The sequence below is a fragment of the Nicrophorus vespilloides genome, unplaced genomic scaffold, assembly GCF_001412225.1.
Source record: "Nicrophorus vespilloides isolate i.1.1-1 unplaced genomic scaffold, Nicve_v1.0, whole genome shotgun sequence".
In the NCBI taxonomy this organism is placed as follows: domain Eukaryota; kingdom Metazoa; phylum Arthropoda; class Insecta; order Coleoptera; family Silphidae; genus Nicrophorus; species Nicrophorus vespilloides.
Window position 1 is genome coordinate 15167 of NW_017099081.1, and position 137428 is coordinate 152594.

Genomic DNA, 137428 nt, shown 5'->3' on the forward strand with positions numbered 1-137428 from the left:
TATTCGAAATTTCTTACAGTTTTTTTTTTTGTTCTTTTAAATTTTAATTGGAAAGTGGTTTTATCGCAGATTTGAAATGAGTTGACGTTTTTTTGATGATGGAAAAGCGATGGTTGCGATTCGAAAAACTGTTTGTTGAAGATTTCAAGAAAATAAATTTAAAAAAATAACCTGAACAACCAAACCCCCAGCAACAGAAGAATCAGAATTTCAAAACAAAAAATCATTGCCTCATGTACATTATTGTGTAAACGTTATATACATATATAAAAATATATATATATAAAGAAAGAAGCAAAAAAATAAATTATATATAAATTTTGTATTTGTACGCTGAAATAACATTGATATATATATATAATGGTAATACATATGTAATATTTATATAATTTATTATGGAAGCAACTACATGTGCTTGATCGATGTGTGATTTGCCAATATTTTATTACGTATAGCACTTATATAAAAAATAATATATATATGAAAGAAAAAGGAACATACAAACAAACAAAAAAAAAATATTGTGAAAACTATATAAGACGTGTTATATAATGTGTAAACGATCCTTTGAGGGATTTGTTATTTTTCAATATATAATAATAATGATGATGACTAAAACTAAATGAAGGAAATCTGTCTCTCTTTGGCGTTTCTTTTTTATAACAAACAAATTTCAATAACAAAAACAAAAAAATATTGTAAAGAAAACGAGACGAGATGATTTTCCGTGTATTTTTATAGATGTTTCTGAGGTAAGAAAATATGTTCAGAAAATCGCACGCATGCAAAAACAAAACAAGAAATTGGTACGTAAAAATATATATATTGTAAAAAAAATGATACGTTGTCCGCATTATCTTCATTTGTTTTAAAACTCTTTTTATTTTGATTGATTTCGTTTATGATTTTGATTTATTTTTTTTTGTTGTTGTAAAATATGAATATGGACGTTTCTCTGGTGAAATTAATTTTCTTCTTGGATTTGCAATTACAAATAAAATTCCTAGTCCTGTGTTGTTACGCTTAATCGTTTCGTTTCTTTCCTTTCTGTTTATCCTGTCCTGCCATGCAATTTGCAGTCACTTGTTTATTTCTAAATGTTTCATTGATTTTTTAACCAAATTCCAATAAAATCTATTGGAACTAGAAATTGATGTCTTGTAGATGGAAATCCATGAATTATTCTTTTATAGAAATATATCGAATTTAGACAAAACAAATCTAAAAAGATATGTTTACAAGTCTGATTTAATTTTGGTACTTTTCTTCTATAATCTACACTTCATTTTAAAAACTATAATAATTATAAATCGGTGGCAATCGCAAGCCCGTCTATCGAAATCCCGACTATGTCAAAATCCCGACAATCATAATCCCGACTATGTCAAAATCCCAACTATATCGAAATCCCGGCAGTGTCTTTTATTATTATAAATTTCTACAATAACATTTTTATGGTAGTCGGGATTTCGATAAAGTCGGGATTTTGATTGTCAGGATTATGATAGTCGGTATTTCAAGTGTCGTGACTTTAATACAGTCGGAATTTCGAACGACGGGATAATCCCGACAACCATAATCCCGACTATATCAAAATCCCGATTATATTAAAATCCCGACAACAATAATCCTGACTGTATCATAATCCCGATTAAATCAAAAATGTCTACAATAAAGTTTTTAAATTAATAATCTAATTGTATTTGAGATTATTTCATAATGTTAAGGTTTATTATGAATAATTCAACAAAATCAAATAAATTAATAATATTTTTTTGTTATTAATAATAAAAGTGTAGCACAAGGTGACTACGCTCCGAAATAATTTAGAAATGTTATGGTTGTCGAGATTTTGATATAGTCGGGATTTCAATAGACGATCTTTCGGTTGTCGGGCTTGTGATATGGATGTATGGACCCATTATAAATACGGTACATTTCAAACATTGGGACAATTAGTTCTAAAGGACAGTAAAAACTGAACTAATCTTTCGTTAGATTAAAATGTCCATGTATATTTTTGATAATAACATCATCATGAATATTGGATTTCTTTGCTATTCGATGATATTATATTTTCTTTAGTTTCCAAAATTTAAAATTCTAAATTTTAAAATGTAAATTGGATGCAAACGAACTACATAAATAAAATACATAACCTCTTACATTCAATTCTTGTTCCAAAACAGAAAAGTATGTTACTTGAATAGAAGTTATATTTAATAAATAAAGCGCAGAAGTATGCCTCTGCACAAATAAATAAAATGTATAATTTTCTTGATCCTAAACTGCTTCCTACTGTATCAACAACAGCAGCAGCTGTAGAGGGTTACGAAGCTGATAATCTGATCAGCCCCAATCATGTAACCAAAGCGAGAGGCTTCGTCGCGTTCACTTCAATCACACCCCCTGTAAACATCAATTTCGCCCTGATATGTCCAATCAGTTTACGATACATTTCCATCAATGCAAAGGTTGGTACCCAGAAGTGCACCTCCATAGAACTATTAGCTAAATGCCCAAACCACAATGAATTCACATCGATTGCCCAGATGAATTACATTGAGGAGGGTGTAATATTCTGCAACTCACGGTTCTACTCCAAGCACAATCCACCATCAAACCCAAGAAACTTTCAACTGGGGTATCTGAAGAGCCATGCCTTCAGATCTTTCATCAATGCTAAAGAGATTCAAGTGAGGATATTGAGAACAGAGTGGTCTGTGCCGTGTTTGGGAAGTGTTGAGATCTGGGGACAAATATCAAAATCATGTGCTCTTACTACAGTGAAAACAGTGAAGCATTTAATAAATAAAAACGGGATTATAAATGAGTGTGATGAGGCTGAGCCACAAGATGATGGTAATGGTGATAAAGTGGTGAAATTCGATTTTCCTGACGATTTCAAGGATGCCCTGACTTTCGAGATTATGGCTATCCCTATGACTCTGCCAAGTGGACATACAGTAGATAAAAGTAGTTTGGAGAAGTGCGTTGGAAATGAGGCAAATTATGGGAGACAGGGCAGCGATCCATTCACGGGTTTGCCGTTCACCGATGCGAGGAAACCTGTGTTAAATGTTGGTCTGAAGACAAGAATTGATATGTATTTATTGCAGAATTCTCACAGAAAGGAGACGTTCTCTGTGGGCAGGACTGTTGGAGTGAAGCGTAAGATTGAGATGAAGAGTGTGGTGCCAATTAAGAGGACTATCATTGATGCTATCCAATGCAGCAGCAGCAACTACATCAGCAATGATGATGGACCTTCGTTGAGTTTAGAAGAAGCAATTGCCAAAGCGACGAACAGCGAGAACTTTATTCGCTTCACGGAAATCGAGAAGATCGTGCCAGAAATTAAAAACGAATGTGCCTTATGCAAAGTAGCCACGAACTTGTATAGTTTACCATGTAAACATTTGTTTTGTAGGCGATGTCTCTTAAGCTCTACGAAGGATCAGATTTGTAAGGAATGTAAAACTGCGTTTTCCAAAAAAGATGTTAATAAATTTCATACGTAAAACAAGTTTATTTTTCTGTCTAAATTAAAAAAAAAAGAACATAAAAAAATTCATTTATATAAATTATTATTTGTATTCATATATAATATATATATATGAATTATATATTTTATATCATATATATATAAACCCTAAAAAAAACTTAAAAATATACAAACAAAATAAATAACAATAAAAGAAATATGTATATAAACTAAAAATCCTATTTCCGTGTTCTCGCAGATTTTCGTACCGTTTCCGTTTCCTCAGTTTTCTTGCCTTTTGTTTCCGCTGCTTCGGATAATACGTTCAGATCTTCCGATGAGAAAATACGTTTTCTTGTTGCCTTCTTTGTCGCAACGGGCACCTCCTCCACTTCTTCGATTTTCTTTCCGCGTTTCGCTTTAACAGGCTCGACTTCCTCTTCCTCATCATCAACTTCTAGCTTCTTACGTCCCCTGCCCTTCGGCTTCTTAGCTGGTTGAGGATCCGCAACAACTTTAGCCGTTCTCTTTCTTCCTTTTGTACTGGTAACCTGTTCTTCATCGTCGCTACTTGCTTTCACAGACTCTACTTCCACTTCTTCCTCCTCAACTTCTTCAGCTTTCTTACGTCCTTTGCCTCTAGCGGGTTTCTTAGCGGGTTGAGACTCGATAACTTCTTTAGCTGTTCTCTTCTTTCCCTTTGTTGTACTGATTAACAGTTCTTCTTCTTCATCATCGCTTTCTTCATAATTTTTATTATCTTTAAAATGAACCGCCTTCTTACCAACAGCGCGTTTCGGTTTTTCAGCTTCATCCTCCTGGTCGTCGGTTTTAGCCTTCCTACTGCCGCGAAGTGCCCTCTTAGGCTTTTCATCTTCCTTTTCAAAATCTTCAGTTTCCTCGAGATCAGTATTCTCGGTTGCTTGCTTTCGGCGACCTCTTGCGACCTTTTCTACAGGTTTCGCTTCAGCCGCTTTTCTACCTCTCCGGGTAGGTGGTTTCAGATCTACTGAATTCGTGTCATCATCTTCGGCCACATCTTCAACTGCTTTCTTACCACGACGAGTGGTTTTCACTGATTTAACATCATTACCTTTCGTTTCAGCTTCTTCCGTCGATTGCTCTTCGACTGTCTTTTTACCTCTGCGAGTAGTCTTCACTTCCTTACTGGTATCCAATGAATCAGTTTCATCATCTTCGATCAATTCCACCACTTCATCAACTTTCTTACCTCTGCGAGTTATTTTTTCTGGTTTAGCATTAACATCTTCAACCGCTTTCCTGCCTCTACGGGTTGCTTTTACTGGCTTGGGATCAATGGTTTTAGTTTCATCGTCTTCCACCGATTGCTCATCCACAGTCTTCTTACCTCTGCGAGTAGTTCTCACTTGCTTATTAGTATCAGCAGAAGTTTCCAATGATTCGCTTTCATCATCATCTAGCAATTCAATCACTTCAACTGCTTTCCTACCTCTACGATTTGTCACTACTTGTTTGGCTTCTACAGGTTTCGCTTCATCTTCAGCAGTTTGCTCCTCAACAACTTTCTTACCTCTGCGAGTTGTTTTTACTGGATTGGCTTCGATGGCAGATTCTAATGATGTAGTAGTTTTATCTTCCGTTGCTTTTTTACCTCTGCGAGTTGTCTTTACCGGACTGGCGGCTTCTTGGGAAGATTCCAATGTTTTGGCATCAATTTCTTCCAAATCTTGTTTCTTTGGCCTTCCCCTGCGTGTATTCTTCACAGGTTCATCAATCGACGATACAACTGAAGCATCCTTATCAACCTCAGGTTCTTTAGCCTTTCTACCTCTGCTAACTGATTTCGCAGGTGTATCTGATACAGTCACATCCTTATCATTGACGTCGCCCTCAGCTTCAACGGCTTTTTTACCTCTACGCGTTGATTTCACAGGTATAATAACCTCAGCAGCTTTTCTCCCTCTTCGCGTTGCTCTCACCAGTTTAGGTGAATCGACTATTTCAATAACATCGCAAACCTCAATAACATCTTCACTTTGTGTCAATTTTGAATCAACCTCGCTCGCATTTATTTCTTTCGACTGATCTTCTATAATTGAACTACTTTTTGTGGCAGTACACACATTTGGTTCTTCGACCGTAGAAAACTCTTTGACCTTCTTTTTGGGTCTGCCTCTTCTTGGAGTTTTTTCTTGGTGAATCGGCGTCATCGGAATTTCAAACTCCGGACTAGACTGTGTGGTTGGTGTAGAAGTTTTGTCTTTTGGTTTTCCTTTTTTCGAGGAAGATTTTATCGACATCTTAGCTGATACATCATTATCAACATTACTATCTTCCGACTTCATCGATGACGTTAGTTCAGTCTCTTCGTTTTTATAACTCAGTCGAGATGGTCCTGATTTGACTGAATCCACAGATTTATTATGAGAAGATAATTCGATTTTCAATGACTCGTCGCCTTCGCTATTCGATGACGTTGGTTCATTTTCTTCGTTTTTGTAACTTGAAGATTTTGCACGTTTAACAGACTTATTTACTTCAGTAACATCTACATCTTCCGTTTCAGATTCATCGGTAATTGTTTTACGTTTTCTTATAGATGCATCTGGGGTTGTAGTTGCAGAAATCGCATCTTTTTCTGTAGAACTGCTTATATTCAGTGAATCTTCTTTAATATTCTTTCGAGGTGATAAACTCTTACTGTAAGTACGCAATGGTTTCGGAAATATATCGTCTTCAGCAAGCAACTCCACACCGGAAACATTGAGATCAGTCGTACTGGAGACGTGGAACAGTTCTTGTACTCTTACATCCGCCGAAGTACTTTCTGGCTCTTCTTGTAAATCAAACAAGTCTTTCACGCCATGAGGACTGGTAAGATCATTAGTATGTTCATTCTGTGGGACTCGAGGACTTGCCATCAACTGCTTAACACCGAAAGGATTGGTAAGATCGTCCTTAGGATCATTCTGTGATTTAGGTGTCCTCAATAATTGCTTCACTCCTCGCGGGCTGCTCAAATCATTCAAAGGTTCATTTTGTGGCTTCGGCGTCTTCATCAATTGCTTAACTCCAAGAGGATTACTCAAATCATTCTTAGGATCTTTCTGTGCTTTAGGAGTCTTTAATAATTGTTTCACTCCGCGGGGACTACTTAAATCGTTCAACGGTTCATTTTGCAGCTTCGGCGTCTTCATCAATTGTTTAACTCCAAAAGGATTTCTCAAATCATCTTTAGGCTCATTCTGTACCTTTGGTGTTGCCAATAATTGTTTCACTCCTCGAGGACTACTCAAATCGTTCAACGGTTCATTTTGCAGTTTCGGAGTTTTCATTAATTGCTTTACTCCAAGGGGATTGCTCAAATCATCGTTAGGCTCGTTCTGTACCTTTGGTGTTGCTAATAATTGCTTCACTCCACGGGGACTACTCAAATCGTTCAAAGGATCATTTTGCACTTTCGGCGTTTTCATCAATTGCTTTACTCCAAGTGGATTGCTCAAATCATCGTTAGGGCCTTTCTGCACTTTCGGTGTTTTCATCAAGTTCTTGATACCACGTGGACTTGTCAAGTCGTTTTCTGGTTCTTTCTGGATTTTCGGCGTAGTCATTAAGTGTTTAACACCAACAGGGTTACTTAAATCGTTCAAGGGTTCTCTTTGAAGTTTCTTCACTCCAAGAGGACTGTTTAGTTCTTTACGCGCTTTTGAACTTCTCGGATCGTTTTCACGATCTTTCTGCTCCTTCGGTGAATCCATCAACTGCTCTACACCCAATGATGGATTGCTCAGATCGTCTAAAGTTTGATGTTTTGGCGTTTTTATTAATTGTTTTACTACCTTTGGACTCATAATCATTAGATCATTTTCCGGACTTATTTCATTCTCGTTTTCATTCGAGGAAACATTCGAATCAATTAACATTCCGCTATTACTTTTCTTCGCACTCAATGTTAGCGACACCAACGACTTTCTCTTCGCGCTTTTAATGGTACGCCTTCTTTCCTTCGTAGTCATCAGAAAAGCGGGCGTTAAAAATTCGTCTTCATTACCGGTCACATTATAATTCTCTGGAGTATGTACTTCCAATTCTTGGTCCTCGGCAGAACTCTTTGGTGTACTAATTTTATTTCCCTTACTAGGAGAACCGTTTTTGTTTGGAGTTAGCGCACTTTCTTTCACATCCTCCACATTCTTGTTAATCAATTCAGCTTCAGGTATATCCTTCAGCAACGTACGTCTTTTTTGAGGCGTTAACTTTGTGCTCGGGGAATCAATCAATTTTCTACCACTTCTAACGGATAACCGACGCACCTGGATATCTTGCACTGGCGTATTCTTCTTAAGTACAGGTGATGCAATCAGATCTTGAACGACTTCTGAAACTGTATTCACTTTAGGAGAATCAACCATTGGCTCATCCATCAACCTGCTACTTCTCTGCGGCGTCGATTTGGTAATCGAAGAAACAATTACTTTAATAGCACTTCTGGCAGATTTTCTGCGTGTTTCTTGAATGGGGGTGTTTAAAATTGCTGTATCTTTCATGATTTTACTTTTTTGTGGTGTCGATTTTGTAGCTGGAGAACCAAAGTCTTTCTTCGCTGTTCTAACAGATTGCCGACGAACTTGTATTTCTTGCACAGGTGTTGAATTTCCATTTCCTTCAACAATTCCTTCCGTTTCATGTAGTTCTGGTTCAGTGGTATCTTCCAGTGCTTTACGTTTTCGTTGTGGTGTCAATTTTATAGCTGGAGAACCAACGTCTTTCTTCACTGTTCTAACAGATTGCCGACGAACTTGTATTTCCTGCACAGATGTTGAATCTCCATCTCCTTCTTCAACATGTCCTTCAGTTTCATGTAGTTCTGATGTTTTAAAAACAGTGGTATCTTCCAATGCTTTAGGTTTTCGTTGTGGTGTCAACTTTGTAGCTGGTGAACCAACGACTTTCTTCGCTGTTCTAACAGATTGCCGACGAACTTGTATTTCTTGCGCAGATGTTGAATCTACATCAACAATTCCTTCGGTTTCATGTAGTTCTGATGTTTTAAAAACAGTAGTATCTTCCAATGCTTTACGTTTTCGTTGTGGTGTCAATTTTATAGCTGGAGTAGATTGTTCATCGACATCTTCCTCAACCAATTCGTCGGTTTCATTTGAATCTTCCACTACGTTAGCTATTGAAGTTTCAAGCACCTCCGCTGCTCTACTCTTTCTGCGAGGCGTTAAGTTTGTGGTCGGAATATCAATTGATTTCTTAGAACTGCGAGACTGTCGACAAACTGGTATTTCTTGGACAGGACTTAAATGTACGATATCTTCAGCGTCAACTGGATCTTCGTTCTGCGTTCTATTTTGAGGTGACGTTGCAGTTGGAGAATCAATAACTTCATTCGTGTCTATATCATCATCTTCCTCATCGATATCTTTCACAATTACGCTTTTTCTTTGAGGTGTTTTCGTTGCAGCAATTGATTTCCTCAAACTTCTAACAGATTTCCGACGAACCTCCAACTCTGGCGTGACACATATATCATCAATATTTGATTCTTCTGGTACAGGTGTAGAAACTTCAAGGAGTTTTGGAGAATCCTTACTTTTTTTCAATGGCGAATCTACAGACTTCTTCATACTTCTAACAGATCTTCGGCATTCTTGATGTTCTGGCACTGGTGTTGTGCAAATATCATGTTTATTCTCTTCAACCACCAAATCTGATTTAGACACATCTTCAAAAATATCCAACTGGGACTCATCTTTCATCGATTTAGGAATTACAATTTCTACTTTCTTCGAGTTTCTAATAGAAGAACGTCGATGATCTTGTATTGGAGTTTCACAAATCACGCTTTCACTTTTCTCTACCAGCAACATATCTGGATTAATATTTTCTTCTGCATCAGATGTTTCAACAAATTTGACTATATTTTTGGATTCGTCTTCAAGCATTGTTTCGGGTTTCGGTGTTTCAAATATTCCTTGAACACCGCTCACGTTACTCACATTTTGTACTTTTGGTGATTTCTCGTCTTTGGGATCACTAGAATCATCCGATTTCTTTGGTGTCCTAAGCTTCGCATTCTCATCTTTATCACTTGTTGCTTCTTCAAGAGAATTTTCCGAAACATTCAAGGCGCCAATTTCCATAGAGGAATTTGTATCCAAATCAAAAGAATCTTCTTTTTCCTTGCTTGATCTTCTAGATGATACTTTTGTTGAACTAAGTTTAGAACTATCTCCAGGTATGTAGATGAAAGATGATGTGTTTACACTGCTCGCAGAATCGTCGCAGACTTCATCCTGATTCAATTCGGAAGACAAATTTAAACTACGGCGTTTCTGTCCGCGCCTTTTGGTAACATTCTGTTCGGTAACGGCCCTCCTCTTGGGAATATTAGGAACAGGACTAACATTCATACTAAAGGAATCATCTTTCATAGAAAGTTCACTAACGGATTCCTTCAAATACTCAATAGACTTAGCTGAATTCAAGTATTTCAAAGATTCATTGCTGGTAGAATCTGGTAAATCTGTATTACTGATCGCTTCAGTAGAAACTTGCATATCTAAAGATTCGTTAGAATGAGCGGAAGAGTTACTACTCTTATCCGATATCATTGAATCGAAGTTTCTGAAGGATCTGCGTGATTTCGGTACGGAGGTCGGGGAAACAGCTAAAATTCAACGAATTTCAAATTAATATTTAAACATGTAAACATTCAAGTAAAAATTACCTTTAGGTGTAGTATCTCCATCGGTCATCTTAACTGTAGATCTGCGCTGTTTCATTGTCGACTTCGAAACGACAGGGGTATTATTGTTTGGTGTTTTGAAGTTGTCTTCTTCAGATTCCGATGAACATACTTCGTCGACTCCTTTCGACTCTGAATGGTTTTCATTACGCCTCGGCGTTTTGGGGTACATCTTCTTAGGTGATCCATCCGGTGTGGATGTTGATGAACCGCGCATGGATTTTCGAAGGCTCTCGAATTGCACTTGCTTAGAGATAGCTGAAGACTCGGCAATCGGTGTACTCGAGAATGACTCCTTTTCCAGCTCCGATATCAAATTCGTCTTCCTGAGATTCGTACTTGGCGTTTTCGGTTTTGCCCTCAGCATGGACTTGGGGGTTTTCGAATTTGGAGATTCCAATACCACGATGGAATCGTCGTTCTGCGTTAGCCTTTGGATGGAAATGTCTTTCGTCAGCGATTTCTTGCTACGAACCGGTACATTCTCTTCGTCTGGACTGTCAATGACCACTATGGATGTGTTATTTACAGGCGTGTTAAAATTGATCAAATCCTCGGAATTCTCGAGAATTTCAGCTACGGGAGTCCTCAGTTCGCGTTTCTCTATATCGTCTGTGTCGCTCTCCTCGGAAGGCTTGACGAGCTCTGGTAACTTCGGTTTGCCCAAACTTTTGAGCAATTCGCTCCTCAGCGTAGGTTTAATAGTACTTTGTGGAGTAACAACCTGAAACCTACAAGGAAAAACAAATTAATCAAGATTATTTTTTTTATGATCAGAATTAGATCATTACTTTTGTTCGGCCATTGGAGTCGATGTTTCCTTGGATGGTACCAATTGCGATGACGATACATCCGCTTTTGTAAAGCCCGAATTTGACATTCTCACTCTACAATAAATACAAATGAAACCAATTAATAATAATTCAACTAACATAAAAACACAGATGATGTTAATGTCAACAATGAATCAACTGAATTACATTATTTAATAAAATTGCTATGATCATAATTAAGTTATTGCTCACCTAATGGACTTTCTACGACCAGGCGTTTTGAATGGAGAATGTTGGGTATCATCTTCAGGTATTATGTCAAACTCTTGTATGTTGGAAAAGCTGTTAGAGCGTTTCCTTTTGATTGGTGGTCTCCTTGGTCTTTTAGGTCTGAAGCAATACAATTTTATAGTACTTTGATAAAAAAAAATATTATGTAAACATTACTCTGGTGTCCTTGCAGATCTTCTATTTCTGAAGTCAACCATTGTTATTCTGGATCTCTTGGGGGTCTTAATATTTCTAACTTGGTCAATACTACTTAAAATCTGAAATTAAACAAACACACTATAATGGATCCAATAAAATATATTTGCAATATTTACCTCTGGTGCTATATTCTCATTCTCATATCTTAGTCGCTTGTCCATAATTGTTAATACATCACCAGGTTTGAGACACCTCTTCTTAAGGATATTTTGACCATTCAGTTTTACAGGATTACTGGGGGCTTTGTTGCTTAAGGTTGCCTACAAATGCAAGGAAATTAGAAAAGATTGAAATACATCAATTGAGCATACATACCACACCATTTTTATCCACATCAATGATGCAGTGAACAGCCAGTAGGCCATGGCCCTTGTCCATCAACCGAATGGATGCATTAATTGAGGATCCTATAGAACAGGATTCCGCTTTAAGGACGAACGGTTTTCCGCCGGATCCATCAGATTTCAAGAACCTCAGCTGTCCGAAATCGTTGTTCATCTTGTCTTCAAAGAATACGCTGTAAAAAGAATCGCGCGAATGATAATAACCTTAAAACGAAAATTGAAATAACCGCACAGATACAAAACAGAACTTGTTTATAACCGTCAAACGCAATCAGCGGTTTTCATTGGTTACCAACGAGCGTCCATTTCCCCCACTGTCGACCAACGTGTTGCCATTTGAATAACAATAGAAACAAGTTTGACTAATAATTGTAAAAAATGAAAACTAAATATGTTTAATTAATTTCACTGATTGATTTATATATAAAAGAAGTAAAACAATTAATTAAATCAATCAAATTAAGCATGGCTTTGTTTGTAAATAGAGCAACATGTGGCAACATGGGAGAAGCAACAGCTTATCAACAGAGTAATACGAATGAATAAATATCATATTCCATTGCTTATATAATACAATAATTAAAAGAAAAGTTAATACAAAATGAACAATATTTAAAACGTGAAGTATAAAGCTTTTACCACTGCGTAGTTGTGAAAATAAAATTTGTCCCGCCAAAAAATATATTCATTATTTTACAAAAGAACACAGTTAAAGTTATTAATCCAAGTGTATTTAATCGATGTGTTCTAAAGAAATCGTTAATTTACCTGCTTTCTCATTTATTTTATCATATTATTAGCGATAAAATTGAACTTAACCAAATCTTCGTTACACACTTTCAACGGACTTGCACTCTTGTAACTGACATTTTTTGAAATTGTGCGAAGCAGTTTTACCACCCCACTACACTTCTTTGGTATAGACAACCAAACTTACTCAAAAAATATAAAATTTATACCTAGTTTATATGCTTAACAAATTATTAGTAATTATATATTGATTATGAATAATGTTTTTTTGACAACATCAATGTTTAATGTTGTTATTAATACTTAGTGTTGATAGTTATAAATTTGATATTATTGGATATTATACCTTTTTTTTGGAATAACAAAGAAAATATTAACATTTAATATTATCTTAAAGGTAAATTACAATTCTTATTGAAAGTAAATAAAATTTGTTATTTCTAAATGTATTTGTTGTATAACTGTCCTTAATGATATATTTAATCCGTGTTATAAAACTATATTGTTATAGTCCATGTATTCTCTTAAATCTTTGTTTTGCCTCATAGTTTATTAGACATACAGATTTAAAATTGTCTTAGGCTTAACACTTTCATCAAAATCTTAATATTTTACAAATAGTTCAAATCTTGACTATGTAATATGTTTTCGATTCTGCACTTATCGTATTGACTTTGCCTATAAGTTCTACATTTCATTACTCTGTTATCTAAAACTCTTTTATAGTATTCTTTCCAAGAAAATGCTAGAAAAGAAGAGCAAATTCTCAAAAAAAGACTCTTCTCACATGTAAAAGTTCGAATCATTGGTTCGGATATTATTAAAGGTGTGGCTTCATAAGGCCTAAGTAAATTTGGGGTACTTTAACAAATTTAATGACACCTAGCAATTTTTTATTTGAGGCTTCACTTGATTTGTAATAGAGCCATTTTTAACCATTATCCCAAAATATTATTGCGTAAGTCGATATTACCCCCCCATTCTGAATAGAAAACAATCAATGTAAATTATAAATAAACATTATTTATTGAATTAATTTGCATTTACATATTTATAAAAAAAAGTTACATGAAAATAGTAACAAATAGTAATAGACAAACAAAATAATTCTTAAATTGGAACAAACAAAAATTAATTGAAAACTTTCCCCCTTCAGGTTTTGGAAAAATGATGTTGCTTCATGTTTGATTAATTACTTTAAAATTGGGACTTTTTGATGTAAGAGCAATTTGAATAGTCTTCGGCGTTTACTCGATTTCTGTTTTTCGTTTTTATGTTCATTAGAGTGGAAAAGCCTTGTACAACAACCTACCTCTGTTGCAAATGGCAGCAATTTTTTTACCGACTCCTCATGTGCAATTTTGAAAGCCTTTGCACCTTTTGACAACCAAAAAGACGACAGATTTGCTTTGGTCTCAAATTGAATACAGTATTGGATGGAAGTTCAAGAATTGCCTCTGCCAAACCTGCAGGTTCTTCTGGTATGTTAGTAATTTCACATTTAAAAGGATGTACAACCCAATTCACAGTTTGTACATCAAGATCTGAAAAGTAGTCAGAGAACCGCTCTCTGAGTTTGGAAAGATGAAATTAGAAAAATTTCCCTATTACCCAAAAAAAATAATTTTTACCCCATTTTGGGTAATTTACCCCGGTTCCCCGATCGCTGAAATAGAGAAAATCTATACAAAGAAAGGGGCCTATACATCAGTTAGATTACTATTTGAGGGTCCTAAACAATTTTTAATTTGACCGCATTTAGATCCGCTCCCCAATCGCATTGTAGTTCCGCCACTGTTTGTTACGTAAGTCCGTTCGTATCATGGTGCGCACTCGTTGACGCTGATATTTTGATAACGATAGTTGTAGGCTATATATTTCAGTGTATAGTTTATTTAGTTTTGCTATCTAGTTTTTGAAATGGAAAAACAAAACGAGCATTTTCGGCATATCATGCTGTATTATTATCGAAAAGGAAAAAAGGCAACTCAAGCAGCCAAAGAGATATGCGATTGCTACGGGGCATCAGCAGTTACCGATCGGGTCGTACAAAAGTGGTATGCCCGGTTCAGGAGCGGCGAATTCGAGCTTACAGATGTGGAGCGCTCCGGACGTCCTGTAACAATTGACACGGCCAAAATAATGACCGTAGTGCACGAGAATCCGCATTTCACACTGCGAGAGATAGCGGACATTGTCAAAGTGTCACATGTTACAGTTCAAAGACATCTCCACGCTGAAGGCTACGTCAATAGAGCTGATGTGTGGGTTCCAAAAGATCTAAATAAACGCAAGCTGACGCCAGTAAGTATGTGTGTACATTCGTTCAAAAAGTTTAAAAAACGAACGGACTTATGTAACAACCCAAATGATAATGATAATAATGATAATGGATCTGTTTGTTCTAAACTAAAGACAAATATTTAAATTTGGATATGGCTTGTATTTCTTTAACACTGAAGAAATGAATAAAATGCTATGATTTAATCTATATGGAGAAGAAATATCATTGATAAATTTGTTAATTCACCATTTGAATACAATCAATGCAAACAAAATACTTTTACTAATTTGATGACACCTAGCAATTTTTTATTTGAGACTTCACTTGATTTGAAATAGAGAAAATCCATACAAAGAAAGGGGCCTGTACATCAGTTAGTTTACTATTACTATAATCTATATGGAGAAGAAATATCATTGATAAATTTGTTAATTCACCATTTGAATACAATCAATGCAAACAAAATAAACATTTTCAGTAACATTCTAAATAATTGACTATATTTTTTGATAGTTTCTTGATCAAATAAAATTTGAATGCTAAATTTGTAATTAAAATGCGAATGACATGAAGTGAAAGTTTTGATTATTTTCAAAACTGTTTATCGCATTTCCTGTTTGATAATATGCAGTGTACATTACTTAAGAATTATACATTTCGTTGCTTTTGTTTTAAATTGAGCGCTTCAAAGTCGCAGTTACGAATGTTTCACTCGGAGATACGAACGCAACGTTCGGAGATACGAACGTAGCGGATGATCAGCTGTTTTGGAGTAACGTGTTGTAGTAGTTCACCATAGTACATAAACACATATGTACACCTCAACAATGGATATCAGCACGAAGAAACGCAGATCGCTGTCGTTCCAGACGAAAGTCGAGATTCTTAAGCTTGCCGATCAGGGACAAACCACATCCGAGATAGCCACCCTTTACGGCCTCAACAGATCGACAATATCGACCATCCTCAAGGACAAAATCAAAATATTGGATCACGTTATCAGTTCGGGCTCCGTCGATTCGTACATCGTCTCCAAGAAGAGGGGTTCCGTTATCGAGGAGATGGAGAGACTGCTCAAGCTCTGGATCTCCGAATGCTCGAAGACCAACGAGAAATTGTCCATGGAGAAGGTTCAGAGTAAAGCGTTGAGTTTGTACGAGGAGCTTAAGATTAAACGGGGCGAACATGCCGGAGATGTTCTACCGTTTCTCGCGAGCAGCGGATGGTATTACAGGTTCAGGGCGAGGACGAAAATCACCGGTTTCTCACATGTCCAAACCGTAACGAAAACATCCTCGATATTAAACAATATTTTCATTTACTCCACGTTTCTGCTTACAGGACAGAACCACGCAGGAAAACACCGTCGACGATTTGATAAAGTTAAAGAACTCTTCGACAATCGTGACGAAGAATAAGCGAAGGAGGAAGACGAATGAAGTTAAAGCTCCAGCCAACCTTCCCGTCGTCAAAGACGAATTCTATTATTTTGCGTTGGATATAGCTGCGAAATTGAGGCAACATTCGTACGACACAGCCTCAAAGCTTAAACAGAATATTGAAGAATTGATAGACAAACATAAAGGGTATTTCTTGTAACGAATTGAATTCGGCTTTGTAACGAATCATTATTTTCCAGAAAGATACGAAGGAGTAGGGTTATTAATACAAATATTGAGCCTGAAAACGGGGAGTTTGGAACTTGGCAATTCGTTAAGTGTGAAATGAGTAAGTATAACGAATAATTTGTATCAGTTTACATATCTCAAACGTTATCAAATTGTGACAAAACATACAATTTTGTATTTCAGATGAAGCAGATGACTGTGATTATGACGAATCAGAATTCGTTACGATGAAGTGCGAATCTCCGGATGAAATTGGAGCAATCGAAGAAGATGATAAAACCATGGAAGAATGTGATGTTAACTTGGAACCTTCAATTAAAGTGGAAATAATAAGCGATTGATTTATTTCCCAATAATATTTTCTTGTATTATAATTAAAATATAATATTTCTTAAGTTATTTATTATTTTAAACATATTTTTAAGTATTATAATATATACAGGGTGTCATAAAAGAAGCTTTATCATTTCATTTTGCTGTCATTTCATATGTCAGATACATAATTATTTTGAAAATACTTAAAAATAAATTTGGAGAAGAAAACTTTTACATTTGAATATTGACAATTCCAACTTTTACCTGTAATAATATTGTCTTTAATTTATTACTGTGATGTTGATATACCTGTAAATTTTGATAAGAAAATGTAAGAAATCAATAGGAATATGTGCAGTTGAAATTGCCTACTTCAAAATGATTGTAGTATAGAAATACCTCGCATAGTCCGATTGGTAATTAAACATAACCAAACTATATTATTGAAGTCTAATGTCATGTGGAATTATTTTGCGCATGAGTGTATGTTTTGTTTACTTCCCGCTCTGCTCTCCAATATCAATAACAGAGATTCCAACTACAAATAAAATATTAGTAACAAAAAGTATTAGTTCTTGATACACGTGGCTGAGTATTCAACCGCTCAATCTGTAGTCTCCAACAATTTCGACATTTAAAAAGTTGCTTGAACAAACCATGAATCCGAAAGCAGAATGCGTTTCCGTGCGAAAGAAACGCAAGTGGTTAACAAACGAGCAGAAACTGGAGATAATAAAGCTTCACGAAGGTGGAGCATCGTACGCTGAAATTGGTCGGAATAAACATATGGAGGAATCGTCACTTAGAAAACTTATCAAACGAAAAGATCAACTAAAAGCGCAGGATAAGGAGTATCACTTGATGAACGCAATAACGAAAATCAGAAGTGGTCGAATGGTGCAAATGGAAAGGCTTCTGTACAAATGGATAGAAGATTTGAATCAGAAGGGAATTCCTATAAGTCAAATGGATATTAGAGCCAAAGCGTTAAGTCTTTACAAAGATTTGCAACGTAATTATACTGAAGACGTGGCCGATATTTTTACAGCAAGTCAAGGTTGGTTTTACCGTTTCAAAAACCGCACAGGCATTCAAAATTTCCGTTTTGATGGGGAAAACGAGACCGACGTTAAATATCCGCAGGAATTGAAGGATCTGATTGGAAAGGGTGTTTATAAAGATGAAGAAATGGTGAATGTCGATGAAACAGGTTTCTTTTGGAAGAAAATTCCGACACGCACGTATTTAGCACCAAATTATTGCGCTGGAAAAGAACTTAGCTTTCAGGATATAGATTCCAATATTCTTCTTGGAAGAAATGTATCAACTACAAGAGAAATTGACAATGATCCTCTTAATGATGTAAATGATCAACGAGATTTTGATGAAATGGAAACTTACGTTGATAATGCAGAGTTAGTTGAAATATCTGCAGAAAAAGTAAACAATAATAGAACAAATCACCGAATTATAAATGAAGCAGTTCTATGCCACAGAGATATGAACGAAAATAATAAATATGTGCAATCATCGACAGGTATGAACAAAATTTATGTAATGTTGTTTCGTATACATTTATGATTGATTATATACTTTAAATGATAATTACATAAAAAGTTCTTGGGAATAATTAACTTTACATATTATATACACCATAACTCGAAGAGTCCTATTTGTTGGTGGTATTTTAATATAACTTTTTGTTGTTACATTTACAGATACAAACTATTTTGTATCGAATGATACAACAGTAACTCTTTCAAATCCGAGGGAAAGAACTAACGAAAGTGAGCATGATGAGTTTATAAACAGCATTTCTGCAAGATTAAAACGATTCTCGGGTGAAGATCTTAACAACGCCAAAGCTGAGATTTATGCCATTTTACATAAAATAGAATCTAAGTATATAGTGAATGATCAAAGGAAATCCACTCCAATTTCCCTCATTAGTGGAAGTACCAATGTAGAAGACGTATTGCTTTGGTAATTCTGTTATGTTAGCTTTCAACTGTAAACTAAATATAGTTGATTTTAGTATCAAGAAAGAAAACACTATATTAGATGATGTGCGTAACGACAATGAGTTTGAGTAAGTAATTATGTTGTCAGTTGAAAATATTGGATCATTATAATTGTTTTTAGTAACATTGAAATGCAGCAAATGAGGGCAGTAGATGATATCAATATTGAATACGAAGGTGTTAAAGAAGGGGATTTCCAGGAACCTGTTGAAGATTGCGCAGTAGAAGAGTCGCGTGAGAATCTTAATAAGGATGAATCATAAGTTCGTGCGTATCAAACTTGAAGTAAATTTATTGAATTGAATTTTGAAAAGTCTGATTTTTTTTTTCCGATTCACTTTTCTAAAGTTACAATAATTTCAGATATACATGTAGAAAATGTTGAGATTCGAAATTTTTTACATAATATTTGGATACTGGAAGAACTGAACCATTCTTCTGAATGTTTAAGACCAATGATGAAGATCAATCACGTTCAAGTTGTCCCATAACCGTAGATCCTGAAGCTCTACGTGAAGATAATCCAGTATCATGCACAACTGTTGAATCAGGGATTTTGCAAAATTTAATGCAACATCTTCAGAAACTCTGATAAATGAAATAAAGATGTTTACGAAGATTCAAACGTGTTGACACGTGCAAGACAGCTCATCTTCGCACATCAAAAGACAAAAGGTTACTGTAGTTAGAGCATTCATATATTGCTAAAGTTCATATTTTCTAGTCGAAAGGGAGATTATATAAGTGAAATTACGCATTAATGAGTATTTACTTCAAAAGAATAACAGATTTCAATAATTATATAACATTTCTTAAAAGTATATTTTTTAGAATTTATCTCAATTAGTTATTCACTTTATTCTAAAAGGTTTATTTTTCTAAGTAATTGTATAAATTGATGTTGTAAATATATATATTTGGGAGATCAATAAAAGTTAGTACAGTAAAGTATTTTTTAGAATTTATCTGAATTAGTTAGTTTCAAGTATTATTCAATTTATTCTAAAAGGTTTATTTTTCTAAGAAATTGTATAAATTCATGTATATTTGGGAGATCAATAAAAGTTAGTACACTAAGGACTATTTTGTTATGAAAATGTAGATAATAAATTTTATTGTATTCAAACAACGATTGGCTAATTGTTATATAACTGTTGTATACATAACGTATTGAGGTTATGAGTATTTGTTTTGGTTCAAGCTTCTGTGATGAAACTTCCGAGGCGCCACTTTACTCACTGTGCAGACTTCTGTCCCTTTCGGTAAACGAACATTCACAGTTCAACCCTTCGCATGACAAGATCAAATTTTGATCTTCCTTACAATAGTGCTGATAATTCTAACTTTAAAATGAGCAAAGTAATAGAGAATGCCTCCAGCTTCGAGATACGTTCGGTCATCAAGTTCTTGAACGCGCAAAATGTGCGTCCGGTGGAGATCAGTCGTCAGGTGTGTTCAGTTTACGGGGAGAATGCGATGAGCGATGGGATGGTGAGGAAGTGGTGCAGGACTTTTAACAGTAAGAAGACTAACGTCGAGGACGATGTAGCGTCTACAATCAACGAAGATCTTCTCGACGTGAAGAGGAAGATCATCGAGAACAGGATCACGATGACCGAATTGAGCAATAATTTCCCGCAGACCTCCAGATCTCTTCTCGACGACGTCGTCAGAGAACACCTGTTGTTTCACAAGGTGTGCACCAGGTGGGTTGCCTCGGAGGAGTACAGTTCGGTCTCGAATCCTTCGAGCTCGAAATGCGCCAAGAAGGACAACAGGTAATCAATTTTGTTGAATTGAATTTGTTTATTTTCCGATGATGCACGTGTATTGCCGATTGTATCTGTCAAAATTATTCTACTCACTATATTTTTCTTAAAGAAGGCTACTGGATTAACTAAATTAAATTCATTGTTATTTCATTTTCAGTGAGGAATTAGTCGTTGCCAAAAGCAAAAAGGATACAGTTTATCAATATAAGTAAGTATCAATATAACTTTCTTTTTGCAAAATTATCTAGTTCTAGGAATGATCATGAAATTTTCATAACTATACATTTGCCAATTCGGCTGAAAAACTCTAGATGTCGCATCAATCGAATCAAATAATTTGAAAGATTGAATCAAAACGACTGAAGATTGATTTTTCCATATATTATATTTTCTTTAGTTTTTCTACTATCTTCAATTTGCAGCAATAACAGAAAACTTAAGAATGTTACTCAAGTAGTGGTAAAACTTGAAGGCAATGATGACGATCGAATAGATGAAATTCCCTTTCAACTTACTGATGGAAGTCCCACGAACACGAAATTGAAAATTCGCAGGTAATGCATAATTAAAATAGAAAAAAAAAAAGAATATTTTAAATTGAATCTAGTTAAAAGTGTTTTTACGTGAAAATTTTAAGTGCAATTTTGGTTAATTTAATTTTCTTTCTATTTATTACAGTAACCCCAACGGAACTGAAGAATTTACTAATGTTTGTCTGAAGGTTGAATGCGAAGAACAAAAGATAAAAATTTCAAATTTAGTAATGACACCGCATGATGCAGGAAACGGTATACCTAAAGCTCTCAGGTAATTTGTTTTAAATATTTAAATGTTTATTTTCAGATAAAATTTACAATTTTAGTTTACTTATTTTATATTATGTTTTGATTTACAGAACAAGTGCTAAAATCAAGGTAGAATGCGAGGATGATGGAACAAATGCGATGAAGAACGTAACAAGAGATTCGTGTATTGTTGCCCCGCAACGGCTGTGTCTACGAAGAATAGCAAAATCAAGACTTCCTAGGTAATTTTTATAATTTATTATATTTTTTTTTGTATTTTTGTTAAAATTCGGAGCGGATTGAATAAGATATTGTTGTTCGTTATATATTTTAAAATCATCTCTAAATATTTTTATAACAACTGCCGTGTTTATTGCAGAATAAAAATGAATCATTTATTTCAAAGGGCAGTGGAAAACATTAATAAAGAAAATCTTAGTATAATAGAGCGGTGTAACAATGACAAAACTGAAACGCGAATTAGGTTTGATACGGGAATGTATGGCAGATGAGGGAAAACTACGATCTTTCTTGGATAAAGTAGACAGAAATTGCAGATTGGAAAGGAAGAAATCGAGATTCGGAAAAAATATGTCAGTTGATGATTGTTTGTACGTCTGGTTTGTTGAAAAACGAAGTTTACAAGATAGTCCAGAAATGTTTTGAAATTGCACGTAGAGAAATTTTTTAAAGACTTAAAACTTGAGGGTGAATGTATAGCGTCTGATGAATGGCTTGCGCGATGAAAGAAACGTCTTGTAGCGAGAAAAGAATAATGGCAAATTAAAATAAAACAATTTATTAGTGAATTCTGATGACTTTGCTTCTCCAAGTGATAATTAACAGTTTTAAACTGCATTACAGAAAGGTACTAATTTTGTCTTTGGTCTCATTTCATTCCTGATTTTTTTGAAACATTAAATAAAAGACGTTGCACTGTATTTTACTTTATGTAGTATAGATTTGTTTGTTGTTACATCAAATTTTTCGTTGTAGCAGAATGTATAAAACACGAAACAAACAATTGAATGATGTTACTAAGGTCGAATAATTCAAACAATCATAAACAGCAATTTGGATATTTATGAAATGTAAGACAATTTATTTATTAATTTTAATAAATTGTTATTTTTTTTGTAAATATTATTAAAATTTTGTTTTTAGATTTTGATTGCTATGTAGAGAATTTAATATTTAGTATTATTAATTAGTCATCTTATTATTTGAAATATTTATTTTACGATTTTGTTTTTATTTGCAGTGTGATAGTCCGACCGAGGAATTAAATGGAAGAAACCACTAATATTTGTGAATTATATTAAAGGGGTCTATATCGCAAGCCCGACAACCAAAAGACCGTTTATTGAAATCCCGACTGTATCGAAATCTCGACTACCATAAAAATGTTATTGTAGAAATTTATAATAATAAAAAACACTGTCGGGATTTCGATATAGTCGGGATCATGGTAGTCGGGATTTCGATACACTCGGAATTTCGATAGACGGGATTTTAGTTGTCGGGCTTGTGATTGCCACCGATATTAATGACGTGATGAAGTTTGTATAATTGTATTATGTTTATGAAAATATATTATATTTATATGTACAGTAGAACCTGTTTTTGTGCGGTCCTTTTTTATGCGATTTTTTTTATGCGGTATATGAAATCCAACCAATTCCCACGGCGTAATGCTGCCATTGTAATATTTTCTATCAGTCTGCATATGTACAGCTTGCTCAAACGATTTTGCATTAATTCATCACAAGAAGATGATTTAAAGAAAGCCATGATTAAAAACAGGTAATTAAATTTCAATAATGATTGCATTACACGTTTTAGAAGTCTCATATTAATATGAAATAACATTAAAAATATAATTGCAGAAATATCTCGTATAGTCCGGGTAATCGGATTTGTTTTAAAATTTTCAAACCGGACTATGCGGGATATTGACAGTATTTTGATAGTATTTTGGTCATTGTAATATATTTCTGTAATGCAAACTAATCTCAATTTTTATATAGTAAATATTATTGGTATAAATTAAGTTTTTGTGCAATAGTACGCACGAACTTATCAATTTTAAAATGAATTAAATAATAATAAGAAACGAATTTCAATGTCTGTAATGCTATAGTATATTATGAAGAGTGTTGACAGTTGTCATAATCCGCCATCTTGATGAAACATATGTTTATTTTCGTCGGTTTGTTGCCAAGACACTCTTATTATTATAACATACTTTGTTTTATATTGCTATTGACTATACTAAAGCTATGTTAATCGTTTTTAATGATATATAACGTGTAAATTGCCTTAAGTGAGTCACACTGTATACAATTTGCATGCGGACGAGTCAGATAAATGGATGCACGAGGCATGTCCAGAAAGAAAGTTCCGATTGCGCATTGAGTCCGCGCAGATTACCCGCGCCCTCTTCGATGATCGTGTAGGTTATATCACCTCCAGCTGTTATTCATTCCAATTAATGATAATCTCATTTTCGACCTGAAATGAGCAAGAGAATCGAAAATCCCACAAGCTTCGAGATACGTTCGGTAATCAAATTTTTGAACGCGAAGAATGTACGACCTGCGGAGATCTGTCGACAGGTGTGCGAAGTGTACGGGGAGAACGTTATGAGCGATGGGATGGTGAGGAGGTGGTGCAGGATGTTCAGCAAGGGCAGATCGAACGTAGAGAACGACGAGAGAAGCGGTCGTCCTTCGTTGGTCACCGACGATTTGCTGGAGCAGGTGAAGAGCAGGATCGTGGAGAACAGAAGAATCACGATGACCGAACTGAGCAAACATTTCCCGCAGATTTCACGTTCTCTGCTTCACGAAGTCGTCAGGGAACACTTGCAGTTTAACAAAGTCTGCTCCAGATGGGTCACCTCGGATGAGAATAATTCACTTGGAAGTCCGAAATCTGCGAAGAAAGAACACAGGTATCTTTATTATTAGATTCTTTGCTGAAACCCCGAAGATGTACGAGAATCACCGATGGTTTCTCTCTTCTTCTTGGTTTGAAGGCCCATCCAAATGTGTCATATTCAAATTCATAGAAACATTTTCACTATAATTGTTTTTTTTTTATTTTTTTTTGCAGCGAACCGGAGGAATTTGTAGTCATCAAAAGCGACAAGGATCACGTTTATAAATACGAGTATGTGATAAACTTTTTTTTTGCCACATATAGCCTCAAAGATCAATCAACATTTAACTAAAATTAATTTGCGACTTGATAAAGTTGCCTATAATAATTGGAAAGACTTCATTTTTAAACCCAAAAAAAATCTATTTGTTGTAATAAAATATAGATTTTGAAAAACTTGACTTTTTGGAATAAATCGAGAAAAAAATGTCGTTTACTATATATATTTATTTATAGCAAAAAGAACAAAACCAGAAAAATTGCTGCGACTGAAATCAAGGTTGAACGCAAAGAGGTTGATGAAAATCAATCAACGGATGCAATTAACCAAAGGCTTTTCGATGGAAACACACCGACTTCGAGAACAGAAGATCTTAGGTAAGGATACTTTATATCTAATTCGAATTTGGATTCTAGATTTACTTAGAGAATAAACGCACTTCATTTGGTAACTAATAAAACAATATCAAAATTGTTACCATAACAACGTTGTTATTATTAATTGTATTATAATGTCAATTAATCGACTATAATTTCACTTGTAGTAATACCAGTAAAAAGCAGGATTTGAGCGAAGTTTGCGTCAAAGTCGAATGTGAAGATCAAGAAGTAAAAGAAACGTCCGTCCAGTCATCAGGTTTAAGTTCGGTAACGATTCAACATCACGATGTTAATTGTATGCCCGAAGATCTTAGGTAAACAATTGAACAATTATATAAACAAAATGAGTTTACTAATTATTTTCATTATTTGCAGTATACAAAGTAACATTTCTGAAGTGAATATTAAAATTGAATGCGAGGACGCATGTGTTGAATCCGCACAGGACCTGTCTGCTCCAAGTATACCAAAATCAGTTGTCAGGTAATTTACATTCAAGTCTAATGTAATTCGTGTATAAGTTTCATTTAGTAAATTTAATATTAATTAAAAGATTAATGTTTTTAGCAAAGCGAATGAAACGCAAAACATGATACTGGCAGATGACATAAAGATTGAATACGAAGAAGTGGATGTGAGACCTACCGCTCAAACATCCTTACTAACTTCAGTGGCTAAAGTGCCTAGGTAATCGTTAGTATGATTGTTATATGTGATTTATAACTAAATACAATTATCTGAATCGTAGAGACCAAATGGAATTTAATATAGCGATGAGCAGTGAAAAATCTGATGAATATAAGTACGTATTTGTGTATTATCAACTATATAGTACAGTCAACGTTCACTTAACGTACATGATAACCACCGATTGACCGAACGTTAAGTAGTTTCATGTATGCATTATGCAATTATGTACGTTAACTGAGCGTTGTCTGTGTAGTACATGTCATGTATTCTGTGAATGGGAAATTGCAGTAACCTAATGTACGATTATCAAGTGGTGGAAACGCCGGGACAGAGGAAGCAGAGGTTGAACAGGGAGAGGGTGAATCGTTGGAGAGCGAGACAGAGTCAGGAGACGCTGGATCGTTTGCGGCAGAAGGACCTCGAGAGGCACGCCGTGAGTCGAGCCTACGAAAGCCAGGAAGCTCGCTTGGCGAGGAGAAAAAGAAACGCGGCATCTGCAGCTCGCAGAAGACGGGCCCGGATGTTGAACTCTTCTCAAAGTACAGAAGACAACAATCCTTCTAACGAATACGAAGTCCTTAATCTTAATCTTACTCCTGCTAAATTAACGACAACGAGTTGGCCCTTCGTCGACCCAGACAAAAGTAAATTAAATATTTTTTAAATACTTGGCAAAATATTATTAGAAGAATGTAGTATAAAATAATTCTTTAATTCATAATTTAATGTTTTTTTTTATTTGTTTCAGTGATTGATAGCAGCCCACTAATTCAAGCACCCTTAAATTTCGGTTTAAAGATCGACGATTTAGATAATCCGACGAACGACGATGATTTGCGGATTAAAATTGAAGACATAAAGGAGTTCCTGTGATGAAATTTTGCATGCAAGCAAATAACCTGTGCAAATACAAATACAAAAACAAATATTTTATTATATTTCTAAAAATATATTATGTTTTGCAAATCTTCTGTTTATTCTGTTTTTTTTTGCGTCTAACCACAAATATTAGCAAAGTCTGAACAGTTGATATGTTTACCATTATTTGTCAAAATAACCTATAAAAATATACAACATATGGTAAAACCTGTTTTTATGCGATTTGTTTTGTGCGATTTTTATTTGTTAGTCGATCAAGGTGGCTTTATACACCCGGTATGCCGCCATCTTTGTTTTGAAACATCAGGTTGTACACTCCAAGGCGCTCTGTTCATTTGTTATGAACAGAGCTTTCGTTTGACGCTTCGTATTCCAAGTTGTAACCACGACTCGCTTGATTTAGGATTCATTTTATAGTGAGATTAAAGGTAAATAAATTACTTTTTTTCTATTTGTATATAATTTTTATTTGTAGACGGATGAAGTACACGCTAAAATGAATAATTGTAGCCAAAAAGTGAAAAGAAAGACAATTCCATTAGAAACAAAGATTCTAATATTAAAGAGACTAGAAAATGGTGAAGGATCCACAGCTGTTGCTAACGAATTTAAATTAGGTGAATCCACTATAAGAGCTATACAGAAACGTGCGAGTAAAATAAATGAATCTATTAATAGTGCAACAAACGAAAGCAGTAGAAGGGCATCATATTCAAGAAATATTGTAATAGAGAGAACGGAACAGGCTCTCGTGTTTTGGATGAAAGATTTAACTAACAAAGGGATTCCCATTCACGGAGATTTAATTAGAGAAAAAGCCAGAGAGTATTTCAACCAGCTAAAGGATTTAGAACCATCTAGTTCCTCATCCTGTTTTGATAACCTGAAATTTTCTGCGAGCAAGAGCTGGTTAACTGGATTTTTACGACGTTACGCACTGCACAATGTGAAGATACAAGGCGAGGCTGCTGCGTCCGCCGATGAAACAGGAGCTAAGAATTATTGTAAAGTACTAGCAAAAGTCATTGATGATGGTGGACATTGCCCGGATCAAGTATGTGTAATTTAATTATTTATTTTCTTTGCACTTTCTCATGTATCTCGTAAATCTTTGACGTAGTTTCTGTAATATCTTGTACAAAATTATTTGTTATATGTAAGTATTTATGAAATTTACGATTTTTTTGTGCGGTTTATTTTATGCGGTCCCTATCTACCGTACAAAAAAGGTTTTACTGTACTAATTAAAAGAAGACAACAGTAGACGATTGGTGTGCCATCTCTTGGCAAAATAAAGATTTTGTATGAACCTTGGGCCCCCCTTGGGTCAGTGAAAATCCGATTACCAGTGAAGTGGTGCAGTGATGTGTGCGCAATAAATAAAACAGATGACGTTCATAATCCGGACTCTTGTAATTGCACCTAATACACAGTAATACAGATGGCCGTGAAATGGCAGGAGAAAATTCGTGGAACTATACAAGGATCAGAGTATCTGTGGGACACCAACAACGATCTTTACAGGAACAGAGAGGAGCGTGTATGCGGATGGCGAAACATCATCGAATGATGAACATGAACATCGAGAATCTGCAAATTCCCAATGTTAAACTTAAAATCATAAATTTGAGATCCACTTATTAGCAGTTCCTTATGAAAATCAAAAAAAAACGAACGACAGTTCGGCGTGAACTCTGATCTCGTCTATTGTCGAAACTCTGCTGGTTTCCTATTATGAACTCTTTTGAAATGAGACGAAACGAAATATATGTAATTAATTTCGTTGTTGATGATCATTCTTACAAAGTATCGTAATCGTAATTTAGAAGGATAGAAGTAAATTCAAGAACATCAAAGTGGACTCTGAACGTTTCTAGATGATTCTTTAACGGATGAAGATGTTAAACGGCGGCTTTGAAAAAAAATTGATCCGAATAATATAAGGAGATGTAAGATGTACGAAATTCTTCTGCAAGGAAAGTGGGAAACTGAGCATTTCTAGGAAGGCACCATTAACATTTTCTGCAGTACTTGAACAACCTCCAGAGTTGTCTTCAGTAAAAGGTTCGGTAAGAAATGGGACTGTACGAGTTATTTCAACCGGGCAATGTTGATTTAAGCCACGAATATGTAAATGCAGCTAATAATCCACTGAATATTATACTTGGTGCGCATTATACATAATGAATAAATGTCAGTTAATAATTTAATTAAAAATAAAGCCCAACATGGCATTTGTAATGTGTATGTAAAGGGTGTCCCAAAACGAACTGACATTTTAAATTTGCCGCCATTTTTTTTTTCGTGAAAAAACTAAAATAGAGTTTTGTATATGCTTTCATTAGTAAACATTGAGAGACGTTGAGGTTAAGTTATGGAAAGGTACACGGTCGAACAACGCGAAGAAATTATAAAAATTCATTTAAAAACTGGTGAACATTTTGCGGAAACTGTTCGCAAATGCCGCACTTTGTTTGGTCATAGTAATGCTCCTACTCGTAACACCGTTGTGAATTTGATCAAGAAATTTAAGTCGACCGGTTCAGTTGAAAACATAAAAAGCATAGGCCGTCCTCGTACTGCTCGTTCTAACGAAATCATAGCCAATGTGTGTGAAAGTCTTAAAAAAAATCCTTCAACATCAATCCGTCGTCGCAGTCAACAATTAGGTATTTCCAGAAGCTCTCTTCAACGAATTTTGACGAAAGAATTGCATTTGTTCGATCACAAGGTTCGTGAGATGTTTTTAAACTATTTATAGTCTAAAATTAATGATATGAATGTGGACAGTGTTTTATTAAAAAAAATAAAATATCAGTTCATTTTGGGACACCCTTTAATAGTTGGTACATCTGATAAATAAACATTGTTCTGAAACTGAAGAGCTGTTTAAATTATTATGAACACATTCTGATGTGTGTATTTTGCAGGATGATACTGAGGAGGTCCACATTGAAGGTGAAAATTCGGAAGGATCTGAAAACGGTAGCATTAAGCAATCGATGCAGGAAATTGATGAGATGTATGAATCGAATTCGAAGCAAATCAAATTATCTCCTTCGTCGAGGTTGAAATCTGCGAATTATCCACCTCAGGACGAATTTCAACTCTTCGGACAAAGCATCGCCGTTCAATTGAAAAACTTATCCACAAAACGATCGATATACGCGCAAAACGAAATACAAGCTATTCTGACGCGTCACAGACTTCTCGATCTGCATGACAAAGAAAATCAAAACACGGAAATTTTAAATCAGGACTTTTCGGAAAAAATCAAAACGGAAATTGTCGACCAGGAAATTGAAAATCGGGAAATTTCTAACTCGGATATTTTCAAACCGGAAACAAACCTGAACCAATCGACTGATACAAGGTATTTTACACGTTGTCTTTATCTATTTATTAAGTAATGAGTATTACAGTTGTAGTGAAGAACTGATGGGTAATGAAGACATTAAGATCGAGTACAATTATGATGAATACCACCTCAATGACAACTCCATGATTACAGGTATTAATTTGTTAAATACACGTAAAATTGGGTATAATACGTACAAGTTTCACTCAAGTAATATCACCAAATCGAGGTGCGTATTATACTCGAATGTAATCCAAAAAATTGAACAAATGCAACCGTGACACAAAAGCATTTCGCCAACTGCTTATACAAAACGAGGTTACCATAAGTGAACCTTTTGTTTAGATTTACGTATACGAATTTTCGGCATTTAGTTTGACAATTTGTTATTTTAAGCCTCAGAAAAGAATTCGAGGAAATGTTATACAGCAGCGGAAAAGCTGCTGGTAATAGAATATGCAGAGACGAACGGCAATCGGGATGCGAGTCGCCACTTTTCTGTGAACGAGTCGAACGTTCGATTCTGGCGGAAAAACAAAGAGGCGATACAGGTGTTGCCTCGAAAGAAAAAAGCGAGTCGCGGTCATCCGCCGAGTTTTCCGCACCTGGAAAATGCATTGGTGAAATGGGTTGTCGATAGGAGGCAAATGGGTATTCGCGTGCCGCGCATCGATATCAAACTGAAAGCTCTGGAGCTCAAAGAATCTCTTCTGGGCACTGAAGAATTTAAAGCCTCTTATGGATGGGCAGTTCGATTTATGAAGAGACACGGTCTCGACGAAGAAGAGGAAGACTTGGGGAGTTTGAAAAGTTGATTTTCGAAATGAGAGGTATAAGTGTAGGTATAATTTAATGCAATTATTTTTGTGCAATTGTAGGAGACAACGAGGAAGGCTGCGGTGTTTCCGTCGCAGACAGGACGATCCTCGAACCCAGTGATACTAATAATACCAAATTCTTAATGGATGCTGCTGATATCAAAGTGGAAACCGATAGTTGACTGATAAACTAAATATTTATATAGAGATTTATATAAGAAAAATACAGAAGAAATAAAGCTTATTTATTTATAATAAGTTTATAATTATTTGTATAGCTATGCTGCGTAATCAGGGTCTATATCGCAAGCCCGACAACCGAAAGACCGTCTATTGAAAGCCCGACATTCGAAATTCCGAGTGTATCGAAATCCCGACAAACAAAATCCAGACTGTATCGAAATCCCGAATATATCGAAATCCCGACAATCAAAATTCCGACAGTCTTTTATTATTATAATTTCTACAATAACATTTTATATTATTCTACTATATTTTAATAGGTACGACGGATACTGAAAAAAATATTTTTAAGACTTAGGACGATGGCTCTTTTGCCCGATTATTAATTCTTGTTATTTATTCTTAATAACAATAAATAATATTAATTATTATTGTATTTTTTTTTCGTTGTCTCATTCATTATAAAACTTAAGAATAAGAAATATTCTATAATAAAATTAGTTTATGTTATTAACAATAAATAACAACAATTATTAATCTTATTAAGTTTTAGATTGTCGGGATTTCGATATAGTCGGGATTTTGATTGTCGGGATTATGGTAGTCGGGATTTCGAACATCGGGATTTGATACACTCGGGATTTCGAATGTCGGGATTTCGGTTGTCGGGCTTGCGATTGCCACCGGCTTAAACACATGACATTTCAAGCCTACCAACTACATCATACTTTATTATTATTACGTCCATATTTCTGCCACCAATTGTTGATTATTCAACCCCAATGCATTTATTTGGTCTTAATTTCTAACTTAACACATTCGTATCGCATATTTGTGACACAGACGACCAAAACAAAGCACATTGAGTAATTACAGTTAAACTGTCTTTTGACGTCAATAGGAGTTGGTACAACTGTAAAATAAGTCCGTTTCATGGCGCGCTTAGTGTGGATGAAGCATTACAATTTTACTACAGATATATACTTAACGTTTTTTTGAAATTATAACAATATAACAAATACGATTGTCTCTTACCTTTGAGATTGTAGATTTTAAGAATCTCATAGATTTATACATAAATACATTACTTATACTCACAATATATCCAATAATATACTCAAAGATTTGCATCTTCATAACCGGAAAACCATATAATGACACTTTTAGACGTTTTGCAAAAGACTAACGTCATATTCATTCGTATAGGCTTCTTTAATAAAACTTTTTTCAAATATGAAACTTTGGTTGCCTATCATAACATTATTAGTAAATTCGTTTTATTACATGTATTCTTTCAAAAAAAAAACACTTTGCCATGACCGTAGACTACAAAGTATTTCAGGTTTGTGTATTTTTAATTCAATATTAATTTCAGACTTTTCCATTTCAGTCATAAATTTAGTTTTGTCTCAAGTTGTCACTCACTTGCATACAAAAATTGCTTAACTTTCAAAACGTATATACTCATTAACTATAAGATATATAGTTTAATATTTTAATACTAATATAATTATAAATTGAATAAATTTAATGAAAGAATTCTTTAAGAAATAAAACGTTTGACGTTTTTAAAGCCCGGCGCATCCACCATTTACAAAATGTAAACAGTAAGTTACTTTAAAATGTACACTTCTCGATACATACAAAAGAAATACTTGACTTCTTTTACAAATAAATTATATAGATAGATTTCAATACAAAAAATATATAATTCTCAACTTTATATTAACATTTTAATGTATCTTATCTTAAATATTTACTTTTAACTTTTTCGGTTAGGACAAAATTTACAATTATATTATGCATTTAAAAATATTTAAAAAAAATAACTTTTTATATTTACTCCTTTTCTTCGATAATTATTTGATAAATAAAATTGTATTTACATATATTTACGTTACAATTCCATTTGATTATATATTTTTCCTAATCTACTGTTATTTTATCTAAGTTTACTAAGCTATGATTTACTTAATTTACTATTAGTATATAGTTGTTAACATGTAAACCTGTATACTTATAATTGAAATGTACAGATGAAGGTTAACTTGATGCAAGTACACCCTGAAAGGGCTATTATTTATTCATCGTTACAAAAGGACAATTCTTTATAGAGGGGTGAACGCAGCTGTTCAAAACCTACGAAGCGAACGAAAAATTCGTATCCATCCGAAGGATCCGTGGATGCGGTATGGTCGAAAGAGGGAACAGATGGTCGCGTTTGCGCAAACGGAAATCGGATTGGAGCGAAAGGGTCGACCGTTCGACCAGGCTCGAGGCTCATTTCGAAGACGCCGTACGACCACGAACCGCGCACACGATTCACGCTCGCCTCTCCATCCCACCCAAAAAGTCGGAAAAATAATAAACAAAACCCGCGGTTTGCACATACGCACGCTATCTATCTGTATACATGCATATGCGGTGAGTGTGCTGAAGATAGAAGAAGTTCGTATATCTTTCGAGTTTCCCTCCCCATCAAACGGTCTCACCGAACATCTGTGTATGTCGTGTTCGTTGTATACATCGCGAGTGGATATGACCAAAATGTGTCTCCGGCTTTGAATCCTCTCCTCTGGATACAGTATATCACAGACTCTCTCGTCGCCAATGAACTGGTAAGTTTACGCTGAAAAAAAATGTAATAATACAATAAAAGATATGGTACAGAAACGGGCAGCAGATCGTTATTGGATGATATGCAAACTAATAAAGGCCAATTAGGCCATCAATTAACTTCGATTCACTTCGTTAAGGCTTTACATCATCACTGTGTACAGGGTTGACACAAACACTCCATCCAACCCTTACGTACTCCACCTCGTTTTCATCGAAAATTGAATGAACGTTTTTAAATTTATGTTATAAAAAAACACTTATATTCTAACAAGTTGTTATTCTTTAAATCTTCTTTTATAATTTACCTTTAATAATTCTTTTCATTTATGTTTTGTTTATTTATGTTAATGTAATTATATATATAAAAAATACATTAAAATTATATACAACTTTATAATGTTTGGAAAATAATCAAAGAAATGTTGTAAAAATCACATATTTTTGTTAAAATTTTATATTGTCAATTCTGTAAATGACGAAACTTATATATTGCTTTATAGTTAATACATAAAAATGTGCCCAAATTAAAAGCAGTTAGAAATTATATCATTTATTTCGATTTTTTCCCCTTCTAAATCAAATAAATTATTAGAAAATATTTTTTTTTAGACAATTTCTTAATATAAACATGTTTGATTGTAAATAATTATTTTGTATAAATTATATTTTGTAAAAAAGCATTATTTTTATACTAAGTTTGTATTAAGTTTAAAATTATTAATTGGAAATTTTTTGAGTTATTTGAAATAAATAATAGATAAAAAAAGATGTATCATATAATTATCTAAAATATAAGAGAAACATTAACAATTTATGTTTGTTTTCCTTGAATAAAATTGAATCACCTATTTATAGATTTTGTAATCTTAATCACTGTTATAAAGATAAAATAATAAAAGTGTTTTTGCGATAAAAAATTGTTAAAAATAAATATATTGATCGTATTCACTAGTATAATTTAACAATGATATTGAACATCCTTTACATATGTTAAATTAGTTAATGTAAATCAGACATCCTTGGTATCATGCAATGAATATAAGTGTAATTTATTTATTAACATTTCCATTGTCGCAGTTTTTATTATTGTACGTGCACTTTTGTTTTTATTATTTAAAATAAACGAAGGAAGTAATGTGATTACCTTGAACTGATTCCAGAGCCTTCGCATCTCTTATTATAAACACAGAAAAAAACAGAAATGAAGAAAAAAAAACACATTAAAATTTATAAGAAATTGTGATTTATATGACAAAATATGTCAATAATACATATTTGTTTGTAAATGTTCTTTAATCTGTTTGTAGTTGGGAAATGAGAGACAAATTTTAGAAAAAAAAAATTAAGAAATTTTTAAGTTTTCTTCAATATTTATCAAACAAAATGTAAAATTTAAATTAACTATATAAAAAAAACTGTACTAATTTATTCGTTGTTTCTATGGAAATTAAAACAATTCAGAAAGTATCGCCCACGAACTTCCCTTTTCATGATCATGTTACAACGTCTAACGGAACGGACTTGGAAAGAAACGTACAATAAGTTTGTTTTTTCTAGTGCCATTGTCTTATTTCGACTTAGTCGACTCAAATGGTCTATTCAATTTACTGTGTTTATGAGTCATATACTAAAAATAAACACGTTAATTGAATTTAATTTTAAAAAACTCTTAACTTTTGTAAAATCAAGAAAAAAAAGTTGTTATATTTACTTGATAACAATTCCATAATTTCGATAATTGTAGTTAAGAATTCTGCCTTTCTTGCAACAATTTTGTGTCAAAATTTCTGAAATAAATGTAAAATTAATGACACGTTACAAAATTTACCTGTTTTTGACATATGTTACATGACGTCTTGTCAAAACAATATATTGTCTTGTCTTGCCATGTGTTACATAATTATGACATTCTATTTTGACACATCGTTGACTTATGAAATCCAATACATCTAAAAATATTCATTTGAGAAATTTTATAATATTCTAAAATAAAAAATAACGTTAAAAATTATGACTTTTTAGCAATGTATCTATTGACAGTAAAATTGATGACACGTTACAAAAATTTACCTGTTTTTGACACATATTACATGACACATAACGTCTTGTCAAAACAAAAGCGTCATGTGTTACATAATTATGACATTCTATTTTGACATATCGTTGACATTGACTTATGAAATCCAAATATTCATTTGAGAAATTTTCTAACAAGATTTACTACTTTCACATAATTTATAAAATAAAAAATATAAATATTGTAAATTATAATTTTTCATAATTATTTTGTTATTATTCTAAGTATTATAATTATGTTTGATTCCGTTTCTCTGCATTAAATATGGATATATAGAAACATAAATATCCGTTTCCTGCGTTTTGTTTTGTTCGTATTCTTTTTTCTGAACAAATTCAACTAATTAGTCCCATTTATAGGCCAATTATCGATTGTATAATTTGTATGGAAATAATTTATAAACTTTGATAGATTTTCACTTTGATTTCTATTATTATATAAAGGAAATAGGAAGTTCGGTGTTTTATTTGTGTTTTTCTTAACTTGAATAATAAAATTGTAATAAAATGAATTATTTTTTTTAATAATTTGCAAATTATAATAAATTAATAAAAAAAAAATCATTAAAACGTTTTTAATTAAATATTTTAATAATATAGTTTATAAAAAGAAATACGTTATTTAATAAATTAGAACGGAAATGTCGCTCTAAAATAATCACATAATTGAAAGAAACTAATTTACAAAATAACATTTTTTTTATGCCATGCAATATTTCGCTGACATTTTGAACAGTTTATGAAATGAACATTTGCTGTTATTACGGTTTTAACATTTTATGAAATATCCTGTGGTGTTTAATAAACATTATCTCGTAGAAAGTACATTTACGATCCTGATATTTCACTTTCGCAAATAAATTACGTTAAACGTGCTACAGATTTAAGTAAATCTCTTTTTGTATATCATTATTTACTATGAACAGTGGGAAGAAAGAAAGTGTTCCATAATAACATGATTTATCTGTCTCTCTTAGTAAGTTTCTCACTTAATTTTGTTTAAGAATCAACAAATATTTTTTTATCTGTCATTTTAATAAATACGCTTTTAGGTTTACCAACAACTATTATCATACAATTTGACCATTTCGAAATAGAATTGACTTTGATTAGCTGTCATTTACGTATAATAGTTGGTACACCTGATTGTCATTTATGTCACTAGATTATTTTTGTATTTACAAATTTATATTTTTTCTTTTTTAAAATAACCTACATATGATTTAACTTGACATCTAATTGACAGATGCATGGAATTGACAGTTAACAATTGCTCACATCTGTCATTTAAATGTCACATGTCAACTATAACATTAAATTAGCGAACAAAAAAATAACATTGCACTTCACACTATTGTGAATGTGAAAAGTAACTGGAAGATTATTATGTAAATCTAGAAAGTAAATTGTTTTCGTTCGGTTTTCTTCATTGAATAATTGCGATAGTTGCGGTTTAACACTAACGTCCATTCAATTACGTTGGAGATATACTGCGAGATGATGAGTGGTTCTTTTTTTTTTGAAAGGCCTTAGCGATGGAAATCTCTATGGAAATCTCGCTTTTCGTTTTGTTTCTTGATGATCGAACACGCATTTATTTTATTATTTGCGCTACGCGATTATTATTTAATTGCTGCATGTTAATGGGTCAGTATTCTTTCTCCGTCCATCTGGAAATTGAAAGAAGCATTCGCAAAGTGAATCTCTTCTACAAACGCACTAAAAGTACAACATAACACTCTTTTTTTGCATATTGTTCGCTTAGAAAGTAGAAAGTCTTGAATCATTTTTTTTTGTTGTATTATATTTTTCATTAAATATATATTGTTAATTACTTTTGGATTTTTATTAACAATACAAAATAACGTTTAGTAAATTTAATTATAAATATTTTTGCATGAAATCTATGGAATTTTGTTTAATTTTTGTAATTTCCTTTTTGCTCATTAAATTTTTCAAAATATGAATAAAACCTACTTGTTTTTCGGTATATTATCAACATCAAAACATATTTACATAAGCTTTTTTTTAATTGTACGTTAATCGTATTAGTTCGCACCAACGTACTTGATGTTCATATGAACGTACAATTTTTATATAAATTGACACCTACATGACTCGCTTTATGAAGTGTTGCAAATGAGAAAAATGGGAATAAATATGAAAAATTGTTAATATTTTGAGATATACAACAAAGTTTAACTTTTGTTTAACTTACATTCTATTAATTTTTAGTTATATTAAGGACAGTTCTCGATTTACGAATATTTTTTAAAATTTATATTTCAAATTGAGAAAAGTGGGAATAAATATGAAGAAAGATCATAAAAATTCTTGATTAAATCGCAATCAAAATAAAATCATGTATTTTCTTCATATGTTCCTCGATTAGTGCGGTTACAAACAGTCCGGATATTGTCGAAACTGATTACCCGTACTATGCTATTTGCTGTACTAATCTATCAATACGGAAAAAAATGTTTTACAAAATTTTGTATTTTCTTTATATGTTCCTCGTTTACCCGTCCTATGCGAGGTATTGCTGTTCAAATCTATCAATATGGAAAAAAATGTGCTACAAAATCTTGTATTTTCTTTGTTTGTTCCTCAATTAGTCTGTTTCAAGCAGTCTGTATTTTGACGAAACTGATTACCCGTACTATGCGAGGTATTGCTGTACTAATCTATTAATATGGAAATAAAGGTTCTACAAAATCTTGTATTTTCTTTGTATGTTCCTCGGTTAGTTCGGTTACAAGCAGTCCGGATATTGTCGAAATTGATTACCCGTACTATGCGAGGTATTGCTATATTAATCTATCAATTTTGAAAAAAAATGTTCTACAAAATTTTGTATTTTTTTTATATGTTCCTCGATTACTCGTACTATGCGAGGTATTGCTGTAAAAATTTGTCGATATGAAAATGTTCTACAAAATTTTTTATTTTCATGTATGTTCCTCGATTACTCCGGTTACAAACAGTCCGGATATTGACGAAACTAATTACCTCATACTATGCGAGGTATTGCTGTACAAAACTATCAATATGGAAAAAAATGTTCTACAATTTTTTGTATTTTCTTTGTATGTTCCTCGATTAGTCCGGTTACAACAAATCCGGATATTGACGAAACTGATTATCCGTATTATGCGAGGTATTGTTGTACTAATCTATCAAAATGGATAAAAATGTTCTACAAAATTTTGTATCTAAAGAATAAAAATAAGTGAAAGTTAAAGTAATAAGTAAATTGTAATAATTGTGTTATCTGTATTATTTCGCGGAAGTAAAACCTCAAAATATAAATATTTGCTATGGAAAAAAGAAATAATCAACATCCTCATGATTATATTTGGCATACGACCTTTTGCTATTAATGTCATGTAAAATGTCTTCAAAAATGGTTCATTGCCCTATTTCGAAGTACATAAATTCCGAAAGAAACACATGTTAAGTTTTACCAAGAAGTAGGATTTATGTCTTCCATGTTTTTAAAGATCAAAAAGTGCTTACATTGACTACAACATTTATTTAAGATTAATTTGAAAACGTGAAAAACTGAAAACAAATATAAATTATATATAAATATTGGTAATGAAAGTAAATACAAAAATATCCAAAATTTTGAACATTGACATTTGCTCACGTGTCAATTTTATATAGCAGTTGCTACACCTGAATGTCAGATTATGTTTTTATTTACAAATCTATGTTTTTTTTCTCCAAAAATAACCTGTATATATTTTTTTACTTGACATCTGTCAATTATATAAGTAGACTTTCTCAGGTGCACGGAATTGACAGTTGACAAATGTTCACGTATTAAGTATCTGACTGTCATTTATATGTCACATGTCAACTAGAACATTAAATTAGAAAAACGTTTAGTAAGAAAACATTTTACTTTACACTGATTGTGATAAGTAACTGGGAGATTATTGTGTAAATCTATAAAGTAAATTGTTCTCGTTCGTTTTTCTTCATTGAATAAATGCGATAGTTGCAAATAAGTACAAAAAATTCCAAAATAATTGATAAATGTATTGATTTTTTATTTTGCAAAATTTATAAGATTAATGTTTTCATTCACTTCATAAACACTCAACATTGTGAAGTGTTTGTTATCGATTTTTTTTTTGCAAAAATAAAAATGTGACACATTCATGATTAGCAGGAAAAACGTCCTACGTAAAACTTACTCGACTTCAACGGATTCTATTTTTAGACACTTTTAATTATTAAGTAAACCGTATAGACGTCTCTACTTACAGTTAATGAGATGGAATGAAATGAGGAATAAATAAAAACTGAATTGCAATTTCAAACTCATAATTAAGAGCAGTTACGTGTCATTTAAATTGATTAATGTACTTCAATTAAATTCAAGATAAATTACGTTCAATTTATTGCATAAATTTATATATAATCTTATAAATATTTTCATTATAAAAGTATGAAGTATTTATTTCCACATAATTGGTTATAAAACTTTACTAGTTAAGAAAATCATATGTACGTTCACACGAACGTACAATTTTTAATATCATATTAAGTTTTATTATTCTATTGCAATTTCACAAATCACCCATTCAAATAACGTGCAACTGTATTAGATTAAATTTTAAGATCAAAATAAGCAGTATTCAAAATTTTTTAATATTTAACGGAAATGTGTAATAAATTGCATTTTATATTAATGGAATTGCGGAAAGGATATGTTGAAAGGCGGCGTTTCTTCTTGTACATTTTATATTTGTATTCGCATTCAATTTCATTACATAAATTAATACTATACATATAAGGTTCACGTTTTCAGCATTGTCGGTCTCCAAAGAAATTACCTTTTGTTATTGAGAACATCTGGTCACCAAGGGCAACCAACCCACAGCGAAATAATATATGGATCTGCAGGATTTAAATTAGTTTATAAATGCGGAATAAATATATAATAAAATCGTTTACGCAGGGAAAACCTACACAGAATGAAAATAATTAATGGATTTGCTGGATTTAAATATATATATTTATAAAGTAAGTAAGATTTATAAGTGAAAAAACATTTTATATTGAATTAATTTGAAAATGAAGGTTGTATTAGAAATGTTTTTTTTACTTTAAAATCTTTAATGTAAGCGTGTTTAATGATAACATTATAATTCGTATATAATACGCACCTATTTGTATGCATTTACACAAATACGCGATTGAGAGCTAATTTTAGTGATCAAATTAGAATTTATTTTTTTTTGGTTTTGCCTCTTGTACAGTGTTAATTCTTGATTTAACACGAAAGTTTGTGATAATATTAAAATTCGTATATAATACGCACCAGTCCTCATTCTTAATTTGTCACAAAATTCATATATGATACGCATCCATAGCTTTTTCGTATTCTTGTACCATGTGAATTTTTGATTTAACACGAAAGTTTGTGACAATATTATAATTCGTATATAATACGCACCCATAATTATTCTTAATTTATCACGAAATTCATATATAGTACGCATCCATAGCTTCTGCGTATTCTTGTAGAATGTTAATTCTTGATTTAACACGAAAGTTTGTGATAATATTAAAATTTGTATATAATACGCACCTATTCTTAATTTATTCACCAAATTGAGATATAATATGATATAATATAATTGAGTATTCTTCTACAATGTTAATTATTGATTTAATACGAAAGTTTGTGATAATATTAAAATTCGTATATAATACGCACGCATTCTTAATTTATCACGAAATTGATATATAATACGCATCCATAGCTTTTGCGTATTCTTGTACAATGTTAATTCTTGATTTGACACGAAAGTTTGTGATAATATTAAAGTTTCAGATAAAATAAAAATACGCACCAATAACTTTTGCACAAGTCAAAGTCAAGTCAAAAATTTATTTATTTAAATGTAGATGCATTACATGATGTTATTTAAGGGGTGGCGTATATGTGAGCTTAAGCTCATTTAGCCAGAAACATGAGTTTTTAATAGTACAAGAAAAAGTTAAATTTTACACACTCGTGTATAATGTTAAATACTTGATCTAGAGAAAAAGTCTAATTATTTTAAATTTGTAATAAAAGCGCGAATTTTTATGATAAAATTAAAGTAATAACACGCATTTATGACATTTGCGAACTGATGAATATTGTTAATCGTAAAATGTCTGAAATTCATATTTCTTAAACAATGTTAATTCTTGATTTAGAGAGAAAAAGTCTAATTATTTTTTAAGTTTGTATATAATACGCATTCATATATTTGCGCATCCTTTTCAACTTTAATTGTTGTTTTATCATGAAACTTTCTGATAACATTTCATTTGTATATAATACTCAATCATGACTGTGAACTTTTGTAAAGTGCTAATTCGTAATTTAGAGAGAAAAAGTTTGATAATTTTTAAATTCGTATATAATACGCAGTTATACAATTTTTATTCTTGAAAATTTCTGATGATATTAAAAATCGTATATAATACGCACAAGCAACTTAATGTGTTATATATGACTACTATAACAATTTGACAACAATTGTATTCAATTATTAAGTATAAAGAGAAATGGTTTCAAAATAACAATTCAAGTTTCTTATGAACATATTCATATTTAGTCTACATCTTTGTAACATAATTCGTTTTAAAATCGTTGCTATTTTTACGTCTTTATCTTCTGCTGCTCCATTATATTTCCAAGTACGTAAAGTATATTCAGCGGCTAAGGTTACGTCACCTTTGTGAGGTTTGTTTTTCCGTTTGCTGCGTGTTTAAATGGTAAATAGTGGATGTTCAGAATTGCGTTTATCATTTTACATGGATGTCGCAGAGGTGTACAATGTGTGGAAGACTTAAATGCAGACAAACACAGCGCATACGTAACCGTTGATAGGACGCATCCGGCGGTGGATTATCACACGTCTCGTTTATCTACAAGAGATGTCTACTGTATTATAATCGTGGCCACATCATGTGGGCATATGGTGTATTCTAATATACACTGTATATTCACAAATAACATTGTGCAGCGTTTATTAGCTGCAAAAGGAAAGAAAACCGTGCGCAGCAAATAAATCTTTCTAATTCGTTTTATAGTGTATACATAGTAAATCTTTTTAGCAAATTTTGTTTTTAATATTTATCAGGTGTACCAACTACATAATACTCCAAAATTGTATAAAAAAATACTAATTTTTATTACCAACTGATAAATATTTGATAGATCTGCCAACTGTACTAGACAAAATGATACAACTTCGTCTTGTACTTAAGCAAGTAACACTCCAAAAATGAATAACAAAATTACAAATTTGTATTACCAGCAGATAATGCAAATTTAACTTCATCATGTAATTAAGCTAGTAACACTGCAAAATTGAAAAATGTTACTAATATTTATTACTAATAAATAAATATTTGACTAGTATTTGAACTATACTAGACAAAAGTACCATTAAATGATGCAAATACAAATTTATCATGTATTTCAGAAAGTAACATTGCAAAATTGGAAAAGAAAATTACTAATGTATTACCAACACATAAATATACGACAGTTGTTCCAAGTATAATAGATTATATAATGTTACAAATACAACTTCATTATGCACTTCTGCATATAACACTAAAGTACATGATGAACTTGTTTTTAAACCGTTTTTTTTAAATATTTGTAAGGTGTACCAACTTTGTAATTATAAGAGTAACAGCAACTAAACCAACTAAAATACTTTCACTGAATGAAGTTTCAATTATTGTCTTAATAAGTATGAGTAATTTGAAAATAAAAAAATTCAGTGTTTTTCTTGTAACAATACATGAAACATGTTTTTTTCCTTTTCTAAACCGATCATTGTAAGTAAGATGGCACCTTTTGATCTTTAGAAATGGATGGTAAACACGCATGAAGCAAGCATCAAAAGAGTCCAAAAGCTCGAGAGCTAATTCTTTCACATTTCGGCGCCACAGGAAAAAGTGTGCCAGACATGCGATCAAACGAAAACACTCGTTAATTTTTTGAACTCCGTGTAATCTTGACCTACCTCGAGATCCGATAGATGGAATTATTCAAATGAGCTGACCTTGCTATTTATTATACATATATGATGTGTGTGCGGTTCAGAACGCTCATGCCTAATCCATTTTCGGTCTTCGATTGTTCTCCTTTCATTTGTTTTTCTTCGGAGCGCAGCCTTCTTCGATGTTTTATTATTACCACTTTCACGTTCGTTGCTGACCGTTCGACCTTCCTTGACTTGTGCCAAATTCTGTCCCTCCTCCTTCTTCTGTCCTCTTAATCGCCCGACCCGAAAACGGACAAGAAGTTGTATCCAATTTCGGACTCCTAAGCCCATTTCCGTTTCGAGTTCTTTTGTTTCTTTCAACAATCGAATCTAATTACTCGACGAAAAAAAAAGAAAACAAGAAAGGCTAATGCTAATTCGCAATTCTCCTAATTCTAATCAATCCATATTCAAAATCATACACAGTCAGCTTTTACATGACGTACATAATGTGTACACATATTTAAGTACGTTAAGCGAATGCGAGTTAATTGGACAGTGAATTTCGTGTTTTAAGCCAATGTACGTAAATCGGTCGATGAATTATTTCTTTAGATGCATATAATTATAATACAATTTCTTTGATACATGTCTCTTCTTTCGCACGTTCATACGAACGTACAAATTTCAATATGAAAAATATTATTTTTTATAATGATATTTATTGACTATAATTTGGATTTTTTACCCAATTTTGTTATACAATAAAATATTAATATTTGCATATTTTCAGTTTGCAAAATTGAATTATAAATATGTTTTCTGTTGAAATATTTGAAATTTCATACATATTACATTCAGATTTATTCTTTTCCATTTCGTATTCTAATGTTTTATTCCATTTCCTGTTTCCTTCTATTTACTTTTTTACTGTGTTTTCTACAAGTTTACCTCTACGTTTTCCTTAGTTTCCATCATATCATCATAATTCTTTCTTTTTCATTTTAATCCTTAATTTTTCTCATCTTTCATTTCTGTTTCCGAGATTTTTTATTGTAAATTGCATACTATTCGAATATACAAACAAATATGTAGCAAAAATGTGCAGAAAGTGAGATTCAAAATAACTGATGTTTACAAGCGTAACCCTAATTCCGAGTGAAACTTTACATATATTAATAATAAAGCAACATAATTTATTTAAAAAACACTAAAGAATTAAGAGAATTTTACAAATTCATTTTTTTTCTCAAGTTCTATTTACTAAAAAAAAATATCTTAAAGTACAGTTTATTATTGCAATTATAATTTTAAAGACATTTATAAAAAAAAAAATTAAATATAAAACGTTAATTATTTTTTTCTCACGACAATTAATTACAGTAGAATGAAGCAAAATAATGAAACGATATTTCGGTCACACGGACGAAATTTGTTATTATTTTTACTTGTTCAATCCTTATTTCTCAATTCTCGAGTATAAAAGCTGTGTTTTTTTTTCTCGCAGACTTGTGGTAGAACAAAGAAGAGAAGAACACCTTCTAATTGGCCCATTAGAAAACTGCACGCGGCGAAAGTTTTTGTATTTTTGCAAAACCATATTATTATCATAATAACAATTTACTTTAAACATTTTTGACACGGTTAGTTTAGAAAATCGAAGTCCTCAATTAGCACCGTGCAAATACCGATGAAAATGCAGAGAATTACCATTAGAAACAAGATATAATTAACGAAGTAATTTGTATCACTTTGTTCTCGTTATTGAAGTACTATTTTCTGCATTGTAAAAGTGATTTGAGTAGATTTATAAATTACTATTAGAAACAAAGTATAATTAATGCAGTAATTAGTAAATGTTTGTTCATAAAAGTTATTGCAGTAAGTGTCGTTTTTCTCGTTATAAATGTTACTTGAGTTGCCTTGTTTTAATTGGATTGAAAACGTTATTTTATGGATTAAATTTAGATTTAGATTTACATTTTTTTATAATTACAGAATGATATTATATTATTTGTAAATGTATCAAACTTTCTTGTGTCTAATTTTGATGATATAATAAGAAATTGAGAAATAAGGACAAAGGACAAAGTACACTGACTTGGAGTACTCCTGTTATTATTGATTCATTCTATTTACCAAAAGTTATACAACAATAACTCGCATAGTGCGGCTTCGATTAGTTCGGATTCTCAATAATCAGCTTTAAAAATTTCAAAACAAACTAAATCTACACAACGGATTGATTACTCGTACTATGATGCATCATTCGCACGAACGTACATGGTGTTCATACATACGTACAAATTTAATATAAACCCGCACTACACGTAGAATTGCTGTATATAAAGTTTTATTTCATAAATCAATTTTGTGATTAATTTTTACGTTACATAACGCCACTTTCCATTTAATTTCTTTTTTAGCGAATAACCGACATTAACTAATTAAACTTTTCATATATTTCGATCAATGCGAACACTTCAACAGATGCGAGACTCGACTTGTTATTGCAATACCAAATATAGCATTTCCAACCATATTAAGGATGTTAACTCGATATCAGTTGGTCAAAGAAAGATTTCCTTCGAGGAAGCAAATCAAATTACGCCAACTATGGCTAAACAGCTCACGACTTTATTAGACAATTTCTCGCACTTTTTTTTATATGTTTCACCTACATATTGTGTTTTTCTTTCTCACTTTATTTAATTACTTATTTGCCATTGAGCTTCGTTCTTTGCATCAGAAATTGTAATTCGCATATTTTTGTATTCGATGAAAATTACGCAACTCGCGGTACTTTCACCCATATCCATGGAATACCTCGAGTGCAGAGCTCTTTTATTTTATTTGTTTGCACGCAGCTCGTTTAATTGCTTCGGATTTATGGTTCTTTATTATTTTTTTGAAGAATGCGCCGCGAGATTTATTAATGGTGCATTTACATATTATGTAATTGCGGTAATTAAAGTGATTTGTTGAGTGGTTTAGAATCTGCAATTATATTGTTAAAAAATAAAAGATGTATAAATTAGTTTGTTGCGTATTTCCTTATTGAAGGAAGAGGTTTTACACCTTGTGTTTATTATGTAGTTGTAATAACTTTGGAATCGCTTATTTCATATTTTCATAAATATTATCACTTTCAAAATGTTGAGATTTGTTACATTGTATATTGTGTTTTTAATTGTTCGATTATTACTTATAAATTTAGATTTATTTATTTTTTCTAACTTTATACAAAATGTCAATACTTCAATGATTTATCATAAATCAATGAAAAGTATTAGTAATTAAGCAAAAAATTGCAATATACAAAATTTTACTTATATTTTTCTTAATATATATGTTTTTAGTTTTTGAATTATCAATTATAAATCGAAAATTGTTTGTCTAAGATGATGCAAAATATGACTACTTCACCTTTTATTTGATGTAAAACTAGTGGAATCGCAGAGCATCAATATACTACTGATGTTAACCTACCACAAATCATCACAATGATAACTATCCAGCGGGAAAGATTACCTACATAATGTCAACCGCATTCTTAAATTTACTCAATGTTCACATTGATGAACAGATTGTAAATAAAATTACACGACATAAAAAAAATGTATTATACACCAGTGATTCTCAAACTTTTTAGTCCGCAAACCCCTTTTAGAAATAAAAAGTTTCTGAGACCCCCCGAAGACTGGGTATCTCTAGAAAAATAACCAGGATTGATCTGTCATTAATTTTTTACAACCCCCCAAATATTTTACGCGGTCCCTCTAGGGGTCACGACCCCTACTTTGAGGATCACTGTTATACACCATTATATTGTTATAATCTATCAAATTTGAAAATACACATTTTTTTCATATTTTTAATTTATTTAATTACCAATTATTTCATTTCTCCTTAACAGCAGATACAAATGGTTTAATAAGTTTTCCAATAAGTTTACTACCAGATTTATGATATGCAGTCAAGTTTGAAATTTCTCCATAACAAACTAATAAAAAATTATCAACTACAGAAAAAAATATTCTAAATGTACGTGTTATCGAATATACTTTAAACGGTTCAGAACCTATTGACATTAATTACATATTTGTTTTTTAAGTTTCGAATTCTTCAATTTTCTGTTATAAATAGAGATTTTTTTCATGTTTTAACCGGAATTGTAGATAATTTTTTTTTGTCGAGCCAAGGAAACGTTTCCTGTTAAACTTGATCAGCTAAGGATAACAACTCATTATAGTTTCGCAGCCTCAACTGAAGGCAATTAATTATAATCAACGAGTGTGTAAGCTTCAAAGAACGAGATTTATAGGCAATTATCGATAATCCGCGACGGACATTAGTTGCACACCGATATCATCGATTTTTAATTTATCGGTGATTTATCGATGCGCTTTTATGGCGTTACGCATTTTCTAAAACAAGAAACCAGACATCTTTAACTGCAACGAAGGCACGAAACGAGATGAACGAACGAAACGTGCAATTAGCTTTTGCAATGACGCAACGCCAACATCGAAATATATCCCCTCACGGTTTATTTATACTGCACTCATGGAAAGGTTATTTAACCCGAAATAAAAAAAGGGAAAAACAATAGCGGCCGTTTTAAATTTAAATTAATTTGGCATTAAGCCTTGCAAAGTTCAACGGCGAATTGCATTGCATGTATGTGTGTATTAAGGACTATAAATAAGTACTCAACACAATGCAGAGAAAGTTTTCTGCGGTGCATCGGTCGAATACCATTTTGGGAATACTCGAAGCTGTTTTCTTACTTAATCGATTATAAAATTCCACGTTACGAACGACGCGTCGAAAATTGATGAAATCTCAAAATCTGTACGTTTACATTTCTTGTAAATATTTCCAGTTTAATTTTATGTTAAATTTTGTAAATTATTACATTTTTTTACTTAGGTAATGATATTTTTCTTTTATTTGTTGTAAAGCATTTAAATAGTTATATTTTGAATCATCTTGGACAAAAATCTAATTTTGTACATGAAAAATTGAAGAATCGAAAATAAATTTATAAAAAAAAATATAAGAAATTTTTTGCAAGTAATTGAAATTTTTTCGTAGTAAGTGATTATTATTAATAATTTATAAAATATCATAGAAGTAGTGATATTTTGCATCATCTTAGACAAAAAAAATCTCAATTTATAAGTGAAAATTGAAGAATTGGAAACTTAAAAATATGCAATCAATGTTCTGAACCGTTTAAAGTATGTTCGCTAATACGTACATTATACGTAAATAGAATACATTTTTCAACTTTTTTGTTGACAGCTTATCGAAAAGTTCATAGTTTTATGTAAGTGTGTTATGGAGATATTAAATAAAAGATGAAAATCGTGAATTACGGATATTTTTAAATTTGACAGCTTATAAGATAACAATGGTGCATATCATAAATCTGACAGTAAAGTTATTGGAAACGTCATTTATATTTATATTGAATTTACTTATTAAATTGTCTAATTGTCATGTGTTGTTATGGAGATATTAAATAAAAGGTGCAGACATTTGAATACATTGAAAACGTCAAATTTGACAGTCTATAAGAAAATAATGGTTCATATCACAAATCAGACAGTAATGTCATTGGAAGGTCATAGATTTATATTGAATTTACTTATTAAATGATCTAAATGTCATGTGTTGTTATGGAGATATCAAATAAAAGGTGAATAAATTGAAAACGCTAAATACGGATGTTTTCAAATTTGACAGCTTATAAGATATTAATGGTGCATTTCACAAATCTGACGTAAAGTCATTGAAAAGGTCATAGTTTTACATTTAATTTGCTTATTAAATGAAATAATTATCAGTTATTGTTGATATGATGATATTAAAGAGGTGAAGACATTAGAAAAAATGGTAAAATCTTCATTCACGGTCGTTAACTTACATTACGTAACAGCTGTTACTTCAAAAGAAGCGAAATAGTGGTCTTTCTCACATCGAAAAAAAGAGTATGTAAAAGTTAAAGTTATTTAGAAAAAATCGGAAAATTTAACAATATTTGGAAAATTCCAATTAAATGGCATAACTTAGTCTTTAATTTATTTTATTATATAAAATGTATCTATTATTACATAAATTGTAAAGATTCATTATTATTTATTAATTAAAACTTGAAATTTCATTGGTTAAAGTATTTTAAACCAATTCATCTTACAAAAGTTTCTTCTTGGCTTAAAAATTGCATTTTTTATTGAAGTCTGTTTCATAATTTCAATCATACAAATAAATCTGTTGTGTCTGGAATGTTTTAAAGTAATCCAGAAAACTACTTTCAGGCAAATTCATCTTAATTTGCAGACGTCAATGGAAAGGCTAGAAATTGCAGTGAGAGTGAATTCGTGCTTGGCTCGATCGATAAAACTGTTTGGGGAATGCACTTTCGAAACATGCCGTTTTTAAATATTGACGTTGGCATCCAGTTATTAGATGATAAATCAATTAGACTTGGATAGCGTCCAAGGTACATACACACTTGATCGGCCTACCATTATTATTGTTTGCAAATCCGAATTTCTTGAATGTTTTCCATCAATATTTTACAGTATTGATTGATTATTGTGAGACTAGTATAAGTATATTGCATTATTACATCAAATAGTGATTTAGTGAATCCGGACTATGTGAGGTTTTGTTGAATGTACAAGAAATTTTAAATATTTGCAAGAAAGATATGCACATGTGTATAATTATTTTTTTTATAAAATATGGTAGTTTCAAATTGAAAAATCGCTTAACAGCTTTCAACTCATCTTCTACTCTTCTTTTTTTTTTTTTCTTGGTAATGAGAGACTTGTCTTCTTTATTTACCATATGCTCTCGCACTTGAGGTTTCAAGTAAGTTTTGTCACAGATTTTCAGCAAACGCATTTCTCGAGCACCACTTAAAAAAGGTTAAGAGTTTATTCTATGAAAAAAATATTTCTTTTCGCACTGCGTGAAGAACAACAATCTCTTGATTTATCATTTGAAGTAGAAACATCATCCTATTGCAAAAAAAAATGAATTTAACATTGAGATTATTCAAACTTATTGATTAAAAGAGATTTCATTGGAATAAATAACAGATTTTGATAACTTCTTGTTAAATGTTAAATTTAGAAGAAAAAAATATGTTGAGTTATTAACCTTTTAAGTAGACATTTTAAAGTCAAGTTTCATTTTTATTCTTGGAAAAAAAAAAGATATAGAAGAGTATTCTTATCTGACGTCGAGGTTATTCTAAACTTATTGATTTTTCAAGTTTTCCCCCATGTAATAAAATACGCTTTATCGAATGTTGAAGTGTTTCGTTTTTCTATTTAAAACGTTTTTTTTAAAAACTTCTATTTTCAAGTATTTCAGTCTTTTAGTGTTTAACATTTATATACTAAAGTAAAAAAAAAATCCTCAATATATAAATGATATAAGTGATACTACATTCATTTCTCTAACATTTCGATACCTTTCTTGTAGAACGAGTTGTCTTTGGCGTCAAAATACGGCTTTAACCCTTTGCTGTCCACTCAGCTGACGACCGATTTGACTCTGGACTATAGTGGTGAATCCAGGTTTCATCCATTGTTACATAAGGCATGAGAAAATCCTTTTAATTTCGCTTGAACAGCGCTCGGAATCAGCAACTAGTAATTTTTGGTCCACTTTGACCTTGAACTCTGTACCCATTCCGAACAGAGCTTTCCCCATGATCAAATGTTCATGCAAAATGGTGAATACACTGCCTTCTGATATCTTCAGGATGTCAGCTATCTCACGAAACTTGAATTTACGATCGGCCAAAACCATTTTGTGGACTTTTCTTATGTTTTCTACAACAATTGTCGAATTTGGGCGACAGCGTTTAAAAATCAGCAAACTACTACTCTACCATTTGTCTCGACGGAGAAGAGTTCCAATAACACTTATCAATCCATTGCTTAGCTTGAACAGTAATGAGCAATGTTTTATCAACACAAACAGTACAGAAACAAATTCATATTTTTCCGTTGTTTTGAAAATTACAAAAGTAGCGTCACTAAAACCACTGTAACTTGTTAATAGACTTTGTCTAATTCTCATAAATTGTTGTATATAAGTAATTAAATTTAATTCGAAATCCATCTATTATTATTATCCTTGCAGCTCATTACGTAATGGACGGTTATGCCAATGTTCACACCTATGCACGTACACTTTGAAGTATTGGACTTGCAGACCAACCCAGAAACACACCTACCCTTATAGCAAACACTGATTCGAAAAAAAGGTGAATAACCTTATGAACTGAAAATTGAAGAAATTTTGAAAAATTATAATATAATTGCATTTTTGTGCATTGAATTTGTATATAAATGTGTTCATATTATTGATGAAATATCAAAGAATTAACTGAAATTTAAAGAAACTATGAGTAATAATAAAAATATGATAAAACAATATTTTATTATCTTTTGTATATAAATTCGTAATGAAATTCAAAAGAAATTAAAAATAATTAGAGAATATCAAATGTGAAATGCGCACGAGATATTTAGATAGCGGGTAAAAGGATTTCAGCTGCAAAAACGAAATTTGCGTGAAAGGAGTATCATTAAATATAATTGGCTTCTCAGACATCGGCCGTTATCGAAGGCATTCCTTATGCATCTACACCAGAGCTTCCGTACTTTTGCTTTCGAACCTGAACAAAAGGAGAGCTTCGTTTCGAAACATCTTAATCGATGAAATTTGAATAATCATTCGATTATGCAAATGCAATTACACTCAATCAATTAATTACAATGCTTATCAACTTCAATTACATTCACAAAAGGTTATTTGCTCTTGGCTTCAATTAACGTTTGAACGTCCTATACTTTCTTTGTGTCTGCATTCCAGCAATAGAAATCAATTACAAATTAATTCCAACAACATGATAATCCGAAAACACTTTTATTTATACACGCAATTATACTTTGTTGTTAAGTATATTGAAATATGCACATTCATTAACTTTAAAGGTGAAAAGTCGTAAGGTCATTCGGTACAAATTTCTGTTTTTTTTTTGCTCTTGCCACAAAATTGTTGATATTTATAAATATTGTTTTGTATTGGAAATTTACAAAATAAGTCTGAGATTCTTAGAAATTATGAATTACAATTTTCATATTTGAAATATTATGAAAACAATTTTGGTTGTTTATGCGGAAACTTGTGCAGTCAGAAGTTTCCGCGACCAGAAATGTTAATTGCCTAAACTATTCTTAAAAAAACGTACTCCATTTCTTTATTCATCTAAACTAAGCAATAAACTTATTTCCTTAGTTAACATTTACTGTCCAAATTTCTAATAAAATAACTTATGAAAAATTTATGAAATTTTCAAAATATATCTATCACCGTTACTTAACTTTTATTAATTACAATTACATCTCTAAATAATATAAAACTATAAACGTTTCTATATTGAATTATGTTGTACTAAAACAAAAAATCAATTGTTTTTTTAACATTGACATATTTTTTTTGTCTTTTTATAGTGTTCATTTTCTGTGTTTTTTTTTCTTTAAATATTTAGTTTATTTTTAATGAAATCGTGTTTTCGTTCGAAGCACGTACGTATGTTACGATGTAATGGTGGATTATGTAATTGATTGGGCAATTACATGATAGACGTCGTAATTTAACACGGTTAATCCATCAAGAAACCTTGGTCACCTCGTTTTGAAACGAGATACGGATTTATGTATCAATCAACATTCTTCACGTAAATAATAAAGTTGATATTCCCGTCAAATGATTACGAAGTCAATAAGGTAAAGTGTACGTTCGTACGAACATCAAGTACGTAAGTGCGAACATGAATATAAAAACAAATGCATTCACTATAAGATTAATTATTCGTTAAATATACGAACTTGTCTATAAAATAATTGTAAATACATGCATTTACTATCCGATTAACGTACATTCGCTTTGGAAATTGACAATTGACGTTATGTGAACGTTGTCTGTTATATATTGAAATCGGATCAAGACAACCGCAAATTACGTAATCGCGCAATTTACACGTGTAAATCCGGATCGTGTGTAATTGGTAATGATCGCGTGAAGAGCGAACGCTCAATTACCAAAACAACAACAACAACAAGAATTATACTTCGTTACGTAACTAAAGATTGTTTTTTTGTATCAATTTCTTCGTGCTGTTTCTTTTTTTTTATAAATATAACGAACGAATAAAGGTTTTTAATTAGAGCGCGCTGATTCATCGCCTCACGTTATAATTTAATTGTTGATCTTTTGAACAATCGCACTTTCACTTTCCCATCACACTTTTCACCTTAATCTCATCGCGCTGCGAAGAAACAAAACGAGATGTATTTAAAATTGTTGTTTTTTTCTCTTTCAGAAGAAGCGCTCGTTCGGGCCTCCATGTACTCGGATGGATGATTTTCTAGACGCGAACTAAGGTAACTACTTCTTCATCATTATGTTACCTTTTTTTTTTCCTCTACTACCTCGTATGTAATTATACGATCGTTGCGTAATGTTGGAGTTTCCTATATGAGGAAGAGTTTATCGTCGGTGTGAGAAACCTCATCTCTGTGCCGGTTGCACACGCACGCACATATCTTGCGATTCGATTACGCAAAGTAATATTATATGCAATGCATATCATTATTACACTTTTTTTCATTAAATTCCCATGAAATTCTATTCATTTGCTCCAGCTTATACTTTCCTGAGTTCGATTTGGTGTTAAGAAATTATTTCTATTCATATTTCAATAATTAATAATGCATATCTATAACAACACGGAAATAAATGTTTGGTGAAAGTTTTTCAAAATATTTTTTTGTTACAAAGTTGCATCCATAATATACTTCCTTATAGACACTTTTATTCGTTACTTTGAAATTTTCTTTGACTTGAGTATTAATAATTGACCTTAGATAAAGTGTGAAAGAAATTGGATTCAATACTAGAAAATGATTAAGTATTTTTTCTTAAATTATTATTACATTATTTATTAGTTTTGGAATTTGTTTGTACCAAATTGGGCTTCTACTTTTGTAACTTATAATTTCATCAATTTGTTTGCACAAATTTGATCCTTGACACAGATTCAATAATTAATACAAGTGTATAATGATTAAACTAGAAAATCATCTCATTGAATTAGTTTACGAATGTTTTAGAACTTAGTAAACTAGAGTTCAGCAAACCGTTTTCAACATATTTGTTTGTAGTTATACTGTGATTCAATTATGAGTAACATACAAATTTTGACATAAGGTGACAGCTGTCAAAAATGTATCTGTTACCAAAATTTTCATTGATTAATTTTTGGGACAAAATAAAAGTAAATTCTTGTGTGTAAACGTTAAACGTCCAGTGAATTTCGTACGAAAGTCGTCACGTTTATTTTGGAAAATTGAATACAAGAATCTGGAACTTCCTATGATATTTACGTATTTGCATGTTGGTGCGTGGTCCGGCGATGCATCATCTCCCCATTTTCGGGTTTTTGCTCCTGTTGGAAGTATTCCCACTTTGAAATATTGACCGGGTCGCCAAGACATCTTTCCAGTGTACTAAAATAAGATCCTTCTGGATGAATGCGCACACGCACGAATTTCTCTTCCTCGTCCTGCTCCTCCTTCCAACCATACGAAACTTCCCCATTTCTGAATTAATAACTTTCGAGCAAAACCGCATTTCCTTGCCGTGTCCTCGCCACAGTTTTATTCGCTCGTAAACTACGCTTCGAATGCATACAAATTGCGTTTGAAGTTTCATAGATGAAGTCTATGTTTATTTTAGCTTCTATTCCTTTTCCAACCAGGAGGTTGCAATCAATAGTTTATATATACAATTTCATGCAGACATTTGCTTTTGACAGTTACAATTGACATAATTAATGTCATGTAATTAACATTGTTTATATGAAACTTGGAACAGACTACATTTGATTTTGACATTTACAATTGAGATAATTTATGTCATGTAATTAATATTTTTTATATGAAACTTGGAACAGACTACATTTGCTTTTGACAGTTACGATTGACATAATTAATGTCATGTAATTAACATTGTTTATATGAAACTTTGAACAGACTGCATTTGATTTTGACAGTTACAATTGACATAATTAATGTCATGTAATTAATATTGTTTATATGAAACTTGGAACAGACTACATCTACTTTTGATAGTTACAATTGGCATAATTAATGTCATCTAATTAACATTGTTTATATGAAACTTTGAAAGACCACACTTTATTTTGACAGTTACAATTGACATAATTAATGTCAAGTAATTAACATTGTTTATATGAAACATGGAACAGACTACATTTGATTTTGACAGTTACAATTGTCATAATTAATGTCAAGTAATTAACATTTTTTATTTGAAACTTGGAACAGGCCACATTTTATTTTGACAGTTACAATTGACATAATTTATGACATGTAATTAACATTGTTTATATGAAACTTGGAACAGACTACATTTGATTTTGACAGTTATTAATGACATAAATGATGTCGTTTATTAATATTATCTACATTTACTTCTGACAGTTATAATTGTCATACATTAATGTCCATATAAAACATCAAACAGACTACATATGCTTTTGACAGTTATGACATGTCATACAATTTACTATGACAAGCTATTATCCACACGATGAAATCCGATGACAGTTGAATTGTCAATTTAGTGAACCTTTTTTAGTGACTATCGTGTGTATAATTTAGTTAAGGGAAATAATGGAAAATTTTAGAAAATATTTAAAAAAAACGTAATTATTTGAAATAATAAAATAAAATGTATGAAATTATTCATTAACTATTTTTTGTATTATTTTTTAATAATCTGTATTTTTTTTGTATTCTCATCCAATTAGATAAGCCGAAGCTATACAAAAGTTTCATTCATTTCAATTAAAACTGTGTTTTTGTTATTCGAATTTACATTATAAAACGCTGGATTTTTATTTGCAATGAAAATTACACTGGAACGAATGAAAAAAAACGTTTCACCGTTGAAAATGAATCAACGCGATTTTAATGTGTATTCGCCTTTATTCAAATTCACCTACTGTGAAATTTAGTTATTTGCATTTTTTCTAATAATTTACGTAGATATATTATTTATTATTATAATAATAGCCTTTTCTTAGTATATCAAAATATACAAGATGCAAATCTTTTTATTATAAGAAAGAAAATTGTAATTTATTTTGATAAATATTTTTTTAATGATAATTCTAATGAGTTTATATTATATAATATAAAGAAAAACTAACTAATTCATAAAATCTTGTAAAAACATATTCTTATTAAAGTTTAATAACTGATAAATTTGAATTTATTTCAATGTAAAAAGATGTTTACAAACGAAAAATAAAAAAGAATATATTCATATTTTGATTATTACTTCTCGATTTGCTTGAAAAAGCTTATAAATATTATAGAAAGTCTTCAAATTTCCACTGTACTTATAAATATATTCCTTCTTAACGAGCGATCAATCATTTTGACAGGAGACATGAAATAATTGATTTACTAGTAAATATTTCGGAAGTCAGATAATTTATCATCATTGTTGATTTTTGTTCTATTAAATTTATTGTAAAACTATTATTATCTTGTAATTGGATAAAAATACTCTTTCATTTGTAATTTTGAAATATGATAAACGTCATTTAATTCGAAAATATTAATCTTTCTTATAGTTGATTCAAAATTTTTACTTATGATCAATTTTATATAGTTAATTCGTATCGTATTCAAAACTACACAGAACTACTAATAATCAGATACAATATGACATACCTATTTTCAACTAGTATTACTCAAAACAAATGATAATAAATAATAAGGTTAGGTTACTTAAGTTTGAATTATGTTAGGACAGACTTTGACAAGTATTGGTAAAGTAAAACTCAAAATACTTAAACTTAGTTGATGCCTTTTTCATTAAACATTGATTATTGTATAAACCAGAGATGGGCAACCCTCTGCTCCGGAGCCGCATAAGCTAATGATATGGTGCTACATATGGCTTCTTCGATATTTTTCAAACAAACAATGTTCTCAAAAATATTGAAATATTTAAGAAACTAGGACAAAAAATTATTTGTAAATAAAGTAAAGTAAATATTATTGAATATTTTTACGACTTCTGTTTGAAGTCAAAACATTTAAAGTAATGAGAATCGTGCTATATCCAAAGTTACTATTGATATTGTAGAGTGGTAGTGGTAGTTTCAAGGATTTCCATTAGATAAAGAACGAAGTTTTAGTGTAAATAAGGTCGGATCCGTTTTTTTTTTATTGATCAGATGCGAGCTATTTCCATCCGAATGTGTTTGGTCAGTGACATATCGACCAACTAACGATAATAGGTCTTCCGTACTAAATTTTTGGCCCAACCTCAAAACTATACATGTACACTATATATAAAAATATAAATAAACACACAGCACGCACACAAGTGTCCTGTTTTTGTTATTCGCAGAGCTTTATGTGCTTATCCATGTACTAGATCAAAGGACAAACTCATATATAACAGATCCTCATTTGTTTTATTGCTGACGAAAAAACGGCCACCCTATTTAATAGATAAAAAAATATCGTAAGAAATATGGTTGAGAAAATTGGGACACTGTTATAATTTTATATATTTTATTGTCACCAATTATATGAAGAGACGACTAATAGCCGAATGGTTAAGTCGCCCTACTCATGATTTCGTGGGCGCCGGTCCTGGTTAAGCCAGGCCCTTTGTGAGCACTCTCGACAAATTAAAAATCATCATAATGGTAAAATTATCCACCGGGAAAGATTATCCATTTAATGTCAACCGCGATCTTAAATTTACTAAATGGTCACACATTGATGAACAGAAATTATTCGACATAAAAAAAAATATATGAAAAAAAGAAATTTCTTTTGAAATTAACTAAGTTAACAACGATAATTAAATTAAAATGCTAAAAAAACGCAAATATAAAAAAAATCATATATACCAATAGTGGGTAAATGGTGTTTTCAGAGCCGCATGCCGCTCTTTTTATAAGAAATTGTGGCTCCAATCTCTCATAATGGTGACTTTAAGTTGCCGATCCCTGATATATACTAATTTTTAATTTACAAAAAATGAAATAAGGAAAATGTTATAGTTAATACCAATAATATTGAAGTTAAAGTTATTTTAAGAAAATATCTGAACAGATGAAAGAAAACTAAACTGAATGATTTGTGCAAATTGTGGTAAGTTGTTTAACATAATGATGGGAATTCCTATAGGATGTATATTAAAATTGCAAAGATTCTAATGGAAAAATAATTCAAATGCAAATAGCAAAATGCTTTCGGATGGGAATGGTACGAAGCTTAATGACGGATTGTTTTCGTAATGTTCTTCCGGAAACGGATCCAGTTGAATAACCCAATCGCACCAAAAGATAACTGAGACATGCACACCTGTATTGTGCATGTTTACTGGCACGTGCATCGATTATTTAATACGTCTGCCCCGATCCATTCATTCATTCTTTATTGTCTATCCGTAACTGCATTCGGTTGTAAAACTACACACATAATTTTATTAACATACAAAGTGTTGCTTGTTGCACTTCCTAGTTTGTATTTGTAATAAGTTGTAAAAGATCAATAAAAGTTTCCAAATTAATTTGTCAATAAAATGTTTGTTTCGTCTATAAATGTCTGTATTAATTGAAACTCTGTACTACAAAGTGTTCAATTTCTTGTTCATTCCTTAAGTTTTTGACAATATTATTAAAATGTTCAATGCGTTTCTGTTGATAAATGTAAAAATATATAAAAAAAATCTCTTTATTTTCATAAATACAAATTCTGTAAAAATCATTAATAATATTTGTATTTATTGAAAATAAGTACAAAGTAGTTCATTTTTTAAGTTTTTGATACGAACTTATTAAATTATATTGTCTTTTATTAAATCTTCAATCAAATGTGTGTTTCATTGATAAATGTAAAAACATTTCTTTATTTTGAAAAATACAAATCAATGCAAAAATGAATCACTTAAAAACATTAATAATATCTGAATTAATTGAAAATCTGTACAAATTGTTCAATTTCTTGTTAATTTCTGTAGTTTTTGATATACATTTATTAAATTATATTGTCTTTTATTAATATTATTAAATTTTCAATGAAAGTTTTGTTTCATTGATACGTACACAAATTATTGTATTTGTTAACTTTTCTACTTAAGGTGTACCAACTTAAAGTACATTACATAACAACTTGTCAAATTGATGAAAGAAATTTGTGACATATGTCAATGTCAAAGTTTCTTCAGGATATATACTGTTTTTTATTAAATTTTCAACGAAATTTTCGTTTCATTGATACGTACACAATTTATTGTATCTGTTAACTTTTATACTTAAGGTGTAGCAACTTAAAGTACATTACATAACAACTTGTCAAATTGATGAAAGAAATTTGTGACATATGTCAATGTCAAAGTTTCTTCAGAATATATACCTTTTTTAAGTTCAATTCAATATAAAAATTGTCAATTAATTAAAATTTATATTGATCAATGTATAAATTGGTATAAGTAATAATTCTTGTTAAATCCTTAATCCGTTGACACAAATTTAAGCAATTACGTGAAACTTAAACAACCGATAATTACAAAATAATTTCATAAAAAAATTGCAAGGATTATAACGCTATAAAACGTTTTCTTAATCTCATTTTATTTGTTTTTTTTTTTTGCAATTTACCAACGACTTTTAAAGAAATTGAAGTGTGGCGCCCGTCCATAAAACGTACGTAAATGGTGGCAGTCGTAAAGTAAAACGAGGCGTGCGCTGGCTGTGTTCATTATGTAACAATAAAAAAAAGAAGGAAGCTGATGAAAAAACTCGTCCAGTTTTTTTTTGTTTGTTGATGAGATGAAATTCTTCGTATTACAAGTAAATACTGTGTCAGAGCATAAAAAAAAGAGTTTAAATCACAGTCGGATAATCGCGTGTGCAGTTACTGTAAATACGGTTAACAGTAATTAATCCGGATTTACTTTGTTGCAATTACAAAAAAAAAACATATAAAAAATACCAGGAGGAATTTGAAACATTTGTTCATGTTTTTTTATTATCTGAACTAGTTTTTGAACGTGGTTTGGTTTTATAATTATGGATATAAAGAAAAAAAAATGTGGTCAGATGTGATTCGACATCATTGCAACAGGATGTTAATTGTTTTGATTACATTTAAAGTTCTTTCATCTTAGTAGAATTTCTCGAATATTTTTTTTCAAATTATTTTCTTCAAAAAATAATAAATATTTTTATGTTCATATTTGGAATATACGTAGATGTTAATTAGAGAAATTTGTGACGAATTGGTATTAAATCCACGAATGGTTTGCTTTCACATTAGTTTAAAAACAATGATTAGTAATTAAAATTTGTAATTTATTTACTTCATTAGAAATGAAAATTTATTAATTTTCTACAAAACATTCATTACTAATAGTTTCACTAATTAATTTCCTACAAATAAATTGAATAATTAATTTTAAAAATATTTATTTATAACAAATTTATTGCATTTGTCAACTTAAATATATATGAAAAGTGTACCAACTTAATGTAATTATATAAGAACTTATTAGATGTGTGAATGACATTTCTGTCAAAATTTCTTCTTAATAAAAGTGTTAATTTAATCCAATTAGATTTTACTTATTTCTTATTGTAACAAAAGCAAATTGTTAATATATATAAATATAAATAAACATACTTAAGTAAAACATATGTTAATTTGATAACAAATATTATTAAGTAATGATACGTACACACTAGAACAAATTTATTGCATTTGTCAACATAAATACAATTGAAAAGTTTACTAACTTAATTAGTAATTATATAAGAACTTATCAGATATGTGAATGACATTTATGACATATTTCAAAATATGTTCTCAATAATTTTTTTTTGTAGATTGTGTTCAATTAGAAATTATTATGTTTATGATACTAACAAACGTTGATTATTAATACGAATATAGAGGGTGTCCCAAAATTAACGCAAGATTTGAATTTTCCGCCATTTGTGCAGTAAAGTGTTGGAAACCCGAACAATTTGACATATTTGCCGCGAAAATTTTGAATTTAAAAGTATTTTTTGCTATTTTTTTATAATTGAATTCAATTGAAAATTACTGATTTATGCTTGTAACGAAGATCATCAATACCTAATTCTAAAGTTATTTATTACTAGCGACATCTATGATTAAGGATTTTTGTCAGTGAAATTAGAAATTTTTTAATATGGAAAATTTTGAATCAAAGACGAACCAATTCCCACGATGTACAAAAACATCATAAAGAAGAACAGAGGAGACCGACAAGTTGAAAATACCGATTCTAAAGTTGCGGTAAACTAGCGTACGTTTTGGTTTCTTAATCAACTCCGCCCTGAAATGAAATGAAACTAAAATAAAACAGAATAACAGAAAAGAAAATAAGAACATAGTGAAGAATACGGCCTTCCTACATCGTGGCTTCGAAGAAATGTGGAATTATCTTCGAGGCAAACCGACTTCACACTTCCGTGTACTATCATCGAGCTACGTGATCACAGATTATATACATTCACATCGCAATACCGCTTCGCTTTTGCACGTTATCTATACCTTTAATAAATTTCGGTTATTATCGAAACCGTTCAATTTACCGAGTGATTTATTTATCGGCTATTTTCCTATCCGCTCCAACGTACCAATCTATTACTTAACCGATGATTTATCTACATATGCAAATAGATTTCATTTTATCCCATTTAATTGTTTTTAATTGCTATCATGTTTCATCTCAAGACATTCGATTATCCTTCAATAACCGGATAAACGATAAATATTAATACCGTGTGAACTAATATTTAGCAATGGAAACTGTTAATAATTTAGTGATTATAAACAAATTCTTGTGAAACTTATATATTAACTTTGCGTGTGTCTGTAATGCTTATTTCTAAAGCTAACTTCACGCTTATATAATATATCTTCGTGTTTCTATAATTTTAATCTCTAAAACTTATATAATATATGTGAATATTTCTGCATTTGTCTGTAATGCTTATGTACAAAGTTTATAATCTGTACTGCGAATCAATTGCTAACAGTTGTTAACCACTTTTCCTTGCTTTGACAAATGATGACAACTGTCATTTCGGGAACCAAAGGTTGAGAAACACTGGTTTATATAATATATTTGAAATTAGGTACAAAACATCTCTCTGTGTATCTGTAATGTTTATATATAAATCTTATATAATACATATGAAACTTATTATATACAATCTTCATTTATTCTTGATAATAAACTTGACTTAATTAATAGCTTTGATTGTATATTTTGTTTCAAGTTGTTTTGTTTTTGGTACATTATTATTAAAAATCTAATAATCAATAATTGAATAAGAAACAAATATTAGATAATTCTTGATCTTTTGCAAAAATATTAAAAAATATTTTTTTATATAAAATAACCAATTTATGTTTAAACTTTAATTTACTTATAATTTCAATAAAGTTTGTGATAGAAAATCTCACGTTAAAATCAAATTTAATTAATTTTATTATATTTCTTGTAAATGTTGCTTATTTTCATGAAAAAAAGTAATTCTCAGGTAAACTTGTATTAATATAATTTATATAATTTTACAAAAAATATAACAATTCAGATAAATCCAATTAAGTTTAAATATTTCAGAAATTGTAAATATTTTTACATATATGAAAAAACACGTAACGAAAATGTATTCGTTTTTGCTACAATAAAAATTCAATGTGCTGTAGTATATATAAATATTATAGTTATAAAAATATATCACGATAATAAAACGTCTTCCAGACAATATTTCAGACTTTTTATATACATTTATTTATGGGGGTCGACGTACTGGTACGACAAATCTTGTGTGATTGTATAAGAAAGAAAAAACAGGTTATCACGAATTGATCAATATGTTGAAAATTTCAAAATGAAGAGACTAGGTATAAATCGATTATAGCTTTAAACGAGAATCTGTCCTATATAAGCAAATAATGTAATCAATTTAAACGCAACTTTTGGAAATATTAGAGAAAAAAAAGATTTTTTTGCAAATTAATTTTCTATAATTTTTAATATTATTTTATTTTAATTGATTTTTATAAATTATTAATATTTTTTTCATATTGACCGCAGTATTTCCATTTTTAATTAATTATTGAATTGAATTAAAAAAAACTAATTTAAATTATACATTTAAATTGATTTGTGTTGAAATATGAGATAAAGGTAGTATAAACTACTTCAGTAAACACAACACATACAGATTCATTATCACGTATTTAAAGTCTATAAATTACATAAGGTTGAAGTTGTAGTGAGTAGAACAATGCGGTTATACAATATTAACGGTTAGTTGAGGTAAAACGAAACCGGGGTGGGTGTATTTATCGTACGTGAAAGTATCCATTTTCGTGATTCGCAATTCATCGAAGGCGTCGATTCTCTCTCTCTATCTCTCTCGATTTATTCACTTTTCGGATCGTTTACATTTGTTGAACATTGCCGGGATTTCGTATTGTTTGCATTTGTAAATGCACTGCGGAAATCCTAAGGCGAGGTGCATTATTCTCCGTGGAAAGGCGCACATTTAATATATAGTTGTATACTCCCATGTGTCTGTATTATCTCTAACAAACAATACCCGATATTGATAAAACTTTCGTGGTCAACAACCTTCCATGCACTTTACAAATCTTCACAATCGTTATACAAACAATTATTTACCTACAATTCTATCTGTTATTAATAATTTTGTATCTAAACTGTATTATATAAATTTATATATTTTAATTAATTCATTAAAATTAATCAAAAAAAAGTGTTCATACCTTTGAATTACTTAAAAAAAAATTAATAATAAACATAATTTAATACTTATATATTCTACGGCAATTGACTGCAGCTTTTTAATAAAATATAAACTACGTCAATGAATCTATTCAATATATTCAGATTTACTTGCACATTACTTGCTTAATTAAGGGACACGCATTGTCCACCTTTTGAACATGCCTAGTGAGGCATTATTATAATTTTCTAGAAAGAGGAATTACTTTTTTAATTTGGTTGGTATGTCAAGGGATGAATGTTTGATAGTCCATACCATCCGATGTTGATAGGAAGTTGCCTGATTCTAAAAATTTGTTGGGTATAAAAACTTAGGAATTTCTGAAGTTAGCGAACAATTTTGTAAAGAATGTATCAAAATTAAAAATTATTTCTTTAAACAATTTAAACACAATATTTCATCACAGATACAAAATATGCAATTAAATTAAGTTTTTTTTTACAAATTTGTATAATTTACTACATCACATACAAAAAAAAACATATTTTTTTAATAATCTGTATGAAATTAAAATTGTTCTTGTTAATATAACGTTTTTATATTTTTATAATCTCAATTTGTAAAGAAATAAGTTTATTAAAATAAGATTATTTTTTAATGTTGTAAATGAAATAATAGAATTACGTGTGTTTACTTAAAAATAATGCGTTTTAACTTCTCATAATTTTCATATTACCATTCGATAAATGTCCAGACTTTGGCAACAATAGAGTTTTCATTATACTCTCAGATTCACTAGTAATTTGAATTGAAAGTATCCTTCAGACTTAACGTCTACATGCATTTTGTATAATGGATAACAATTGCACCATTATTTTTAATGAAATATTATTAATTCTTACACAACTCAAAATTAAATCAACTTTATACATTGTATTAAGAAGTTGGAAATTTTTTTATATAAATTTCGCATTTTAAAGAATCTTATTTACAAAGAAAATATTGATGATTTTGTGATTTATTAAACTTTTCTAAAGTGATTTTTTTTTGTATTGGAAATTTAAAATAATTCAAACATTGCAAAGAATATTTGGAAGATATCGATGTTATTTTATATAATAAAGTAGAAATAGTTACATGATTTTAATACAAATACAAAATAATTATTTTTTTTTAATAAAATATTCTTAATTCTTACATAACTCAAAATAAATTCAACTCTAGATATTTTTTAACGAAAGGTCTAATATTTATTAATATTTTTTGTACTAAGAAATTGCAAACATTTTCATATTAAATTCGCATTAAATTCAAAAAATATTTATAAAAGTTATTTACAAAGAAAATATTGAAGATTTTACAAAATATTAAACTTTTCTCAAGTATATTTTTTTTAGAAATTTGAAATAGTTCAAACATTGCAGATAAAGAAATAGTTGCATGATTTTAATGCAAATAGAAAATAATTAATATTTTTAATAAAATATTGTTAATTCTTACATAACTCAAAATAAATTCAACTTTAGACATGTTTTTAAAGAAAGAACCAATAAATTTATATGTTTTTTTTTTTTGTATTAACAAATTGTAAATATTTTCATATTAAATTCGTATTTCAAAGAATATTTATTTGAAAAGAAACTGTTGAACAATTTTTTAAAGTGATTTTTTTAGTATTGGAAATTTGAATAATTTAAAACATTTCAAAGAATGTTTAAAAGATATCAATGTTATTTTAATAAAGTCACATGGTTTTTATATTTCGATTTAAAAATAAAACAATTATATTTTACTTTACAATAAATTATTAGTTTATAACGAAATTTTCATTTCATTATTTAAATAAATATTTTTAAAAATAATAAATTTAACAACACATTTATACACAACATTTTTTAACAAATATTATTCATTTTCTAGTTATAAAAGACATTAATTTAGCATTTACAAAAAAAACAACATTATGAGATTTTATCGAAATTTTCATTTAAAAAATAATGAAATTAATAACAAATTTATATAATGATTCCTTTGGTTTTTTCAAATATTATCCACTTCTTGTTTAAATAACATGTTTATTAAGTTAGCATTTAAAAAACAAACTATTTAAACATAATTTGCAAAGAATATTTAATGATTTAATATTGTGTAATGAACAAAAACACGCGAAATTTCTTAATAATTCAACTAAATTTGTTATTTGCTTCTGCACGTTACTTTTTTTTCGTGTGTATGTATAAATAATACTGCAGAGCTGTTATGTAAATGTGACCTTCCCGTCCTCTTGCACCAATGAACGAAAAAAAAACGACGTTTAGACGCGACTTTGTTGAAACAGAGGACTGCACATCATTATTTATGCTCGAAACACTCGACTGAATTTACGTATAATAATTTACTTGCAAGGTCGAAAATATTCGGTAATACAAACAACAACAAAAAAACACGTAAATATTCAGTCATATATGAAATTAACTAAAAGATATATTCACTGAACATCATAATTACTTGTTACAATCATTAAAAATATGAAAATTAAACATCTGTTACATCTGATTGATTTGTTCATTTCTCTCACAACAATGGAATTTTTTGGATTATTCCTTGAGAGAATGGTTATAAAATCTTTAATAAAACCAAAAGTTTAATTTATTCTTGTTTATATGTAAAAGTATAAAAAAAAGGTCAAGGTTCAATTTTGTCCCAATTAATTAATTGCGATTTTTTTTAAACAAATAAAGAATTGAAATGTTACAAAAACACTTGTATTGAAAATGGGTCTATATCGCAAGCCCGACAACCGAAAGACCGTCTATTGAAATCATCTTTTCTGATGACAAAAGTTAAAAAAAAATTCTTTAGAATTAATGATTTTTGATAATTACAAATATTTTTGCTGTCATTTTTATTGCTAAATTTAATTGTTTCAATATTATTATGTATGAATTTATTTATTTCATTGACGTTGAACCAATAAATAAGAAAATATTGATACATGTGTTTTTGCAATAATCTTTTCTTCTTCAGCGTTTGGTCACCAAAACAACAAATTTTATCAATTGCCTTGAAACTGAGTACAAAGAAACAACTTATATTTAAAGATGTTCTACTATTATGCAATCATTCATGTAAATCTTATTCAGCAATACTTTGCATAGTGCAGGTAATCATTTCCGAACTCTTTGAAACTTTACAAAAAAAAGTAATGTCGTCTCTTTTTTGTTGTAGAATTTCAAAGAGTGCAGAAATAGAGTGAAAAAAATGATCATTTATGTATAAAAAATAATATTGTATACAGATTTTTATTGCTTAATTTAATTATTTCAATATCATTAAATGTATGAATTTCTTTATTACATTAACGTTGAACCAATAAATAAGAACATATTAATACATGTGTTTTTGCAATAATCTTTTCTTCTTCAGCGTTTGGTCACCAAAACAACAAATTTTATCAATTGCCTTGAACCTGAGTACAAAGAAACAACTTCCTTTGATTAATTTAAAAAATCATTTATAAATTCCGCACGTGTCATTAAAATTTTGATTAACCACCATTTGCGACATCAATTGACATTTGTTCCTTCTTATGTCGGTTGTATCTATGAAGTTATTAGTCATAAATATTAATTATGCACATCTAAATACGGCAATCCAACTAATGGTCAATGGCACATTACTCGACCGCAAGAGAAAAAAAAAATAGAAATCTCTCTTCTCAGGACAGAGAACTGGATAATAATCATGTATGCAATATGAATACGAAATCGGGTGACTCACACGGTAGACAATTATGTATGTGTTTCTTGCATTTATATGTCGTTTTTCTGCAACAACAACAAAAAAAGAAGCAGGTTGCGCCTTTTTAACATAATTGCAGACATAATAAATTGATTATCTTCAAGTAAATTATCATGTCCTTCCTGGCTGCAAGAAAGAAAGAAAGAAAGAACGTGTAAAAAAAGATAAATACACACCGACCTGTCTTTTATTTCCTCCTTTGCAGCTCATTTCTTATGCAAATTGTCTTGCTTATAATCGCTTCAGAATATATTGTTTTCTTTTTTTGTACTAGTCATGATTAATAGTTGGTTCGCACCTAGTTTTCATTATTACAATAATTAATTAAATGTAGTTTATTTCTATTAGTTTTTTCCTATTACAATATAATTTATGTACAGTAAAACCTCGCTTAATGAGCACCTTGCAAAACGAGTATTTCGCTTAACGAGCAAAATGAATTGTAAGAAAAATGATGAGCGAAGTTGCGTATAACGAGTGACGATGAGAAGAGAAATCCCGGATTGTACGTCTGATACATCATTTTTAAAACTAGTGTACACGTATTATGAGTATTTTTGGGGTCTATATCGCAAGACCTACAACCGAAGACTGTTTATTGAAATCCCGACTATATCAAAATCCCGACTATTTTCCCGACTCTTTTTATAATTAAAATATTAGTAAATTTTTGTATTTAAAAAAAAATGTAATTATTAATGAAATTTTTTATAATTGAGGAATTGAAATGTTTGTTTAATTTCGTTTAAATTGTGTATACGAATTTCATTTTACGTCAATTAATCATTTGTATGGGTCGCCCACGTTAGTCGCCAAATATATTAAACCTGATTTTTTTACCTTAATATATTGAATACATATAATTTATTAGATTTTTAATGTTTAAATTGAAATTATAATTACTTTTGAACTTAAAGAAAATTTTAGTAAAGAAAAAGTTACAATCCGTGAGAAATAAAGTCCTCGATTAGTCCTGTTTCAAATAGTATTGCTGTACTCTATTTATTGAATGTAAATTTTTATGTTTTATTATTATTGACAAATTTATTTATATAATCAAAATTTTAGCATATTTTTGTATAAGAAAATGTACTTTTTAATGAAATTTTGTATAATTGACGAATTGAAATGTTTGTTTAATTTCCTTAAATGGATTTCAATGGTGTATACGAATTTCATATGGATTTCATTCACTTTACGTCAATTAATCATTTGTATGAGTGCCCCAATTTGAGTGCAGAAAAAGTTACAATTCGTAAGAATTATTTTTTTTCTAATTACTTGCTTCCATTTATAAATAAATATATATGAAAATAAGTGAATATTTATGACTTTTATAAATAAACTAAATTTTGATATTTTTTGTCCATGTCATTTCTGTAAATACCTATTCTTTATTACGTTTATAAATCTAAATATAAACGTTTTTTTTCTTTATTTGTTTCTATTTATGAATGATTGCATAATCCTGTTGTAATGGTAATGACCCCTAGTTGAAAGTTTTCCCCCTTTCAAAGCCTTCTGTCGTTATTAATTTAATGTTGTTCCATGCAAACGAGGTAATCGCAATGCGTTTGTTGTTTCTCTGAATTCTATTTTCCGACACGTTTACGATGTGCTTGGGGGTCTTATAAATAAAATCCTCCAGTTGGTGAGTAAGTCGAGCCAAATCCCCATGTGCATCTCGCAGCCGAACTACTGAAATAGTTTTCACTTTCCACTATTGCAAATTGGAATTTATCTGCAACACTACGTGCAGATGATCATCGAGCGAACGAGAATTGCACTCTTTCTCGCTTCAAAAAACAAAACGATTTTACGGCCAAAAATCTCTGGATCAAAGTTTCATCTCGTTAAATATTCGCTTTCGCCATTCGAAAACTGCTGAGATTTCGTTCCGACCAAACAAATTTTACTTGTCTCCAAAAAATGTTTGCTCGAAAAGCGTAACAATTGGCTTATGCGATTGAGAAAATTTGGATTAATTTTGCAATTGTGTATGAAATTTTATTTATTCCAATTATACAAAAAATCTAATTTACCAAATTATTATAAACATCTAAAATTATAAATTCGAACTCAATATTTGTTGATAGTTCCAAGAAATTCGAAAAAGAAAAAATATCTTTTAGCTCTTAAGACATCAAAGGTTCTAATTTTATACAGAAGCATTCATTGATTTCTAGGAATAAAACGTAGAATTAAAGATGTTCTTTTCTTATGTAATCATTCATGTAAATCTTATACAGCAATCATTTCCGCACTCTTTGAAACTTTAGAAAAAAAAGTAATGTCGTCTCTTTTTTTTTTGTAAAATTTCAAAGAGTGTGGAAATAGAGTGAAAAAAGTGATCATTTATGTATAAAATATAATATTCTATACAGATTTTGCTCAATTAAAATTTAATTTGTTTTGAAATTTTCAAACCGATCTATATTGAATCCGGACTGATTGAAGACGCACTATGCGAGGTATTGCTGACCTAATTTTATTAAATTATTTTTTTTAATATATCGAAATGTGTTCAAAATGTAGTGAAACTTCAATTATTAATCAGAAAATGATGAAATATTTCAAAACACATGTTAATCAATTATATCCTTAGGGAATTAAGTTTTTTTTTGTATCTTCTTGGAATTTTATACTAAAATTTGTAAATAATACAATTTTACAACTTTAGTTTAAATGCATTTGAAATCAGGTAGTTTTTTTTAACAATCTTTCTAGTATTATATAGGTGCCCCACGTTGGTCACCAAAAAATAATAAAGCTCTAAATGTAACTAAGAGAAAATATTCTTAATTTGCAATTATTATTACAAATATTAACACTAAACCCACCGACAATACTTGCATACCGCAAAAAGTTATTGTTTTTATAATTAAACGCAAATAATAGTTCAAATCTATTTTTATATAATTTCAATGAATAATTCACAAATATGTGAAAGTTTTACAAAAGTTTGAAAACTGTCAAATTGACCGTTGTGTGTGATTTTTTGTAAACAATATTTTATGTGATTTAACTATCTGTGCAGAAATATAAAAGAACGAAAATCTCACAATTCTTATGTGTATACAATTACTTATTATTACCATTCTTCAGTCTAGACTTTGTATCTTTGCGGTATATAAAAAAATGCACACTTCATTTTTATGTGTTTATTCATTAATAAATCTATCAACGAAATGTTGAACGTGGTTACATAATGTAACGTTATTGGCTTGTCTCCGAATGCTTGTTCGAAAAGCGTGTAGTGAAACGGTGCCGATTAAATTACAATTGATTAATTAATAGGATTCGTTAACGCCTCGGAGCGAATCGATTTACAAATAAGAAAAAAAAATACACTAATTCATTATAAACACCAACATTTCAAGCCCCATGTTGAACGTCAACATCAACAAACCGACATTGAATTAACTACAAAAATCAAATTTAGAACCTCACAACCAAAATTGATTAATTACTGAAAATTTGGTTTACACGTTGGGCGCCAAAATTAAAATTGTAAATTGTAAAATCTATGATCCACGTTGGCAAAAGAAACACAAAAAATATAAAAAAAAATCCAAGCCCATTAAATAAAATTGTTGCCCCACATTGTGCGCCAAAAAATAATAAAAATTAAACAATTATTTATGACATTATTATTTTCTTTGTGAATAATATAAATTGAAATTTCTGTTATGCAAATGTAATTACATAATTGCGAGGGCGTGACCGTTGGAGAGAAAAAAAACAAATGTCTTTTCGCAGAGTTAAAAATAGCTGGATAATGGAAATCTCCTCTTTAGGCAGTGAACAAAAACAAATAAAGAAATAAGATCGATGTAGGAAAAGAAGGTACGAAAAGGATTTGCATGAATCAACTCCTCGGACACGGCGTTAATAATTCGAACGGAAGGTCACCGCGTTACGGTCGTTACGGGGGCGAATCTAAAAATAGAAGGGAAATCCTTTCATTATTATATAAATAAATTTGTAAAAAAAAATGGTTTGTTTCCTTGATTTATTGAATTTTCGAATAGATGAATTCACTGTGTCAAATCCGCCCACAGCGATCGAAATAGTTGCGTAACATTCTGCGGGATTCTGTGCATGTGCTAAGGACATTAATCCTAGCATCGCGAAGATACGTTTCGTAATTAATTAAATTTCAGATCATGGCGCATGCAGATTGTTAGAGAGGAAGGAACACTCCCAGTACAAGATATTAATAGAGGTCGGTTAATTAATGCTAATTAAGCTAAATCTATGCGATGGCGTCTATTTTCGATTATTTTATTTAATTTGCATGCATATATGTGCAGTATTGTCTCTGTGTCTAGACTGTGTATATTTATAATCCTATTAGACCTCTCCTTTAAAGACCTACCAGGATTCTAATTACCTTTAATTGAATACGCGGATTTAATTGAAAGATTAAGCATTTATCGATTTTACCTCAACCTGCAGCTATTTACATAATTACGCATCTTGAAGTTCCATTAGGATATAAATAAATTCAGTTGATTTTTTTTTCTATAAATTATCTGTTTCTTTTTTTAAATTATTATTACTTAAGTGAGGCTGGAAAACACATATAAAATATTTGCATAATTAGATATATTACAATTTAAAATATCAAGAGAAGTATTAAGTTCCATTAGGACAAAAATTACTTATAATTACTTAATGATAGGAAATATATAATAAATATTTACTTTCAATCATAATTACCTATCTTAAAAATAAAATATCGAGTGAATGAATAATTGTTAATAGGATAGAAAAATATATGTTTACTTGTAATTGATTTAATTGAAAGGTTAAATTTAATCAGACTGCAGTTATTTAAATAATTATAAGTTCAAGAAGGACAAAAATATATTTTATTATTATTTTTTTTTAGATTAAATTATTAGAAAATACATAAAATGTATTTACTTTTCATCATTATTACGTGACTAAAATGATTTATAATTTCCTTTGAGATAGAAAAATGTTACAAGGAAACATATATTTTTCTATCCCAATTAATTTAATTGAAAGATTGAAAATTTATTGATTTTATTCGGTTATTTACATAAAGAAATGGTTTTAATTGATTCTTTTACTTGACAGTATTTATAATTATACGAAAAGACATAAAGTACTTTTCAACGTAATTACGTATCTTCCAGTTAAAAATGTCAAGTGAATACAGAAACTTAAATGAGAATATTTTCTTGTATTCATATCATTTGTATCAATACATTTCAATAAAATGCATTTGGAAACTTTGATTACTTTGAATAAAACAATTTTGTAAATTGCTTGAAACATCGATTTGCAGCTGTGAATGAATGAGTTTTCTCAAGTCATTTTTTTTTCTAATTTATTGTATAAAAAACAAAATGTATTTCCTGTCATTGAAAGATTACATGCATCATCTGTTTGAAAATAACAGATTTGATTGATCGGTTGCTTTAATAATATGTCAAGCGGTACACGCTTGTAGCGCCATCTTTTATTTTGTTTTTGAAATATTCGATCTACAACAAACTTCTATTTTTATTACTTTTAATGACAATATTTATATACAATTCTGCTTTTAACATATATTTTTATAAAATATGAAACAAAATTTGGGTCTGAAAAACCATATGGCTGAATGATGATATAATTATTATCAGTAATATTTGGAATAAATACAAAACTTATTACATTTACTGATACAAAACTTACAGAAATTTACACATCAGACAAATTGATAAAAACAAATTAAACCAATTATATTTCTGTATAGATTTACAATGCAATAGTAAATTTAAATATTAAATACATCCATATCTATAATTATTTTTTCTAATCGAGTCTAATTTATATAATTTCTTATATAAATACATGTACTATTAGTTTTTGTAATAAATTTGTAAAAAAAATAACTTTATTCATCAAATCTTTGACTAGTTTTTAATTTTATGGTAATGAATTTGTCAATTATAAGATGATATATGAAAAAAAAACGTGTTGATCTCGAATTAGTATTGTTTGCAATTAACGAAGCAATTGTATTAACCGAGATGTTTTAAACTAATTAAGATAACAGTAAATGCATTGTTTAACTAAAGCAGTGACTTAAGAATAATTAAGATTATTTTTTATACAATCATAACAAGAAAAACGTTGTTTATTTCTGCCATGTTATGAATATAAATCAATAAATATAAAAACAAACATTTTTTTTTATAAAAAAATTATATAACACTATATGAAAAACAGGAAATGCGTTTTAATTGCTTACTTATATTAATGTAATGTAAGCTTATATAATAATACAGTATAAAACATATTAATTTGTTTACCGCAAATTAACGACATTAACCCAATAACGTTGCGGTAATTCAAATTTTACAGTTGGCAGCAAATGTCGCGATGCAATTAAAAATGAAGCAAAACGCGTAATGAAAGAAGTAGGTAAAAGGAAGAAACTTGCAGCAATTAAAGAAGATATAGAGAGAGACTAAGTGCATGTTGTTCGAATCATTATTATTATTGCCGATTTCTCATCCTGTCGCTCTGGATTCCGTTAATAAACCGCAGTTTTCGTTTCCAGGAAAATTTCGTGGGCACCGTAATTTTCGTATGGTCTGTTTCATTTTCTGATTGCATACGACGAACGTACTGCCAAGCAGTGGATGGATAGACGAGGTCGTCTCTCGGATTGATCAAAATGTATATGCAAATCGGTGGCCTTTCGAATTTAGGAATGAATTAGGATTCGGTTGCACCTCTACGAGTCTAAGAGTGAAAGTGTGGTTGCTGGATGCAGTGCGTGCGTGCATCTGTTACGTAAATTAGGGTCGACTCTGAGGTCGTTCGTAGCAGTCGTTTCCTTCTTAAACCCAAGGATTTTGTTTGATTATTTATTTGTGTTGTATGTGTGTGTTTTTTTTTTCGGTTGCGACTTGATGGAAATAAATAAACTGGTGTGATATAACGCACCAGGTTTTATTAATTGGAAGTGATTGTAGCCTTGTCGTTTAATTGAAACACTGAATCGTTTTTCAACACCCCATTACTTTGCTCTTACAATAATACATTCATTCACACCTCTTTGCTTGTAACTGATTTATATCAAGTTTTTTTTTATTAGAACTTTCAATAGAATAAAATTTACATCAATTCATTTCAGATCTAATTAAAAAATATGATTGAAACCTTGATAGATTTTTTAGAAACATTGATTATTTTAGTCCTAATTTCATGACACAGTTTGAAAGTATTTCATGTCATAAGAATCAATAAAACAAATATTATTTCAAATAATTGATAAAATAACAGTTATAGAAATCAAATTAAAATTTGAGCTGACAAAGTTTTATTTTGAGTTGAAAAAAATTGAATAGTATTCAAATTTACCATAATTATTTAAAAAAAATATTGGTCCTTCCTACAAAAGGACTATCGACCGAAGTTTTCTGCCAGATTTAATATGTATCTTCCTAAGTCAATTTCTATCAATATATAAGTTACAATGTATAAAAAGACTTTTAGATGAACAGATACCTCGTGTGATAACTGCGTTATTTTATTAGTCATACCTTTTATAATCTTATCTTCTTACTTTCAAAAATATACAGAAGCAAATATCTTACAAACACAAATAATTGTATTTATTTGGATTTCTACATTTCTCCAATGTTAAATTCTTTAAGAACAACAAACTTTTAACCGAAATCGATATTCTTGATTTATTTTCAAAATAAAATTGTTATATGTATATATGTAAACAATAATTTTATTGTATTTTTATTCGCAAATATAGATTTTCCTTTCAATTTCAAATGAAAAGTAATGTAAGCAAATCAAGTCTATAAGGTAAAGTGAAGGAAGGGAGGGTTCTGCGAAAATAAAAAAAAAAGGTTCCCCCTGGTCAGGGGCTTTAATGCATTGTAAGCGGTACAGGCGGTAAAGAGTGTAAAGGCTCTTCCGAGGATTCAACTGCAAATCCCATCGATCCGTTTGCAGGTATCGCACGAAGCACGTAAGACAAATTTTAAAGAATTTAGTGAAGAATTGGTCACCGGTTGGTCACATTAAGTGGGAGGAATTACGAAAGAAAAAAAAAATCTCTCCTTACTTCTGCATCGAAGTGTCACAAGAACTGAACTTGCTGTGTAAAACGGGTTTCTATTTTTTTTTTGGAGGATCATCACATCTTAAAAATCCAAATGAAAAGTGATTACTGTGATAACACTAGATAGTGTGCTATTTATATTTACTTTTATATTAACACCTAACAAGGGTAAGTTTAATCTTCATATGAATTTATATAAACAGTAGAATTTACTTGTCTTTACATTATAATAAATATTGAGCTAGTTGATAGAATTATAAAATATTTCATTGCTTAATACCGAAAATATGAAAATTTTTAATTATTATCAAAACTTTTGTTCCGATTATATAAATTATAGTACCTGGTGAATATAAGGCTTAATTTATAAAAATAGTACATCAAGTTCGTAATTAAATATGAATTAGTATTTATAGTTTGTGGTTATTTGTATTCCGACGCAATTATATAAATTGGGTTTTCGATTAAATGTCACGGTATTAGAGTATCAATCTATATTTGGACTCGTCCTTGCGTTTCGCGTTCTGTGCGTGCTCTATTTCCATCCTTGCGTCGTTCCATATTAATTTTCGTCCTTCTTTCGCTTTCCAGATTTATTGATTTGTCGCTTAATGATGGACTGCAATGCTTCACTGATGGCTGATCCGGGAGCGGAAGCTACGAACAACGTGTCCTGCATCCTCGAGGATGGTGACCAGGACGTAACGATACACGCATTCAACGCCTCCAATGTGGACACGACGGTCATCGAGAAGATCGAAACTGTAGAATGCAAAAACAATTCATGTGAAGGAAGCGACAGCGGCGTGGAAGTGATCGAAAGTGCGTGTAATCTGCAAAGGACTGTGAGCACGAATTCCCAAGAATTCGTAAATTCAGCGCAGAGTTGCGACTCTTCAATAATCAGCTGCTGCTCCAATTACGATGAAGCTTTCAACCTTCTGGTGCGAAGAAATTCGACTCTGCTCGATGATTACAAGTTGCGCAACGTGGATGGTACCAGTGAGAATGGTAGCGAGAGCAGCTCGGTGGCATCCACGAAGATCTCGAAGCGCGCGAACGCGAGTCAAACCAAGAAGAAGGTCATCTTGGAGAACAAGAGGCTGACCTCCACATCGAGCAGAATGAAGCCACCTCCAACCCAGAAGGCCACGCCGACGACCCGCAGCAAATCGACGGAGAGGACTCTCCCAAAGACTCCAAAATCTATACAGAAGACGACACGTACGAAGCCAGATAATTTGGGTTTAGCGTCGCAAACTCCGCAACCGAAACGCAGCCTGATGAGGGTTCAAGCCATAAATAGGACACCTTCAACCACCCCAACGGAGGACGGTCGTTGGCCATCCTCCTACACCAAACCTGCGACATCCATGACCCGTTCCTTGCGCGGCGTTCTTCCGCTCGAATCATCCCCGAAACCACGTCCAACCACATCCATCATCTCAGATACCCGCAACACACTCGACAAGTACGCAACTTTACCTAGAAGAAGAAAAGAACGCTCCGCTGATAACATTACAGATTTGCATGGTAAAAGTGCGGCCAAGAGTCGCGAAAACAGCGTTACCCGTTACGCTACGCTCAAGAAGACGCCGTCACGTGACACCACTCCTGTAAAAACCCTTCCACCTTACCCCAAGAAGAAACAGGTAATTAAAACTAAAATCTACCATGAGACGAGCGTACAGACGGCTTTGAATCTACAAGATATCGAGAATGCTTTGGCCGGCATCAATTTCGAGCCGAAAAGCTCCGAAGATGTGGAGAAGTGCTGCAAAGAGGTACAGGTGGATTACGCCAAGGACGAAATCGAATCCCTGCAAAACCAGCTTGATCTTCTGAAAGAAAAGTACGAATCTTTGAGTAAAGAGCACGCGGCGCAGGGTAACCAGTTGAAGGAGAACGAGTTGAAGCTGGAAGAGGAACGAGTTGAAAAGGAAGGACTGAGGGAGGAGCTGAAGAACAACAACGAGAGAGTCATAGCTATGTTAGGACAAAACAATTCAGGTAACGTAATTCACATTTTGAAACCGATTAAACAATTGTTCATATATTATCTTTTAATTTAAATACTCATTCTTAAGAGTAGAAAACTTGGTATATCATTGTGTTAAATAAACAATAACTTGCAGATGAGAATAATTCGGACAGTTTGATGGTACTGGAATCGCAATTCCAGAACGTCAGTTCGATCATCGTCAAGCAAGAGGAGGAAATCTCGAAGCTAAACATGTACTGCCGCGCGCTTCAAAGAGATTTCGACAAGAGTTTGGCGAATCAGTGCATTCTGAAGCAGCAACACCAGGAGCTGGAGGAAGAGAGCAAAGAACTTCAAGAGTTCCTGCACATGGAGAAGACAACACTGTCCGAAGCGCTCAAGGATAGCGAGTTTGAAAACAAGCGAAACAAATCGATTATGGCACAAAAAGAGAAGGAGCTGGAGTACAAACAAGACGAGTGCAACCAGCTGAAGAGGATCAGCGAGCAGAGGAGACAGGAGAACGTGGCGCTTCAGGCAAGATTCAGAGCGTTGGAGGCGAAATGCAGAGAGCTTCTGGTCCATCAAGGAAGCGCCGTCTCGGGAGCGGCCGTCGCTTTATCAGCACTCTTAAACAGATTGGATTGTCTCATTAATGAGTTGGTCAGTTCTTACAGCATCTCAGAGCAGGAATTGGACGTAAGTTTCTTTTTTGATCGAATATCATCATCCATCAAGAGAGTCGTATATTAATGGTGACCATATTTCAGGATGTTATCTTTCACAACGAAGCTTATAGCAACAGCAGTAGCAGCCCAGACGTGACTCCGGATAAATGCAGGAAATTTATCGTGGACAAAACGCAATCCCCGAAACGCGGCTCATCTTTTGTTTCAGCGGTAATTAACGCCATCAGGAGCGCAACTGCACAATCACCGTTCACTACAAGCAATCGGGAGAATAGCAAAGATAACATTACAGGTAATTGCTTGTGTTCTTCATCCGATGATTCGTGAATATAAACTAAATAAATCTTTCGATTAGATAATTCGGATTCGACGGAATTACTGGATTCGGAGACGGAGCCTTGTTTGATGATGGAGCACGTCCTGGAGGATGTTTTCGTACCGGACGGTCATTCTCACAATATGATCTCTTCGGGTCACAGTCTGACCTCTTCGCTGAGGCTGAGCCAAAGTGAGAGTCTGAACAGCATCCCCCAGATGACGAGCAACAGGAGCAACATGTCTTCGCTCACGGATTTCTGCTCGGTGTCGTTAGTAGATCAAATCATCGACGTAGACAATCTGGTCACGCGATTGCTGAAGGTCATCCGGATCATCCAGTTGGCCAACGAGGATTATATCGTAGAGGAACGCGAAATATTCGCGGATGAAATGAAATCCCAGAGGGACACAAATAAGATAGTCGTCAAGCAACTCAAGGACTGGGAGATTCTGGGTGCCAAATTGAAGGGAGAGGTTAGCGACCTTCTGCATCAGTTGGGAAGAAAGAACAGCGAATTCGAGGATATCAGAAACGAATTGAATCAACAAAGAGTGGAAGTCGAGGTAAGTTATTTAAATTTACCATTGTGAAATTGAACAGTTTACCAGAAAAAAAATGTCATGATTTGCAGAAATTGAATCAAGATGTATGCGATTTATCGACGGCCCTATCGAAATCCGAACGGGAGATTAAAGTAAAAGAGGAAGAAGGTACAGAGGCTTTAAAGAGATGGGAGGCGACTGGTGAAGTGCCAAGCGCCGAGGTGATGGGAAAATTAGTTATAAGTTTGAACGAGGTCAGTAGTTGACAGCAACTTTAGTTTTGTTAAATGAAAGTTTTAATCTTCATATTTTCAGGTTCCTACATTGGAAGCGAAACTTGTCGACAAGGAGAAGCATCTGAACGAGTTGACTTTAGAGTACATCGCGTACAGACAGACACTTCAAGATAATTTGAACGAAGCTTTAAACGAAGCGAAGAAACAGTACGACGCAATCGACAATGCTTTAGAGGTACATTTAAATGAAAATTATGCAAACAAAAAATGTAATGTCTTGATATCATTTTTCAGATCCTGCATGATATCCAACCGGTAGTCCAACAATGCGCGCCTTTGGCGAAGCTGCAGCAAGATTTAGAGGAAGCCAGCTTCCAAAGCGCATCAGCGATGCCCTCATCCTTGCTACCTGATAACAATTCAGCACTAGTTCGGGCCATGGACACCTTGAACTTAACGGCAACGGTTGGTTCGATCGCTTGAGGATCCATGATTGGGTAAAAGAGATATTTATACTTAAAAAAAAGTAAACTTGAAGAAGAAGAAGAAGTAGAAGAAAAAAAATAACGACTTCCCTCTAGTATATATACAAGGCTGAATTGATTGTTGATGCCATTAGTAACGTAATAATGAAGAAAACGAAATTCGTCCAAAGTGATATAGATTTTAATCAGATTGCGCTAAAAATATTTTTCAGAGCGATTCGTAGATTATTTTCTTCCATTCGATAAAAAATACGAGAATATTATTATTATTTTTTTAAAAAAATATTATCGTAGTCCGTTTTAAAATCCCTGCGAAGCGAAAATTATTATGTATCATGTATTATGTAAATTTTATTCTTTCTTTATATGATTATCAATTTTCTAATCGAGGTTGCTTCTGTCTGGACAATTGATTCACGTACTCTCCAATTTGAAAATCGTATACCGCCATTCATGTATATATCAATTATTCCCTATATATTTTTTTTAAATATTAAATTATCATTATTATAACCGCAATTATGTGTATATCTCCGATTTATGTGTATTTGTATGTTGTGTTTTTTTTTATGTACTTTAGTTTTGTTTATTATTTTTTTTATGATGAAATTTGTATATAATATACATTACGTATTGAACCCGAAAACGATTCAAAAAGAAACAAAACCCTTTTCGAGTATTGAACATTATCAATATATTGTTACTGTGTAATAATAACATGCATTAGTCTTATTTAATTAACCTTAAACCTAATTGGATTTGAATATATGAAACAAGAAATATAATTTTTGAAGCTTTTACTTCTATTATGTATAAAGCTGCATCCACACTATTCGTAACTAATTAGTGATGTACCAGGTGTACCAACTATTATTGGTTATTAAGGAATATAATCAAACTTGTTTGCACAAGTTTATACCGGTGGCAATCGCAAGCCCGACAACCGAAATTCCATCTATCGAAATCCCGAGTGTATCGAAATCCCAACTATGTCAAAATCCCGACAATCAAAATCCCGTCTATATTGAAATCTCGACAGTGTCTTTTATTATTATAAATTTCTACAATAACATTTTTATGGTAGTCGGGATTTTAACACAGTCGGGATTTTAATACAGCAGGGATTTCGAACGTCGGAATTTCAATAGACCGTCTTTCGGTTGTCGGGCTTGCGATTGCCACCGGTTTATACAGTAGTTATACATCTGACATTGTTAAACATGCGAAAATCAAAGGATTTGTAAAGGTAGGATATAACAAATATTATAATTCAAAAGACTTACAGAATTATGAACTTTTAAAGATTTTTGGTAAATACGATTTTTCAACGAACTTCACAGATTCAGGGATGGTATAATTATAACAAATGTATTTATTATATAATAATATTGATGCTGCCATAGAAACCATTGCAACAACCTCTTTGATCATCTGGTTTACTTTTGTGTGACAAGTTACATTCTAAAGGCCAGATAACTTTGTCAATATTTTGATTGTGCAAGATTTTATATTTCCCTTGAAAACTTCTAAATAGGTATAGTCAATTTATCTTTCACAAAAATGACGAAAACGTTCTTTATTGATGGAATTAAATGTGTCGAAAAGCGTTGAACCAGATTCATCAAGCTCAAAGGAAATTACGTTTAAATATAGACATTATTTTTCTATTCAATAATATTACTATTAAAACACAATACTAATTGTCACCATGTATTTATTAAAAATTAAATTATTTATATTTTGTTTTTAGAAAAACATTTTTTATATATATATATATTAAAAAAAATTGTACAACGTTTTATCCCTTCCGAAAGACAGCGTTCCTTCCGAAGGAATGCATTGATTATAGTTTGTAAATTGGAACATTAAATCATAAATTTTAAATATTAAAATCGTTTCGCATGATTTACAATTTTGCTTAGGTAATACGAAATAATTATTTTTAGTATTTAAATATATAAATATACTAGTTGGAAAGGTATAGCCGATGGTAGTCGTTCGCACCGAAAGCGCAATTGCACTTCGGGCACTTCCTCTGCCTGGTCTCGTAACGCGTCTTAAGGCAGTCGTAACAAAAAACGTGGAAACATTTGGAAAGCACTGCATCCTTCCGCTTAACTTTACACGAAGGACACGTGAGAGTCTCTTTGTACTCTCGAATTTCCTCCATCATTACTTCGTCTAATGTAGTGCCAGCCAATTCCATTTTTTTCATACGTTCTGCCTTACGTTTTAGTTGCGCTATTTCCTCCTGAAGTCTCTTTGTCTTGTACGCTTCGGCTTCCAAGGAACTCGTCTTTTCTGCGACCACCTGCTGCGCCTCCTTCATTTGGGAATGGTATTTTTCTGAAAGTATCAAAGCATTCAACGATCGGCTCTCTTTTATTAGATGCACTTCTGCAGTATTTAGGGACTTACCTAAATGCAATTTCAGATCCGCTGCACTCTGAGCGGACTCTATGGCTTTCCTCTTGTGGACCTCCATAGCTTGCTGCCGTAAAGCCAATTCTTTTTCCACGGTGGCAAGAGTGTTCTGAAGGATACGCTCCTTTTCCTCAAGCTTTCTCACAACAACGTTCGTTGCTTCCACTTGTGTCGTCAACGTAGAGACTTGCTCCTTCAGAACATCCTTCTCCTCCCTGGCTAACTTGTGCAACTGATTCGATTTGATTCGCTCCGTCATCAGCTTAAAATTAGCGTCGTCCTTTTCTCTCAGCTGTTGGATCAACCTCGAGTTTTGCTCCTGCATATCCTCGAAAGCTTGCCCAGTCACCTCCATTTCGTTCAGCAGAGCTTCTTCCTCGTGCGACCCAACGAACGGCCGCATCTGATGCAGCACATTGTGTCCCGCCCAATTGCCATCAACAGGTTTCTGATTGGCCACTTGCTTCTGCAGCTCGTACTTCTGCTCTTCAAGCTGCTTAATTTTCCTAAGCGCATCTTCGTCAGCCAACTTCTTGCGATCCTCGCGCTTGCTCTCCTGGACTTTCTTCAATTGTTGACGCATATCGTCGATTTCCGTTCGCAGTTTCTTTTCGGACGCCATGAGCTGCACCTTATCCCGCTGTTCCTTACTAACTCCTTTATACATATCCAGTAGTAATTTCATCTCTTTCTGCTCATTCAGAGCTTTCCTACAACAAAAATCAGAATATTAACACACACACATCCTAATAATCATCTGAACAAACACATACTTCAATTGCGCCTTCAAATCCCTGATCATTTCATTCTCAGCAATCTTAGCTTCTTTGGCTCTTTGGGCATCTCTATTATCTTTCTCTGTTTTAACGACCGCTTCCTTCTTAACTGTTCCTTTCTCCACTTTCACGCCCTCCTTCTTAATAGTCGGAGACCCTGCGGCTCCACCGTCGGTTGGCTTTTCACTGCCTCCCGCATCTTCAGTCTGTTCACCTTCATCCTCCTCTTTCTTAACTGATTGTGCAGACGATTCTTCTTTGATCTGCGCCGACGATTCAGAGCCGGCGTTATCCTCCTCCTTAACTACTTCCTGCTTGAACACCTCCTTCGTGTCTTGTGCTGCGTTCTGTTGCTGCTCCAACTTAGCTTGCAAATCTTCGATTTCTTTCCTCAACTTCAAAAAATAAAAACAACCTACAGTTAATTTAAAAACCTCAACGCTCAGATTCATATTTACCTTCGGAATTTCACCGTTCGCTTCCTTGTATTTCCTTTTGTACCTCTGCACTTCACCTTTCAATTGTTGTGTATTGTTTTGCAGTGAAGTGATCAAATGTCTCATTTCTCTGTTAATGGGTCCGGTTTGTTCGTTTGCGGCCAAATTCTGTTCGAACTCGATCCGCAGCATTTCGTACTCCTTCCTCAGCTGTGCCAAAACATCTTCCAGTTGCATAACCTCTTGTCTTAATTTCTTTTGAGCAATCAATTCTTCGCTCTCCATCATTTCAATGTTCCTTAGATGTACGTTCTTGCTAGTCTGTAATTGTTGTCGGGCCTCGTCCAGTTGAGTCTTGAGTTGCATAGATTCGTTATAAAGCACAGAGAATTGCGATTGCAAACATTTGTACTCAGTCGTCTCCACTATAACACTTTCAGGTAATTGTCGGATCTGAAAATTAATGAATTTAGATATGTTGGGCAATTTAGCCTGATTGATACTACTAACATCCATTTTTAGTTTTTCAACTTCCTTGAGAGTTTCGCGATGGGTCTGGTGTAATTTGTCGAGTTCCTGCAGCCTGTTGTTCGCCAGCTCGCGCCATTCCTCGACCTCCTTGGTGAGATCTTCCAATTTAGCCTGAGGAACGTTGCTCTGAACGACCTGCTTGTTGCTAGACTTCTCTCCAGTCTTCTCCGGATCTCCGTGCATGTGATGATAGATCTTCAGTTTCTCAATAGCCTCGCCCAAATGGTTCTCCAATTTATCGTTCCTCGTCCTGACCTTATCCAAATCGTACTGCAAATCGTCTATCTGGTTCTTTAACTCAGCGATTTCCGTTTCCTTGGCCGTAACAGAGTCCTGAAGACCAGACATCCTCAAGCTAATGTTGTGGTACTTCTCCTGCAGCGAGGTATGCATGCCCTGGAGATGATGGTTCTCCGCCTGTAGCTGCACATTGGCATCTCTGATCACCTCGTCCACCGCGGGGGCATCCTCTGAAACGCAAAACCCCAATTGAAATCTATGCGAAGGTCGACGTGCAAATTCTTACGCCCTTCGAGTTCACCCTTCAACGCCAACGTAATTTTCTCGTTGCGCTGCATCAGCCGATCGAATGCTTGAATGACTTTTGCCACGGCCCTTTTGGAGACCTGCACGCGATTCGCCAATTTATCATCCAGTTCCTCCTTATCCCATGTGGACAATTGCATGAGGAAAGACGTGGTCGCCTCATTCTCGTTCTTGTTCTCGGATTCATCCGCAGTTTCCGCGTCGAATCGCTGAAGCAAAACACGGATGTCTTCATTCAGCTGATTCCAGTAGCGATTAACCACGTTAAGAACGGCATCGTCCTGGGTCTGCCTCTTCTCCAACTGCTCAATCCTCTGCCGCAGCTCAGCTTCTGTCCTCAACCTTTGCTCAATCCTCTGCAAACCAATTAATATTACCAATAACAATCTCAGTAATTAATCAATCAATTAAACTGTACCTGAGCCAATTTCTTATTTTGGAACTGTAACACTTTTATGTCCATCTCTTCCAGAGTGGAAACTGGTCCGATAAGGTGAGGTTCAAAGTGGATCTTCTTGATGGGCGGCTGCCCACTGCTTGAGTCATCAATATGCCTTTTAGACATTTTGGCGAATTACTGAAAACACAAAAACTAATTATTGGGTATATAATAGTATCAACTATAAATTGTATTCAATAAACATATATAGGTTAAGTTATAAAATAAGGTTATTAAACTTCCTAGAACATAAGAATAAAATTAATGGCAAATTTTTCATTTCAAAAGTTTCAAGATTATCAATAATAATAGGTTAGTTTATTTATACAAAATAATAGTTTACATTTATTAATCCTATAATAAAAAAAAAGTATAATAGATTTGATGTTACCTATTTGGATGTGTATTGATGTTGAGTACGTTGGGCCTAAGAGCTCAAATTTGTAAATTCGAGAGATGGCAATCTTCGGATTGCGGTGATTTCATAATTAAACGTTCAAAAGTTATTATCTGTGCGCGAGATATTAAACATTTATGGATTAGTAAACACTGACATTGACGACGTCTTCGTTGACTCCATTTACTATATAAATATGGTTCAAGACTTGCGCCTCACTTCGGGATGGATGGTTGGCGCCGGGGCGGGATTTTCGAAATGCACATAGATGGCATTCCTCAAAAATGGTTGTGTTACGTTTATGGTATTCTCGTAAAATGGGAAATGGATGGAATCATTTTGGTCAAGCATTTTAAGAGGTTTAAATTTCTCCGCTTTGTTTTTGTATTGGAGCTTACAAGGATTTAGTTTTTTTTTTAATGCAGACTATCCTTATTTTTAGGTGGGTTGATGTATGCTGTGGATAGGTTTGCAGGATAATTGTTGTTTGTTGATGGAATATGGTTTCGGTTGATTTTGGATGGTTGTTGTAGGTTTTGGAAAGATGATTTGGAGGTGTATTCGAGGAATCGCGCAGGTTGAAAGCCAATGATGTTTGGTGTTGGCGAGGTGTCCGAGGTTGTAATCAATATGGGATAGGATGGGGGATATGCGATTTGGGTGGTAGACGGAAACGGTTTGACGATGATGGACTTTGGTGGATCATGGGCATGCTTCGGTTTTTCTTGGTAGCTGCTGCTTTTGAAGAGTTTGGAATCTGAAAAACTGGTTTAAGCGTTCCGAGCTGGCAGCTGGTGCTGGTGATGCAGCAGAGTGTCCGCGCGTAGGGAGAGGAGAACAGTTGGTGGCCTTTTCACTGGTGAAACTCGGGGGATCACACTTCGCCCATATTTCTGTTGAGAGTCGTGAGAGGTATACAATTTGTAGGCTAGCCTAGTAGTAGTAGTGTGGAGCAGCAGAGCCGAAGCTACAGGCTAGTGAACAGGAGAGTGGGGGTAATGATGGCGTACCCAAAGTGAATTGTACGTTGGTTTTAGTGCTCATGATAATACGTTGTAGTGAGTCTCACCAACATCCAGACGTTGGGACAGTTGTGAAATAAGCCATACATGGTGGTGGTGTAACACCGAAGGACGTGACTCTCGACTATACTACTGCGGAAGGTGGTCGGATCCTCATCTCTGTTTTGTTATTATTTTTTATACATTGGATAGGACCATGGCACAGGCGAAGATCGGAAATTACAGTTCATGCTGTCGGCTATGCTTGAGCGAGAAGAACAACTACTTGAACAACATCTATGCCGGATACACGGAGTCGCACGGCCTGGTCGACAAGATCGGTACGCTGGTCGGAGTGCAGGTAAGGAAATCAATGCCATTGTCATAGCTTTCATACATACATGCATGCATACACATACTTCATCATCATCATCATGCCTTCTCTCTTCTAAACACTTCCTGCTGGACGACATCCCCAGCCAGAGCCTCAATGAAGGTGCATGCCTTCATGCATGGTCTCTCATATTCTTCTTCTTCTTCCTTTTACTACTCCTCAGCTCACCTCTATCTAGTAGGCATGACTTTCTCAAACAAAATGGAGGAGCTATATACCAACTACATCCATCCTTGCAAGCATGCATTAGTCATCATCATGCATTGGAACTGTTTCACCACATTCTTTTTTTTTTAATCACAACCATCTAAATTGATGATATCATACTGTATACACTACAGATCTTCATCATTATACTGAAATACACCTTCCAATAGAAGAAGGCTTACCCAATTAAACATTCATCCTCATATAATATTCATACTAAAGCCAGTATTGATCCTTGAATAGTAGTCCTCATCCTCAACCAAACAACAACAAACTTCTACAAGCCAATGATCAGAAAACAAAAAAATATTTCACTAGGTATACTTATTGAATCATTCAAAGATAATTTTTTTTTAATATTTTAATTCAATTGTTTCTAACTTCTTGGACTTTTAGTAGTTACCTTTGACTACTAAATATTTGAACATGTATTATTTCAGAATTCTTCTATAACAATGGTACATTTTAAAACTATATTCCAATAGTAAGGATAATCCTTCAAAATTCAATTCCATCTAAGGTTTACAAATATTTTGCATTGATTTAAATATTTAAATGTATTTCAAGTTACACTATATTAAACAACCTACTATTTGATAATATCTAATAATAGACTATTTCATAAATATTTATGACTTCATTCCATCTAGGATTAATCACTAAAATTATCTTTAGGGATTCTATTTCAAACAAAGTTTATATATACAACTTTGTAATTTCTACGTATTATAAATTTATATACTTAATAAGAAAATGGAAGACATTAGAATCAGTATAAGATTTTCAAGTTTTGCTCTTAAAGCTATCTTCAAGATTGGTGATAGACATTTTGCAATTTTCCATTATTTGATGAACGATTAAAGACTTTAATTATATATGTTAAATCTAACAAAGTATACTTATCATCTCGTAATTCGTAAACTTACGTTGTCAATTTTGTTTTTGTCATTTCTTATGTTACGTGTACAGATTAACACATTAATTGTGTTCTGATGTTACTTGTTGGAATTAGCATTTAATCATTTACTAGAAATCTTCAAACATCCTCTCGAAACAGAACACTTATCATGTGAATACGAACCAAAGTCCATCAATCTTCTATTAAAAGTTTGTTTCCTGACTAAACAAACGAACGAATTCCAAATTCAAACTCGTTAACTTGTTATTAGTTAAGCAAGACAAGTTTTAGTTACGCGTAACTTTCTTATTAAATGATTTACTGAAATTAAACTAAATTAAAACTACTAAATCTAACTACAATTCAATCTTCGATACAATTATGATAAAGAGATTCGTAGTAATTCTAGTATTGAATCTTTATTTTAATCATTACTTCAAAAACTATTAAATTTTAATTATCTCACTAGAAGTATTATTGTACATATAAAAATACTAGTACTAGTCCTATGTTTAGTAACTTTGAATGATATTTAATTGTATATACTCACAATCATTCAGTTAATGTTGTTTTCCATTTGAAATCTACATTAAGAAGTGATTCTTATAAATAAAGGAAACATTCTCATAATTGTTTGTAGTACATTTTGAACTTCCTCAAAATATTTGTATTTTCTGCATTTGAAAAACTATACAATTTCACGAATCAACAAATACAAAAATAATAATTTTCGTGCTAATGATTGTAATTATTATTACGCCTTTATGTCTTCTTTTTATAAATATTAAATTTACAACTATAAAAGTGTTGTCTTTGAAATCTAAAACTGTATTAGCTTTACTATATAGATTTAGCAATTTATATAACGGAAGTAAAATAATGGAAATATTTAATATCGAATGATTCAAAGGTGTATTAAGAAAAGGAACAAAACGATAACCATTTGTGCGGTGAACGTATGATGTAAATTAATCGATATACTCGAGGAATTTCATAAATGCGAAGCCATTACTAATGCTATGTAAATGCATTCATTTGATTAATACATTTCTCAATGGAGCAGTTTCTCAAGAAGTAGTTTCGTAATCTTCGTTCATTCTTCTAACATGTGCAGAAGGTACAAACAATCTTTTTTTTGTCAGTATAAATATTAACAACAATTGAGTAACAAATGTGTTATAGGCAACTGCAGTTTCCTACACATTTGTTTAAAAATCGCATTCACTGGGTCATGGGAGGTTTTTTTTTCGGTCGATGAACAACGATTGACCACGCTCAAGTCATCCTTTTCGCTTTGCTTCGACTTATTTGTTTTTATTGTATGTTTTTTTTTTTTGCAGATTACACAGACCGACAAACTGTCGACGATGCTCTGCGACAAATGCTACTTAACGATAAACAACTTCGCTGAATTCAAGAAGGCGTGCCACTCGAATCAGGGCAAGCTGCAGAAGTGGATGACTACCATCAACGACAATATTACGAACGGGGTATGTAACAAACATTATTTGTCTCGTCTGCAATTTAACCGAGATGTACATCATCCGAGGAGCTGCATTTGTTTCGCATTTCTCGACCATGCACGCCAGATTTAGAGAAAGGAAAATGCCGTTTCTAGAAGGAGTCATCTTTATATTTATGTATCTTACACACACACAAGTCTCGGAATTTTCCGCAGTAGGATTTGCTAAATGTAACAATAATATTGTTGAAATTATTTCAAGACTTAGGAGGAAGATTGTGGTAATATCTGTAGTGGTTTGCAGATGATACTTAAGATATTAATCCTCAAAAAGATTTGGGTTCTTGGAATCATTTAACATCTAAGCAATTTTCTTGGAGTACGCAAGATGGCGAACACATACACATGTAACAATGGGTGTTGCTATGTTGATGGAATATATTTATTTTGTTGAGAAGCAAATGGGTCAAACCTCCGGAGCCGACGGCCTTCGATCTTGGGTGCATTTCCATCCGTCCACTGATGACGTTATATGCAACTGTCGTTTCATGCGCGCCAGTTTCCTGGCAAACTCCTGATGCCTTTAAATAGATCTCTCATCCTCTTCCATTTTCCGATGTAAATATCGACCCGATCTTCTCTACCTGCTCGAAGCTTACCCAAGAAGAATGAATGCATCTGCCTTCTCCGAACATCGACCGTTACTTGCGATTCGTAGCAGCTGAATATTCATCATATCGTCACGATCAAAACGTCTATTTTAATAACGCTATAATTACGACGATTTCCTGTTGGTTGCGATCCGTGATTTATTCGTATCTTCAGAATTGTATCGCCAATTCTGAAGATAAGCTTAATCATTTAGTCACAGACAGTCGTTAAGTTGGCGTACCTCTCAAAATATTTTCAAAATTATCTCAACATTTGTAATTAGTATAGCCATAATAATACTTTACATTTATTAGTTTACAAGTTTTCTTTATGAAAATTAATACAACATTTTTGATATAAAAAGATTCGACGTTTCCTGTTGCAATACGCGATTCATTTCTATCTTAATTGGCGCTATAGAGTGTACATATCTATTGAAGATAAGCCGATCAAAGATCATATTTCAATGGGCAATTATGTTGCGTACCTCTCACATTGTATTCTTATCTACTTCAAATTTATGTTTTTTCAACAGTCGTAAATCACTTAAGTGATGTTAGAATATTACCATATGTTTTTGATCTATATTCGAAAGTAATATTTCAGTCGTATTAGGTTTTCCTGCAGCAATTTCACTAATGACTTTGAATCTTCACAGTTTTGAATGAATGTCCTTCATGTATTATATAATCATGTATGTATAATTCTGTTATTTTGTTGCTAATAGTGAATGTTTGCTATTAATAATATTGCAATTATTTGTGTGAACTTCAAACTATAATAATTATTCGTTGATAAATCATTTTTCCCGTGTTTTTGCATCATTGATCAATTTTTGAAAAAAAAAAATGTATATCGGTTTATTATCTAACAACTATTTCCTAATAATTTATATTTTGTATGCTATGTTTTTTAGACAATTAAAATCAAAGACGAACCGGTCGATGAGCCAAAAGATGACGAGGTTTCAGCAGTTGGTAAACCCGAAAATATGGTATGGTATATGGTATTTGTGATTGAACGAGTTTAATGGAAATGGTATTACTTCAGAGAGTCGTGGTAAAGTCTGAACCGGCGGAACCTATGGAAGAGGAGTTCTTCGATTATCCACCCGCATTGACGCCGCATCCTCCTGAGATTGTAATGGACGTCGACAATGATTCACAATTGGAGGAAGCCGAGAGTACGATAGGTGAATATCATTATAAAATTAGGATCGAACTCTTCATACTAACAGAGTAGCATGTACTTCTTATTATTATCATTATTAGCATTAACTTTACAGTTGTCCATCTATTATTTATTTGCCCATTCTTTTATTTCGCTTTTTAATTTTCTTTTCGTTGAACATAGATGTTAGTAAGGATGCGTCCATTAATAAATCGGTGGGAGTGACGAATCAATGTAGTGTGTGCGAAAAAATATTGAGCAATCCTGGGAATAGAAAAAAGCATGAAAAAACTATGCATGGCCTTCATGGTGGGAAGCTGCGAAAGGTCGAATCTAACGCCCCAGTTAAAGGTAATGATTTTCAATTCGGTGGAGTCTTTAAGATGTCGTAAATCCATCAAGTATTTCTATCCTGAGATGTATTTTAATTGTACGTTTTATGTGTCTTGTTATGTTAGTTGTTGCTGAACCCAAGAAGTCTACCGGTAGTTCTTTCCTGAATAACAAAGAGGTGACGTTGACGCGCATCAACAAGGAATCCAAAGAAGTGGCGATCCCGCGGCCGACGACGCCTTCGATCCTGGATAAAGACCACGAGAAGATTAAGTTCGCAGCCGGTCTTCGTCTTCAATCGAAGTCGGCGCCGAGGCAGATGCAGTCTTCGCTCACCAAAATCGAGAAGACTTATTTGGAAAAGTGCCGGATCATGATTTCCATGTTCCAGAAGGACACCTGCGCCTGTCACAACCAGTACTTCAGCACACAGAAGAGGATGCTCGGACATCTGAGGCAACTCTTCGTTTGGTTTCCACCGTACACGTGCTACAACTGTTTGTTAACATTTGACGGTAGATCGGGAAAGATGAGGCATATTCTCAGATGTCCGCGAGTCGAGTTGGAATCTCTGATAAGGTTATCGGAACTTCGAGCTCGGACTAAAGATAAAATACGTTTATACCAAAACTTCAAGTGCATACAGTGTAATTATTTGTTCAGCTTCTACGAAGATTACTGCTCGCACGTTGATAACACACACGTAACAGAGGATGGTCCGTTCGATTGCCTCTGCATGCAGAGCTTCGAAAACGCCGACCTATTCCGTCAGCATATACACAAATCCTGCTTCCTGAACTACTACTGCGACATCTGCTTCTTGCTCACCTCCAATCTGCAGGAATTCGTGGAGCACTGCGAGGAGTTCCACGACACGGACGAGAACTATGTTTTCCTGAAACCGCACGCAAACTTCAGAGTGCTCACGAACATCGAAATCAACAATTGCCTTCTGGAAAGCAAGAAGCGGTTGCTGGAGAAGGAAGCGTCTGAAATGGAGGAACCCGATGAAATGCAAATGGATATTAATGTAGAAATGCCGAATATCGATCCGCTCATAGAATTAGATGAGAAGCATTTTTCCAGGTTTAACAGCGCCAAGTGTCCGCGTTGCAATAAGGTTTACGCGAATTATCATAACATGGTTAGGCATCTGAAGTCGCATCACAGGTTTGATTTGATGCAGAAGCGCACTGAGTGCGAGATCTGCGGTAACGTGTTCAGCAATTACTCGAATATGATGAGACATAAGAAGGCGCATTGCGACGCGTTAAAATGTTCCGAATGTTTGGAGGTTTTTACTTCGGTGGCGCTGTTGAAGACGCACCAGAGTCAAGCTCATGCGGATACTGTTAAGGTAGCCAGGACGACGTACAGATGCGAGGAATGCGGGGAGTCATTCAAGAGCGCTCGATGGTTGGAGCAGCATCAGGAGAATGAGCATGGGTTTGCGTGTGAGCAATGCGATAAAGTTTTGAAGACTGTCTCCGATTACGAGCAGCATCGAAACACCCATCTGAACATTACCCTAGCCAGAGACCCGAAGACGAAAAGCTACCATCGTCTCAGCAAGATTTGTAAGATCTGCGATAAAGGCTTCAATACGGAATCGGAACTCGAGGAACATTTACAATTACATGAACGAATGCCAGTCCTCGAAGCCGAAGATGATGAAAGCATTGAAGACGACAAGAAGCACAGTTGTAACGAGTGCGGAAGGCATTATCAGAGTTCACGCGGGTTGTGGGTGCACAACAAGAAGTACCATCCGGACAAGAAAGGTAAAATGGACTTCCCGAGGCCGTGCGACGAGTGTGATCGAGTGATTTACTCGCTTTCCGGTTGGGTGATGCACAAGCAGATGCACGATCGCACCAATAAATTGCAGAAATCTATAAAAACACAACCTGCTAACCCCAACGATGATTCAGATTACTCGACCTGCAAAAAGTGTTTCAAGGTGTTCGCCAATCGTTCAACGCTGAAAACGCACATGAAGTGCCACGGTATCAACACCAGCCCGACGAGGACGCAGATGAAGACCGGAAAGTTTATGAAGACCATCTGGTGCGATATATGTCATCAGGCGTGTCAGGGCGTCGATGAACTGAAAAAGCACAAGCTCGAGCACGAAAGCGAAGATCTGACGGAACCCGAGGAAGGCGAGATTGCGACGAAGCCAGTACTTAAACCTGGAAAGCAACACGACTGTAAACTTTGCAAGCTCTCCTTCGACACGTCGAACCAATGGAATGACCATATGTTTAACGATCACAGCGAAAATAACACTCCCAAATTCGAGTGCGATACCTGCGGCAAAGTGTTCAATTCAAATCTGGCGTTGAACGTCCACTATTCCTGGCACAAAAGGGCACAACGGAAGGCTGCTGCTGCCGCAACGGCCACCCCCCAGCACAAAACGCAAATGTTTAAGTGCATATCTTGTGCCAAGCAATTCGAAGATGACACCGCGCTGCAGCTGCACATCTTCGAATGCCACAGGAAGACATCCACGACCATCGAGAGGCGGATATTCAAATGCGAGCCCTGCGACTTGAGTTTCACCGTGCAGAGCGAGTACGACGCCCACGAGAGGACGCACGAAAAGGTGAAAGACAAGAAGGCAGGAGTGACATGCAAGTTCTGTGACAAAACTTTTAGTCGCAGCGACTATCTCAACATCCATATTACCAGCAAACATCCGCAGCACGCGGTCGCAGGACAATTCAAGTGCACGCAGTGCGAAAGGATCTTCGAGAAACAGAACGCACTCACCATTCATTTGAAGGTGCACGAGAAGATGAACGTTACCGTCAGCAAACCGACCAAAGCCCACAAGTACTCGTGCTCGATTTGTCACGTCGGTTTCGACGTTCCCAAAGAACTCAGAAATCATATAATAGCTCTACATCCATTCTAAATATATCGATTTCTGTTACATAAACTCGTTTATTATATTTTTCTCTTATGAAATTTTCTTCGTTTGGAAGAAAGAAAAAAAATGTTTTTGCTGTTCATAATTCGAACGCGATTCACGATTTCGATCGTGCTGTAAATTGTAAATTGCAAACGGTTCTTAATATTATATTTTGTATAGTGTATTCTGACGCAGATGTGTCTCCAAGTACCTAACTTAAAAATAATTAGAAGACTACGACGTCCCTGAAAATCGACTGGTTCAATAATTTGTTTTCTAGGAACTATTATTAATGAAATAAATATATTTTTTATATTGTTCACTTGTTACCTACATAGTTATTAAATTAATTAAAATTATTATGGTTTATATCCAATGTTAAAAATTTATTAACATTGTTAATAAAATATTACTTTTCTATAATTATTATTATTTTCCATAAATAAGTTCTTTTACTTTAGTATTATACTAAATTTATTAAAGTTTTTTTTTAATTACAATTTTATGTAACAGCAAATATTTTAATATTTTCAATTTCAAAGAAATGAATACATACATACATACATTTTAATACATTCTATTTGAAGATAGTTTTTGTCACTCAAAAATGCAGCAACCAGTAATACTTTTCTTAAGCTGCACCCACACTATTCAGTATAAGAGACATGGATGTCCTTCAGGTGTACCAAATTTACAACCACTTTCCTCATATTTCCACCAGAAATACAAGATTTAATAATAAATTTATCATCTATAAGCAATGATAATAAAAAAAAAGTTGTAGTAGTTAATGAATTGTCCAAGGTTGTGTTAAAATAACTTCAGATTAAGATATTTGTAACAGTAGAAAACAATCACTGAGACTGTTTCCACTGTCACTGAGACTACCTATTTTTTTTTAAATAAAATGATAATCTTTTTAAGAGAAGAAACTGAATGAACTGTAGCTAATTACTAAACTATTTATATAGGTATATAGCCAAAGAAATTCCATATTTTAGGCTGAATACGCTGATCTTGTAATATGATCGTGTAAGTGTAACAGGAATGTGAAGTTGCATAACCACGAATGCAACGAGTGACCCGTTCATCAAGTATCTTTCAGTCAACAATCGACGATTGTCCGGTTCGCTTGGTTCCTGGTATTTGCAACACGCATAACCTAAACATTTTGCCCCATAGTGGTCCTACGAGAGGTTCGACCAAATTCGTCGAAGAGTTGCAGTTGTTTCCAAAAAGAGGAAGAGAAAGAAGACCTCTCCCATATTCTACCATTACCAATGTAAATACACCAATTTCGTTTCTACTAAAGCTTAACCGACATCTTCCATTTCCCCTCTCACCTAATCTACTCAACATTCACATTTTTGCAGATCACCAATCGCTATATCCAACTAATGATTATCCTAGATATCATCTATTTCCTTTCCTGCTGTAACAGCTTTTGTTACATTTTATAACGCTATTGGGTCACATCTGATCCATCCACATCGCCTACGTCAGACGTAATGTTTCTCTGTAGACCACATCTATACAATCATAATCTAAACAAACTACACCCTTCGTCGAATACTGGTTTTACAGATCGACGAATTGTAATTGGTGGGCTCTAATTTCGAGTAAATATTTATCAATCTCACGCATTTTAATAATTTACACATTAATATGTGTTAATTATTACCTATTGAAATTTATATATTTTTGTATCTGGTTTCATATGACAAATCACTTGATTTCATACTTCTAAACATTTTTCTTTTCTTTTTATTATTGTACAACCAATGATTAAATTTCCATACTTTTGCATTACAATTCAATAGTAAATTAAAGTCAAGGTAAAATACAATGCACTTTGTTTACATTCCACATAAATCGTGTATGATTCAGTCATTGTTTAAAAGCGTAATGTTTATTTAGATTAGAAGTTTCAAACAAACATCAATTCACGTCTTAGGTTTCAAAGTTTAATATGATGCTATTATTGTTGCTTTTAGATATTCAAAAGAATCAAAGACGTGGGTGCAATATTTGGTCTGAGGTTGAAGACTGAGGTAATATAATGGTATTTCATTTCATTAATATTGTTTAAATCTGTTTTTACTTTTTAGGGACAATATTAATACTATTTTATTTTGGAAATTATTATAAGGATACTAGTAAGAAGAAGGGGAATACAACGGATGTTTTGCATTACTCGCAGTGTTTGAATGAGTTCACGTCTGTGTCACACTTGAGGTCTCATCAGAATTTTGTTCATTCGAAGATGGGTAAAAGCAAATGCGAGATTTGCGGCGAAGTGTTCAAAACAGCCCGATGGTTAGAAATTCATCTTGCCAATGAACACGCATGTAAAGAGTGTGGAAAGATCCTGAAGACTGTCTCGGATTACGACCAGCATCGAAAAACCCATCTAAACATCACTTTAAGCAGAGATCCGAATACGCACAGTTATCAGCGTTTAAATAGAACATGTAAAATATGCGAGAAAGGTTTTGCAACTGACGAAGAGCTCGAGGAGCACATGCTGCTGCACGATAGGATGCCCGTGCTCGAGGCCGAAGAAGATGATGTTGAGGATGTGGAGGAGGAGGATGACGATGATGAAGTTGTGGTACAGGAAAGGGATGTTGAAGAGTTGATGGTTGAGGAAAGGGAGTTGGAGGAGGTTGTCATCGAGGAGGAAGATGTCGAGGTGGAATTGCAGGAGGTGCATGTGACCAAGAAGCAGTCCGGACGCAACGATAAATTTCATCCGGAGAAGAAGAGTAAGGTGGACTTTCCGAAGCCGTGCGATGAATGCGATCGTGTGCTTTACTCGCTCTCCGGTTGGGTGATGCACAAGAAGATGCACGATCGTAACAATAAGTTGCACAAAACGGCCAAGGCTCCGGCTGTCAGCGAAAATGACGATTCGGATTATTTCACTTGCAAGAAGTGCTTCAAGGTGTTCGCCAATCGCTCCACCTTGAAGACGCACATGAAATGTCACGGGGCAAGTCCCGCGAAATCACCGAAGAAGACCTATTGGTGTGATATCTGTCATCAGGGGTGTCCGGGCGCTGAAGAGCTGGAAGCGCATAAGCTCGAACACGAGAACAACAGCGTCGATTTGACAGAATCGGAAGACGGCGATTTGGATACCAGCCTGCTTATACCGATGGAACAGGTGAGCACGATGGATCAATGGAGCGATCACCCGGATGCTGACCACAACGATGCAACAACCACTCCGAACTACGAATGCGAAGTCTGCGGTAAATCCTTCAGCGCTCCTCTATCCCTCAAAGTCCATAGGTCTTGGCACAAGAGGATCCAGAGGAAGGTACCGGATGCGATAGTTGTTGAGCCTTCCCCATCTCAATCGTTCAAATGCATTTCGTGCGCGATGCGTTTCGATGATGACACCGCTCTACAGTTGCACATCTTCGAATGCCACAGGAAGACATCGATGACGATCGAGAGGCGGATATTCAGATGCGAGATATGCGACATCGGTTTCGCGCTCAAGAGCGAGTACGAGTTGCACGAGATGCAGCACGAGAGGCCCATCGAGAAGAGACCCAGAGTGACGTGCAAGTATTGCAAGAAGAATTTCAGCCGCACCAGCTACCTGAACATGCACATGAACTACAAGCATCCGCAGCACGCAATTGCAGGACAATACAAATGCACGCTGTGCGAGAACGTCTTCGACAAGCAGTCTGCCCTCAACATCCATCTGAGGGTGCACGAGAAAATGAACGGAAGTTCGAACAATCCCAACATCGTCACACACAAGTACACCTGCTCGATTTGCCAAGTCGGCTTCGACATTCCCAAGGAATTGAAATTGCACGTGATCGACATGCATCCGTTCTAAATCGACCAATGAATTTATATTTTTCTTCACTAAACTTCCCTAACCATACAAAAAATTCAACAATTTTAATAGTATGACTATTTTATTACTATATTATTCTTTCATAGTATTAGTTGTGTTTAAGGTTTATAACATATATATTATTTTTATTTATATAATTGCAATCTGTCTGTTATGTCAAAAAACCTCCCCCCCCCCTGTAAATTTAGCGAAAAGATTTAATGACTGATTCAATGCACTCATGTGAGATGTCGAAATAAATAAATATATATTTTTATATTTCTCGCTGTTACCCATATTGTAATTAATATAAATACACACTTGTAGCTATAATCGAATACAATTAAATTTTTATTAACTTCGTTAATAATATATCGATCATACACGACTTCCTACACTTCACTAAACCGCTTTTTTATCAATTACGAGAAAGCAATTTCATCAATAAATACACTTGAAAGTACCATTGCGAGAAGCCTGCAAGTATATTAATAAAAGCAATCTGCAAATAGATGTTTCAATGAGTATGAGATTCAGTTCAGGTTCAATTTCCTCACATGTCATATGCAGTAAGTAAATACACGTGCTATTTTGGTGCACTTATCTATTTATAATTATTATTTTAGTTTACTTCTTGCAACTAATTAGTGAAACGTAATTAAAACTAACGAGTTTAGATAGATATTATGATTTACAGCCTGTAGTGCAATAGATTAACATAATTAAATGTAATATTCCTATGTAGATATTTCGAAAATTTAAATTTATTGATTGTTGGGTAAGAAGTTAATGATTATATTGTGGTTATTGTTTGCTACTTTTATTACGTGCTAAATATAATTAGATTGTAAATAAACAGGTTACAGTAGACAGAATTTTTATTGGTACTAAATTAAGCTTACAATGTTTATTTACTTAAAAGTATGGGAAATTGCCGTAATCTGTAAATATTTAATCAACAAACGCAAATACTATTTTTTTTATTCTTCATCCTATGATTGTTATATAACAGAGATATAGACATTGAATATTAAATATAAAACGTTTTAAAATACTTGAGATACACGAACTTGCCAGATTTGCCAGCTCTGCAGTAAGTTGATTCGGATGATCCTCCAGCCGAAGCCAGATATCTGGCTTTTGAAATCTCTTCTTCTATCCCGCGATTAAGAAATCTCTGGATACTGTGGATTATATCGTAGTTATGTCGTTGTGGAGTCTTAGAGGGGTTTATGAATATTAAAGGCAATATTCTTAACTAGTTTCATTAAACACATCAGAGTTTTTATTGAGAAGTCAACTATACAATAGTTAATCTCATGGATTATTACTAAGAGTTACATTCTCCTCTTAAGTTAGTAATTAAGAAGTAAGTGCTCTTCCTTGGACTCTCCAAATAAGACCATGTTCTGGACCCTTCAACTAAGACTTTCTCTCAGTTCATTTTAAAAATGGGCTTCGTGGGAGGAAAGGAAATCAGTTTCTTTAAATAAGTTTTATGGTCCTACCCAAATATTTAGGGGCTGAAGAAGGTTGTTAAGTGGTGATACAATAGACTCAACTATACGATTTAATGAGTAACCGTCCTTCGGAATATTCCACAAGTTATTCTAAATAATCACGTTTGTATATTTGATGGATAAATATGCTTTGTAATAATTTAGAGGAAAGCGGTAGACCTAACAAATATACATATTAATGATAGATGATAATAGAATGGTCGGCCATGACACTTTAACGAAGGCGATACTAGTGGACTGGTGGATAGAGTAATTGGTACTGAAGCAGGGAGAACTGGTCAATTGCCTCAACGTCTTTGACAGAAATTTCTGGATGATGTCTATGCTAGAGACGCCCGAATATCTGTCCAGAAGCCAATGCAACTTCTTAACCGTCAGGCCGAGCTGTTTCCTTTTGGTAGTTATATGCTTTTTCCACGTTAGACGTCGGTATTGATGCATTCCCAGGTATTTGGCTTCATCCAATTGCGATAGTATGCCGCCATTCAGGGTAATCAGGGGGCAGGTTTTACGACGCATAGTGAATGTTATACCTCTTCAGACAGTCGTTGATGTTATTTAGGCTGTCCTGAAGTCCTGTGGGATACTAAGACTGTAGTGTCATCTTCGAACGTAGTTACCTACAGTGGCCTGCTGTGATGTTGTCAGGTCTGCTGTGAAGATTAAGTACAAGAGTGGTCCAGAGTGGAACACGAAGTTATAAGTTTCTTATGTTTAATTCACATTCCATTTTATATATAAATAAGTAATAGTCATAATAAATTAAATTATGTCAAATCATATATTGAGAGGCGACCAATTTTGGTGGCCGTTTTGCGGTAAAGCAAAATTTGTGTTTTCTTATGAAAAAGGGCGCATTATTCTTAGAAGCCCATGGGCGTCTTACATCCTCTGTACTTTCTTATGAAGAAGGGCGCAGTAGGCGACGGGCACCAAATTTCTTAAGCCATTGACAGATGTCATAAAAGAACCGTTACCATTTTATTATCCATCATTTTCTTACTATTTTCGTTATGTAAACTTTCATTTGATAGACGTAATTCCAGTAATGGAAACTCCCAATTTTATTACGGTGCATTTTGATTCTGCTGCGTGTTTTGCGTATTTCAATTTCAGAATGTATGTAGAGCGAACGTCATCGGAAAACTGTGATTAGTGCAATGGGTTTATTTTCGTTTCAATTTTACGCCTTTCTAACTTTTCAATACTTCGACACACAATTAAAGTTTATTGCGCGTACTTTCCAAATTTTTTTTTTTGGACATTTTCCATGTAAGAAAAATATAATAATTCTTGTCATTTCAAATATTTTTGCTAATAAAACAATAATCTTTATTGCAACAATAAATTACCAAAATATAAACTAAATAACAATAATATTAAATTAAAATGCTGTAAAGGGATTTTATGCCCAATTTTGCTAATATTTTTAAAAGACATTAATTTTTATTTCTTTCTACAGATTTACCTTACTCCATTAAAACGATAAAAAAGTTCTGACCTTAATTAGTAAGAAATTAATATTTGTTTATTGAAATCTATTTATCTGTCTACAACTAAATTAAATATATATATATAACGTAAAAATATTGGAACATATACTTGGAAAACTGTATATTTTGTAATTCCGAAAATAAAAGTGTTTTCAAAGTTTATGCGAATAACAATAATAGACAAAAAACCTATTTTAAATAAAAATATGTAGTGGAAACTCTTACAGTGTATTTTGCTCGTTAACAAAATAAATTGTAAGAAAAGTGATCTGCATAACGAGCGACGTTTCGCATAATGAGTGACAACGAGAAGAGAAGTTCAGGATTGTGCGCCTGCTACAACATTTTTAAAACGTGTGTATGTACACATATTATGTGTATTTTGAATATCTTCGTTTTTTTGTCATTGTTGTTTATAGTGGACTATACTTTGCAAATAGAATTTGTGTTTGCTGTATATGCAAAATAAGAATATATTATGTCCAACCATTATAATATTAGGGTGTCCCAAAATTAACGCAAGATTTGAATTTGCTACCATTTGTGCAGTAAAGTGTTGGCAACCCCAAGAAAGAAACAATTGGACAGATGAGAGGTTAGGGTTAGTAAAAATGGGGCGTTGAATAGATTATTGAGCATCAACAAGTGGATGCTGATTTTTCGAGCAATCCACATTTTCACCTTGATGGCTTTGTTAATCGCCAAAATTGACGCATTTGGGGTCCGGAGAACCCACATGTGATTGTTGAAAAACAAATGCATCCACAGCGCATCACGGTTTGGTGCGGATTTTGGGCTGGAGGCATCATTGGACCATACTTTTTTGAAAATGAGGCTGGTCAAGCAGTGACTGTTACTGGTGCTCGGTATCGCGACATGATAACACACTTCTTTCTGCCTCAGTTGAATGATATTGATATAGACGACAATAAGATGGTGCCACATGCCATACAGGCCGTGAAACAATTCAATTACTGCATGAGACATTTTGTAATCTCTCGTTTGGGTGATCAGAATTGGCCCCCTAGATCTTGTGATTTAACACCATTAGATTTCTTTTTATGGGGTAATTTGAAGTCAAAGGTCTATGTCACCACCCGTGCATTACAGGAGGAAATTAAATGCTGCATCAACGAAATTCAGCCACATTTATGCAAAATGGTCATGGAAAATTTGGATAAAAGAGTGGATGTGTTATTCCATAAATAATCCTATCCTATGTATTTTATGATTCAATAAAAAAATCACAACTTGGAGACTAAAAACTGTGTTTTCTATTTAATTCAAATCTTTCGTTAATTTTGGGACACGCTTTGTAAACAAACTATGTACGCTCGATACAAACAATATAAACAAATGAAGACAGGCATAAACTCACTTTTCCCTAGAAGCCTAGAATATTTGACTTTTGTTTGTTTGGGCAGATCTTGTCCATTAAGTCTTACAGTTGGGTAGGTGACTTTCTTTAGCGTGAATGTGATATGCACGGATTTCATTTCGTTAACTGCTATTCTCTATTTTTTAAGCCATTGTAGCTTATCTAAATATTCCTGTAGATATTCAAATGCTACTGCTCGATTCTCATCTGATGGTAAGATTGCTGTATCATCAGCCAATGTTGCAATCGTAGTATCGATAGTTTTAGGTATATCTGACGTGTATTGAAGGTAAAGCAGTGGTCCTAAAACACTTCCCTGCGGCACCCCTGATTCTGTTGGATATAAATCGGTGTATTCGTCTTCTATTTTTACCTGAAACATTCTATTATCGAGGTATGATTTTATTATTTTAAAATAATTATATGGCAAGTTCTACTTTATTTTGTATGTTATATGTTATTTGTGATTTTTTGTGTGCAAAATTTAATAACACTTATATGTCTCCGAATAGAAAGCCAAAGATTATAAATAACCATAGATATGAAAAGCAAAATCATTAAAAATCTGGAAATTTTGATACGGATTATGCTCGTTAATCGAGGTTCCACTGTAATCATATTAAGCTGATCGTCGAAAATCGGCTTCGTTAAGTGTGATATAAGCAAAAGCGAGATGGTGAGTGGAAGTGGTGGAACGACGTCGAGAGTTCGGAAACGCCAAATATATTGTTCAGTTGGCGAAAGTCATTTCGCCGATGTAAACACTTCCAAGTCGCGTTTCGTATACAAGTGAAACTGTACATTGGATTGCATCTTTTACATGTAAATGTTTATATATAAAGACGAGTGACGATCGCCTTAAATGGACCAGCAAAACGAGATATACCTGTGCTTCGGTAAGTGCCAATAGTGCAGCAGCTGAAGATTCCCATAAGAAAAAAATTATTTATTTTTCATATCAGTTTTGTGTGTGTGTTTTTACTAATTGTGACAGCAACATTGGTAATTTGTTAATAATTGTTTAAATAAAATCAGTGGTTTTAGTTTTCTGTGTTTTTTTTAATCAAAATTGTTTAGTAATCAATATTTTGTTACAAACTGAATAAAAGAACATTTGAAAACAAATTACAAAAAAAAAGACGATCAAAATGTATACAGTGGATAATTCGTACGTTCGACAAGGAAGAAATCGTAAGTGTTTAAGTATTCATTAATCATTTCATATTTAATAAAATTTGTTATTTTCAAATATATTTGCTATTGAATAAAATAATGAATTGAATAAAAAAGAGATTAATTGATTTATTCACAATGTTCTTAATATTGACGTATATAGAATTTTTTTTTCTTAAATGAATGAAAATTTACAATTAATTATTTTCTTTTTGGTAATTATTAAAATGTAATAAAAAAGATAGTTTCATTTAAAATATTTTTTTGTTTATTACAAGAAAAAAGTATAATATTTTAAACTTCAGTATTATGAAACATTGCGATGAATTATTAGTAAATATTCAGAAAAAAATGTGTTTTTTTTTAATACATTAATTTAACAGTTATGAATGCATATGAACTGCATTTTCTTGACAGAGATCGCAGCAGTTTTTTTTTCTCGTATTGACATTCAAATCTTTTTTCAAGGTTAATTATATATCACATTTATCATCTATAGTTGTAACGTTTCCAATACAATTATTACTATCACATCATTAATATTGTTCCAAACTTATTTAACATTTCGAAATATAATATGTTTAATAAGGTATAGACCATTGTCGGGAATTTGATACAGTCGGGATTTTGATACAGTCTGAATTATGATTGTCTGGATTTCGAATGTCGGAAATTTGATTGTCGGGATTTCGGTAATCGGGATTTTAATACTATTGGGATTATGGTTGTTAGGTTTTTGATACTGTCGGGATTTTGATTATGTTTGTTAGGATTTCGATTTCCCTTTGGCACAGATTGTGTCCAATAAATAAAATTTAAATAAATAATAAGTTTAAAAATTGTTGGTTTTGAGTAAATATAAAAATTAAAAAACTATAGCTTTGGGATTCACTATAATCCGGTTTGAAAGCCTTAAATCCAAAGTCTAGAAGTCATTAGTATTTTCTGTTTGCTAATAAACTGATTATGAAATAATATTTACTAATAATTATAATATTTTTTATGTCTTATCAATGCGTTTAAATTACGTCATTGTTCATTATCGATATTTGATGTTTGTTAGCTTTAGAAAGTTAACAAAAGTCTGATGGGAATTGTATTTGAATGGGTGACTTTACAATATATTGTAATAAATTAATCATCAAACATTGAAGATATTTTTGATGATAATCTGAAAAGTAGTAGTAAATTAAGACTTTAAAAAATTGTGTTTAAAATGAGATTAATTTTCTGTGAATGTTTGCACGTAACCCAAATATTTTACTATCTACTAAAAGCAATGACCTCAAATACGCACACAATATTTGCAGATAATTACTGGACGGAATGTAAATATGTCGTTTGTATAAACCGAAATTGTTGTAAAAAAAAATTAATAATATTTCTAACCTTGTTACATATAATTGACATAAAGTACATCCTTTTTTTGCCTCATTGTTGTTTTGGAAAAACTTCCGCAAATAATTAATTTAATATAGAGAAAATTATATAATTAACGTAAGAAAAGAGCATTGACGTTAATAAAACAATAAAATAAATAATAATAGTAGTAGTGAATCAAATTTCAAAGCTTATTTTTGTTAGGATTATTTATGTTTGCTTAGATTTGCTTATATATCGGATTAGGTTAGGTTGAATTACAGTAGATTAGAATAATCTACGAAAAGTTTGGTTATATTGGAATAATTTAAGATATGGTTATGTAAGATTGAAATAATTGTATAATTGTTTAGGTTACACTTCAACATTAAAGTTTTACTAACCTAATATAATTGAAGATTATCTTTGATACATTAGTGTAGGTAAGACTTTTAATGTCTCAAACACAATTAGTTAAGGCTAGACTTCAACTAACCTAATGTGTCAAAAATAATCTAAGTGAACTTCAAGTTTGACACATTATGTCAAGTTAGGTTAGACTTCAACTAACCTAACCTTATATTATACAATTTCTTTAGTTTTTTTTTCCAATGAATTTGGATGTTATTTCATACGTATATAGGTAATTTGATGTTTAACCTAATATGTCAAAGAAAATGAGTTTAGATTACACTTCAACTAACCTAACCTTTTTTGTAGAAGAGAGGAAATCTTACATAGGAACCTCTCCTCTTCTTCGTCAGTATACAGAACCTGTAACACTATACTATTCTGCGATGCTGATTCTCCTTGCCTGAACTAACCTAACCTAATGTGTCAAAAATAATCTAAGTGATCTTCAAGTTTGACACATTATGTTAGGTTAGACTTCAACTAATCTAACCTAATATTATAAAGGGTGTCTCAAAATTAACGCAAGATTTGACTTTGCCGCTATTTGTGCAGTAAAATGTTGGCAACCCCAAAAAAAAATCACAATCTGAAGACTAAAAACTGTGTTTTCTATTCAAATCTTGCGTTAATTTTGGAACACCCTATATAAGTTTTTTAGTTATTTTTCAATGAATTCAAAAGGAAATTGTTCTTTGGAAAGGAAACTTTTAACTGGATGTTATTTCATACGTTTGTATGTAATTTGATGATGTTTATTCCCTAGGAAAGAAAATATCTTTGAAAAATAATACAAATTATTTAGATAATGTCTAAATGGAAATAAACTATATGTTTATATTTCTTGTAATATTTAACATATTTAAAGAATAATACGAGCATAAACAATATAAAAATATAAGTAAATGTACATATTGTACATAAATAATAATAAAAAAGGTATATAAGAATCCTCAGTCTTCAAAAAGTTTATAATATTTTCACTAAGATTAAGAACGAAAGAAACATTTGTCTTAATTTCTTAGTATTATTCCATTTTTTCAATCTTGATTGTAGACATAGTTAGTTGCAAAATGTCTAGAAAAATATTTCTGATGTAAAATGTCATGTTTCTTCGATTTTTTGAATAAAAAATAAAAAGTGCAGAGAAAGCATTTATATTTTATCGACAAAACATATTTATTGTATAAATCAAATCAAAATTTGAATGGAAAAGTTTTGATTAATTCTTAATGTCATATGTTAATACATGTTAATTATATACATAAAATTACTCAATAATTAAGTTATAAAAATTCATGATTTAGTTATTATTAATAGTTATTTTTTACTTGAAACTGGAAATATTTGATGTAAAATAATTTTGCTAGATTTATATGTATGGAATTAATGAAATATTTAGAATAATGATGAAATTGTTATAAAAAGTTATCAAAATTTCTATTTATTCAAAATTATTCCTGCAAAATTAATGCTTTTCTCTATTCCTCAATTCCATAGTTATGTTAATACTTTTTCTTCTATTAAATAATCTATATAATCGGCTTGTTAATATAATTAAAAAATTAAATATTCTGAATAAATGATGATTTTTTTTATAAAATTGTTCATGCAAATGTACAATTAATGTAATCTTCTATTGCGGCAATTCCATAGTCATGATGAATCCAAGCGGTTTCGTGTTTCGAAGTGCGATCGTAATGATTGCGGTCATCCGGTTTGCAAACAAAAAACAGGTAGCAAATTCTCGCGTTAAAAATCTTACACGATTTCAGCAATTGCACGCAAACCTGTAAAATGCAGCTTGGAATGTAACAAATCAAATTACCAATAAAAAATTATTTATACAGAGCGTGAAAGGAAAAAGTTATTTAAAATTCTGAAGTAAACGTAAATACTTATAAAGTAAAATTTGGATATGTTTTTTAAAGTATAAATTAACGATTTTGACAGACATAATTGAGGGTTTTTCCCATTTACAGGTATACAAATTTTCGATTCGTTTTTTATAGCTGCTAGTAAATTTCCGCTGTATTTTCTTGAGTTTTTAATGAACCAGCGAAAGTTTAATAACAACCTTTACAAAAATACAAATGGAATCATTCGGCTCCATTTGTAAGAAATATTCTTTTTTTCAATCTGCTATGATATGGTAGTATTATCTTTAAATTGCATTTTTGATGAACTAATTGGCGTATGCAATAACTGTAGTAATTAAATAAAAAGTGAAGACGTGAAAAAATATCGAAAAATCGGAATATCTTAGTCATTAATTAACATTAAGTAACAGTAATTATATCAATAGATGCGTAATTGAATATCACTTCCTATGTGATAATGAAATATATGAAAAGTTTTACAGATTTTTAATTATTCTAACAAATCTGATTGAAAAAAGTGTTTAACGAAAAAAACTTCACAAACGTCGAACTTTGAAAGCTTACAATGGGACAATGGTCAATAACATGAAATTGGCAGTAGGCTTATTGGAAAGGTTATAGTTTTATCTTTTATTTGTATATACTATGATCTAATTATCGATCTTAAATATAGAGTAATTAAAGGCAATGTGAAGAAACTGCATTTTCAACTTAATTAACTTATTTCTTGTTACTATTGTTTTCTTCCAATTTTCAAGTGTATAAAAAAACTGATAAAAATCAATTTATCATAACCAAACTTTTTTTGTAATTGATGAAATGTCACCTTTCAGAATGACACAACTCACTTAATTTTGACATGCCCCCAATGCCAACGTCAGACAATTGTAACTAAATCCAAGATATTTATAATTAAGTATTTTCAACTTAATTAACTTATTTCTTATTAATATTGTTTTATTCTACTTTCAAGACAATACAAAACTGACACAAATCAATTCATCATTACCATACATTTTTGTAATAGATGAAATGTCACCTTTCAAAATCACACAGGTCACTTATTTTTAACAATTTTGACATGTCCAGTGCCAATAACAGAAAATTGGAACGATTTTTTCTGAAAATCCAAGATATTTATAATTAAGTATTTTCAACTTAATTTACTATAGTTTTCTTCTACTTTAAAAACAATAAAAAAAAAACTAATACAAATAAATTTATCATAACTAAACTTTTTTTGTAATACATGAAACGTCACCTTTCAGAATGTGTCATTTATTCCTCGTTTACTTTTAACAATTTTGACATGCCCCAATACAAACAACAGAAAATTGTAATGAATTTTCCTAAAAATCCAAGATATTTATAAATAAGTATTTTCAACTTAATTAACTATAGTTTTTTTCTTCTACTTTAAAAACAATAAAAAAACTGACACAAATCAATTTATTATAACCAAACTTGATGTAATAGATGAAATGTTACTTTACAAAATGGTCTATGGTCTGGTTTAACAATTTTGACATGCCCCAATGTCAACAACAGAAAATTGTACCAAATTTTTCTGAAAATCCAAGATATTTATAATTAATTATTAAGTATTTTCAAATTAATTAACTATAGTTTTCTTCTACCTTAAAAACAATACAAAACTGACATAAATCAATAGATGATAACCAATTTTCTTTGCAATAAATGAAATGTCACCTTTCAGAATGACCCAACTCGCTTATTTTTAACAATTTTGATATGCCCCAATGCCATCATCAGAAAATTGTAACGAATTTTTCTGAAAATCCAATATATTTATAATTAAGTATTTTCAACTTAATTAACTTCTTTCTTATTACTATTGTTTTCTTCTACTTTCAAGACAATACAAAACTGACGCAAATCAATTTATTATAACCAAACTTTTTTTCTAATAGATAAAATGTCACCTTTGTGAATGACACAACTCAGTTATTTTAAACAATTTTGACATGCCCCAATGCCAACGTCAGAAAATTGTAACGATTTTGGTTTGAAAATCCAAGATATTTATAATTAAGTATTTTCAAATTAATTAACTAGAAGAAAACACTCTACTTTAAAAACAATACAAAACTAACATAAATTAATTTATCATAACCAACATTTTTGTAATAGTTAAAATGCCACCTTTCAGTATGACACTAGTTACTTATTTTTAATAATTTTGATATTCCCCAGTGCCAACAACAAAAAATTGAAAGAGAAATTTTGTTTTAATGTAAAATAATAGAAATTTTCACGAAATTAAATTAATTTCATTTCAAGTGTAATTTATAGCTAGTAGCATCAAGGTGACTTATGAGTTTTGGTATTAGGAATGTGCCCATTCCTGTCTTCAACTTAAGGAAATACTGAAGGTTAAATAGGTTCGAGAGCAAAATAAAAATTACGTCGAATCCATGATTTCTCCACTTTTTGTTTAATTAAAATAGATTTTCAAAATTTTTGAAATAAAATATTTCTTGTAGAATTATAGCAAATTTATAAAATTATAGTAAAACTGTATTTAACTTAATGTGTTATGATTATAAGAAAAGTATAAAAGAAAAACTATTAAAAAAAATGATTTTTCAATTTATGGAAGAAATAATAGAAAAATACATAATATAAAAAAAGATTATTTTAATAGTATGTACAATTACGTTATACAACAATAATATAAAATTATGTGAACAAAAAAAAGACAATGGGAGTAATGAATGTTCATAAATCAGTGTTTATTTTTGTTAATTATTGTATAATTACATAACAATTATTTTGATTTAATTTATAGAAGAAGAAGAAAATAAATGAGTACAAATATTTTTTTCATAAACATTTGTAATTATCAGTACTTATGTAACCGAAAATAAAACTAAATTTTCGTAGCATATTAAAAGCATGTAATAATTCAATTAAATCTGTTATTTCATTCGAAATTATGTAATTGTGTATAAAAAAAGTCTTCGTGACATTTAGTTAAAGCCATCATTATAAAAAGTGAAAACCGTCGCGTTTCTTTAACTTCTTTGTGCTGGTCATAATGAATTGAAGAAAACACGTTTTCAATTACAGGAAGCCTTGAACTCGGATGGTTTTCGCAATGAATACAAATAATTACGATCCGGAAACGGTTTCGTATTTGGTTTCTTATGAAAATTACACTTCACACTAGTCTGTAAATGGAGGTGTTATTTACAGTTTATACACGAACCTATTAATAATTTAAAAAAAAAATAAAAAAATATTTTTTTTATGCGAACGCTTTTTTGTATAGTTGTAATTATTAAATTGTAATTATCATTATCGACGAGGCCAAAATAACAAGTATAGCTGGAGGCGTTAACGAAGAAGTTGTAATCAAGTGAGTTTCTATGGAATCGGTAATCGTCGAAGTATGCCATTATTAGAAAAAAAAAATGAAAACAACATATGACTAATGTAGATAAAAAAAAGGAGAAGTTGTAATCTTTTCGAATTCCAAATAAGTGGGTTGTTTTTTTTATAAAGTATATAGTTAAAAATAAATTAACGAAGAATTCATTTTAAAAAAACGTAATTATCAAAAGTTTGAGACCAATTTAAAAAATTAAATATCAATTGATGTTAGGTGTTTTTTTTAAGAAAATCAACAAATTTAATATAAGTTTTAATAAACTTTGAATATTAACTGATTATTTCAAAATGCAATGTGAAAAAAAATATTATTGACGAAAATTTGTATTAGATTGTAAATCAAAATGTAATTATTGAGACAAATTTGAGATAATTTACCAAAGAAATGTTTAAAAATTAGATATTAACAAAAATTATTAATGATGATAATTTTGATTAGTTGGAAAATAGAACATATTAATAGGAAACGAATTTGAGATAATTTACAAAAAAAAGTTTAAAAACTGATAGATATTAACTAAGTAGTTCAAAGGAATGTTACAAAAAATATTAATGATTATAATTTGGATTAGTTGGATAATAGAACATAATAATTGGAAACAAATTTGAAATAATTAAAAAAAAAATTGAATACTGATGAATATTAATTGAGTAGTTCAAAATGCAATATCACAGAAGATATTAATGATGAAAATGTGCATTAGTTTGAAAATAGAACATGTTAATAGAAAACAAATTTGAGATAATTTACAAAAAAAAGTTTAAAAACTGATAGATATTAACTGCAATGTTACAAAAAATATTAATGGTGATAATTTGGATTAGTTGGATAATGAAACATAATAATTGAAAACAAATTTGAGGTAATTAAAAAAAATCTTTGAATATTGATGGATATTAACTGAGTAGTTCAAAATGCAATATCACAAAATATATTAATGATGAAAATGTGCATTTGTTGGAAAATAGAACATATTTGAGATAATTTACAAAAAAAAATAAAAACTGATAAATATTAACTGAGTAGTTCAAAGCAATGTCACAAAAATATTAATGATGATAATTTGTATTAGTTGGATAATAAAACATAATAATTGGAAACAAATTTGAGATAATTAAAGAAAAAGTTTGAATACTGATGGATATTAACTGAGTAGTTTAAAATGCAATATCACAAAAGATAATAATGATGAAAATGTGCATTTGTTGGAAAATAGAACATATTAATAGGAAACATATTTGAGATAATTTACAAAAAAAAATATTAAAAACTGATAGATATTAACTGAGTAGTTCAAAGCAATGTCACAACAAATATTCATGATGATAATTTGGATTAGTTGGATAATAAAACATAGTAATTGGAAACAAATTTGAGATAATTAAAAAAAAGTTTGAATACTGATGGATGTTAACTGAGTAGTTCAAAATGCAATATCACAAAAGTTATTAATGATGAAACATTTGTTGGAAAATAGAACATATTAATAGAAAACATATTTGAGATAATTTACAAAAACAAAAAATTAAAACATTAATGATGATAATTTGTATTAGTTGGAAAATAAAACATAATAATTGGAAAGAAATTTGAGATAATTTAAAAATAAAAGTTGAATACTGATGGATATTAACTTAGTAGTTCAAAAAGCAATGTCACAAAAGATATTAATGATGCAAATGTGCATTTGTTTGGAAAATAGAACATGTTAATACGAAGCAAATGATGATAATTTGTATTAGTTGATAATTGGAAACAAATTTGAGATAATTAAAGAAAAAGCTTAAAAACTGATAGATATTAGTTCAAAGCAAAATCAAATTTGGGATAATTTATAAAAAAAAAGTTTGAAACCAGATGGATATTAATTAGGTAGTTCAAAATGCAATGTCGAAAAAAATAAATTCAAAATAATAATTCTGATGTGCATTTCTTTTACAAAACAAATAGATACATTGAAGCAGTGGTCGTCTTGAACTAATTCTCATATAATTTGGCATTGTTTCACATATTCTAATAAATATTCGGAGGACGTCCATTGCCGTCTATTTTTATTGCAGCTAGTTGGCCAGATACTTTAATTGAATTTTGCAACTGGTCTAAGAATTTCTGAATATTTACACGGAATGTTTGTTATTTACTTGACGAGATGATTTCGTTATTAATTTTATGTTAAATACATTTATTTTGCTGAGAAAAACGAAAAATTTAGAGGTTAGATAACTTAAGAAAGTTAAACAACGTGTCTAGTTAATAGAGTTTGGATGAATACACAATATTTAATACCTAAAGTGTCATAATAATTTAGTATACAAGTTCCACATTAATATAAACCGAAGTTTATCTGTCATAGTAATTTGTTAATTGTCAATTAAATTTGAAGTTTACCTTACTAAAATTTATGTCTCCCTTCAAAATTTGTCATAGTAATTTTTATTTTAATGGGTAATCCGCCATCTAAGTCTATTCTCACGTCAACCTAACCCTACTATACCTAACCTAATCCAATCTGATTTTGTAGGTTAATATGCTATCCAAATATATTCTTTGGTCGTTTGAACAAAACAAAACGATTATATTTGTTTTTGCAACGAAAAAATGCAAAACACTAGTCATCGACCTGAAATCTTTAAATACCCGAGCATCAGAAACAATAAATCCAATACACGAAACAAAAACAAACCGATAAAAAGAATCGAAACTCCTAGTGACTAATAGGTTTATTTTTACATCGATTTCTTGATTCACGTTAATTGTGCTTTTTTTTTTCTTCTTCAATCGATTCTATTAATACGAGTGCTTTAGGATTAGCGAAAGGTGTGTGTTTATGTATATATAAATGTTTCCATGCAGATAATTTTCCTTGGCACGTTGCAAATATTTATGTTGTTGAAATGTCCCGACGAAATTGGGAAAATACGTTTATTTCACAGGAAATAAATAAACATAAATGTTGTTCAACTAAATAAGGAAAGAAAAAGAAAGCGGTTTTTCAATAAAATCAATAAATTAAAATTGTTTTGAAGTAAAATACAAAAAATTGTAACCTTTAATAAGTCGAAAAATAATATTTATAAGCTTATATCATTCCTAAAAATAGTATAATCTGAATTTTTTTACCATTAATTCAATAGAGTACATATTCTTTCATTCACTGTAAATTATGAACGGAATTATTCAATGAAGTTATAACGAAATATTTGATTTTTTTATATTTGTTTGTTTTGTCGTTAGAAAATTTATAATATTTATTTTTAATTAAAGTTAGCATTTTCCATTGATTAAATAAATTTTAAACTTATTTAAAAAAAAATTCTTTCATGAAAACTTTCAGGAATTGCTACATTAGATGCACGTGCCGTTTATTTTCTTTAATGAAAGTTTCAGCATATAATTATAGAGAATTTTTGGCAAAGAGAGATTTACACTATTAATACATTGGAATGTAAAACTTGCAAAGTACGTTTGAATTCTATAATTTGCCCCATTAGTAAATCAATTATTTACAACAGTTTTATCTGGTTGAAATTATGTAAGTTTTATATTCAAGTATTGTTACATGTTTTTCTAAGAACTCCACGTATTTTATGTAACAAAAACTTGTATTGGAATTAGTTTACTCCAAAATATAATAGAAAACATAATACAAAAGTATAATTTCTAGATTATTCTGCAAATTTTGTTTCAGTGTAGTACTGAATTTAACATCTGTTATGAATTATATAAGCAGGCCTAGTAATTGATGTTATACTTCGAATTGCTAAGTATTTAAGTGGTTCACCAGATGCTGTTTTCATTGCATTAAGAAACGAATTAAGAAGTAAAATTTACAACTTATAATTGGAGTATAAGTGAACGATTTACAACAATTTATCGATTATAAAGCTCATTGGTTCATACCATATGTAAATGACATCATTGAGAATATGAAATTTGTCTAAATATTTTAATAGTTTTAAATGTTATTTTTCCTTTATTGGAAGACATATGAGAAACACACTTATTACAAGATAGTGGTAATTTTAAATGATGAATGATCAAGTCATGTAAAATTTCAAATAGATCATGTACTTGTCATATGTCAATGCTTAACAGGTGTACCAACTATTAGGAGTACTTGATTTTGTGTACAATTGTATCTGTATGTCGTTTCAATTTTAATAGTTGGTACAAATAAAAATTGTTTATGTCTCATTATATCATAGGTACGAAAGAGTATCTAGGTAATGTAAGAATCTTTCCTTAATATTCCATATATCTATTTCATCTTTGTATGTAGTTAAAGCAACAGGTGTAAAATAATTTCCATTCAATGATCATGTAGTATATGCAACCACTCGTATGGATTCGTACAAATTTGGTCTATGTGAATCATCCATCTGATTTTTTTTCCTAGTTGATCATCATTTTTAAAGCTTCCATGAATCATAATGATCTTATTCTATGTACGTTTACCCTTTTATCTATAGACCAGTTATTATCTGTTATTCGTGCGATGACCGAAAACCCAAAGGTCCAAAACAACTTACACAATAATCGCATTTAACACATGCTCACTTGGACGAGAGAAACCTGTTTTTTATTTTAGGTAGGTAAAATATGCTCGAGCAGCAAAATTAATGGCAAAAACAACATCGCCGAATCCGTACGAATCCTGTCGATCCTTGCGGTACGCACATAAACATACAGTCGTCGCAAGTGGGTTGCGTCGTAAGGACGTCAACTGTAGTATTATAACCAATCAGTTTTACACACTTCATCTCACAGCAGTGTATGCATATTCTGCACTGCCCCATGTAAACGGTTTGTGCTTAAGCTGTGCAGTGTGTCAAGTGGTTGGTTATGTTGTATAAGGAAGAGAGTATCTTAACACCTCCATAAACAAAACACATCTAATACTAAAGCAATGGTAGGTACAACAAACTAACCATGACCATAATTACTTACAATTTCCATGCGATTTCCACATAATAACAACGTTTCCAATAAATTGTGCTGTGCCAAGTTGGGTGACATTGAAACCACATTGAAATATTTATGCAAGCTCTGTAAAAAAAAATATTGAAATATCTTTATTACATCAGTGATCTATGTATAATTGCTATGGTTGCAACAATTATTCATTTATTAAGCTAATTGATGCAAACCACTTGTTGCTTCATCAATTTGTTGGAACTCTTCTTAATTGATGGATCAATTGAATATCCACATTTCCATGGAAACTGTTGTCATCAGTTAGTGTGTCTTGTGTGCAACCTACAATGTCCAACATAATTGATCCATATCTGAAATGTCACTTTATCTAATCTATTTTTTGCCAATTCTTAATTATTATTTTTTTTTTGGTTTGCTCATTGATACGAAACAATATCCTATGAGTAACACAATTTGGTGAGAGTTTTATTTTATTATTTTGCCAATACTTTATTTAATTGGATTTTATAGGATTCAAATATCATTGAAATTGTTTACTTCTTTCATGACTTCAAACATTTGTAACTGAAAATATTATTTTAAAACATATTTCTCATAAACAATATTTTTTTTTTACTAAAATTTAACAAGAAACTGCACACAACAAACTTGATTACTTCCAGCAATTTGTTTTCCTTGATTATTATAATTAATTTAATCACTGTTAATTATAATGTTTGTTCTAGAAATAAACCATTGTTTTCATTGTCTATATTATGAAAGTCAATTTTTACTTAGTCAATAATACTTGAATGTTTAAGATTTCACCTAGTAATATTTTAAACATTGTAACCAACCGTTATTGACAATAATTTTTTTTTTGAATATTAATAATTGCTTTATAAAATATATTTTTATGTTTATAACCAATATGAGTCGAGACACAAACATATTTTTGTGCTCTCAATCATAATTAATGATGCCGCAGTATTATTTGCATCTGGGGAATTCCCCTCAATCACTTGTTTCCGACATGCAACTGTTGCAATGTTTGATTTTCCAATGCGATGAGCGAAAATTGCTGTCATGTCATGTTACCATGGTTATTCTGAATTTAAAATAAACTAATTTTACAGATGAAAGTTTGATTTAATTTAATGTTACTATTTTTATAACCTATATTTTTTTCAAATTTGTTTTGATATTATTTTCAAAATGTTGGTATTACATGTCAAATTTTGTTAATTGTTTTTGACCTACGTCAAAATTTTAAAATTATGTAATATTTATATAAATAAAAGAATTACATTACAATAAGTAATTGATTTCAGTAATTATAATTGAATAGTTATGTTTTAAAAATCGCTAATTATAACAAAGACAAAAAAAGTAGTATTAAAGTTTGTATGATTTATTGGACAGAAAGTTGTTAGATCTTGAAATATGCAGTGAAAGGTTTAATGCCAACATAAAAAAAATATGATATATCGAAATACCGAAAATCAATTCTACAATTGCCTGAGGATAAATTATGAAGGAATCTTCGCTCATTCATCTTCATTTGTTTTAACATTTACACAATACTATTTCTATTTCGAACCTCTGTTTATATAATTTTTTCCTTGCTTCTTTATGTTCAAACAATTTGATGATGCAAAACATCGTTAAAAAAATCTCACTAATTTCCTTGATCTTACCTTTGAATAAATATCGCGTAGTTTGAAATGAAACGTTTTATTTATAGTATTTTTATGTTTAACTGAAAATATAAAATTACATGTGTCTCGTTTCTTTTTCGCAAATTCGCGTTACTTTGCAAGTCACTTGCCAAATATGACAAAAAATACACTTGAAGTGTATGTCTAGTTCAGTTTTAAATTACATAATACTTGACAAGTTATTTGTAAAGTAACATGTAAATCGAATGTTAACATATGGTTGAAAATCTGTTGATTGTTGGTTTCCATAAATTGTTGTGTCAAAAGTAAATATACTTGAAATGAAATAAATAGAAAACAGGTCGTTGAGGGCAAATGTAAATATTTTCTTCCGTATTCTATAGAAACGTAACGGAACAAAAATCAATCGTCGCTGAAATTATTTAACCGCTCGCCTTGATCAATTTCCTACTACCGCGTATTTAGTGAACGAGACAGCCCGTCCAGTTTGCATTAAGCGCTGAACATTAAAGAACATCAAAATTCATCATTCGTGGTTCGCACGTGGGTGGCTTTGCTTTATTTGGATACAAAAAGAACAACACTCAACTATTATAAACTATAAATAAACGTAAGTTAAAGAAACAGAAAGTAACAATTTAAATTATTTCGTAAGTTTCGAATTATTTCAGATGTTAGAATATTTCAAGTAATCTTAAAATAACACTTATACAATAGTTTTTTGGCAAACATTTATAAATGATTGTAAAGTATATTAAACATTTCAAATGAAAATAGGACAAGAAAAGTGACAAACTTAAAAGTGTTTTGAAATTATTTAAAGTTGCGATAGTTTTTTTTTAGCAAAAACAAACATAAATTGTTACAATTTATATACAAAATAGAAACGTACATAAATTTATTTTTGAGAATTATAAATATTTAAAGTTTATTTTTGCCAGAATCTAATAAAATGACATCAATTCTTCTTTATTGACATACATCTGACATAAGTCAGTTTAGGTTATGATCAAAATTTCAATTTTTTAATGTATACTTTTGCATTACACTTAAATCTGAATGGGTAAAAGTAAACAATAATATTATATATACATAAAATTTTGGCAAAGACAAATAATGCGATTCACATTTTCTTTGGCATGGCATTGTGTCTCTAATTTGGAGGTCATATATTCTAGCTCCCATTTAAATTAAATTATATTAAATTTGCTTTAGTGGAAAACAAAATTAATCTTAAGCTTTAATTTGACGTTAAAAAGTTGTTTATTATCGACAATTATTATCAAATGTTAACCTGCAAACAATCTATATTTGATTGACAGTTTAATCAAAAATGACATAATAACAAATTATCAACTGTCAACCTTCAATTCTTTAGCAAATAAATTGAAATTTTAATAATTAATTGATATATGTCAACCTTCAAACCTTATAAGTAAATTATATTTGGTTATGACAAATAATTTACTAGTATGAAAAATTCTTGCAAATCTTAAAACTTATATCAAAATGAACTTATAATTATGAACTCATTTTATAAGTAGATAATATTTGAATCCACATGAGTTCAATCATGAATTTAAAACTATTTGAATATATTTGTTATCTGAAAAACTATAAATGAAGCACGGGCATTCAAGATTATTTATGTTTGTGTTATTAGCATTCATTTCTAGCATTGAATTGCATGCATGATTCATAAGTATTACATGGCGTTTGCTCAATAGAACAGTTTGATTAAACGAAATGGATTTGTGGAGAGCGCGTGATACATTTCTCATTCTCAAAACACTAATATTTTCTACACACTGAGCAAACAATAGTTCAGCATTTTTCATTCAGCATAAATTCATTATTTTAAAATCCAATAAATAAGTAAATATTTACTTTAATTTATATATATTTACATAAACGTTCTAAACGTTTAATCTACCTGATAATTTAAGTTTTATAAGATTTCATTCTTATATTTTTACATAGTTTAAGTATTAGTTTTTATTAAAGAAAAACATTTATAAATTGTATATTTGAATTTACAATTTATATATTTTTTTTTCTTTAAAATTATTCTACACTTAATCCTATATTACAATTAAATTAATTTTATTAAATTATTATGTAATTGTTATTACAGTTAAAAATATTTAAGTTATATAAATGCGTGTGAAAATCTCATTGTAATCACATATTTTAAAAGCAAAAACGACAAAATTCATCTAGAATAATGTTATGTTACAGTGTTAAATTCTTATCGCTCAATTGTATTGTGTGTTGTTATTTTCGTTTCACATTTCCTGATTGCGTAACACACATATATTTTTGTATTGTTTGTTATATCTTGAAAAGTAGAGACCTTTTGTTGAATTTTTATCATCAAATTAACAATTTTGCTATCAAATGTATACACCGTTATGTATACTGTTACAGGTCCCGTTTAACGATGTCTCATTTTACAACTAGTCAATTTAGAACTTAAAAAATACTTACAAATAGTTACCTAAGAAATGAATAAAAAATCACTTTCTTGGTGATTTAGATCAAAAATTTATTAGAATTTTAATTACTAAGAATATTCAAAACAATTGATGATTTTTATAAATAATTGAACAAGTTAATATTATTAAATATTAACTTTCGGTTAATTTTTCAATCAAATAATTGTTAATTAAATAATTTTTAGTGCTACTTCCTAGATACACGATTCTTCAATGTCAAAACTATTCATGTAAATATGCTAGACGTCTGTTGTTAATTACAAATTCCAACAGAAAGTGTTTGTGCGTTTAGTTTAGTGTACTCTACAAAATTTGGAACACATGTTTCTGCAAGACGTCATGTTTAATTCACACGGCGTACGTACACATGACACCTTATAAATTCGTGTCATTTACATTTTAAAGTGTTTGTTTACCAAGCACAATGTGAACATTCGATTATATAATTGATGTTTATTTAACAAATATGTTCATTGCAATTATTAAAATATTTAAATTTTACAAAAGAATCTATTATTTATCAGTAATTTTTATAGGTTGGGTTGAAAATGGCAGCTGTCACATTAGGTAAATGCGTCAAAAATGTTGTTATAAACAATTGGGTCAAGTTGGAAAAAAGGCTGCGAATCGTTAAGTTATAACATAAATACTAGATGTAATTTTGATTTTGGGAACTTCTGATATTGATTTTCTTCATTAACGTGTCCCAATTTCTTTTCAACGTCATCTTATTTTTGTTGTCCTACTTACTATTATTTAGAATATCAGCAAAAAAGATACATAATTAACGTAACCTTACATAATTTAACCGCATCAAACCTAACCTTAATTAAAAAGAAGTTGCGAATTTGATTACATAAGAATTTTTTGTTTTATTTTGTAAATATTACTTGGAGAACATGTATTGTTGATAAATATTTGAACATATTATTAAGTAAAAATATGTGATTTGCGAAGTTGTAGTTAACAGAATAAAAGTAACGAAAAACAATAGATAAGATGAACATAAAAATCCGATCATCTACTGTATTTTTAAACAAAATCAATATGTTGTTGTAAAATCAAACTAACAGTAAACAGTGTACAAGTCAGAGGTCACCGAACTTGTTCGTTCCAGCCTTGATCTGCAAAATACTTTAATGTTATTCTGCATTGTGGTGATTTCATCTCAGATCTTGACCCATTGTGTGTACATTGGAAAAGCGAGCGAGCTCGACGATGATGCAATCCATTTAGAAACTTATCCGACATTGAATCGTAGCATTTCCTTTCTCGTCCAAGCATAAAGTAGTTTCAACTCAAAAACTAATAGATTTCTTTATACATTTAACGTTGTTTCTAGACGTGTGTAATTCTATTTTAATGGTGCAAAACGTTTGCCAAAATAGTTACATAGTTTGTTTGATTTTCAAGAACAATTTTCAATAACATTTCGATTTACAATCGATCAGCTCATAAATTTATAATTTAGACAGTCCATTATCATCAAAACGCTCTTGAATTCTCAGATGCTATCGAGTATTCTAAGTATTTGAATAATATTCAATATTTGGACGTTAGTAACATGATTTGGTTAAAGAAATAACAAGAGGCGAAGGAAGAATTTCAAATAAATGAATGGCTATAGTTTTTACAACAAATAAGCTCATCAATTTCAATCAATTTATACCGTGAATGTATTTTGAGAACTTTGCATTTCCAGACGTTCTGATATTATTCCAATTATAAGTTTTCGCTTTTCGAAAAAGTAATTCTCAGTATTTGAAATAATTTTCAATATTTATATTTTGGTTCTTAAATGGTGATTTTCTTAGTAAATTGTAAAATAATTATAATACATAAGAATAAAAATATATATCTGAAGAAATAAGAGAGTTAATGAACAATTTAACATCAAAAAAGGCCCCACGTTGGTCGCCTTTCTTATATAACGTGTTATAACAACCGGTAGGCGTTGCAAAGCCATTGTTGTTTTAAATTTAGTTGTTCCTGTGTTTCCATAGTAGCAATCTGTTAATTTAAATAAACCATTCTCAGTTTTTACAGTCTCGTTCTAGCAAATATTTGCAATGAAATAAACGCACGAAGATAAAAGCGGTAGCTCATAAAAAAAAATAATCCCGGGAGTCTAACTGCGTTTAGAGAACGATATTATTTGCGAATGGGCGAAGATAAACAGAACAAACAGTTTTTGTTTACTGTTGGTAAACACGGATGTTTTCGATGGTTGCTGGGCCTCTTATCAGGAAGCTGCGAACCCAATTAGTAGTTAAGATACTTTCCAAATAGAGTGCGTTTTTCTTTATTCAATTGCTTTTCTTCTGTGTGTTTGCAGAGTCTCCTCGTCCAATGTCCGTTTGGAGCACAGTCGGCCTAACTTTAGGCAACAACTTCGCAGGTGCCAAATCCGCAACAGATTCTTCAAGCACGACCCGACTGTTCCAGAGGTCTCACAACAAGGTAAGCACACGCGACAAGTAGTATGTTTTAAAAAAAAAGTTTGCAAAAGTCGACGTTGTGTGCATGATTGATTGATCGTCCGGTAAATACTTCTTCCTGATCAAAAAAAATCATTGAAAATATACGAAAGCAAAGCGAAGAAAATGTAAATACATTTGCAGAATTTTAGACGAAATATCAATGTTTATATATGCGAAAAAAGCGTGTTGAAATGAATCTTGAAAAGAACGGAATATTAACCAAAGTGCTTTTAAAACACATTTTTTTTCAAGAAGTTTCTAAATTTAATTTTAGCTTAGATAAACATAAACAATCGAATTATGAAAATATATAATGGGAATGTTGATACTTATTCCTGATCAAACAGAAAATTACAAAATAAAAAAACTCAATACAATAATATAAACATCATAAATAAAAAAAAAAACTGCTTCAAATGTCTATTGACCCTGTCATTTTTATTAGTCAATTTATGTCTTTACATTACAGAAATTAGATAAAAATGCATTGGACCTAGTTAGGATCCTTGAGGAACTTTGCAAACTAGCTTGTTGTAGAATTAATAATATAATCAAATTAAAGAAGTAACAGATGGTAATGAATACGTGATTAGGATTGTTGTTAGTCAAGGTATTACTGTATACTATGATTTTTCATTAAGAAATTCCACGATGGAAGGACACGACGAGAAAAAAAAACTAACAGTCAATGACGATCTTATTTAAACAATATAATTAAACGGAAGAGAGACAACGTCAAGGTGCTTTAGCGGATTAAAGGTATAATTTGTGATATAATTGGTTTTTCATCAATGAAATAACGATTGAAGTGAACGCGTTCACTTAGAATCTATTACTTTCATAGTTTCCTATTCATGACATCATCCGATATTACATTACGACGACGCATTATGATTACAAACATTTACAGAACGTCTGCGAGGAGGACGTATGCTAATCGAAGGAGGAATATTTCTGTCTCTAAAAAAAAAATAAGAAAATAAATAACTATTCATGGTAATGCTCGAAACCAAGGATATTGCGATACGCGGAAACAATTGGAAATAATTGCACGCTCTGAAAAACGGAAACGACGATTCAATTGCAACTTTATTTCAGATCAGAATTCTACGTAATTCAGGGCTGCTGTATTTAACGAATTATGTATATATACATAATAATATACGAGGATGTTTATTTGCAGGATTATTTTCTTTATATTTATCTAATTATAAATATAATTTCATAGTCCAACTATAAGTTGTTACATAACTTATGGTTAATTAACTTGACGTTGTCATTAAATTTATATTAAAACGTCAATTTGACGTATCTCTAAACAAACAATTGTTATTGCCAACTTATTAATAACATTCAACTGCAGATATGCAAGTCGTTACACAACATTTAAAGGATGTAAATCCTTCAGAAAAGCGTCTCTAATTGTTTTATTTATAACTTAACCTAATATAACAAATCTAATATGTAACGTAACCTAAATGTTACTTAACCTACAATTTTTCTTATTTTGTCATGAAGAACTTATATTGTAAATAAATTCTGAATTTGTTGTACGAAATTTTATATTAATTGTACGTCTTATGATTTTGTTTTCTTAAAAAAAAGAACCGTATTTCACATATGACTGGATTCTATTTTGCACACTTTAACATTCTAACTTTATTAATCATCGCGTTAATACAGGAAATGTGGTTTGTGGTTTTTTTTATAACGAAACTCATTCAATTTTCCATCGTATACGATATTTTATCAAACCACATGTGTTTTAAATTTTGCTCAAAAGTTGGTGCATAAAACATAATTTGAACGTTTGGAAAACTTTGTATGGAATATGGATTTTTCATAATTATTTCAATTCTGCCATCTAAATATCATCGTTTAATTATTAATAGTGTCCTTGAAAAATAATTACAAGAAAGTCAATTCATCAGTTGAATATTTTATAGTTTTTACGCTATATTTGTCAAGTACGTGATTTGCGTGTAACTCATCTACTTACGCTAGTAACTATAATACCTGCTATCATAATAATCACGTATTGCATATACCTTTTAAGTTGGTACACACATAACAAGTACTTTTCCAAGTTGTCAATTACATGTCTTTGAGATTTTACTATTATTGTCATCTTAATGTACCGATTCTTAATCATTTACAAAAATATACAAAGATTAATAATCTAATGGTTAATGTTTTTTTTATAGTTGGTTTCCTGAATATATATTTTTCTTGGCGCGTGTATTATTACCAAGAAAATGTTATAAAACTGAAATGAATAGAAACGTGCTTGGAAAACAATCGCTCTCCAATTTAGCAACGCTAATCACTTAAGTACACATGCACAAGCGCATTGGAATATTATTTTTATCGCTTTAATGAAACTGCGCTTCTTTTTATTTATAATTGCACAAATATTTATGCTTATATGATTATAGAACCAACTGAACGCATGTCTCTGTATATTTGCGTTACGACATTGCGATTATGTAATTTTAATAAAATATTCAAAATTATACAAAAAAAAAAAATAATTGACAGTTATATTATTACTAAAATCGCATGTTCATATGAAAATAAGTTCGTTTTTTTAATTATTTTTTAGAATTACTAAATTTGAAATAACATGTTTTGTCATAAATTAAAAAAAAATATAATAAGTAAGTGGAAATGTAATATAAAACAAAAATCCGACCACATTTCTTTCCTTTTACGAAGAAACTATTAGAATTATTAGTTTATATGCAGTTTGGGTTACTGATGTTTATTTATGTATAGATATGGATAAATGTTAAGGAGTGAATGTTTCATAACGAATCATTGTTAAAGTTCTAATTTTAATTTCAACTTATGTTTATGCAATTGAGTAAAACAATTAATTACCTAGGCAACCGATTTGTTATACTTATTTGACGAGTAAGTGACATTTCATGATCATGATCCATCATCAAAATAAACCGAAACTGTATTTGACTAAAACTTATTCAATTTTATTATTCAGAGCATGAGTCACAGTCGTTCTCTTACGTACTATGATTACAAACCTTGCCAATTCGTAAGTGAACGAAAAGATCTTCTGAGTATCCATCGAGACGTTCGAATCTAACGTGTGTTTCTTTCTTGATGTCTGCAGTGCAGGATGTCGCAGTCCGGAGATGAACTGCACACGGCCAGATACCTGTCCTGGAGGAAGCTGCACCTTAGTCGCGCCAAATTGAAGGCTTCCAGCAAGACGTCCGCCCTCCTCTCCGGTTTCGCCATGGTAGCGATGGTCGAACTACAACTACAGAATCCCGAGAAGATACCAGCTGGAATACTGATCGCATTCGCCGTCATCACGACCCTCCTGGTTGCTGTCCACATGCTCGCGTTGATGATCTCCACCTGCATCCTCCCGAACATCGAGGCCATCTGCAGCCTGGATGCCATCAACCTGGTGGACGAGAGTCCGCACGAACGTCTGCATTGGTACATAGAGACGGCGTGGGCGTTCTCCACGCTGCTTGGGCTGATCCTCTTCCTCGCCGAAATAGCGATACTCTGCTGGGTCAAGTTTTGGGAGATCAATCAGATCGCAGCGTGGTCGGGGTGCGCGATCCTCCTGCCCATCCTCTTCGTGTTCCTTGCCTTCGCCATACACTTCTACAGGTCCCTGGTGTCTCACAAGTACGAGATGACGGTGTCGGGAATTAGGGAGCTGGAGATGCTCAAAGAGCAGATCGAGCAAGGAGATGCAGATCATAACAGGAGCAACGGGGTCGGAGACCTCATCTCCGGCGTGCACATCGTATGATTGCCATGACAACCGCTCTAACAAAGATAAAGATGATTGTATCCATAGGAACGTGAATCTCGCCTACACCCTTTTACTCATACTAAATAGGAACGAGAGAGCGAACGTACTGCAGCACGTGCAATACGCCACAAAACTTGTTTCAAAAACAAATACACAATTACTATATTTATATATTAATTAACAAAACAAATAAGTCGTTGTCATTCCTTAATTCTAGTGCAAGAAATGTAAAATACGCGTGACTTAATAACGGCTCAAATACTTGTGTTTAGGCTTCCGCTTCCTTCTTCGATTCAAGCCAATATTCCGCGCCGACTTTAATCATCAGCGCTCGAATATTGTCCGAGAGGGAAGCGATACTTAAAAGTGCTTAAGACATGACACGGAATTATATTAATATCATTATTTTTTATTTATTTTAATTATATTATTATTACCTTTTAGAATTGAAAAACTGTGATTGTTACTCAATTAATTAATTATATTATCTCGGAAGCGTGTGTACATATTTACTTGTGAGCGGAAAAAAAAACATATTTTTTGAAATGACGGTTTGTTGGGGTGCGTGTATACATTTCTTTTTTTATATACATATTTATGTAACATATACGCGGAACATGATTTTTTTGTATTGTACGTCGATTTGATCGTGAGAAAATAAATGAAATTTGGAGGGATTTTCTTATAGAGTGTTCAATGATTTCTCGCTGGAGTCCAGCGATTCTTGAAGATTATCTTCGCTGTCCTCCCCCAATGCTCTATCCTCGGCCATCTTGCACACCATATCCGGATCCTTCAACTCCAACTAAAATAATGCAAATAGATATAGTTCTCTAACTTATTTAAGATGAATTTTAAAGATAAAACTATAGATATTCCAATTAGCTTCTTTTTAAATTTTTAGTGATGACCATTTTCCTGTTATAAGCTTTTGAAATTTCGATATTTTTTTTTGTTTGAAACTCACCAGTTGCATGAGGTATTCTCCTGGGCAACAGCAGATCTCGTAGTAGGGAATGTAGACCAAATGACTGGTAACGCAGATATCCTTGACCCAGACTCCTTCCTGCATTTCTCCGACGTGCAGATGAAAGTACCGTCCTCGTCCATGCTTGAGGTCGTTCTTCCAGCCACCCTCGTACCTGTTACCATCCGGATACACGTACATACCTAACCCGTGCTTCACATCGTTGGCCCAATCTCCGTCGTAGAAGGCTCCATCGGCCATCCAATACTGTCCATATCCGTGTCGCTTGTTGCACCGGAAGTACCCCTTGTAATAACTGTGATCCGGATAATGCCTCTCCCCGTACCCATTGTAAAATCCGTCCTCCCAATTTCCCCTGTACTCCAAAACAAGCACATTTTCGACGTCCTTAGCCGCGGCTATGCCGAATCCGTTCGGATAATTTCCTGACCAATTACCCTCGTAGTACTTTTTGCTCTTCATCTGCATACTACCCAAACCTAAAATGCACCATCAACAATCCAAATAACATCATAACCATAAGCAACGTACTTTCCTTCTTGCTGTCCTTCCATTGGCCCACGAAAACGCTCTTTTTATTCGTATTGATGGCATGTCTCAAGCCCTGTCTGTGAGCTAGATTCTGCAGAACGCGAGAACGCGGCTTCTCGTACAGTTTGCACTTCAGGAATGGCATCGTATCTTTTCACTTAGGCTCTGATCAATGGGAGAGCATCGTTTTAATAGTTACATCGATACCAGGCTTATTACGAATTCGTTTTCCGATCGCATTGCGTGCGTTCAACGAATCGAAATTTTAATGGAATGTTTAGAGAGGTTTCCGCGAGCGATGGAACGAGAACTATTTGTCAAAAAAAATACAAAATTGATTATTTAATTGAGGGGAAAACTGTCAGTGCCAATCGTGCCAAGATACATGCCCTTTTCAGAAATAGACCCTTCATTCCTTTACAACACATCAAGGTGAGAAAACGAAAGGTCATCATGAAATAATGCAAATTCTATATGTATATATCTATATTGTAGATACTAACATATTTCAAATTTCTTGCATCATAAGTAAAGTATGTTCTTTATTTTTCAATGTATTTATTAACTTTTTTTTAAATCTATTAATAATCAATTTAGTAGAATCAATCAATTTATAATTGAATTTATTTTCCTTTTGTAAGCTTCTAAATTGGCTACATGTACACTTGATATAATTTTTGATGTTTTCAGTTTATACTGCTAATCCTGATGTTAATTAGATCATCCAATACTCAAATTAAAGCTGAAAGTCTCATATTTTCAACAAGCTTACTCGCAGCCTTCTACCTCCATTTGTTCGTCTGGTATGAGCTGAAAAAAAGTGTCGTTGCTGAAAATGAAAATCGTCACGTTTCATTAATTTTAGAATAATCACGAAGCAAAATTACACAATTCAACAAAAAATGTAAACTGGAGACCGTTGTGTTTCGAATTATACAATTCTAGCATTGATATTTTGATTTTGAATGGTTCTGAAAATTACCGAAATTTTGCGCGATTTTTGCGAAATTTTCGAATTTCGTTAAAACTTGAAAAATAATGAACTTTTTTCTGATTTTGTTGCACAATCAGGTGCCAATTTTCAGCTTTTGTCTGTTATTCAAGATTTTTCTTGATTACTCATAAGTTAAATAACTTTTATACATGTTTATTGTTATGTAAGTCTTCAGTTTTAGATTAATTTCAGGATATCCACGAAGACTTTATTCTCATTATTGTATAATCAGGTGCTTGTATTGCGCTATAATATTGTGTTGTTATATTATAAACGATAAGCTGTGTTTTTCTGAATTTCTCTTACATTTTATTGTTGCATAAAAAGATCACTACCGTTATGCAATTTATTGTGTAACAAAAGTTACGTAATGTACATTAATTACCTAAATGAATACAGACTTTATTTTGTATTTATGTATGATAAGTTGCCTATGTATCAATGTTAGGGAAAACATGTTTATTTTTGGTAATACATGCTAACATGCAATTGCAGTACATGTTAATTAATGTTTTTTTAATGTTAAGTTAATTAATAGTGGAAAATTTGATGATGTTCTTTCTAAGTTTTGTTTTCCTAATAGTTGGTACGCTTGTAAAATTAACCTCTTTGGTCCGAATTTAATATAAGTTCAATGAGAAGCGTTGTCCATTGTTTGCGGTTATAGTATTGGAAATTGTTGTTTGTTTGTTGCGGCTTTTGGTTTACAGTTGTTTTTCTTCCAATTCGATTCGAAGATCATGGATGAACTGAGCAAAGGAAAGAAGCGGAAGTCGTGTCAAGGTATAATCGAGTTAAGTGATGATGAAAAAAGTGCTCAGCTCTCGAGGAAGAACGATAACGAAGAGCCCGTAAAAAAATGCCCAAAAATTTCTAACCTAGCAAGCGGTGCCGACGATGGCCTGATTGATTTGGTCAGCGAGGCGAGCAACGAGAACGGTTCAAATGATTCCAGCGTCCAGGTGATCGAACCTAATGTCTCAGTAATCGAAATCCATGATTCAATTGTCGAGGGGGATTCAATAGAGAGCGTCGAGATGTGTGTGGTCGATTCAACATCCCTCAACACTACTGCAGTGAAGGAGTGCAAAGATGATCAGAATATTGTCAGAGACAGTCCACATGAATCGACAGGAGGCAATGCTGTCCAAAGCATACAACTGTCAGACGACAGTGCGAAGCCTGCAGACTCAAGCTCACTGGACTCCACTCCGAAGAAGAAAAGTAGCAAGAAGAAGAGCAGGAATTGTTCAGATTTTATAGCGACGAAAGCATCCACATTCAAAGGAATGAATGAAGACGCTGATGGATCTCTTATTGTAATTGACAAAGTCGGCGATTGCCAGACGGATGAGGAATGCGAACTGGCAGACCCTGATGGAGAAGAACCCACCTCCAATTCACCCTTGATAACAATAACATTTAAAAATTCAAATATAAAGTCCAGGTACAAATATAAGTTTACTAAATTCCTGGCCAAATTCAAGGAGTTGAAAGCTGTGGAATCAAAACATACCATTCAGATGGTAGCTAAGAGAGATTCATTGTTTGTACTTGACACACAGCCATCTGATCATGGAGAGAATAACACTATGTACACTACAAAATATGAAGTAACTGGGGCTCAGAAGGAAAAGAAGGAAGATGATAAAGTTAAATTCGTGCAGACATGCTTTAACTGTGATGGTTCACATTCCTTAAAGGATTGCCCAGAACCAAAGGACTTTCATAAGATAAACCAAGCCAGGAGGCTTTTCAAACAGAATAATAATGGACAGTCTAACGTGTAAGTGTTAAAATTCTTGTAATTTATTAAAGCATTCATTTAATTTTATTATAGTCGATACCATGTTGAGGAAAATGCTGAGTATTCTCATTTAGTACCAGGGAAGGTATCTGACAAGCTGAGGAATGCCTTGGGGCTAGGTAGTGATGAGATTCCAGCACATGTATATAAAATGAGGCTGATGGGATATCCTCCTGGATGGCTGCAGGAGGCAAAAGTGGCTGCATCAAATATGAATATTTACTTGGATGTATCAAAAATTGGTAAAAAGAAGAAACAGAAGCAGGAAACCATTGATCCTGAGAAGGTTGTGGATTATCCTGGTTTCAATGTGCCCACAAAGCAAGGAATTTTTGATGTGAGTATTGAATGTGTTATTGAAAAAAAAACAAGTCGATATTCTAAAGTTTGTTTATTTTGTCCTTAGCATTATAACAAATATAGAGTTCCTGCATTCTCGGAGATGTGCAATAAGAATAAAATGATTGATTGGTTCAACAATAAGGCGATTGACGAAGCCGAGGATCAACAATCATCTGACATGGATTTAGATGCTGATGCATCACAGGAAGCTGCATCAGAGGTAATATTTTTTTTTATAATTGTTACTTCAATTTCAACATTTTTTTTTATTTATAAATAACTTGTCCGATTTTGAAATATTTATAAAATGTTTAGGAAACTTTTAATAATTATCATCATAGTAATAATTTCAGAAATTGTTAAAAAGTTGTTGGAAATTTAATTTTCTGTTTGATAATTCAAAATCTATTAAAAGATTATGAAGCATCAGAAAATACTGCTGAGAATGAGCGTAATTCGAACTGATAATATTATTATTTACTAATAATCAGGAAAGTTTTCCTGAAATTATCCTTAGTATGCAACACAATATATTATACTGTGATAACGAAAAAAAATAAGCTATAAATATACTCGGCCTACACTTACAAAACGTGTTTGTTCGTCGTGAATTCTTGCCAGGTGATTTGGAACAAAATATTTTCATTGTCGTACCTGTATACAATTTCAATGCGAAGTATTGATTGGAGAAAAGAGGTCGTCGACCTACGACCCACACAGAATGAACTACATATATTTTTAGAATCACAAAGCGGATTTGATTAAAATTAAAGTTCTCTTCATAGAGTTCATAATGATTCTTAGCAATAAATAAAAATCTTCTATGAAAATTATTAGTTTCGTTTGCAAACTTTATTTTATTATTTACGCTCTTCTATTCTAATATTGAAATAAAATTTATGAATGTAAAGTGTACGTTCGAGCGAACAAAATGTATTTTTTTATATAAAGCTTTATTATTGTCGTTTCAGGATTCAACTTCGTTGCTGGATTTGAACTTGCAGAAGGAACAACTCTTGACACAGCTGAGCGAAAGCGGTGAAATCATCGACGAATCCGAGCAGAAAGACGAGGATAATAATGAGGATGCATCAAAGGACACCTCGTTGTCCGTGGTCGAGGATGAAGCGACGAACAGCGTGAAGGCGAGCATCTTCGGAACGCCAATCCTGAAGTCCGCATCAGCGTTCTCGAGGTTGCCATGCTCCGAGAACTTCTCCAAAGAGATGTCACCAGTAATCAACTTCGAGAACCTACCAAACTCGACCGGAAAATATGAACAGATGACGGGAGTGTTGAACAAAATTCGAAAGACACTTAAGAGCGGCCAGGACAAGACATAAATGGATTTAGAGCATCGCGGATGCACAGTTTCAACGTGTTTTTTTTTATATACAGAAGAAGAAAATTTGTACATTCTATTTAGGTTCGGAAAGAGATAACCACAGTTAATCACAGTACAAAGAATTAACTTTTTAAGAAGCCATTTATATAGTAGTAGATCCGTTGTTGTGTAAACAAATACCCAAACCCAATTCAAAATTGTGATTTCTTATTTTTTCTTGTATGTACATTTATTTAAAATAATATATTTTAATATACAATAAATATATTATATATGTATCAATACATAATTCCATAGACACGACATGGATGCAATATTCTGTTCTTTATTATATACTTCTATTTTTTTTTTCTTGTTTTATTTAAATTTATAAGTGTGCCTTAAGTGGTTAAACAATTCAACTTAACTTAAGGTTGAAAAATTAAAGGAAAATATATATATATACTTTTTACTTGTATTAAAAAACAAAGAAGAAATTTCGTTCGTTTCTTTTGTCGCAAGAAAGACCTGCCACCTAAACACTGTACAAAAGAAAGAGAGGAATGTTATGTGAATTGAAAGGACTAAAGAAACGTTAAATTTATTCTGTGCGCTTTTCACCCTATCTGCTCACAGTTTCTTGCAGCCATGATTAGAAGATTCATGCACGGATCGGGCTAATAGACTAATGAATTTATCTAAAGGATATTCGCATTAGCTACGGATTATTACAATTATATCAGCACCGGGATTATCTATCTAATAATAAAAAGGGGTTCTTTGTTTCATTTTTTTTTGGGATTCTTAAGCGAGCAAATACTACTAAGAAATATGTAAGAAAAGAGAAACAATTCAGAAACTTGTGGGTGGTGGAGTGGGCGGATTTCCGCGGGAACTCTGCAAAAAATTAAAAAAAAATATTAACACTAAACAATAAGAATTTAAATTAATTTGGGGCGTATGCTTACATCATTGTTGCGCGGTTTGCTGGTGGCTGGAGGGTTGTTCTCCCTACGGTTCATGTAAATCATTTGGATCAGCAGGTATACAAGCAGCATCACCACAGCAAATGTGTAATTGTGTGGATCAACTGGAGTAGACTCTTCACCAGGAAGACCTACAATTGGAAAATTATAAATTAGCATTGTGCAAAACGATTTGCTGCAATCTGCAGTAATTTACCTGTCTGGTAGCATTCTGTGTCTGTGCAGTCATTCTGTGAATTCCTCAGCTGGAATCAATGCTTATTGTTAATAGGTGTACTACAATTGTTGATGGAAAAACTCACCATGGCCAGGAGTCTGCACATGGAGACCTCATGGGTCCAAGTGCATTCGCAGGGGTCGAATCCATTGTCACCCATTTCTACTGCCTTTGAATTCGTACCTAAACTACCAATTAAAGTAATGGATGCTTGCAACAATATGGGAGCGAAATTCAATATTGAAAAAGGTACTTACCAGTTCTGGGAAATAGAGCGGAGCTTTGAGACGGTTGCCTGGATCTTTTGTGTGTTGTCCTGAAGAAACAATTACTATCGGAACGATTCTTCTACGACGCGACACTATTCGATCCCTGTCCAAAACGCCTCTGTTTATGGTTGACGATGCGAGAGAGGACCAATGCTTATGGAATATCTGTATTCTAGTTCTTGCGTTCGCGCAGTAGTTAGCATTAAGTGCGCCAAAACTTTTGAAATATGAAAATTTGCATCAGTAATCTATTTTCTACAATTTATTAACTCTAGCATTAATACGTTACATAAGTCATAAAATATCATCATCATATCACATATCATATTATTTTTTTTAAATTTGAATTAAAATTAGAGTTTATTTTTAGTACAAACTGTTCAAAACACATTAACATTTATTTATTCCTTTTTTTCAATAATTACCATATTTATATTTAATTTATAAACTGTGTAATTTCGTCGACTTGTGCATTCAATTTTGTTTATCAAATGTATTTATTTATAATGCGATGTACGGAAATTCCCGACTGCGGTTTCCTCTTGTTACATATTAAAGAATATCATAAATATTGCATTTCTTAGGTTAGCTTAAGCTAGGTTAGATCTAATATTAAGAAAAGTCAATCTCCACCATTGCTTTAAATATATTTAGAACTTCCACTGCTTATATTTAGTAGAACCAATTATATCATACTAAAATCATTGGATAATTTTAATATTTGAATTACTTAATCGTTGATACTTTAGAAATATAATTAGAAATTTTTAAAACTCTGAAATTAAAATGGTTTTGTTTATATAAGAAAATGTATCTTTTAAGTATACAGATTATGTTAAGAGTAAATGATTAAAAAAAAACGTGTGGTAATATGGAAAGTTTCACTTTATTGTTCCATTCATATAATAGGAAATAAAATGGGTCGATTAAAGCACTTTTTTTAGAGTAAATCATTAGGCGTGACTCAAAATATCAGTAAATTATTTACGTGCAAATCAAAACAAATCTATATATTTTCAATTTATGACTATTTGTTTGTTTCGTATTAAGTACTCATTGTTAGTCAACTAGACGTAATTTGGTTGGTTTAGTAATCAGTAATTGCGTTTTAAAGACAAATTGATGAAGATGACATAAACCTTTTCGTAATTCTGTATTAAACAATTTTTTTTTCTAAGACAAACTTTCTGAATCTTATACATAATTAAAAACGTATTTAAGTGGAAATATTATGTGAATATTAACCAAGATAATGTCGTAATTATTATAATTGTATATATTGTACTTCAAGGACGTTGCATTGTTATTGCAGCGTTTCATTATTATTATTTTTTTTGCTGGAAAACATGCAAATAGTGAATATTTTGTTAGTAATGACTTTATGAGTTTGTTGTTGTTGTTATTAGTTATCAAATCCTGCCTGAGCGCATACTGCAATTGCAGTTAACGAATGCCTTTTATTCTCTTGATTGCCTGGCTTCGAGCAATTGAAAGAACGACACGTGTTTCCTTTGTAACATTGATAACATTGTGATAACAAATTGCTTTTAACATTTAATTTCGCGCGCACGAATTCATACTCGTCGAAATCCCATTGGCTTTCGCAGTTTTCCAAATTTTCCTAAAGCACTAGTCTCATAAAGTTTTTCATTTTTAGAGATTTACACAAAAACTGTAAAGATTTATAGATAATTTATGGTAACATGAGGAAGGGTCTTCTATTGCGCATCTTCTGATATATAAATCGTCAATTAATGACAAAGATATGAACAATTTTCTTCATATCTTCATGTTTAATTACTTGATAACGAGAAATGACAGTTAGGTCATAATATATGCAAATTATAGATAAAGCTGTGGGGTTTCTTCCGGTGATATGTTTTTTACTTAAATATAATTATTTGAGCATTTGTTACATCTCAAAACTCGTAATTTAGTCTTTTTAGCGCTGAATTATAATTATGAATTTAATAGAAAATGTAGATTTTCAAAAAGGTTTGATATTAACTTATTGGTTTAAATATGTAAAATATTTTCGAAATAAAGCAAATTAATGTTGCGAGCTACTAGGTTCTTGGCAAATGAAAAATATTTTGTTTTTATATATATGCAACTGAATATACACGCATGCACATGTAGTATGCTACAGTAAAGATGTGCATATGAAATCTCACATTTTATTTAATTACTCAATAAAGTGAATAGTGAAACATATTCAAAAATATACATAATATGTATATACAAAGTTTTGAAAATGATGTAGAAGGCGGGAAATCTGGGACTTCTCTTCTCATTGTCACTCGTTATGCGAAACATCGCTCGTTAAGCGAGTCATTTTTCTTACAATTAATTTTGCTCGTTATGCGAGGTTCCACTGTATTCTCATATTTTTTGAAAACGCTGTTGGAATGCATTTTTTTTTATCAATTTTGACGATTAACTAGAAAACTTAATTATCAGATGGAATTATAATAAAACTATAAATATTAAAAGAATAGCTAAAAACACAAAGTTATAGAAAAACTAAAAATTAAAGGGAAAGAAATCGCGGTAAAAACATGTGTTACCTATATTGGAAAGACACTTTACGTTCTAAGAAATATAACAATAAATTTCTAAAAAATATACGAGAAACCATGTGGTCTCTATTCTCCCCTGTTACGTAAAAAATCACTTACTTGAAAGGAGATACTAAATACTATTGTATAAACAAATGTAATGACGTATTTAACATGCGGTACTCAACTGGTATGGCGTGACAACCCGGCGGTCTCCAGTTCCAACAATTTTAATGAACCCATGGGAAGGGCTTACGCAATCGCCTGGAAAGTACCTAAACAGGAGCGCGAAATTTGGGGATTTATGGTAGTACCATGGGGGCGTAGCTCAGATGGTA

The 137428-nt window shown here is 31.8% G+C and overlaps 16 protein-coding genes across 30 annotated transcripts; 12 read left to right on the forward strand and 4 right to left on the reverse strand.

Annotated features, from left to right (window-relative positions):
• Window positions 1-2167: 2167 nt before the first annotated feature.
• Window positions 2168-3521, forward strand: LOC108563964 (RING finger protein 37). The gene has a single exon (XM_017922810.1). It carries the CDS (start codon window positions 2265-2267, stop codon window positions 3519-3521), a length of 1257 nt encoding a protein of 418 aa, XP_017778299.1. The 5' UTR covers window positions 2168-2264.
• A 137-nt stretch (window positions 3522-3658) lies between these two features.
• LOC108563972 (microtubule-associated protein futsch-like) lies at window positions 3659-12667 on the reverse strand. The gene is made up of 8 exons (XM_017922826.1): window positions 12595-12667; window positions 11798-11999; window positions 11599-11742; window positions 11441-11541; window positions 11246-11383; window positions 11012-11107; window positions 10203-10951; window positions 3659-10142 (listed from the first exon to the last, which is right to left on the reverse strand). Exons 2-8 carry the CDS (start codon window positions 11978-11980, stop codon window positions 3724-3726), a joined length of 7830 nt encoding a protein of 2609 aa, XP_017778315.1. The 5' UTR covers window positions 11981-11999; window positions 12595-12667; the 3' UTR covers window positions 3659-3723.
• A 1862-nt stretch (window positions 12668-14529) lies between these two features.
• Window positions 14530-15646, forward strand: LOC108563965 (histone-lysine N-methyltransferase SETMAR-like). Its single transcript, XM_017922811.1, has 2 exons — window positions 14530-14880; window positions 15542-15646. The coding sequence occupies exons 1-2, from the start codon at window positions 14530-14532 to the stop codon at window positions 15644-15646; spliced, it is 456 nt and encodes a 151-aa protein (XP_017778300.1).
• LOC108563966 lies at window positions 15463-16829 on the forward strand. The gene is made up of 4 exons (XM_017922812.1): window positions 15463-16140; window positions 16202-16446; window positions 16500-16588; window positions 16672-16829. The coding sequence occupies exons 1-4, from the start codon at window positions 15673-15675 to the stop codon at window positions 16827-16829; spliced, it is 960 nt and encodes a 319-aa protein (XP_017778301.1). The 5' UTR covers window positions 15463-15672.
• A 394-nt stretch (window positions 16830-17223) lies between these two features.
• LOC108563967 lies at window positions 17224-19087 on the forward strand. Its single transcript, XM_017922813.1, has 4 exons — window positions 17224-18340; window positions 18522-18786; window positions 18839-18892; window positions 18946-19087. Exons 1-4 carry the CDS (start codon window positions 17461-17463, stop codon window positions 19085-19087), a joined length of 1341 nt encoding a protein of 446 aa, XP_017778302.1. The 5' UTR covers window positions 17224-17460.
• Window positions 19088-20005: 918 nt separating this feature from the next.
• On the forward strand, window positions 20006-22749 carry LOC108563969. 3 transcript variants are annotated; one of them, XM_017922818.1, is made up of 7 exons: window positions 20006-20602; window positions 20754-20804; window positions 21019-21150; window positions 21275-21403; window positions 21492-21623; window positions 22378-22472; window positions 22643-22724. In XM_017922818.1, the coding sequence occupies exons 1-6, from the start codon at window positions 20118-20120 to the stop codon at window positions 22430-22432; spliced, it is 984 nt and encodes a 327-aa protein (XP_017778307.1). In that variant the 5' UTR covers window positions 20006-20117; the 3' UTR covers window positions 22433-22472; window positions 22643-22724. The 3 variants fall into 3 exon arrangements, with proteins under 3 accessions (XP_017778307.1, XP_017778308.1, XP_017778309.1); XM_017922819.1 differs by having other exon boundaries at window positions 22381-22472; XM_017922820.1 differs by lacking the exon at window positions 22378-22472 and having other exon boundaries at window positions 22643-22749.
• Window positions 22750-23718: 969 nt separating this feature from the next.
• LOC108563968 lies at window positions 23719-26520 on the forward strand. 3 transcript variants are annotated; one of them, XM_017922814.1, is made up of 9 exons: window positions 23726-24334; window positions 24496-24552; window positions 24778-24918; window positions 25086-25235; window positions 25297-25404; window positions 25489-25608; window positions 25670-25723; window positions 25900-26255; window positions 26360-26520. In XM_017922814.1, the coding sequence occupies exons 1-9, from the start codon at window positions 23898-23900 to the stop codon at window positions 26482-26484; spliced, it is 1548 nt and encodes a 515-aa protein (XP_017778303.1). In that variant the 5' UTR covers window positions 23726-23897; the 3' UTR covers window positions 26485-26520. The 3 variants fall into 3 exon arrangements, with proteins under 3 accessions (XP_017778306.1, XP_017778303.1, XP_017778305.1); XM_017922817.1 differs by lacking the exon at window positions 26360-26520 and having other exon boundaries at window positions 23719-24334; window positions 25923-26249; XM_017922816.1 differs by lacking the exon at window positions 25086-25235 and having other exon boundaries at window positions 23727-24334.
• A 153-nt stretch (window positions 26521-26673) lies between these two features.
• On the forward strand, window positions 26674-30892 carry LOC108563980. 4 transcript variants are annotated; one of them, XM_017922841.1, is made up of 6 exons: window positions 26674-26918; window positions 26966-27544; window positions 29421-29863; window positions 29919-30001; window positions 30245-30658; window positions 30727-30892. In XM_017922841.1, the coding sequence occupies exons 2-6, from the start codon at window positions 26987-26989 to the stop codon at window positions 30846-30848; spliced, it is 1620 nt and encodes a 539-aa protein (XP_017778330.1). In that variant the 5' UTR covers window positions 26674-26918; window positions 26966-26986; the 3' UTR covers window positions 30849-30892. The 4 variants fall into 4 exon arrangements, with proteins under 4 accessions (XP_017778330.1, XP_017778329.1, XP_017778328.1 ...); XM_017922840.1 differs by having other exon boundaries at window positions 26677-26906; window positions 29913-30001; XM_017922839.1 differs by having other exon boundaries at window positions 26678-26918; window positions 29913-30001.
• A 2199-nt stretch (window positions 30893-33091) lies between these two features.
• LOC108563973 (synaptonemal complex protein 1) lies at window positions 33092-81128 on the forward strand. Its single transcript, XM_017922827.1, has 9 exons — window positions 33092-33467; window positions 53968-54028; window positions 76985-78403; window positions 78529-79073; window positions 79145-79355; window positions 79419-79945; window positions 80014-80178; window positions 80240-80395; window positions 80455-81128. Exons 3-9 carry the CDS (start codon window positions 77005-77007, stop codon window positions 80641-80643), a joined length of 3192 nt encoding a protein of 1063 aa, XP_017778316.1. The 5' UTR covers window positions 33092-33467; window positions 53968-54028; window positions 76985-77004; the 3' UTR covers window positions 80644-81128.
• A 1287-nt stretch (window positions 81129-82415) lies between these two features.
• LOC108563971 (E3 ubiquitin-protein ligase Bre1) lies at window positions 82416-86280 on the reverse strand. 2 transcript variants are annotated; one of them, XM_017922824.1, is made up of 8 exons: window positions 86190-86265; window positions 85778-85951; window positions 85340-85715; window positions 84793-85283; window positions 84304-84735; window positions 83843-84240; window positions 83064-83779; window positions 82416-82991 (listed from the first exon to the last, which is right to left on the reverse strand). In XM_017922824.1, exons 2-8 carry the CDS (start codon window positions 85922-85924, stop codon window positions 82612-82614), a joined length of 2940 nt encoding a protein of 979 aa, XP_017778313.1. In that variant the 5' UTR covers window positions 85925-85951; window positions 86190-86265; the 3' UTR covers window positions 82416-82611. The 2 variants fall into 2 exon arrangements, with proteins under 2 accessions (XP_017778313.1, XP_017778312.1); XM_017922823.1 differs by having other exon boundaries at window positions 82417-82991; window positions 85778-85936; window positions 86190-86280.
• A 1117-nt stretch (window positions 86281-87397) lies between these two features.
• LOC108563970 (zinc finger protein 17-like) lies at window positions 87398-95556 on the forward strand. 2 transcript variants are annotated; one of them, XM_017922821.1, is made up of 6 exons: window positions 87398-87557; window positions 90036-90185; window positions 91725-91802; window positions 91859-92000; window positions 92162-92329; window positions 92437-95556. In XM_017922821.1, the coding sequence occupies exons 1-6, from the start codon at window positions 87414-87416 to the stop codon at window positions 95229-95231; spliced, it is 3477 nt and encodes a 1158-aa protein (XP_017778310.1). In that variant the 5' UTR covers window positions 87398-87413; the 3' UTR covers window positions 95232-95556. The 2 variants fall into 2 exon arrangements, with proteins under 2 accessions (XP_017778310.1, XP_017778311.1); XM_017922822.1 differs by lacking the exon at window positions 92162-92329.
• Window positions 95557-96313: 757 nt separating this feature from the next.
• LOC108563982 (zinc finger protein 595-like) lies at window positions 96314-99658 on the forward strand. Its single transcript, XM_017922844.1, has 3 exons — window positions 96314-96510; window positions 97223-97279; window positions 97337-99658. Exon 3 carries the CDS (start codon window positions 97492-97494, stop codon window positions 99085-99087), a length of 1596 nt encoding a protein of 531 aa, XP_017778333.1. The 5' UTR covers window positions 96314-96510; window positions 97223-97279; window positions 97337-97491; the 3' UTR covers window positions 99088-99658.
• A 4554-nt stretch (window positions 99659-104212) lies between these two features.
• LOC108563976 (calcium release-activated calcium channel protein 1-like) lies at window positions 104213-127606 on the forward strand. Of its 5 annotated transcripts, none has more exons than XM_017922832.1 (4): window positions 104213-104374; window positions 123137-123261; window positions 126280-126333; window positions 126412-127606. In XM_017922832.1, exons 1-4 carry the CDS (start codon window positions 104341-104343, stop codon window positions 127069-127071), a joined length of 873 nt encoding a protein of 290 aa, XP_017778321.1. In that variant the 5' UTR covers window positions 104213-104340; the 3' UTR covers window positions 127072-127606. The 5 variants fall into 5 exon arrangements, with proteins under 5 accessions (XP_017778321.1, XP_017778320.1, XP_017778322.1 ...); XM_017922831.1 differs by lacking the exon at window positions 104213-104374 and adding an exon at window positions 104588-104669; XM_017922834.1 differs by lacking the exon at window positions 104213-104374 and adding an exon at window positions 116379-116622.
• Window positions 127607-127693: 87 nt separating this feature from the next.
• Window positions 127694-128737, reverse strand: LOC108563978 (MORN repeat-containing protein 3-like). The gene is made up of 2 exons (XM_017922836.1): window positions 128042-128737; window positions 127694-127879 (listed from the first exon to the last, which is right to left on the reverse strand). Exons 1-2 carry the CDS (start codon window positions 128528-128530, stop codon window positions 127757-127759), a joined length of 612 nt encoding a protein of 203 aa, XP_017778325.1. The 5' UTR covers window positions 128531-128737; the 3' UTR covers window positions 127694-127756.
• Window positions 128738-130185: 1448 nt separating this feature from the next.
• LOC108563974 (zinc finger CCHC domain-containing protein 8 homolog) lies at window positions 130186-133515 on the forward strand. The gene is made up of 4 exons (XM_017922828.1): window positions 130186-131373; window positions 131428-131731; window positions 131801-131956; window positions 132708-133515. The coding sequence occupies exons 1-4, from the start codon at window positions 130328-130330 to the stop codon at window positions 133077-133079; spliced, it is 1878 nt and encodes a 625-aa protein (XP_017778317.1). The 5' UTR covers window positions 130186-130327; the 3' UTR covers window positions 133080-133515.
• A 130-nt stretch (window positions 133516-133645) lies between these two features.
• LOC108563975 (small integral membrane protein 14) lies at window positions 133646-134673 on the reverse strand. 2 transcript variants are annotated; one of them, XM_017922830.1, is made up of 5 exons: window positions 134521-134673; window positions 134349-134446; window positions 134243-134291; window positions 134029-134177; window positions 133646-133957 (listed from the first exon to the last, which is right to left on the reverse strand). In XM_017922830.1, exons 2-5 carry the CDS (start codon window positions 134421-134423, stop codon window positions 133913-133915), a joined length of 318 nt encoding a protein of 105 aa, XP_017778319.1. In that variant the 5' UTR covers window positions 134424-134446; window positions 134521-134673; the 3' UTR covers window positions 133646-133912. The 2 variants fall into 2 exon arrangements, with proteins under 2 accessions (XP_017778319.1, XP_017778318.1); XM_017922829.1 differs by having other exon boundaries at window positions 134349-134451.
• Window positions 134674-137428: the final 2755 nt, after the last annotated feature.

Excerpts from the sequence above, each read along its gene's own strand:
- LOC108563967 (XM_017922813.1), top strand. The coding sequence starts at position 17,461 with ATGAATCCGAAAGCAGAATGCGTTTCCGTGCGAAAGAAACGCAAGTGG. Across the intron at positions 18,341-18,521 it reads ATATGTGCAATCATCGACAG|ATACAAACTATTTTGTATCG; the intron begins GTATGAACAAAA and ends TTACATTTACAG. Across the intron at positions 18,893-18,945 it reads CGTAACGACAATGAGTTTGA|TAACATTGAAATGCAGCAAA; the intron begins GTAAGTAATTAT and ends AATTGTTTTTAG.
- LOC108563975 (XM_017922830.1), bottom strand. The coding sequence starts at position 134,423 with ATGGGTGACAATGGATTCGACCCCTGCGAATGCACTTGGACCCATGAG. Across the intron at positions 134,292-134,348 it reads TGTGCAGACTCCTGGCCATG|CTGAGGAATTCACAGAATGA; the intron begins GTGAGTTTTTCC and ends CATTGATTCCAG. Across the intron at positions 134,178-134,242 it reads CACAGAATGCTACCAGACAG|GTCTTCCTGGTGAAGAGTCT; the intron begins GTAAATTACTGC and ends TTCCAATTGTAG.
- LOC108563971 (XM_017922824.1), bottom strand. The coding sequence starts at position 85,924 with ATGTCTAAAAGGCATATTGATGACTCAAGCAGTGGGCAGCCGCCCATC. Across the intron at positions 85,716-85,777 it reads AAAATAAGAAATTGGCTCAG|AGGATTGAGCAAAGGTTGAG; the intron begins GTACAGTTTAAT and ends ATTGGTTTGCAG. Across the intron at positions 84,241-84,303 it reads CGAACGGTGAAATTCCGAAG|TTGAGGAAAGAAATCGAAGA; the intron begins GTAAATATGAAT and ends TATTTTTTGAAG.
- LOC108563969 (XM_017922818.1), top strand. The coding sequence starts at position 20,118 with ATGACAAGATCAAATTTTGATCTTCCTTACAATAGTGCTGATAATTCT. Across the intron at positions 21,404-21,491 it reads GGTATACCTAAAGCTCTCAG|AACAAGTGCTAAAATCAAGG; the intron begins GTAATTTGTTTT and ends TTTGATTTACAG. Across the intron at positions 21,624-22,377 it reads GCAAAATCAAGACTTCCTAG|CAGAATGTATAAAACACGAA; the intron begins GTAATTTTTATA and ends TTTTCGTTGTAG.
- LOC108563976 (XM_017922831.1), top strand. The coding sequence starts at position 104,627 with ATGTATACAGTGGATAATTCGTACGTTCGACAAGGAAGAAATC. Across the intron at positions 123,262-126,279 it reads TCCAGAGGTCTCACAACAAG|AGCATGAGTCACAGTCGTTC; the intron begins GTAAGCACACGC and ends TTTATTATTCAG. Across the intron at positions 126,334-126,411 it reads ATTACAAACCTTGCCAATTC|TGCAGGATGTCGCAGTCCGG; the intron begins GTAAGTGAACGA and ends TGATGTCTGCAG.
- LOC108563973 (XM_017922827.1), top strand. The coding sequence starts at position 77,005 with ATGATGGACTGCAATGCTTCACTGATGGCTGATCCGGGAGCGGAAGCT. Across the intron at positions 79,946-80,013 it reads AACAAAGAGTGGAAGTCGAG|AAATTGAATCAAGATGTATG; the intron begins GTAAGTTATTTA and ends CATGATTTGCAG. Across the intron at positions 80,396-80,454 it reads CAATCGACAATGCTTTAGAG|ATCCTGCATGATATCCAACC; the intron begins GTACATTTAAAT and ends ATCATTTTTCAG.
- LOC108563978 (XM_017922836.1), bottom strand. The coding sequence starts at position 128,530 with ATGCAGATGAAGAGCAAAAAGTACTACGAGGGTAATTGGTCAGGAAAT. Across the intron at positions 127,880-128,041 it reads GAGAATACCTCATGCAACTG|TTGGAGTTGAAGGATCCGGA; the intron begins GTGAGTTTCAAA and ends GCATTATTTTAG.
- LOC108563968 (XM_017922814.1), top strand. The coding sequence starts at position 23,898 with ATGAGCAAGAGAATCGAAAATCCCACAAGCTTCGAGATACGTTCGGTA. Across the intron at positions 25,236-25,296 it reads TGTATGCCCGAAGATCTTAG|TATACAAAGTAACATTTCTG; the intron begins GTAAACAATTGA and ends CATTATTTGCAG. Across the intron at positions 25,724-25,899 it reads GAAAAATCTGATGAATATAA|TAACCTAATGTACGATTATC; the intron begins GTACGTATTTGT and ends GGGAAATTGCAG.
- LOC108563982 (XM_017922844.1), top strand. The coding sequence starts at position 97,492 with ATGGGTAAAAGCAAATGCGAGATTTGCGGCGAAGTGTTCAAAACAGCC.
- LOC108563966 (XM_017922812.1), top strand. The coding sequence starts at position 15,673 with ATGTACACCTCAACAATGGATATCAGCACGAAGAAACGCAGATCGCTG. Across the intron at positions 16,141-16,201 it reads GTTTCTCACATGTCCAAACC|GACAGAACCACGCAGGAAAA; the intron begins GTAACGAAAACA and ends TTCTGCTTACAG. Across the intron at positions 16,447-16,499 it reads TTGATAGACAAACATAAAGG|AAAGATACGAAGGAGTAGGG; the intron begins GTATTTCTTGTA and ends ATTATTTTCCAG.
- LOC108563964 (XM_017922810.1), top strand. The coding sequence starts at position 2,265 with ATGTATAATTTTCTTGATCCTAAACTGCTTCCTACTGTATCAACAACA.
- LOC108563980 (XM_017922840.1), top strand. The coding sequence starts at position 26,987 with ATGAATAATTGTAGCCAAAAAGTGAAAAGAAAGACAATTCCATTAGAA. Across the intron at positions 29,864-29,912 it reads AACCAATCGACTGATACAAG|TTGTAGTGAAGAACTGATGG; the intron begins GTATTTTACACG and ends TGAGTATTACAG. Across the intron at positions 30,659-30,726 it reads AGACTTGGGGAGTTTGAAAA|GAGACAACGAGGAAGGCTGC; the intron begins GTTGATTTTCGA and ends GTGCAATTGTAG.
- LOC108563970 (XM_017922821.1), top strand. The coding sequence starts at position 87,414 with ATGGCACAGGCGAAGATCGGAAATTACAGTTCATGCTGTCGGCTATGC. Across the intron at positions 87,558-90,035 it reads GTACGCTGGTCGGAGTGCAG|ATTACACAGACCGACAAACT; the intron begins GTAAGGAAATCA and ends TTTTTTTTGCAG. Across the intron at positions 92,330-92,436 it reads ATCTAACGCCCCAGTTAAAG|TTGTTGCTGAACCCAAGAAG; the intron begins GTAATGATTTTC and ends TTGTTATGTTAG.
- LOC108563965 (XM_017922811.1), top strand. The coding sequence starts at position 14,530 with ATGCTGTATTATTATCGAAAAGGAAAAAAGGCAACTCAAGCAGCCAAA. Across the intron at positions 14,881-15,541 it reads ATAAACGCAAGCTGACGCCA|CGCTTCAAAGTCGCAGTTAC; the intron begins GTAAGTATGTGT and ends TTTTAAATTGAG.
- LOC108563974 (XM_017922828.1), top strand. The coding sequence starts at position 130,328 with ATGGATGAACTGAGCAAAGGAAAGAAGCGGAAGTCGTGTCAAGGTATA. Across the intron at positions 131,732-131,800 it reads CAAAGCAAGGAATTTTTGAT|CATTATAACAAATATAGAGT; the intron begins GTGAGTATTGAA and ends TTTTGTCCTTAG. Across the intron at positions 131,957-132,707 it reads CACAGGAAGCTGCATCAGAG|GATTCAACTTCGTTGCTGGA; the intron begins GTAATATTTTTT and ends TTGTCGTTTCAG.
- LOC108563972 (XM_017922826.1), bottom strand. The coding sequence starts at position 11,980 with ATGAACAACGATTTCGGACAGCTGAGGTTCTTGAAATCTGATGGATCC. Across the intron at positions 11,542-11,598 it reads ATGAGAATATAGCACCAGAG|ATTTTAAGTAGTATTGACCA; the intron begins GTAAATATTGCA and ends GTTTAATTTCAG. Across the intron at positions 10,952-11,011 it reads ACTCCAATGGCCGAACAAAA|GTTTCAGGTTGTTACTCCAC; the intron begins GTAATGATCTAA and ends TTTTCCTTGTAG.